This window comes from Aulonocara stuartgranti (assembly GCF_965226115.1).
Source record: "Aulonocara stuartgranti genome assembly, chromosome: 18".
Classification (NCBI taxonomy): Eukaryota; Metazoa; Chordata; class Actinopteri; order Cichliformes; family Cichlidae; genus Aulonocara; species Aulonocara stuartgranti.
This window is the reverse complement of record NC_138954.1, coordinates 25,389,873-25,518,895: the sequence shown is the minus strand read 5'-3', so window position 1 is coordinate 25,518,895 and position 129,023 is coordinate 25,389,873. Positions and strand designations below refer to the sequence as shown.

The 129,023-nt window shown below is 42.3% G+C and overlaps 13 protein-coding genes across 16 annotated transcripts in view; 7 read left to right on the top strand and 6 right to left on the bottom strand.

The window, feature by feature from the left end:
• Nucleotides 1-17,030, top strand: part of LOC309693878 (complement factor H-related protein 1-like) — a 27,763-nt gene extending 10,733 nt beyond the window's left edge. The window contains exon 10 of the mRNA XM_082513487.1: nt 16,853-17,030. Coding sequence (XP_082369613.1) covers nt 16,853-16,873 — 21 coding nt within the window. The 3' untranslated portion in view covers nt 16,874-17,030. The remainder of the gene's footprint in view (nt 1-16,852) is intronic.
• On the top strand, nt 5,531-14,767 carry LOC309694710 (complement factor H-related protein 1-like; the record flags this gene model as incomplete). The annotated part of the gene is made up of 8 exons (XM_082514920.1): nt 5,531-5,828; nt 9,462-9,607; nt 9,687-9,866; nt 10,224-10,400; nt 10,484-10,660; nt 14,156-14,197; nt 14,318-14,479; nt 14,568-14,767. Exons 2-8 carry the CDS (start codon nt 9,553-9,555, stop codon nt 14,765-14,767), a joined length of 993 nt encoding a protein of 330 aa, XP_082371046.1. The 5' UTR covers nt 5,531-5,828; nt 9,462-9,552.
• A 926-nt stretch (nt 17,031-17,956) lies between the features above and the next one.
• zbtb41 (zinc finger and BTB domain containing 41) lies at nt 17,957-27,663 on the bottom strand. Its single transcript, XM_082513478.1, has 11 exons — nt 27,330-27,663; nt 25,576-26,817; nt 24,447-24,654; nt 23,196-23,265; nt 21,476-21,623; nt 21,012-21,141; nt 20,784-20,879; nt 20,508-20,614; nt 20,267-20,372; nt 20,031-20,119; nt 17,957-19,409 (listed from the first exon to the last, which is right to left on the bottom strand). The coding sequence occupies exons 2-11, from the start codon at nt 26,783-26,785 to the stop codon at nt 18,778-18,780; spliced, it is 2,796 nt and encodes a 931-aa protein (XP_082369604.1). The 5' UTR covers nt 26,786-26,817; nt 27,330-27,663; the 3' UTR covers nt 17,957-18,777.
• Nucleotides 27,664-28,699: 1,036 nt separating this feature from the next.
• On the top strand, nt 28,700-36,468 carry LOC309693872 (protein crumbs homolog 1-like). Its single transcript, XM_082513477.1, has 8 exons — nt 28,700-28,890; nt 29,131-30,102; nt 31,271-31,821; nt 31,952-32,117; nt 33,790-34,699; nt 34,784-34,825; nt 34,936-35,058; nt 35,177-36,468. Exons 1-8 carry the CDS (start codon nt 28,842-28,844, stop codon nt 35,427-35,429), a joined length of 3,066 nt encoding a protein of 1,021 aa, XP_082369603.1. The 5' UTR covers nt 28,700-28,841; the 3' UTR covers nt 35,430-36,468.
• Nucleotides 36,469-36,573: 105 nt separating this feature from the next.
• Nucleotides 36,574-40,211, bottom strand: LOC309693875 (sentrin-specific protease 5-like; the record flags this gene model as incomplete). 2 transcript variants are annotated; one of them, XM_082513481.1, is made up of 10 exons in its annotated part: nt 36,574-37,227; nt 37,311-37,361; nt 37,449-37,532; nt 37,608-37,745; nt 37,934-38,011; nt 38,968-39,015; nt 39,128-39,275; nt 39,351-39,456; nt 39,530-39,742; nt 39,845-40,211. In XM_082513481.1, the coding sequence occupies 10 exons, from the start codon at nt 40,209-40,211 to the stop codon at nt 37,111-37,113; spliced, it is 1,350 nt and encodes a 449-aa protein (XP_082369607.1). In that variant the 3' UTR covers nt 36,574-37,110. The 2 variants fall into 2 exon arrangements, with proteins under 2 accessions (XP_082369607.1, XP_082369606.1); XM_082513480.1 differs by having other exon boundaries at nt 39,530-40,211.
• Nucleotides 40,212-42,793: 2,582 nt separating this feature from the next.
• Nucleotides 42,794-45,084, top strand: LOC309693340 (alpha-2-HS-glycoprotein-like). Its single transcript, XM_082512448.1, has 7 exons — nt 42,794-43,036; nt 43,388-43,495; nt 43,586-43,667; nt 43,784-43,938; nt 44,032-44,127; nt 44,259-44,330; nt 44,454-45,084. The coding sequence occupies exons 1-7, from the start codon at nt 42,839-42,841 to the stop codon at nt 44,868-44,870; spliced, it is 1,128 nt and encodes a 375-aa protein (XP_082368574.1). The 5' UTR covers nt 42,794-42,838; the 3' UTR covers nt 44,871-45,084.
• A 1,033-nt stretch (nt 45,085-46,117) lies between these two features.
• Nucleotides 46,118-48,514, top strand: LOC309694759 (alpha-2-HS-glycoprotein-like; the record flags this gene model as incomplete). The annotated part of the gene is made up of 7 exons (XM_082514967.1): nt 46,118-46,201; nt 47,083-47,190; nt 47,281-47,362; nt 47,479-47,633; nt 47,727-47,822; nt 47,954-48,025; nt 48,149-48,514. 7 exons carry the CDS (start codon nt 46,118-46,120, stop codon nt 48,512-48,514), a joined length of 963 nt encoding a protein of 320 aa, XP_082371093.1.
• A 369-nt stretch (nt 48,515-48,883) lies between these two features.
• Nucleotides 48,884-53,861, bottom strand: LOC309693249 (uncharacterized protein). The gene is made up of 6 exons (XM_082512310.1): nt 53,072-53,861; nt 52,741-52,908; nt 52,539-52,660; nt 52,297-52,462; nt 51,862-51,977; nt 48,884-51,790 (listed from the first exon to the last, which is right to left on the bottom strand). Exons 1-6 carry the CDS (start codon nt 53,343-53,345, stop codon nt 49,457-49,459), a joined length of 3,180 nt encoding a protein of 1,059 aa, XP_082368436.1. The 5' UTR covers nt 53,346-53,861; the 3' UTR covers nt 48,884-49,456.
• An 802-nt stretch (nt 53,862-54,663) lies between these two features.
• On the bottom strand, nt 54,664-60,600 carry LOC309693250 (profilin-2-like). Of its 2 annotated transcripts, none has more exons than XM_082512311.1 (3): nt 60,207-60,594; nt 58,785-58,977; nt 54,664-56,462 (listed from the first exon to the last, which is right to left on the bottom strand). In XM_082512311.1, the coding sequence occupies exons 1-3, from the start codon at nt 60,333-60,335 to the stop codon at nt 56,365-56,367; spliced, it is 420 nt and encodes a 139-aa protein (XP_082368437.1). In that variant the 5' UTR covers nt 60,336-60,594; the 3' UTR covers nt 54,664-56,364. The 2 variants fall into 2 exon arrangements, with proteins under 2 accessions (XP_082368437.1, XP_082368438.1); XM_082512312.1 differs by lacking the exon at nt 54,664-56,462 and adding an exon at nt 56,469-56,787 and having other exon boundaries at nt 60,207-60,600.
• A 3,127-nt stretch (nt 60,601-63,727) lies between these two features.
• LOC309693871 (TSC22 domain family protein 2-like) lies at nt 63,728-85,327 on the top strand. The gene is made up of 3 exons (XM_082513476.1): nt 63,728-66,310; nt 83,099-83,150; nt 83,304-85,327. The coding sequence occupies exons 1-3, from the start codon at nt 64,452-64,454 to the stop codon at nt 83,661-83,663; spliced, it is 2,271 nt and encodes a 756-aa protein (XP_082369602.1). The 5' UTR covers nt 63,728-64,451; the 3' UTR covers nt 83,664-85,327.
• Nucleotides 85,328-87,217: 1,890 nt separating this feature from the next.
• LOC309693809 (UAP56-interacting factor-like) lies at nt 87,218-92,320 on the bottom strand. The gene is made up of 9 exons (XM_082513371.1): nt 92,207-92,320; nt 91,903-92,040; nt 91,626-91,789; nt 89,190-89,338; nt 88,980-89,052; nt 88,810-88,865; nt 88,571-88,645; nt 87,882-88,008; nt 87,218-87,794 (listed from the first exon to the last, which is right to left on the bottom strand). The coding sequence occupies exons 1-9, from the start codon at nt 92,277-92,279 to the stop codon at nt 87,693-87,695; spliced, it is 957 nt and encodes a 318-aa protein (XP_082369497.1). The 5' UTR covers nt 92,280-92,320; the 3' UTR covers nt 87,218-87,692.
• cpdp (CPD photolyase) lies at nt 91,714-97,657 on the top strand. Of its 2 annotated transcripts, none has more exons than XM_082513370.1 (10): nt 91,714-91,792; nt 92,843-93,219; nt 93,333-93,481; nt 93,806-93,988; nt 94,223-94,381; nt 94,996-95,194; nt 96,340-96,492; nt 96,635-96,756; nt 96,841-97,000; nt 97,092-97,657. In XM_082513370.1, the coding sequence occupies exons 2-10, from the start codon at nt 92,958-92,960 to the stop codon at nt 97,238-97,240; spliced, it is 1,536 nt and encodes a 511-aa protein (XP_082369496.1). In that variant the 5' UTR covers nt 91,714-91,792; nt 92,843-92,957; the 3' UTR covers nt 97,241-97,657. The 2 variants fall into 2 exon arrangements, with proteins under 2 accessions (XP_082369496.1, XP_082369495.1); XM_082513369.1 differs by lacking the exon at nt 91,714-91,792 and adding an exon at nt 92,548-92,662.
• A 3,053-nt stretch (nt 97,658-100,710) lies between these two features.
• Nucleotides 100,711-107,086, bottom strand: LOC309694780 (neuromedin-U receptor 1-like). The gene is made up of 4 exons (XM_082514984.1): nt 106,734-107,086; nt 104,536-105,271; nt 102,218-102,451; nt 100,711-101,983 (listed from the first exon to the last, which is right to left on the bottom strand). The coding sequence occupies exons 2-4, from the start codon at nt 105,230-105,232 to the stop codon at nt 101,658-101,660; spliced, it is 1,257 nt and encodes a 418-aa protein (XP_082371110.1). The 5' UTR covers nt 105,233-105,271; nt 106,734-107,086; the 3' UTR covers nt 100,711-101,657.
• Between the last annotated feature and the right edge of the window lie 21,937 nt (nt 107,087-129,023).

Below are 129,023 nucleotides of genomic sequence, written 5' to 3'. Positions count from 1 at the left end.
TCACACGCTGCGTGCTACCATTGAGGTAGTCTGCACAGGCTGTGCATTGACTGGTGAACGTCGCCACGCTACGGTTGGATGCCCTTTATGATTGGACAAGGTATAGCTATAAGATGTTGGGGATTTCTGTGGATGTCATGTGGCCTGGGGAATATTTTATTTCAGAATATCTTCGGTATCCTCATTGGTCTTAGTTCCAGCCCGACACCATGACCCCAACAGTGCTTTTATTTTGCTTTTTGATGTATTCTGATTAATTAATCCCCTTTTTCTTATCACCAGTGTCATTATTTTTATTGGGTTTTACCCCTTTCTTGTGGGATTATTTTCCAACCGTGAGTGTTCAGAGCCGTACCGGCCTGTAAGTGGATGGGTGCCGACATGCATGCGGCAATAATGATGCTGAGTCAAGGGTCCTATTATACTTTGTTCTGTCTTTGCTGAGTTCATGTAAGAGTTTAAGCTAGTGTAAACGTGTTATATGCCTAGGAGAGAGAGGAGTGTTTTCAGGGCAGTCTCAGGTTTGTGGAAGACCAGCCCAGGGGTCCAGGATGGTGAGAGGTTTATCTATGTTTATCTGTTTGTTTTTGTTAGTTTTGCTTTGGGTTTATCTGTGGTTTATGTTGTGGCTCAAACAGGCACTGAAACACTGAGATATAACCAACGTGCAGGATCAGTCTATTATCGATTGTGGCACTATGACTCTGGATAATGTGAATAATCAACAGAAATCGGTCTCATTCATTAGCTGGAACGTCAAAGGGCTGAATAATTTGGTTAAAAGAAGCAAGGTATTTAGTCATTTGAAATCGCTCAAACCTGACGTGATGTTTCTACAGGAGACACACTTAAATACTAACTCCCAAAAAAGATTAGGTTGTAAGTGGATTGGACAAATATATCATTCACGTTTTAACTACAAAGCCAGGGGAACAGCAATCTTAATTAGGAAGGGGGTTCCATTTGAACACTCTGAAGTGATATCAGATCCTAATGGCAGATATGTTGTTGTAGTGGGCAAGCTGTTTAACACACCACTAATACTGGCTAATATTTATGGACCTAACTGGGACAACGCACAGTTCTTTCTTAATTTTTTTTCGACTCTCCCAGACCTTGTCTCCTATAAACTAATTCTAGGTGGAGACTTTAATTGTGTCCTTTCTCCCCAGCTGGACCGATCAAGCGTAAGGTCGAGCAACACCCTCTCGTCAGCAGCAGTGGCTATTAATTCCCTACTTCGTTCTTACGGCTTATCAGACCCTTGGCGTGCAACAAACCCATCTACGAAGCAATTTTCCTTTTTTTCCCCTGTACATCATAGTTACTCCAGGATTGATTACTTCATTGTCGATAACCAGCTACTTCCCTTAATTTCCAGCACCAAATACCACAGTATAGTGTTGTCAGATCATAGCCCTGTGCAGATGGGTCTGGTTTTTCCAGGTAATGTAGCGCCCCAACGAACGTGGCGGCTAGACCCCCTATTACTTTTATGTGAATGCTTTAAAACGTTTCTCAGCAATCAGATTGACTTCTTTCTAGAAATTAATGACACCCAGGATGTGTCGAGGGGAGTCTTGTGGGAGTCTATGAAAGCCTATATTAGGGGCCAAGTTATTTCTTATGTGGCACACAGAGACAAGGAGCGCTCTAAACAACTTAAAGAACTGGCTGACAAGATTGCGGATATGGATAGGCGTTACGCTCTTTTACCTACGCCAGATCTTTTTAAGGAGAAATTACTGTTGCAAACTGAATTTGACACGCTTATGACATGGAGAGCCGAAAGAAATATTTTTAAATCCAGGCAGGTATATTATGAGCATGGAGATAAAGCGGGGAGGCTCCTTGCACTTCAGCTCAAACAGCGGTCAGCTGAGCGCGTGATTTCGGGAATTGAAATAGGTGCTGATTCGATATCTCACGACCCCCGAGTCATTAATGACCAGTTCAAATATTTTTACTCTACCCTATATCAATCAGAGGTGGGCAGTAATTCATCCGAGATCTACTCGTTTCTTGACTCGCTGGATCTTCCCAAGCTCTCTCCGGACGCTCAGTCGCCTTTGGAACAGCCGTTGTCGATTGAAGAGATAACGAACGCTATTAAATTATCTCAGACTGGAAGGTCGCCAGGTCCGGACGGTTTCCCCATGGAGTTTTACAAGGAATTCTCTTCGAAGCTCACACCTATTTTAGAATCAGTTTATGCTGAATCTTTTGCTACTGGCAATCTGCCGCAGACGCTTACCCAGGCCACGATCTCAGTCTTACTAAAGAAAGATAAAGATCCTGTACAGTGTAGCTCATACAGGCCAATAAGTCTTTTGTGCTGTGACTATAAGATTTTAACCAAAACTCTTGCACTACGGTTGGACCCTATTATTTCCACCATTATTAATGAGGACCAAACGGGCTTCATTCCCGGACGGCAGTCATTTTTTAATGTGAGACGACTGTTTAATGTGGTATTCTCCCCCCATTCGACAATACAACCGGAAGTTATTCTGAGCCTTGACGCTGAAAAGGCGTTTGATAGAATCGAATGGTCCTACCTTTTCACAGTTCTGGAGAAATTCGGCATGGGACCTACTTTTTGTAGATGGATTAAAGTCCTATATTCAACGCCTATGGCTGCAGTCAGGACAAATGGTCTGATTTCGGAATATTTTTCGCTCTACAGGGGGACGAGGCAGGGCTGTTGCCTGTCACCCTTCCTGTTTGACATTGCGATCGAACCGCTGGCAATTGCTATCAGATCTGATGAGAGGATTAAAGGTATATCCAGGGGTGAGGTAACTCATAAAACTCTGCTTTATGCTGATGATCTCCTTTTGCAGATATCAGACCCAATTGGGAGTATGCCCCATCTTTTCCGCTGGCTGCGGGAGTTCAGCAACATATCGGGGTATAAGGTTAATTTATCAAAATCTTTACTGTTTCCATTGAACAATCTGGCAAAACAGACCACTTATGACGATTTGCCTTTTAAAATTGAAAATGACAAATTCACATATTTGGGACTGGAAATAGCTGGCTCGATTAAGACTATTTTCCAGTATAACTACAGGTCTATTCTGGACAGTACTAAATCTGATCTGGGTAGGTGGTCAAAACTTCCACTTTCGCTGGCAGGACGGATAAATGTGGTGAAGATGACTGTAATGCCCAGGTTTCTTTATCTATTCCAAATGATCCCCATCTTTCTCCCCAAATCCTATTTTGCCCAGCTGGATCGCTTTGTCTCTTTGTTCATATGGAACAAAAAACCTGCACGCATAAGGAGAGCAAGCCTGGAGAGAGCTAAAGCTGATGGTGGTTTGGGCTTACCTAATTTCTTATTCTATTATTGGGCTGCTAACATTGTCAAGCTGACATATTGGATAACCATGTTTGCGGATGGGGAGGGTCCAGTCTGGGCAGATATGGAACTGAGAGCTACACTCCCAATCTCTCCGATTTCGATCTTAACTGCCCCTCTCCCACTGAATGTCAAAGCATCTGGGCTGAACTCCAATTTGGTGGTTCAAAATTCAATTAAGATCTGGGGTCAATTCAGGAAACATTTTAACTTGACAAATACTTGTAGCTTTTCTCCGATAATGTTCAACCATCTTTTTACACCATCTCAAATAGATCATTCATTTGCAGTCTGGCACAGAAACGGTCTGGTTTTCTTTCAAGATCTCTTCACTGAGGATGGCTTTGTCTCATTTAAATATTTGTGTGAAGACCATAACTTACCAAAGTCTCACTACTTCAGATACCTTCAGGCTCGGAGTTCTGCCTCTAAATTTCTCCCAGGGTACCCGTCTCTGCCCTCTAAGGACCTACTGTATCTAGTTCTTAATGTGAGTCAGCCCACTAAAAGAGCAATATCGAAGATTTATGCATTGATTCTTGAAAGCTGCCCTCATACATGGGACAAACCTAAGGCGGCGTGGGAAGGGGAGGTTGGAGAACTCATGTCAGAAGACATCTGGAAGAAAGCCATACAGCGTATACATACGTCTTCTCTCTGTATTAGACATGGCCTGATTCAATTTAAGGTCGTCCACAGGCTCCACTATTCTAATGACAGACTGTCTAAACTGTACCCTGATGTTGCACCGAATTGTCCTAGATGTGATTACTCTCCTGTTTCTTTGGGGCACATGTTTTGGTCATGTCCCTCCCTGTATGGTTTCTGGACATCAATTTTTCAATCACTGTCAGCTATATCGGGTGAAACACTGCGGCCTGACTCTTTAATAGCTATCTTCGGTGTACCTCGGGAAGAGCTGAGACTCTCTCCCCTCCACAAAAACGCAATAGCCTTTGCCTCGTTGCATGCCCGCCGTCTGATACTGCTGAGCTGGAAGGCGTCGAACCCTCCTTCCTACGTCCATTGGATTAGAGAGGTGATGTTGGGATTAGCTCTGGAAAAAATTAGGTATACCGTGCGCGGCTTGGAGAGTAAATATGACAAAACCTGGTCACGGTTCATAACTCATGTCAAGAGTCTGTCTTTTGCCTGATTTATTGTTCTTTACTTGTTGGTAATTTATGCTCTTGCTCTCTTCTCGGACTGCTGTCCATAGTCTCCTCAATGCCCGTACTTTGACTGTTGGGATTTCTTTATTCCCTTTTTCTTCTTTGTTTCTTCTCTCATGTGCCGGGGTCCGGCTGTTGGTGCTATAATGACTGTCACAGATTGGTTTGAGTGTTTCTCCCCTTTTTTTTTTTTTTTTTTTTTTTGTGTTGTGTGTATTGTGCTTCCTGGTTGTGGGGATGCCACCTGGATGGGGGTGGGGGGTAGGGTTCGCAACTTTTGTAAGAAATTCTGGACTGTTTTGTTGGAAAACTATAAATAAAGTTGTAAAAAAAAAAAAAAAAAAAAAAAAAATGTTCTTACTATACACCTGGAAACATTTTTAGTTGCTAGGCAGCCACGCCAAACCTGTTGGGATGCTGTAAACTCAAGTAAAGGAGAATCTAACTGTGCTTTCTTATATTTTCCCTCATTTTCCCTGACATCTGTTTCTTAACAAAAACACAGAGCTTGTAGAGATCTAGCTGACAATCAGAGAATCTCTGATTTTAAATCAAACACACATTAACCAGAAAACCTGTGCTTCTACATGTTTGATGTTTCGTAATGGTGACCTCTGATTACAGCAATCCGGGAAGTCTCTTTGAAATCTGGGATCTGTAAACAACCTCATAGAATTTATCCAAAACATTTTCTGAGAAATTCAGGATCAAATGAATAAACATGGACTTTTTCTGCCATATAAAAGTGAAATACTGAAGTGTTTTCTTGACAATGACTGCGTCTCACGGTCAGAAGGACTAAATATTCACAGTAAATGAGACAACAGGAGTAAAAAAAATATGAGTCTTTGTGCATTCATTTGTCTTTATTTTAGTCCTGTCAAAATTAACGCATCTGGAGTGCAGAATGACTCAAAATTCCTGAAATGTTTCTGTCAACGCCTTTCGGGCAGTTTGTCCAAACAGAGTTACCTTCGCACATGCGCAAATGGGCAGTTGATCTGGTAGTGACGGGCAGCTGAACCAATCAGCTCAATATGGAAAATGATGAACACACATTGGCCCTCTCGATGGGAAATTTGAGTATTAAAAAAATAACAAGACGGAACAGTCGACCAACGTAAAGTATTATTATGCACATTGTGCAAGAAGGAATTTTCTTTTCACTAAAGCACCTCCAGCTTAAAATATCACATTGACGCAACGCATACGTTAGCCGGGGATGCTGCTAGGACTTTGGTTAACGCGTCACTCAGCTTGCTACAAACCACTCACGGAGCATCGGGGACTCAGTAAGTCTACCTCGGAAATATTGACTGACACAATTGCCAAGTGGATTGCAAGAAACTGCATGAATGATGCATTGAATGATATTTAATCGTGATTAATCAAAATGAATCCACAGTAACCCTGTGATGAATCTGATTAAACATTTGTTTGACAGCACTAATACATATTATATATTAGTGTAAACTAACCTATTAGTATATAGTTTTTTTGTTTTTGTTTTTAAAAGTTGTATTCCACAGGCGAGAACCTGTGCTACAGTTTTCTTTTATTGGTTTGGCGCAGTTTTCACAAGCAATTGGTACATTTTCAAAACTCTTAGTACTTATATCACAACAGATCATCAAAAGTGCACCTTTTTCAAACATTTCAGCATATTTTCAATTGTGTCAGTACAATACACATAATGACAAAATATCCTTTTCACTACACAAAATAAGTGTTTCATCTAAATAAATGTTTCGTTCACAGTTACTGCCTTTCAAAATGTTATCACTATAAAATTTTTGATTTGCATCTCTTATTATTCAGTTTAATACATTTGTCTGTCATTTAATTCAACTGATCTTAATGTTTAATCAATGAATCATTCATTATGTCCATGGATTTTCAACTTGACTGATTGTTGTCTGGTCATTTGTAAGTTACACATTGCTGCAAGAGCTTTCAATCTAGAAACACTATAATTGCTAATTGTTTCCCCTTGATGATCACAATTAGTTACCATATAAGTAGAACTGTGTTTGAGACTTTGCACTGTTCAAATATGGAGCAGGATAGACTCGTAGGGAGAGGAAACCTTCATCGAAGAGGTGGTGGTGCTCCTCGACAGAGAGGTGGTCTTCAGAGAAATGTAGGCAGAAGACAACGCACCATCATCTCTAATGAAGTCCGGGCCATCATTGTTGACCATGTGGTTAACAGAGGCTTTACCATGGCTGAGGCTGCCAGGTTGGTACAGCCTAATTTACAAAGGTCAACTGTCAGCTCTATCATCAGAACTTTTTGCCAAGAAAACCGGTATGTCTGCTATAGCAACTTCACTTCTAAAATATAGTACTCTATTGTATAGATGAACAACATGTAATTGTCAGTTTACAGTAATGTAATTTGTAATACTTCAATATTCACAGTATATGATTGTCCTCAGAATTAACAGGAGACAACCTGGTGGTGGTCGCCCACGTGTTTTGACTGACCAACAGGAGTTGGCTGTGGTGGAAATGGTCAGGGCAAGGAATGACATGCGGCTAAAAAAACTAACTAAATTATCATTTTAGTGGGTGATGGAGCTGGACGCTGCTGTGAATCATCACAAGTATATTTTTGTTGATGCGGCCGGTTTCAATCTGGCAAAAACTAGACGCAGAGGACGTAACCTTATTGGACAAAGGGCTACCATCCAAGTCCCTGGACAACGTGGGGGAAACATCTCTATGTGTGCAGCTATATCTGAAGATGGTGTGGTAGGCTGTAGACCAGTTCTAGGGTCATACAACACTGAACACCTGATAGTTGTTTTTTTTAAATGAACTGGAGCAGGCCTGTCAGGGAGAAGACATCGTCTATGTTGTTGTGTGGGGTGGGACAATGTCAGCTTCCACCATGCACAGCTGGTTCAGGAATGGTTTCAAACACATCCTCGCTTCATGACCCTCTATCTTCCACCATATTCCCCTTTCCTCAACCCAATTGAGGAATTCTTCTCTACATGGAGGTGGAAGGTGTATGATCGCCATCCCCATGAGCATGTCTCCCTTCTTCAAGCCATGTGTGAAGCTTGTGGTGATATAACTGCTGAGCAATGTCAAGCCTGGATTCGTCATGCCAGGAGATTTTTCCCACAGTGCCTGAACAACGAAGACATCCACTGTGATGTTGATGAAACTTTATGGCCCAATGTTAATGACCAGCTTGATTAATTGTGTAAAAGTGATTAAAAATAAATAAAAATATATTTTTCTTATGTAAATTACTTGGTTTTTTTCTCCCTTTTTCGTGTGTGTATAATTTTTTTTTTATGTCTGAACATAAGTGTAAAATTTTCTGTGTGAAGTTTTACAGTTCAGTTACACTCATTCATCACCAAGGACAATTTGAAACGCTTACCTTGTATTATTTGCTCCTGAATGAAATGATTGGTAAAAGTACTAAGTTGAAAAAAGATCTTACTGTTTTGTTTGGGTGATTAAAGCAAATGTTCTCAAAATATATCACAATGATCATATGTTCTGAAACAATGATTAAGTGGAATGAAAATATGTGCAAATACAATGAAATCATGACATCAGATTTGAAAGAATGACTAGTGGTGTTACAAATGTGATCAAATGTGAGTTTTGTACTGAGAGATTTGAAAATGCACACTTTAGTTATGAAAATAGTACCAACCAATTAAAAAAAACTGTAAAAGATTGAAGAAAACTATACAAATTCTCTTTGAATTTAAGCATACATTCTTTGTGTTTATTCTCCATTTACTTCATTAGTTCATGAATTTTAGTTACAAGTTTAAATATAAAGTTGAAGAAAATGTAATTGTGGCCAGGCTATTGATCAAGTAATTGCGATTAATTACAGAAAATTGTGGGATTAGTTTTTTTTAATTGGTTTTGTCTGTGAGAGCCAGAGATTTTCCTTGTTTGAGGTGACCAAATACTTATTTTCCACCCTAATTTACGAATAAATTCTTTACAAATCCTACCATGTGAATTCATGGATTTTTTTTTCACATTCTGTCTCTCACAGTTGAAGTGTACCTCTGGTGCAAATTACTGACCTCTGTCAACATTTTAAGTGGGGGAACTTGCACAATCGGTGGCTGACTAAATACTTTTTTGCCCCACTATATATATATATATATATATATGTTTATATATATATATATATATATATATATATATATATATATGTATGTATGTATATGTGTATGTATATATACACATATACACACACACACACACACGAAAAAGGGAGAAAAAAAACAAGTCATTTACATAAGCACAATATATTTATTTTATTTTTATCACTTTTATACAATTAATCAACCTGGTCATTAACATTGGGCCATAAGTTTTCATCAACATCCCAGTGGATGTCTTCATTGTTCAGGCACCGTGGGAAAAATCTCCTGGCAAGACGAATCCAGGCTTGACATTGCTCAGCAGTTATATCACCACAAGCTTCACACATGGCTTGAAGAAGGGAGACATGCTCATGGGGATGGCGATCATACACCTTCCACCTTAAACTGAATAATAAGAGATGCAAATCAAAAATTTTATAGTGATAACATTTTGAAAGGCAGTAACTGTGAACGAAACATTTATTTAGATGAAACACTTATTTTGTGTAGTGAAAAGGATATTTTGTCATTATGTGTATTGTACTAACACAATTGAAAATATGCTGAAATGTTTGAAAAAGGAGCACTTTTGATGATCTGTTGTGATATAAGTACTAAGAGTTTTGAAAATGTACCAATTGCTTGTGAAAACTGCGCCAAACCAATAAAAAAAACTCTAGTTACATTTTTTTAATCTATTCACAGCAATAGTTTATTTATACAACATGTCTGAGAAATATGGACCAGAGCCAGAGTTACTCAGCGCAATGTTTACTGTGTCCTGACTTCTTAGTTCTTTGGGGGAAATTCCCAACAATTATTAACTCGTCCAGCAGAACACGGCTCTTTACTCTGCCTTCACATCGTGCTTTCATTGCTGCAAAATGTGTCTCAGGACTCTTGGATTTGTCCTCGTTTTGTTTCCTGGATTACTTCAAGGTAAGAAGATTCAATTCTGTTATAGTTTGTAAATGTGAGACTTATGTGGGATTTTTAAAAACATTTTTTATTGTTTCAGCACAGGGTTGTGATTCTCCCAGACTGGTTCATGGTAACTTTCTCCCCAGACAAGAGACTTACTCTGACAGAACCACGATCACTTATTCCTGTGATAACGGATATAAACCTGTAGTGGAGGGTTGGTGGGCAACCAGTACCTGTGAACGTGGGAAATGGTCTCATGAACCACAATGTATAGGTAGGTCAGTCCTGGGAATGGTGAATGTGCTTTAAAGCTTCAATATAAATTCTGTTCTTAAAAAATGTAATTAGTTTAGATTTGCTAATAAATAGACTCATCTGAGAAAAAGAACAATGAAATCTGATTGTTTCAGTAAATAAATATAAAAAGCAATAAAATCCAATAGCAGGATGGTGAAGTTTAATTTAATGTTTTTGTGCCAAGTGCAAAAAAATTTATTTATAGTAGTTTTAAAGAATTACAAATCAGGAATTTCAGTCTCCCACAAGGAAAAATAAAAAAATATCTTACAGTAATTCCTTGAAATAACTATTCACAAAGTGTTGATGGTGACTCTGGTCTGTTTTTCCTCAGATGAAAGCAGCTGCCTTCCACCAACTATTCCCAATGGAAAGTACCGGCTGGTATACGGCTGGTATGAGGATGGAAGTACACTAATGATAACATGCGATGGAGGATTTGAGCACCAAAACCACTTCACCACCATTACCTGTGGAAATGGAAAATGGTCCTCTGCACCAGTCTGTGAGAGTAAGTCTGCCACATGTTTGACTCCAGTTAGCTGTTCAACACTTTTTTTTTCTGCTTCTATTCATGACTTTTTATTTTTACAGGAAGTATGAGTGCATGCAGTGCACCTCCTAAAATCCCCCATGCAGTCATCATTCATGGATACCAGGAAGTGTTTGCAGCAGGTTCAGAAGTGCAGTATGAGTGTGAAGACGGATACACTGCACACACCGAGAAATCTGTTTGTATACAGAGAAACTGGACACCAGTGCCAACATGCAGTAAGCTGACTGTTTAATGAGATCTGCATTTATGTATTTACTTTTTCTTATTTGGCAATAATCCACAGTAAGTTTAAAAACAACTAATCACATGACACTTGAAGGAATATAGAACATAATCCAGGAAGTAAATGCACCAGTGCATGAATATGATTGGTGGAAATCATCAAGTGTTCAGAAAAATAATAAACATTTGAACTCTGTAGTCTGCAGATGCAGAATGTGTCATGTTTACATCCTGTTCTGCTGCTAATAATCAAAGTTTTAAAAAGTAAATATATAAATATAAACCTAAAACATTAAAAAAACAATAATTTCATTGAAAATTATCATAATTTTTTGAAAGACTGAAAGAGAAAACGTTGACATATTCTGAGTTTTTTAAATTAATGAAAACTTCTCAAAGCTATGACCTGGTTAGGGGCTCTGGTGGCTCTTAGATGGTGTTTTCCTTGTGGCTGCGTACAGAGGAGATGGGGGATGGTCTGTGCTGGCGGACGTTGGTTACTGGCCTGGTAGCCTGGCTGCCCCTGGGTGGGTTCGGGACAGGCGTGGAGGCTTGGGGGTCTGGGTGTGCTCCACCCCCGGGACTGGGGCTCTAGCTGGGCCTTGGGGGCTCGGGTCCTGGTAGTTGTGTTGCTGGGGTTGTGGGTGGGTGGGTGCATGGGGGTTATGCCCCGGTGAGGGGTCTGGGATGCGGGGCCTCCCTGCTACTGCAGATAAGGAGGTGGTCTGCTTGCCTCCACCCCAGAGAGAAGGGTTACATCTCCTGGGTATGGTTTGCCCCTCTGGGGGCAGGGGTACCCGGACCTGGGATATATAGAGTATGTTTGGGGAGTGTGAATGTGTGTACAGTGTCTATTTGTGTCTGTCTCCACGTCGGGTGAGTGCCGAGTATTTGTTTGTGTATATGGGGGTGGGAATGCACGTTTGTGTCTGCGTGCGCCTGTTCATCTGTGTCTATATGTCAGCTTGGGTCTTAGACTCCACCTCTCTGGGAACATCTCAGGCTCTCCGAGGTATGGAGGCCTATCTCCCCTCACCACACTCCCTACCAGTGGCTGATGCCCTCAGACGTTGGTGTGTTGGTGGTTCTTGGTGTCTGGCGCTGGGAGCACATGTATGTACCAACTCACTCCTGGTGGCCGATTGGCGGGGCCTGGCACCTGTGACCCAGCTGGGCCTGAGGCTCGGTCCTCTCTGGCACAGCTGGCTGCCAGCAGAGCCCGCGTGCACATCACTGCAAGCCCCTCTGGCCTCTGCTCCGTGGCTGCTGGGTGACCTGTCGTTTGGGGCTCTCCTCAGCTCTTCCCAGGAGGGTGGCGCGGTTGCCCCCGTGGTGGTCCTCCTTGGGTCCTCGTACTCTGGGGCCTGGATCTCCTCCATACCTGCTTCATGCCCTGGGGGACGGGGCTGTGGCTCCCCACACTCTCTAGCAGATCATTACATGGAGAAACCTTTTGAATACAAATTCAAATTCAAATTTTATTTGTCACACACACACAACCATACACAGTATGACATGGGGGTGAAATGCTTGTAGCTGTACAATGCCCGACCATTAAATGACAGAAGAAAGTTTTACAATATTTACAATTTACAGTTTACTACAAAATTTACAAATTAACTTAGGAATTTACAGTAAAGAATGTGCAAATAGCAGAAGAGATTATAAAGATAAGGATTATAAATTATAGGAATTATAGGATTATAGGAAATGTGTGGTGGTGCGTGTGGTGACGTGTGTGAGAGTCCAGTCTTATAGTGACGTGTTTGGGAGAGTCCAGTCCTACACCTGGTTCAGGGCCCGAATAGCCTGGGGGAAGAAGCTCCTCCTCATTCTCTCTGTTTTGGCCTTAAGGGAGCGGAAGCGCTTCCCAGACCTCAACAGTGAGAAGAGTCCATTGTTGGGATGGGAGAGGTCCATCATAATCTTCCTAGCTTTGGACTTGCACCGCTTGGTGTAGATGGACAGCAGGTCAGGGAGCTCTGATTGAATGATGCGTTCTGCCGAGCGCACCACCCTTTGCAGATCTCGTCTGTCCTGCTTGGTGCTGTTCCCAAACCAGGTGCAGATGTTTGACGTCAGGACGCTCTCGATGGTGCAGGAGTAGAAGTTCTTGAGCACCTTCAGTGGCAGATGGAAGTCTCTAAGTCTTCTGAGGAAGAAGAGACGCTGACGGGCTTTCTTAACCAGGGTGTTGATGTGGCAGGACCATGACAGGTCCTGAGTGATGTGGACACCCAGGTATCGGAAACTGTCCACTCTCTCCACTGGCGTGCCACTGATGATGAGGGGTTTGTAATTCCTCGCCTGCTTTGTAGTGAAGTCCACGATCAGCTCCTAAGTCTTGCTGATGTTTAGGAGGAGGTTATTCTCCTGGCACCAGGTCTCCAGGTTCCTAATCTCCTCCAGGTAGGCCGTCTCGATGTTGTCGGAGACCAGGCCCACAACAGCAGTGTCGTCAGCAAACTTGACAATGGAGGTGGTGTCGGATGTGGCTACACAGTCATAAGTGTACAGTGAGTACAGCAGGGGGCTTAAAACACAGCCCTGAGGCACTCCAGTGCTGAGTGAGATGGAGGGGGAGACTTGTTTTCCCACCCTCACTGATTGGGGTCTGTCTGTGAGGAAGTTGAGGATCCACTGACACAGTGATGAGCTGAGTCCTAGATCCGTCAACTTGGTGAAAAGTTTAGAGGGAATTATTGTGTTGAATGCTGAACTGTAGTCCACGAACAGCATCCTAACATAATTCCCTCTGCCAGTGTCCAGGTGACTCAGGGATGTGTGGAGCAGGTGAGATATGGCATCGTCTGTGGAACGATTAGTCCGGTAAGCAAACTGAAGTGAGTCGATGGTGGCAGGAAGTGAAGAAGTGATGTGATCTCTCTACAAGCGTGCTGATCCACACAGGTGTGCACACAGGTGTACACACGGGTGTTCACAAACACAAACTACACCTTTCTTGGCTGCTACCTCAAAGCACATTGTGCACTGTCGATCTTGCGTACTGCACAATAACATGTAATATTTAGTATCTACTGTTAGCTAGTTTATTGTGATGGTGTTGTATTTATTATGTTGCTCTGTTTTGTTTGTTGTCTCTTCTGTTTTTTGTTTTTTATCTCCATACAGGTGATCCAGGTGTTTTGTTTGGTTTTTCTTTTTTTTTCTTCCCCCCTTTCTCACCATCTCTTCTCTCCTCTATTTTTCTTTCTCTCCCTCTCTTTCTTTCATTCTCTCTCCCTGTCCTATCCCCCAGTCATGTCTGTCCCGTCTGTAACAACCGAAAATCAAATCAAATAAATACATAATTATAATAAAGGTCAATCAAATGGACCAATATGGCAAGGCCACGATGATCCACTTGGTAAAGTAAATCCGCTTGGCATCTTTCTTGGCCTTCAGACAACAATTCTGATAGTTAATGATCCAAATGGGACAGGCAAAAAAAAAGAAAGAAAGCAAAATAACTGTTTTGTATCTTTCAGGATCTTCAAATGGGGGAGACACACGTCTTCGTTATACAACAAGTAAATAAGTACATTATTTTCTCCTTGAATTTATTGATGCTGACAAATCAGAATGTTAAGTGCATTACCTCAGCGACAGTTTGGTATGTTTTCAGAAATATTCCTGCGTTTTCATTTCAGTTCAAAGTTGCGGAAACGTCCCTGTTATTGAAAATGCTGTTGCTCAGCAAACTTCACAATACCATTTGACATACCGATGCCAACGTTTGTACAGATTAGTGGGTCCAGAAAGAGTGAAGTGTATCAGCAGTGGCATGTGGTCAGACTTACCTGAGTGCAGAGGTATAAACACATCAATGATAATCATTTTTAAGGATCTCTTAAAGCGTTGGGGAGAAATTTTAATTTAATGGTTGTTTCTTGTGTCCAGCTAACTTCTGTGCTGTCAACACCAATGACAATCCTGCATACAAATCTGTGGGAACTGTGCACATAGAAAATTGTAAGGAAGAGAGAGTGGAGTGTGTGAAACCACACAGCTGGTCGTTTGAACATTATTCTAAGGTTCGATGCATCAATGGAAGAGTGGAGGCAACTGAATGTAAGTATTACTGTAAACTCTATGTTTGAACGTGTCAGTCAGAAAAGTTTTCAGTGCTGTGTTGCCTACATGTTAACACGTTTTTATTACCTATAAGAAAGAAAACTTTTTAATAAATAAAACAACTGAACATGAATCGTTTTAATAACAACTACATTTTAAAAGATCTGAGCACTTAATGTCTCTGTGTGTCGTCATATCCAACCAAGCTTTTACAACTTTAAACTCCTTTAAACACAGAAAAAAACTGCAGCAACTCTGCTGATTCACTGATTCGTTGTTTCTACCTTAATTTGTTGTCACCAGAAGTACTGCACAGGCACCTGTCACACCTTGTAGTGTATGCTGCCGCCCTGACAGCTTCCCTTTCCCTGAACTAATGCCTGTGATGTGGAAATTATTAAAATGACTAACACATATTTTTTCCTATCTGCTTTTAAACCTGAAATTATCCCTGGCATTTCCACTTGGCAATTTCTAGTGGAATCACAATAGATCTTATAGACTCTATTAATATGTATCTCTTTAATCAGAATCAGAAATACTTTATTAATCCTGAAGGAAATTATGGGTTACAGCAGGCAGCGTGCTGGTTGGCATGCGCACTCACAAAGGAACCCTCCGACCAAACATACTTACACATCACATTGGGGAGATAGGTCAGAGCGGTAGGCTGATAAGAAAAATAACGAAAATACACAACATGAAGTAAGAGGAGGACATAAAAGCTCCACCCAGACTGAGCTCCTGAGGGGAGAACAGTTTGAGAACAGAAAAAAACACCTCAGCACAAAAGCACATGAATTGTAATACACCATAGAAGCACATGGCAAGCAACAGGGGTGGGTAAGGGGTGAGAGTAAGCCAGTGTAGACAGCGCATCAGGTCCTGCAGCATGCGCTGGGCCCAGACCCGCCGTCTGACCTCGGCCTTGGAGATAAGCATCCGAAGTCGTTTGGAATACAAGATGCGGGACACGGGATGGGGACGAAGAGTCTAAACAGAGTCTGTTATCAGAGAGAGTGTTTTTGATGTTCAGCTCCAGCTGTGAGGCCACAGCTGGCACCGATATGGTAGACGCATGAAATGATGGTGGTTTCCTTTAGTGCAAACAACTGCATGTTAATTTTACAGTCGATCTAAATGTCCGTCACTGGTCTCTCAATCTCCCGTTGGAGAGCCGTGAGCTTCTCAGAGATGTTATCAATTTTGCGCTCAAAGAGCATACTCTAAGTGCCCACAACAGCATCAAGCTTCTCTTGATCTTATCCATGCTGCGTTTGATGAGCACATTTTGAGAAGTCACAACTTGTGCCACGGTTTCAATCACAGCAGGCAGCCTTGTGGGGTTTTGATCAGCCATTTCCGCTTTCTTCAATTTCCGATAAGCTAGGGCCAAGCCAGCTCCGATCAGCAAGAATCCCGTTATCATGCTTCCGAAAAGGTAGATGTCTTCAATGTCCTCAATCGACAGTCCCGCCAGGCACACGACCCTCTAGTTCCTCCACCCATCCATCGTGTATCCGGCGGGGAACGTCCCTCCAGGACACTCGGGCTCACCCGAGCCCAGGCTTCTCATTGAAAGGAGAGTGTGAATTGCATTTAGGGACCAGTTGATCAAATCTATAATTCCTCTTTAAGGTTTTAACATATGCAGAAAGGCTTTAAACAGAGTTTACTGTGTGATCACCTTTAATGAGGCTGATAAATATGTTGTTTACTTTGTGCCTCGTGTAAACACAGGGGACTATTTAGTAAACAACCATATCCACTTCTATAGAAACTTCTGCCTCATGCAGTGATTTTAACAGTATCCCAGTAAAGTCGATTAAACAAAATATTAAACCTGATAAAAACTGTCAGCAGCTTGTAGACATGTAGAAAACTGAACACACCTCATCTGCAAATGTTAAGTAACTGAAGTGTTCACACTGAGCTTCTGCATCACTGTTTACAGGTTGTAACAGGGCACAGCATGCAGTGGTGAGTGTTCCTCTTTAAAAGAAATGCTGTTATTGCTCTGATCTGTCATTTAAAGATGCTTAAATGCAGAATCACAACTTGATTTTTTTACACTCGTAATTTATTCATAAAACATATTTTCTTCTAACCAGAGGTGCAAAGCACAGCTGTAGCTGAGGATTTCCTCACCACCCTGGAGCTTTTAGAGGAGACGCCTGACATATGATCACATCATCATTTTCATCTTTGAGAGTGTGAGAGAAAATGGTTTGTGTGCTCATATATGAAACAAAAACACAGCTGAACTGAATAAAGTCTCCTCCTCATAAAGACTCCTGCTGCTCTTTACTGTTCTTGTTTTTAGTGTTTATATCTGAAGAGCATCGATTTAAAATCAATCAGTTCTCGTTATAGGAAGTTATAGGAAACAGTAAAGAAATGAGAAGAAGTAATCCTTCTTCTTCTTTTCTTTACTGTTTAAAAACACAATTATTTCCCAAATATCAAAACAAGTGTATTATTAAGATTATTGCACATTTCATTACACTCATATGCAGTGAATCTTTTTCAACATTCACCTACGGTAATGTTATAAAAACCACGCTGTTGCCTTCCTGTTAACACACACCTGAATGCGCTAGACCTGCAAAAAGCCAAAACCTCTGCTTTGATAGATGTACTTCACAGAACCACATAGTGCTCTGAAGACTCTTTTTTTCACATGACTGTACAGCATTGAAAACACAAAAACATTGCATATGTACAGGTTTTAGTGCGGTTTATGCTCCCACCCAGAATAGGTCTTTTTCTGGGAAGGTAAATGGTAAATGGCCTGTATTTGTATAGCGCTTTTTAAATATGCAAGGAAGGCCTTGCATATTTCAACAGGACAACACTAAACTGCATCCTGCACCATCTTTACAGCATCACTTTGTAGTGCAGGAGTCTGGGTGCTGAATTTGCCTGCAGTTTAACTGAAGGGAAATATTTGAGACAAAACCAAAGACAAAGACGCAACACAGCTAGAATCTTATATCAGACAAATCTCCAAGAGGTTCCAGCTGCTGGTCTCCTCGGGTTCCCAGATGTTTACGGACATCCGAGGAACTGAAGGAGGTCAGGGGTATATTTGCACCAACCAGGTGATTTCCAAAGAGATATTAACTGAAAACTTATCTTTAAAAAGACTTGTCTGTTGGTGAGTCTTCATCTGTAAAAGAAATGCAGTGTATGCCTAATTATTGCCCTCAAATAAAGAGTCATTATATGTTATTCATTGTACACTTGTTTTACTTTATTTAACAAGCTTGAAATTTGTTCATGAAACATCTCAACTTAAAACCAGATGTGTAACTAAAGCTAAACAACAAAGGTTATTCACACCTACAGCTGTTCAAGCTCACAAGTGGCTGAAAGCTCTCCCTTTCACCTACATTACTCTAAATCATAAAACTACATCAAGTTTTTAAAAAGAAATCATTGTGCTTGTTTTTGACAAATTGCACACATGTATACTGCAGTCACAGTTTAGAATTCCTCTAACCACCAGCGATTATTATTTTTATTAGAAGTTTATTGTGTATTTGGTGAACCAGCATTAATTATTAGAAGTTAGAACCGGCAAACTGTTTGTACTAAAAATAATTACATGATTTGTCTATCAAAAATCTCATCATTCATTTTAAAATGAATCCGTTAAAAATGACAGTGACCGTGCTAACAAAAACTCTGATACGAAACGGTAAACACTTCAGTAACAGCAAAAAATCCTGCCTAGACTTGGATTTGCTAAAGTAATGTTTAAAAATGTTTCATTATTACCAGAATGTCTTTTTTTAAGTTTAAATTAAATTTACAGGTTTTTATCTTAAACATGTCACACAAATCCATCAAAATCTGGTTGGATTTATTTTTTTTGTCCTAAGTTTAGATGGCACGTGAGTCTGACTGCGAGTCACCGCCATGTTAAAATACAAACACACTGCAGAGGTGACTACGTCTTTGGTTCTCCCTACATGATTTCTGTGCCAAGTTTGTTGCGCTTTGCCTTTAAGCTCCAGTTTTTTGCCAAGGAGCGTCAGTGGGCATGATCAGAGGTGGCCAAGTTCTGCACAGAGGAAGATGAATCGAGTCCAAGCAGCGTTCCCAGGTAGGACTGCTCTCGGTGGTCCAGCATCTGATCCGCCCTCACGGGGTGGACGATGTTGCCCGGTTGAGGTGTGAGGGTGTACTTCTCTAAGAAGGCCATGTCCGTAGCCTGGTAGCCAGAGTTTTGCTGCTGTCCTTGAGTCTGCAAGCTAATGACTGTGTGAGTCTGTGAGGAGTGAGGTGGAGGCCTGTGAACGGTCAAGTCGCCCTGCGCTCCTCCAGCCATCTGGATGGGAACTAAAGTGACGGGAACGCACACGTTTGTAGGAGCGGGGCTGGTTTGGTGGCTTGACTTGGGCTCGGCATGGTACGTCTTTGAGCTTTCCTCAAAAGTAACCGACACTATTTTTTCTTCACCGATCGAGCTGAGGGGCTGCTCGGCAAAGCGCGTGCTGTGCACGTGGTCGACGTGGTACTTGAGCTTGTCTTTTCTTTTAAAAGTGGCGCTGCAGTGGGGACAGTTAAAGGGACGGACGTCTGAGTGAATCACCATGTGCTTCGTCAAAGTCTTCTTGATCCGAAATGTCTGATGGCACTCGGGACATCTGTGCGGTTTCTCACCTGTTATACATAACACAGAAAGACAGACATTCACGTCTACGGCGCCTTTAATTTAATAATAATCATCTTCTGTCCTGATGGACCCTGCATCAGAACACTGACTGTCAGGCTTTCAAGACCCCCCGACTGTTTGTAGAGGCGTCTTTTGTTATCACTTCTCCAAACCCAAAAAGTCTTTATTTCATGGTTCTTCTAAATGTTGTCTACTCGACACAGCTCATACAAATGAAACTGTTAAACAACAAATGCACAGCTGTCAGCAACAGTTAGTGGTCTTGTTATAGTTTCTGCATCCAGGAGTCTGCTCAGATCTGTTTGTGTCAAAGTGACTTAAGTTTTATCATGAGACGGTGAGCGCGGAGCTTACAGACACATCCACGGGGCTTAAAGTGAGATTCAAAGAACAAGAATGACTACTCATCCAGATATCTGTGTCTGCATCCAAAACAGAATATAATCTCCAGTTGAAGCTGCTCATGTTTAAAGGATTCAGTTTATAAAAAAAAAAAAGAATAAAACAAGCCTAAAAACACTCATTAAAGATCCACTTCTTTTCTGTTCTCATACAGGAAGTATTTTCATGCAAATGTAGACTTTCCACTAACTCATTTGCTTCCTTACCTGAGTGAGTCCTAAAGTGCATTTCTAGACTTGACTTTCCTTTAAATTCTTTCTTGCAGACCTCACACTGATGCACAGCAGTTTTATACCTGAGAGGAAAAAAAATCTGTCATTAACACACAAAGGGAACGTTTACCAAACCTCCAGGCTACTCTGTAAAGGAGATGCAGAGAGAAGCAAGTGACAACAACAACACAACTACACTAGAGAACCAGCCCGTGGTTTGTATAACATACTTCTGCCAGACTTTCTCTCCCAGATGAACACTTCTGTAGTGGACTGTCAGGTGATCATGGCGTCTGAAGCACTTGCCACATTCCTCACACTGGTGTGCTTTCTCACCTGTAATAGAAATGGGTACAGTTAAAATACTGTTTTAAGTGTTTTACGCTGTACCATGTGACTCTGTGCGGAGAAAAAGCCACAAAAGTAACAAGTAAAACTAGAGAATAGCACTGCCGTCCCTTCCATGCTCACCAGAGTGTATTTTCTGATGTTTGGTCAGGTGATCGTGGCGTATGAAGGTTTTCCCACAAACATCACACTCATATCGCTTGTCATCATGGTGGACTCTGAGATGAAGCCTGTCCAAGGAACAGTTTTCTCATTAAAGACAAGTCTACTATGAAGTTATGTTCATAAGGTCATAAGATACCTTTATTAGTCCCACAAGTGGGAAATTTCATAGTAGAAAGTTTGAAACTTTTGTGATCACCAACACCAAACGGCGTCTCCAAATCTCACAGGACCCACCTGTAGGAGCTGCCGTGACGGAAACTTTGGCCACAAATACTACAGAGGTGAGGTTTCTCTCCACTGTGGATCCTCAAATGCTCCTTTAGGGTTGTCCTGTGATGTGGAAACTCAAATATGATCATCTATGACTATTTTTTTAAATAAATAATCATTGCCGTATAACATAGTGCACTCCCACATAAAAACGGGCCATGTGGGAAATGTAACAGGCACAGACAGGTGTACCTTTCTCTTACTGATTTCCCACAAACCAAGCAGGTCCACTTTCTTTTGCCTCCATGTGTGCACTCGATGTGCCTCTTCCTGTTGCCGGTGTCATTAAACTGACGACCACAGATCTCACAGGGGAAAGGACCTGAAAATGAGGCAGGACGAAATCGAGTAGATCAATTGCTACTTCAATATGGGTTACAAAAGTACACCCTGGCACATTCAGATAACCATTCACTCTCACATGAACAAATACAGTCAATTTAGAATCACTAACTTAACCTAAACTAACCCGTCTGCATGTCTTTGGACTATGAGACGAAGTTGAAGCACCTGGAGAAAAACGTTAAAGGTTTGGATTTAATATAGTCTGAAAACATGAAAAACAAAAACTTTATCTCCTGAATATTCTCTATTTAAATACTTATCTGAGATTCAAAAATACGTTTAAATATATAAGTGAAACAAATAGTTCTCACCTAAGTGGAACTTCTCTTGGTGTTTCAGCCTGGCAAACCTGGATTTGAAGTATTCATCACAGAAGGAGCATTTAAAAGGCCGGTCTTGGCTGTGCAGGATCATGTGCTCCTCCAGATGAGGTTTGCGAGTGAAGGTCTTGAAACAGATCTGATACAGAGAGTTCAAAGGTTACAGGTAGGATTAATTCATCATTACAGCCCATATAAAAGTCATGGGTGTAAACACTGGTTATTTCACAGATATACTAATATAAAGAGTTTCTTTAAATATTGACACAGGAAAACATTGATCAATGAGCTTAATCCATTATTATAACTTTACCACAAGACCACAAACTATCCAGTTTAGCCTACAGCTGCCATCCCGTATAAACTCTGAGCAATAAATTATTATCATTTAGTCTCTTATAAAAGACATTTCACAATAAGTTGTGTAACATGTAAATTTCCATTTTAACAAATGTTACTTGCTGAACAGTCCTTGTCTTTGAAAATAATCTGTCACCTCCCTCTCCTCTCCTTCTTACATCTTTCTCCATTTCTCAGATTAAAACGATCACACACTAACTTTTTTCTCTTCAAACACAACAACTGTTGGAGCAAACAACAGAGACTGTGTGGCAAACGGCACAGACACTTTGTGTTTGGTGACACCTGTTGAGCTGTCTGAAAAGCTGCATTTGAAATGACATGCCACATAAAAAAAATGTATGAATTAAAAAACAAATCATCTTTGTTGATCCTCACTCCTCCTCCGTAGGCCTAGCAGAAGGCTTGAAAATAAGTACTGTAACTTTATTGACATTTGCATGCATGAATGCATGACAGAGACGAGAAAGGAAAACGTGTTCAAAGAGTTTGCAAGTGGGACCACAGTGGTTGTGCGTTCTGGTCTGATCAGTATCTTACCACATCAGCTGCAGACTGCAGAATGAAAAATTAACTCATTTGATAAAGGGAGGGAGAACCTTCAGTTTTCAGGCCCCTCTTCTGTGGAACCAGCTTCCAGTTTGGATTCGGGAGACAGACACGATCTCTACTTTTAAGATTAGGCTTAAAACTTTCCTTTCTGCTAAAGCATATAGTTAGGGCTGGACCAGGTGACCCTGAATCCTCCCTTAGTTATTCTGCAATAGGTGTAGGCTGCCGGGGATTCCCATGATGCAGCTGCTTCTTCAGCCACCTTTCTCACTTACTATGCGTTAACAGACCTCTCTCCACTGAATCATACTTGTTATTAACCTCTGTCTCTCTTCCACAGCATGTCTTTATCTTGTCTTCCTTCTCTCACCCCAACCAGTCACAGCAGATGGCCCCGCCCCTCTCTGAGCCTGGTTCTGCCGGAGGTTTCTTCCTGTTAAAAGGGAGTTTTTCCTTCCCGCTGTCGCCAAAGTGCTTGCTCATAGGGGGTCATATGATTGTTGGGTTTTTCTCTGTATGTATTATTGTAGGTTCTTGCACCTTGAGGCGACTGTTGTTGTGATTTGGTGCTGTATCAAATAAATTGAATTGAACTAATATTATTGTTGATTCCACAGACTATCAGTTAAAAAGATAAAGTTCTTAAAAAGTATTTAATTTGATAATAACTGATTGTTTGATTGACTGAGTCTTGGAAATATATTATAAAAAATGGATGTGGGCTCATCAGGAGAAATACATTTGCTAACATCACTGTCAATAACATAAATATTTCTTCAAAACTGAAACCAGTCCTCACAGCACATTTCCAGCTTTCACTCTTCCTCTTCCTTTTGGTAAGAAACTCTTGGATGTGGTCTGGATGAAACCTGACAGGAAAGAGAAGATACTTCATTACACAGCGCAACAGCACAGCAGCAGCTCAGCTGATGTTGGTGTTGTGTGATGTTTGTGCTGCACAAATGACTTAACTATAATATCCGACCTGCACTGGCTCCCTATTAAATTTCGTATTGATTTTAAAATCTTATTGCTCACTTTTAAAATCATAAGTAACACCGCGCCCAGCTATCTTACGGATCTCCTCAGCTTTTATATCCCTGGGAGAGCGCTTAGATCAGCAGGCCAAATGCTCCTGGTGCGACCTAGATCTCGGCTCAAGACCAGAGGTGACCGCGCATTCGCCACTGTCGCACTCTACCTCTGGAATAACCTCCCCCTAGCTATTCGGGCATCTGATTCAATTCAATCTTTTAAATCTCGATTAAAAACTTATTTGTTTAGTCTTGCTTTCCCCGCCTCCTAGAGCCCACATTTTTAGTGTACTGGAACTTATCTTTATCACTTTGTTAATGTTTATAATGTTTTAACCTTCAGCATTGTGTGCAGACTTCACTGGTGCCTACTATGCCTGGTGTATTATTGGTTAGTTATGTCACCCGCCTGTTAGTATATTTTATTTGTATTTTCATATTTGTATTTATTATTGCTCTTAACTCATTCTGTGAAGCACTTTGGCATACCTGTGGTTTTTTAAATGTGCTATATAAATCAAATTGTATTGTATTGTATAATATCTTAACTAGAATTTAAGTAGAGCCAGAGTTTTACAAATATGAGCGCTATAGTGCTGGTGACACTGCTTCAATCATTTTAATTGTATATTAAATCCAATAACACGGAAACTGAACATGTAAAATGATAGACTGCCAATCTCAGACTCTTCACCACGAGGCTGATCTTTCTGGATTTATTTTTAACTATTAGTGTATATGAATTATCATTCACTGCACTGCACACACCATATACACTGTATGTACATGGATGCAGTGTTATAGCTTCTCTTTTTTGTACAAAGCAAAGCCTAAATACCTCCCACACATGTATGCTGATATCTTGAGCTGGTGATGATTTGCAACCAGAGCGACAGGGAGTGGTCCAAACATACTATACTTGCACATTTACATCCATTTTCTTACCCTGGCATCAATCATCCCATGAACATTATGTGAATTTATTACAATACCAAAGTAAAATGGCCATCTCTCACCTCCTGACGTGCTTGGCCAGGGTTTTCTTGCTGGCATGAAGTTTGTTGCAGAAGGGACATTTGTGCTCCTTTTTCTGGAACGGGACGTCGCTGGCGTGCTTCTTCTTGTGTACAGTCAGGTTAGACTTGGTGGAGTAACGCTGCAGACAGATGTCACACTGGAAAGGTTTCTCGCCTGTGTGCACTCGAGTGTGGCTCTCATATTTCCCTGGAAATATGATTTATACTGTATTAGGAACACATCTGGGTCATAAGATAAACACACACTACAGACGTACCTCTACAAGAAAAAAAACCCTTTACACTTACAATACAAACACAGCAATGCCTTTTAGAGGCACTCTCTAAAGACACTTTAGAGGCCACAAAAAAATCTATTTATAAACAATGGCCATGTAAGTTTGGATTTTTTTTCCTTTAATAATAAGCACCTTCATTTAGAAACGCTTGTATTTACTTGTGTTATCTTTGTCTAATATTTACATTTGTTTAATGATCTGAAACATTTAAGTGTGACAAACATACCAAAAAACAGGAAATCAGTAAGGGGTTAAATCAGTTGAATAGTCTTCCACACTAGTTGTGTTATCACAAATCCTGCTTTCCTTGGTTAAACAGAATCTAATATTAAACACTTGCTGAACATTACAAACTTACTGTATTATAAATATTATGAAACAGAAGGAACCATGGCCAGGAGATGAGACTCGTATGAAAATGTAGACAAAAAAAAGAAGACCCTTCGTATGACATAACTTGTTTTACTGTCTAACAGGTTAACCGTGTTAATGGTGTATATATTTTTTTTTTACCCATGAAATTATGGGGGGTGAAATGCTGCAATAAAATTTAAAAAGTGCAAACTACAACTCAACTCTATTAACTTTTAGGGTTACAAAGCGCTGATAAATAAACAAAGTTTTACAAAATCAATTTTGACTGATCTTCTATGGAATGACCCTCAAATCTTAGGCTGTGGTAATTCATGATGAGCATTTATAGCTATTATATGTGTGTGCCGACCAAACACTGAATGACATTACAAAAAATAATTATCTCTGGTCTTATCTGTTAACCATGTAAGATAAGAATAACACTAATAATCTAGATCTTATTCCGTGGTTCCCACCTGCACGGTCAAACGTCTTGTCACATTTGGGGCACTTGAGGATCTTCTTGCTGGAGTTCTGTATGATGACTGGAGCCAGACCTTCAGGATACACTGGACTCTGGTTAGAGCTTCCTGCTGCTGCTCCAACATGCATCTCCACCCTGTCAGCAGCCTGCTGCTCTGTCCTCTGTAGATCTGAATTCTGCAGATCTGCACGGCTCTCTGCCTCATCAGCTGTCTCAGCAATAATAGCGGCATTTGCGTCTCCTCTCTCTTCCTCCTCCTCTTCCATATCCATTACATCGTCACCCTGAACTGGTTTAGATGCCTTATTCACATCCAGCTTGGCTGTCACATTCACTTCCCCTTTTCCTTCCAGTCTGTTTTTGTTGTGCTGCCTTGATGATGCAGTGCTTTGTTTTTCCTTGGGAGCACTGCTACTGTACTCACCATCATTTCTTTTATACTTAGTAGGTGTTCTCCTCCTACGAGCTGATCTCCGTGTGGTAGCACTTCCCTGACCTGTCGTCTTTTCTTCCTCATTTGAGGCCTCCTGATGTACATCAGTGTGTACACTCTCAGCCAATTGACCCTGATTGGAGTTATCATGACCGAACAGGTTTCCTTGAACATCAGCTGGACTGTTGATCTCTGTATCAGCTCCTGGCGAGTTGTTGGAGGTAGTTTCCACTTTATGAGAAGCTATTGTCTCAACCTGGGTTTGTATTACACTTACAGGTTGTACTTCACCGTCTTTACATAACAGCTTTAATATATCCATCATGTCCAGGAATCGGGCCGCTTCAGTTAGAGCTGGGAGTGCTGTCTCTGCAACAACACACTCAGCGGTGTACAAGAAGCTGAGCAGGTGCTGGAAAACAGAGTCCTCCACGTGCTCCAGAGTCACATGAGTTTTAGCAGAAGGATTCTTGGACAGCTCAGCATGGAAATAGCTGCTCCCATGGGCCAAAACCACCTTGTGAGCACTGTAGGTCTTCCCACCTACAGACACAAACACATCGCAGAACTTCTGCCGGCTCCGGTCCTCATTCAAGAAATTGAGGAGGTTGTTACTGTGCTGTGACATGATCAGATGTCTCATTTGTGGGGCTGACTCCTGTAATGTTTCAGAGTTTGTTGGGATGTTGGATGGAGGTACACCGTCACCACTGGCACTGGCCTGCCTGCCACGTCTGGGACGGAGCATAGTGCTAGGCTTTTTCGTCATTAATATGTCTGCAGGTCTACAAGGAATCCCTCCTGGAGAGAAGAGGAATGTCATCAGAGCTGGGACTGAACATGTATAGCTGCTGACTACTTGGTTTTTTATTCAGATTTCCCAGGAGCACGTTAGTCAAGAGGTTGCACAAATGGTTTGGTATGTAAGTGCAACACAGTGCAGCAAAGCTGACTGTAAAAGGAGACTGTAGTCATACATATGCATAACCACACATAAAAAGATGCTAAGAGATTTCTCGTGCTAATGCGAAACACAAAACTGCTATTCGTTATAAACAATGCATTCAACACAATAAAGGCCTCAGTGGCCTTAAATGTGAAATTAAGCTAACTTAACTCTGCTGCTAATCTAAATTGTTAACTGCCAGGACAGGGGCATTTACATATTCGCTCCCCACCTCAAGGACCCCTAACATTGTGTTATCGGAGTGACGGGCGGGCCCCCCTCCGAGGAGAGTGTTGACAAACGACCTCTGATGTTACCCTGCAAACTATCATTTCATACGCACTCGTATTTTAACCAAACGTCTTACCTAAGAGTTGCGGGACACGTTTACAAGGCACCGCGTACCCCCAGCTTGAATAAGAAATGTGAGAAATAAACGAAGGAATAATAATTTCCTGGATATTTGTAACGCCCCACCAGACACCGAAACAAGCCGTTTGCTCATTGGCTGCTTCAGCTTTTGTTCTCTAACGGTCCATTTTTATCCGCGTAAACACAAGCAGCAGAGAAATAAACCTCAACAATTACGACAGTTCATGCCCGTGTTACTTCATTTTCTATATAATACATGAAAAGTCAAAGACGAAATAAACAAAGGCTGGGGTGTTTTTTGTCGATTATCATCGTGAGCTCATAACACGACGGCATCATGGGTAATGTAGTCCAACAGCTAATGGCATATTGGCTTTCTTTTTTTTCTACTTTCCAACTACATTTATCTGACAGCTAACATTTAAGATTTTTTTAAACCGTTGACAACATATAAATGCAGTATTTTGTTTTTAAAAATGTAAAAATTCCCAGCCAATTGCAACAAAAATATAATATAAAGTAATATTGGAGGAATCGTGGTGAGATGGTCGGCACTGTTGACCCACAGCAAGAAGGCCCCTGGATGTGAATCCACGATTAGGCTGTGGCCCCTCCAGGTGGAAGAATTTACAGAGTCACCCACCTCCTGCAGGGCAATTTGGTTGTACTGTATATTTAAATTTGAAGTACATTGTTAGCACTGTACTTCTGAATTCACTAAAGTGAATGCATGGCAATACGGAGTATTTTGGTAATATTTTCAGTGAATGAGTTTAAGGGTTCAAAACCCTCATCATAGGGTGGAGTCCTAGGTTTATCAGCCTGAGCCAGACCAATGGTAAAATAAGCAACACAAACAGAGCATCAAGCCCATTAGTTGTACCAGAGACCAAAGTGAATGCTCTTAGAGTTAAATGAATTGTGGTTACGTCAGAGGCATTTAAATGACAAAGATGCTTCCCAGATTAGAAACACTGGCCTCAGTTTGCCTCATTCAAAGACTGGAGCCTTGATCCAACCCACTGCAGCCAAACTGCACTCAACCTGCAGTGCATATGTGTGTGCACGTGCACACATCCATTTGCGTTAGTGTCCATGTTTCAGGACATGTGCATAAAAGTGAATGGAAGGACTGCTTACCTCTACATAAACTTAATTCTCAAACTGAATTTCAGTTGTGCCCAAACTCTGGCACCTCTGGCATCGCCATCCCTTACATAAGAGGACATTAGAGTTCTGTCCAGGGAACATGCTTGAAGTTGTTCAGATTAGCCTCTTGGGTGCACCCCTCCCTTCCCCAACACGTTTAACGTGTAAGACATTGTAAGTGCATTAGCTTAATCCCTCCTATCTGGCGTGCAGCGATCCATGCATTTCAGTGAACGCACACAAACAGTGGTCCTCAGGCAGTGAAGATGGAGGTGTACATGCAAGTATTTTCACCTGTGTTTGATCCAAAATAACAAACCTGCCAAATATTGAACAGTTTGTAGGATTGTAAGGGACAATGTTGAGATTCAGCGTGTATTTGTGCATGCTGTGGTTGCTTTTTGCAGGTAAATATAACTTGTGTGTTGTTGTCACAGGTCAATATTAGAGTCATTAGTATGTTTTTCTGCTCTCGTTCTCACCTCGTCATTGGCACATTTGAAGTGAAGTGAAGTGTACTGAAGTTTGTACAGCTGATTTTTTTTGTATGTTTAAAATTAATTCATTTGTGTAGACGCCTTACGTGCCTCTCTGTTTACACAAATATATGTATAAAAAGTTATAATGAACTATAATCTGTTCTCTAGACACCGTCTCCAGCGAGGACATCAGTGGATGTGAACAGCAGCCATGCCAAAACGGTGGTGTATGTGAGAGCCACAATGGAGGATTCAGATGCCTTTGCGCCTCTCAGAGCCAAAACGGGCAGCTGTATGGTGGACAGAATTGCACAGTTGCACTTACAGGCTGTAATGAGAACCAGTGTGAGAATGGAGGAGTGTGTTCTCCCTTATTTGTGAACGATCACCACAGTTACACATGCATCTGCCCTGCTGGCTTCACGAGCCCTAAATGCCAGACTCCTACTGTTTTCTCATTTGAGTCCAGAGGCTATGTGTACATACAGACGCCGCTCCTAGACCAAGAAGCTCCTCTTAACGTCACCTTCAGCTTCAGGACGGAACAACTGGTTGGCACCCTCTTACAACGCAGGGTGGACGATCTGCTCTTCAGCATCGAGCTGATGCACGGGCATCTCTGCCTCCTCAGCCTGAGAGGCCAAGGCTCCAGCACATTGGTTCAAGAGCTTCCAGGATATTTGTCTGACAGCAAGTGGCACACAGTGGAAGCATCTCTGGGTGGCGTGATCAGTCTCATCAGGCTGCTATGCACTGAAGGAAGCTGCACCAGAGAGTCCAATGCTGAAGTCCAGCTGCTTGAACAGGCCTCCTCTCTCCCTGAGCCCGAAGCAGTTCGTCACAGCCTCTTCATTGGAGCAATCAGTGGGAACTGGACACTGGGCAGGGCAGTGGAGGAAGCAGACTACCCTCCTGCTTTTCTGGGCTGCTTCAGAGATGTGTTTGCAGACTCACGGCTGTTATTGCCGGTTATAGCGCCAGAAGGTTCACACATCCAGGCGAACATCACTGTGGGGTGCAGCGACAAAGACAAGTGTGACGACAGCCCGTGTCAGAACCGAGGCCGCTGTGTTAGCCAAGGCTGGAGGGGTTACCTTTGTGAGTGCCACAGGCCATATGAGGGAAACAACTGTGCAGAGGGTAAGACTTACATATACATTAACATCATTGCAAGCTGTGTAAATTTTTTAATTCGATTCTCAAATAAACTCAAATTGCTTGTTAGTTCCCAGTTTTTCTTCCTATTTGCTCCGCCATCCACAAAAACCTTGTCTGTCCCCGCCTACTGTTCAGGGCTTCTCCTGTGTTTGTTTCCTTACCTGCAACATCAAATACTGCATAAAGTCATGGCATTAAAAAGCTCTGCATCCAGTGTTTTGTTGACCTGTCTCTCCATCCCAGCCTCCTCCCTACATAGTCTTTTTATTTCTTTAGGTACAGAACCTCAAAAAACAAATTTTCTTTCCCACAATGAAACACAGCAATGGAGGTCCTCTTTAACAAATGGCTGTTTCAGTCTGAGGTTATAACTTTTAAAAAATATGTAGGTTTTGTGAGCAAAAGCCTTTTTTGGCCTTGTGCAACTTTTGGTTTAATAGATGTGGTGCGATTTCCATTGAACCACACCCATTAGCGCTAACCTGATCTCTGTTAGGTAACATTTCTGAATCCTGAATAACATTTAATTTAGCTGATGACAAATTATTGGAGATACCCTTTAAATATAGGTGCACTGGTTCAAGTTCAAGCTCAGCCTGAGTCATCTTGCTGCTCAAGTGTCAGTGGTGAGCTGTGAAGAGAAGCACCCTGCAGGATAAAATTAGTCGGCAGACGCTAAAGGAGCTTACGGAGCTGGTAGAAATAGCAGACTGTCAAGTCAAACAGCCATGCTTTTAGAACATACACCTGCATCGAGGATTAAAAAAACGTGGTGTTCAGTAATTGACCGGGAATGCCTTCAGTTTGCCAGATCAGGGAGTCTTATGGACTTGTGTCTTCTTTGGTTGCCAAACTGAGGAGCTCCTCCTTGTAATGACCTGCGAGCCTTCTTCATTGTAAAAACCTTTTACTGAAACAATAACTCGTTTAGTTCCCATAACACTGACGACTGTACAATAATCATGGTATTGTTTTGCTTAAAAATGAGATTAGAGACTATTTGGTGTTAGATAAGACGATACATCTTTTTATCACTTACATAAAGACTGGAGATGCTGCACATTTTTGACTTTACTGGGATTGTACATGTAAGACTTTACTGCTCCTGTTAAGTAAATTATGAATTTCTCTCTTTCTCGTGCTTATACAGAGTACATCACAGCCAGGTTTGGAAACAAAGACCTCGAGAGCTATGCTGTGTTCTCATTGGATGATGACCCAGGTGATACTGTGATCATATCCATGTTCATCCGCACCAGACAGTCCAGTGGTCTGCTCCTTATCATGACTAACACCACAAGCCAGTACCTCCGCCTGTGGTTGGAAGCGGGTATGATCAAAGTTCAGGTCAACAACTTTGAGACCCTGGTCGGTCGGGCTGTGATCAATGACGGCCATTTCCACCTGGTGACTCTGAAACTGGAAGGAGTGGTAGCCACCTTGTTCCAGTCAGCCCAAAGCCAGGGCTTTATACCCATCAGGCTCATCCAGGTCCATCCTGGGGATATGGTTTATGTCGGGGGGCTACCAGACTCAAGGGCATCGGCTTCTTTTGGCGGGTACTTCAAGGGATGCATCCAGGATCTGAGGATTAACAACAAAAGACTGCAGTTCTATCCAATATCAACTCCGGTAGAATCGTACAACCTGGAACAACTCATCAGCGTTGCAGAAGGATGCAGCAGCGACAACGCCTGTGCTGTGAGTTATGGCAGTGCTGCCATATCGATAACGCTGTTGTGCATGAGCTGCTACCCCTTGCGACCCTGGTGTCTGCACTAACACTGAAAGAGTGCTTTATAATTAATTGATACTGTCTTCTCTGCATTAGGTGAACCCCTGTCTTAACGGGGGAGTGTGTTACTCCATGTGGGATGATTTCATTTGCAACTGCCCCCCCAACACTGCAGGGCGGCGCTGTGAGGAGGTGAAATGGTGCGAGCTGTCTCCCTGCCCAGCTGCTGCAATGTGTCAGCCCCTCTCTCAGGGTTTTGAATGTAAGTAACCTGATAACAGGTTCCAGTCATGCATAATGCATGTCCTGAAAGTACATCATCAGGGAGGAATAAAGACTCTTTAAGAATTCATTTCCCATTCATGGCACATGCAAGCATTTGGAAGAATTTACAAGTAATGTGCAAGCGAACTGACATCCACTGAAGACATCATCAGCACTGCACGTCCCTTTAGGGGACTCAATGGTGCACACACAGTTTTAATTACAGCACTGTTGATTACAGCAGGGAACACAGTAGAGGCAGGGATCCTGCATGGGATTCCTCTAAGGCGTGGTAATCCCTGGTCAGATTAACTCTGCTGCCACATGGCTGTGGTAGTTTATGATGACATGTCTTCCTGGAGCAGTCACATGTTCACAGAGGGGAGGGGAAAAACAGTAGCTTTTTAAACAGTTTTTGAGCTAATTTGCTGTTTAAATAAAAACAAATGGTAAGGACAGTGGGGTTATTTCACACTGGATGTTTTTGGAATTATGTTTTCGTTGAAGTTATTAAGGCTCAGTCAGAATAAAGTGGAATCATCTCCTTCTGTACGCCAGTACAAATCAGTTTCCGCTGAGGCAGAGTTGGTATGTTTGTATTTGCTATGCTGCCAGGCTACTGTCAAGTGTGGTTGAACTTACAGAGTCCTGAAAAAAGACATTAGCTTAATTAAACTCTAACCTTGTGACTACACTAGGAACTTCCCGCTCACAGGGTGCGCTTTGTAAAAGCAGACCAGACTGTTTTTTTATTAAACATGAGCAGTATGCAGTTCTTAAAGAAACTGGTTTAACGCTTTATAATACAGCGTGCAACTCAGCATGTAATTCCCCTGTAATTTAATGGAATGTCAGTGGTTTTTTTATTTGATATTACAATGTAATTATAATAACCTACACATTCATAAAGATAGGAATACTAGAATAATGCTTTTAGAGGACGCAAATAAATAATTGTTGTAAATAAATTGAATAAGTCTGTAAGTAATTTTTAGTAATTAGTAAGTAACTTTACATAGTGCCACAATTCTGGGTATTTTACAGGAAAGGGGATAAGTCATACTCTAAGTAATTGCTGCTCTAAGTGCAGCATAATTTCTTGGTAATTTGACAGTAAAACCAATAACATGTCCCAATCTTACATTGTAAGTAGACTGTAGTTTTAAGGGTATTTTATGGAGTGGATTAGCCTTGACTAACCTCAAGGTACTTTACGGGGTTTGAGACACTCCTTTTGAGAGATGTGAACAGTGATTTTGAAAGAAAGAAAATTAAATTCACATAGGCCTGCAAATTTAGATGGCATTTATTTTTTGTTTTAGCATTTGTAAGGGAGAAAAGTTCTTCTCACATCTATATTGGATAACTGAAAAGGAAAAAGGACAATCGAGTAATACAAAATCTACTGTGTACATGTGTTAAAAATAAAGGAAATTGGGAAAAGATTAATTTGCTTTATAATATGGCCCACGCCCCAAAATGTAGAGCATATTTACAATGGGTTGTGTCAAACTTTCAGCCACAGGGAGGACTAAGAGCAATGTGGTATTAGGTTACTCTTCAAGACCTGAAAACATGAGTCTTTAATGTTCAGGGGGGACTGTAGTCTGTATGGGTGTGATGCTTTGAGACTGCAACAAGTAAGCTGCTCCTCCCTGTCTCTGCTACAGGCTTGTCTAATGTGACATTTCGGCTTGGAAGCAGCATTCCACAATACCGGAGCAATGGAAAGATTAAGCGCAGCCTGACCAGTGTCTCCCTCAGCTTCCGCTCAAGACGGCTTGCTGCCACATTACTGCATGCACACAAGGACTCAAACTACCTGACGGTCTCTCTCCTGAACTCTCATGTGGTCATGGATCTCCAGGTTGGGGGTGACAAGGACAACGTGTCTATTCAAAGCCAGACTCAGTTCAGTGATGGAAAGTGGCACACTGTGAAGCTCAGCTTGGAAACCCAGGCATCGACCTCCAGTTGGATCATGGTCGTGGATGGAGGAAAGGAGGCCATTAGCATGCCCAAAATAGCTGTGGGTGACCTGGAGTTTCTCAGCAAGGAAGCGGACATCTTCCTGGGTGGTCTAAGCCTGAATGCTGGAGTGGATCTGTCTGGCTGTCTGGGTCCTGTCGAGATTGGGGGGCTTCTTCTCCCTTTCCACCCCGATACAGAGCTGAACCTGCCCAGACCTCAGGAGGAGCAGTTTTTGAGGATAAACAGCAATGCTCCCCTGCTGTACGGCTGCTGGGGAGCCAGTGTTTGCACACCTAACCCTTGCAGGAACGAGGGTGTCTGCGAGGACCTGTTTGACCTGCATCAGTGCACGTGTTCCTCCGAGTGGACGGGCCACCTGTGTCAAGACTCGACAGACCCCTGCATCTCCGGGCCCTGTCTCTACGGCAACTGTGTCAGCCTACCTGGAGGGTATAAGTGTGCGTGTGAGCAGGGGTACAGCGGCGAGCAATGTGAGGTAGAAGTCGATATGTGTGAAAAAAGCAATTGCAGCCACGGCGCCACGTGCCTCAAAGGCTTCCAGACGTACTCCTGTCTATGCCCTCAAAATATGACCGGCCAGTACTGCGAGTGAGTTCCTCAAGAGTTGATTTCAATGTCACCAGAGATAGCAATGTCACCAGTTGTGCTGATTTGCAAACTTCTCTATTACAGCGAGAAACTCCCTGAAATCCCATGGTACATCGAGACCAATCCGTAAGTGCTTTTACATCAAATTCAACACACTTCACTTAACCAAGTAAACAACAAATCAACCATTTCTGAATTAAACAGTGTTGACTTTCTCTCTTCTGATGTTTGCCCAGACTTCCTCGGTTGCCCGTGTCTACATGCACGGGTACACGGTGGAACTACAGCTGCTTTAATGGAGGAAGCTGCTCCGAGGCTGATGATGCTTGTTACTGCCTGCCTGGCTTCGCGGGACAATGGTATGACATGCATAATGATAGTTAATTTGCACGCAACTTGTGATTTTAAAAGTCCATTTCAGTGCAGCTACTGCCCCCAGGTGGCCAAAAACAGAACTTTTTTAAATTTTCCTTTCAGGTGTGAGAAGGACGTGGATGAATGTGCCTCTGACCCCTGTATGAACGGAGGTTTCTGTGTCAACTATGTGAACAGTTTTGAGTGCGTGTGCGACATGAATTACTCGGGGATTCACTGCCAAATAGACGTCAGCGACTTCTACTTGTACCTCTTCCTGGGCCTGTGGCAGAACCTCTTCCAGCTCGTGTCCTACCTCGTGATTCGTCTCGACGACGAGCCAGAAATTGAGTGGGGGTTCCAGATCAACGATTAGACCCTCTTTATGATGAATAAAATCAGACCTAGCTCGATGTGAAGGGTTAATCAGTCACAACAGCACATCTACTGGAGGAGATCTGCAACATCTTTGGGCTGTATGAATCAGTTTTATCTCTTCCTGTGGGAACATACACGTCCACAGACATTGCGAGCAAATATATCTACCTACATAGTCTCCGTGGTAAGGGGAAACTGTTCTCCTTTGTGGCCTCTTGTGATTTAGGTTGATAAACCAGGTGTATCTGCATTAATCTACATAATACCTGCAGTATTTAAGTGGTCCGTGTTGCAGATACACAGCTCTTGGTTTCAGTGTGCACTCGTAAACATGAGACTTTTATGAATGTTTGAATTTTTTATGAAGACAAATTTTTTTAAATCTCAGCTTTACAACGAGCTGCTAACGAGGAACAGTGGCTGTTGATATACGTTATGTATTCGTGTAATGTATTGACAGGGTCAGCAATAGAGATGTGTCTGTTGTGAACAGGTTTATTTGGTTATGTTGAACAATACATACTCCATCGTGTTTTTGACAGTGTGTGAATCTGGTTCTAATACTGAAAACTACACTTTAGAGAGCTCTTTGTGTGCCTTAAATATCCACTTTTTGATCTGTGCGACAGCTTTTCTCTCACTGGGGTTTGTAACTGTTCCTCGCATAGTTATAATCAAGTGGATGAAACTGAAATTACAATATATGTATCTAAGACGTATTTACAAATATTTATGTAACGTAATATAAAATAAGTTGTCCTGCATACAGTATCTGATCTTGAAAGGGAACCCATTATGCTTTTCCTTCATTTCTCAAACATAGCATCTACAATTGTGGATGCTCATGTTAAACATGGATAGAGACTGAACTGGTGAGGTCAGCAAATGCAAACGTGAGTTAAACACTCACTTTTATGCATTTTTTTTTCTACTTTTGGCACTGTGTGATGTGATATGCCTAATATGACTATCAGGCACACCTGACGGGCTGCAAAAGGTCCAATATGTGATTTAAAAAAAAAGGATCATACTGAAATATGAATCATGCAAACCTACTCTGAGTCACAGGAAAAAAACATGTTGATGGAAATGAGCATTAAAGGTCTCTTTTAGGAGAAACAAATATAAATAAATGTGAAATGTTTGGAAAATGACAGTTTTTATTTAAATCCTTTGTATACATATTGCTCATCTGAAACAGGCACATTCAAGAAAACACTACTTCAATTCACTCATCTGGTGATAACAGGTCAAATCTGATGCTAACAATGGTGCCAATAAGATTCACAGAAACATAGTAGCTGCCAAACGGACACAGGACAGGACAGACTCCGTATGGCTCCAGGTAAGTCCACTCGTCTTCTCCTCTCAAAGACATGCTTGATTAAATACTGATCATATGCAGTAGTTACCAAAATGGATGAAAATGTGACCTGACGAGTGAATTATATTTCGCAGCAGGGATCGTATTTTCACATTATATACATAATGTAAGGCCGCTGTGGAGCTGCTACCACAATCACACCCTACACGATGTTGTCTGTGAAGGTTCTCAGTCATCCTTGGACCAGGTCATCGTAGTCCAAGGAGCTTGGAAAGAAAAGCATCTGGACTTCTTTAAGTTGCTTATTATGTTATTTTTATACCAAAACACATCCATCCAACAAGTTAATGACTCATCAGTCCTGTTCATGGAGCTTACAGTCGCAGAGCTCTTTGTAGATCCTCTTTCGTATCTTTGGTATGTCTTTTTGTGAGAAGTGGAGGGGTCTTGTCAGAGCAAGGCATCTAGAATACTGTAAAAGAGCAATATCATGTAGTGAGCAAGCAACAGAAACAAATCTGAAACGATCATGCACGCGAACAAAGTCGCACATACCTCCAGAACAAAAACTCCGCAGTCGTTCTCGTTGGTCTGCTGCGGGACTTTCTGCGAGGAGCAGCAGGGGGAGACAGCACATCGTGTCAGTGAGAGCGAGCGTTCAAACAGGTAACAGTTTAAACCAGGACGACGTACCTCATCGAACGCCACCGTCCAACCGCTTTCAAAAGCAGTTTGCTTCTTTTCTTTTGCTTCGGTCATCAAGTATTTCAGGATGTTCTGTTGAGAGGAAAACGTTTAGATAGAAAAAGTATTTTGTCAAAGTAACTGCGTGTACGTGAAGTGTGTAATTACCCTTCCAACTTTCTGGAGCCCGTTCCCTTGAGAGTCATAAAGGCAGATTTTCTTTTGGACGATGTCGGCAGTCACCAAACACCAGTGAACCTCCAGATGGATAGGCACCAAAAGAAGTCTCTTAGAAAACAAATCCACCTGGACGAGACACACGAGATCACAGCCACCCATCCCACCCACTCTTTAGTTCTTTAGAGACTTTTTTCATACTTTTCATTGCATAGAAATAAAAGTTATGTTAGTTCTTTTTGCTTCTGGGAGAAACATGGCAATAGAAAGCTGCATGACTAACAAGGGTATCACATCATTTCCATCTAAGAGCTCACCTGCTTCGTCCATCGCTTAACACCATCGTATCCTTTGGTCATCAGCTGCCGGTGGAAGAAACTGTTGAGAAAATGGACCTAAAAGCGAAGACAAACAGAAATCATCAGTTTATAACAATTAAAAATACGTAGATTTAAAAGTTCTAGGATCAAACATCGCTTTCAAGTAATAGGATAAATATTGGAACGATATCTACAGTATTGTCTCATATTGGGGTACCAGTACTCCTAGGGGTAGTCCACAGCACTACATGGGCTACTAGCAAGGAACCTGGGGCCTACTGCACCAGCATAAGGTCTAACTGTAGGTCTGTGGATTTCATCTCCATATCTAACAGCACTCAACGCAGCACTGGCTAACAAGCTGAGCCATGTTTGACGCTCAGAGGCTATTCGTCACCAGAGCATCACTGACCGACTGCCTAACCAATCATCCTGGCTGATGCTGCAGAGAGTATCACGTTTGGATGATATCTTCAGACTCAGGTCTGCTACACAAGTTCAGTGAATCTGCTCTCATGTGTGAAAAGCGACGGGTGCCAGTGGTCGACTTGCCCGTTCTGGTGATCTGTGGCACCGAAAGCCAGTCGAGCTGCACGAAGATCATCTGTGAGCTCCAACTAAAGGACATTAGGTTCTCATGTCCTTTAGCCCCACATTAGGTTCCAGCTGCTCTCCTCATAGAGAGCAGCTGGAAGTCATTTTGTGGGGCTCCTGCTCCTCCTTGTACAGAGGAGCAGAAACTGTTCCTGAAACTGGCTTGATTCCCTCTCCAGCTCTCCTCCTCCTCCATGCCTGCCTGCCCGGCAGGGTGACAGCAATACTCTGTCAGCCTTTTACAGCGGAGGGGTAAGAAGCATTTTAAACAGTCTGGAGTAAATAAACTGACCTCGTTAAATAATATAGAAATACATACAGCCTTATAGTCCCTTTATTGAAAAACTCAGGTAGGTGAAATCTTTCCTCGCTTAGCGTTCCGATGCAAGAAAAATTCCAGCATTTTTAGAGCTTCATTTAGAGCTTTGTTTAATTACCTTCTGATGGGATGAATCCATGATCAGTTCCCCGTACATGTTCATAACCTTCAACAGAAACAACAAATGCGTACACACACCCGTTACATTGATCTTAAACATTCACACTCCAGTGAATCCAGTAAAGCATGCCGTGTTTGGTGTTATAGATGATGCTAACCTGGTCGTTGAGCCAGTTCTGATCTGCCAGCGTCAACAAATCGTCCAGAGTCAACGTGTGTTTCTTGTAGACCACCTGAAAAGACGGGACGGGCTTCTGGAGGATCGCAGCTCGGTATCTGGTAACCTCAGAGAGGACTGTGTTTTTCCTGAACAGACACAAACAGGCAACGCTCAGAAAGCTCCCACTTACTCTTTACCACAACAACAGAATTCTGATTTACCTGTCACTTAAACCAGTGTAAAACTTCCCCTTGAGATGCCTCAAGACGTCGTTCTTACGTAATGGGATTAAGCTTCCATATTTCATGTAGAAGTCATCAAGAAACTCTGGAGAAACACAGAAACTCTTAACAAACGGCCCAGAGAAGAAAGTTGCACCAAATGTTAACGATGCACATACCGTGGATGTCCTTCGTCAGTGCGTTCAGGCTGACATCAGTGTGAGGGGATACTGTTTTTTTACTACTGATGGTCTCATCAGTATCTGTGACTGTACTCTGGTCCTGGCCTGGAGTACCAGCAGTCTGTGCTGATGGGCTGCCGACCTCGAGTCTTTGTGCAGGAGTTGTTCCTGGTACCCTGCTCTGTGTGACGTCTTCACATGTGTAACTGTCTGCATTTAATGAAGATTGGATACTATGACAGTGTCTTAAAGGCTCTCTAATTTCACCAATGTGTACCAAAGTTTCTCCTGTAATGGTTTCACCATCAGTACCTGCAGCAGCATCTGTGTTCACATCCTGGTTCTGTCTTTTAAGGGGATCCTCTGAACCTCCAGTATCACATCCAAGAGCTGACACAAGGACTGATGTTTTTGCTGCATTCAGCGCGTGGTACGCTTTCCTTTTATTTTTTTGTGTCTTTAAACTGAGGCCAGGGCCCGAGCCAAAGCGTTTTTTAACTCTAAATATCCCAAAGTGGCACTTCTCTCTCCACTTCCTCCACATCCAAAGCTGTAGTTTACAGTACAAGCGCCTCTTGGCTCGCCTGGACATGTGAGAGACCCCATTGATTAAAGAAATGGATCCCTTCCTCCTCTTCAAGTATTTCGCTTTGCTCCGCTGGCTCTGTGCTCGGTGCATTTGGCAGAGAGTGAAGAACGCTTTCCGGAGAGCCAAGTGTGAGCGAGGCGGCTCAAATGTAGTAGCATTTAGCAACAAACCAACACACGGAGCTACATGGTTTCCGGGCCATGATCCAGCCGCTGTTAGATGAGACAATTTCACCTTGAAGTGGAAAGGTGAAATAACATGAGGTCTGAAGAATTCACAATTTGACACGATCCTCACAGCTTACTTAGGGGTCCCTGTCCTGGCTTTGGTTTCACAGTCTGACCATCTGCTGCGACACAGAACAAAAGTTTGATTACACATGAGCCTCACTTTGATGAAAAAGGATTTCATAAATAGATCTGATCCTACGGTGAACCGATCAGTGGCTGAACGCTGGTAAATTCTTCTCAGGTAGAGAAGAATTTTAGTAGCAGGCTGCTACTAACAATGTGCATATGGACTAATTACTTACTGCTTCTTTTACCAAGGCAAATGATCTGAACAGGTCTTCCATCACAGTTGTTGCTTTTGCACTTGCATCAGCTCTTTATACTGAGAAGGAGGCCTTTTTCAGAAGTTGTCAGAGGTCTGAGAGTTACAGACCTGCCTGCAGGTGCGCGTGTGCAGCACATGTCCCCACATAGAAAGACACACATTTTTATTTTTACAAGCAATATTATTTTGTTACCTCCAGGCTGTCGGAGCGGGTACAGGTCGCTGTTTTGCCCGCCTTGAATTGCTTTCTTCCAGACACGTGTTTCCAATCACAGACCCTTGCTAAAAAAAAAAAAAAAAGCCGGCGATGTTTAAAGACACCCAACAATTGGCTGCAACAAACGAGGAGCTAGCCACACACTCACGTAGCCTCGCAGTTTCCCCCTCGTTTGGCTCAATGAAACCTCGAAGCGGAGAAAGCTCTTCGCGGACACGTCCTGTCTGTGTGTGCGTTCACATAAATCAGAGCGTTTCTTATTCAGAACACGGCGTTTGGAGCTAAAACTCTTTAGCTTACTTAGCATTCAGGTTAGCCGATGCAAGATTGGATCACGCAGACGGACGCAACGTGAGCGACGTCTTGCTGTGATTGGTTGTTAGACTTCGGCTTCATCCAATCCGTTGACCGTTAACAGTCACATGTAGTCACGTGCCCCTCTCATCCTGACCAATCAAAACACGATCTTCTTCTTTAGACGTCCGTTTAGTTACATTAAAGTGTGTCACTGCCCCCTGCAGGCCCTCTCTGTGCGTTCAGGGATTTTATTTTATAGAAATTTTATAGAAACAAGTGTTACAACAAATCTTGATAACCCGGGTAAATATACCGTATCTTCAACTTCAACTTATACATCCCTTTACTTTGCAAAATAAGACCACAATAAGTTCTTCTTTCTAGTTTCCATTACTCTCAACACTCTTACCCCTTATGCTTTTTCATCCATCATCCATTTCTGTTTTGTCTTTAAAGTTGATCTTGCAATATCATTAAAACACCAGTCAAAGAAATCATGTCTCATTAATAAATACAAAGCTACAGAAACATCAGAATAAAAAATGTCTTGTTTGCCTTCCAACCTTCTGCAGTCATTGACTATTAAACAATTCCAGAATCCACAAAACTAAACATGAAAATGATAAGCCAAACAAAAACATTATGGACTTCCCTGCAGTCTCTGCACGTAGCAGAGGCTGCAGGAAGTCTTTTAAAAATGAAGTCCCAGCCACAAGATTTCAATTTTAAAAGTAGTTGGGAAAAATCTAAACTATTTTCAGGAGAAGCCAAACAAACTTGGGAGGTTGTTCTTGTGGCAGGCTGCTACTAACAAAGTGCCTAAAGATACAGTTTAAAGGGCTCATTCAAAGCTAAATCTAAAGAAATGGCCGTGGCTCGAGACGTTTGCATGGTACTGTAACATATCTGTGATTTAATGCTGAATGGAAGTGACCGTGTGTTTTTACTAAAGTTATTAAACCTCTAAGCTTTGTGAAGTATTCTAGAGGGAATGGAAAGACTCTGCGGCGGTCCTCAGTCTGCACTTTATTGCTCATTTGAGAAAACATTTGAAATCTTCTCATCAGTATCTCTGTTTGCGGCCTGCTGCTGACCTTGAGTGACACTGGTGTAACAAGCAGATGGTCGCTGTCCCCCCAAAACCTGGCAAACATCCTGTTTTTTTCTTTTTTTTAGTATCATTGAGCAAGTCCGCAGATCCCTGCTGACAGTGGGGCCCAGCTCTGTAGATGACCAGCGTGACCTCTGTTGAGGGAGACAGCTGGTTACACAATACGAGTGAACCCAAAGATCTTCTCACATGTAATATTTGATATATATTCACGGCAGACATAGAGACAGATGTCAGAATATGTTGCAGGAGTGTGACACTAAAACTGATTTGAACTAAAGGCTGCTCGTCCCACGCTAGACTTTGTGAGTTTCCATTTTCTTTGGCAGTTATCCTTTAAAAAAAAAAAAAAAAAAAAAAAAGAGCAGCACCATGTGACGCAAGAGTCAGGAGGGATGAACATGGTGTTTAACTTGGCTCTGTTTTCATGTTTAAAGTACAGGATATATAAGCAGCGACCTGCACCAGCTCTGCCTCTCATCTTTACCAGCGTCTGCTCGTCTGTGATACCTTATTTTTGTTGCATTTCACACAGAAATGAATCTCCTGAGCTTCACTGTGGTGCTGGGACTGCTGGTGGGGACATGGGCTCAACCCATCGTGCGAAGGCCTCTGTGCGACTCCCCCGAGGCGGAGGAGGCTGCTCTGGTGGCGCAGGATTACCTCAACGCCCAGCACCATCATGGCTACAAGTATGTACTGAACCAGATCGACGACATCAAGGTCTACGCGAAGGTAAGTCAGCAGGTGGAGGTGCTGTTTAGTTACATACAGAAATGTGTGAACACAGTAGAAAAGAATAACGTTTACTGGGAAGAGAAGAAGGATAAACAATAAGTGTAGCAGTCCATACTGCATCATGTTATAGACTGTTTTGTTTATGGTGCCCCTCTCTTTCTAACTTTTTAGGATATTTTCAGACTAAATCAAAAGCAGCTATGTGCTCTATTTTTGCTAATAGGAGCTCTTATATGTTCACCTGCATCTGGAATAATATATACAGCAGAATTTAGTTAATTACCATCTCATTTTTAAAAAGTAATGTAACAATTGTGCATTGATTTGTATATATTTTTGCTTATTCAGCCAGACGGAGATGAATACGACATGGAAGTTGACCTGCTGGAGACAGACTGTCACGTGTTGGACCCGCTGCCTCTTGCCAACTGCACAGTCAGGCCCAAAGTACAGACGGTGAGACGCAGAAGCTCTCAGGCTTCGACTCCTGTAATTCAGTTGATATTAGTTCTGATCAACCTACTTTGATTCTTCGTTCTCTTCCAGGCGGTAGAAGGAGACTGTGATGTGGTGCTGAAGAAGGTTGGCGGTGTTCTGAAGGTCATTGCATTCAAGTGCAAATCAGAGGGTAAAGATCACAGATGCTGCTCTCATCCAAATGATTACAAAGAACAAACCACAGCAGTGTCCATACATACTGCATGTGTCAATAACCTGTATGTGACTTTCCTGCTCGACTTGTAGTATCCACAGAGGATTTGTGTTTGGGCTGTCCCAGCCTCCTTCCCCTCAATAACACCGATGCGCTGGACTTTGTTCATGCCTCTCTGACAACCTTCAACAACATGACTGTGAACACGACACACGTTCTTCTCGAGGTTGGAAGGTTGTCATCACAGGTCAGACAGTCAGGATACTTTTTACCAGATGTAACACAGCTGCATGCTTTAACCTGCAGCTGTCAGTTCATCAGTGCTGTTTAATACTCTCAGATTGTGTCTGGTGGGCCCATCTTCATAACAGAATATGTGGTTGTTGAGGGAAACTGCACCGAGGATCCCTGCGTGCCTCTCAACGATGCCATGGCTGTGAGTACACAGTAGTAAAAGCACTCAGTTTGTTTTCAGGCCTGTTGATCTGATCTGAGATGGAGAAATGTTCAATCAGGTCACCAGATGTTGAAAATGAACAAAACTGAGAGCTGTGCCTCTCTCTCCAGGCTCGTGGGATTTGTACAGCCAAAGGTACAATCGCCCAGCACAGTGTGGACTGCAAGATGTTCTCCACTCTGGTAAAATACTGCATCTGACTTCTAATATGTTCTGCTTCATGAAGACAAAACAACATTCACCATCTAACGTTCACACAGAAAACATTAAGAACTGTTTTTCTCTCACTGATGTCATTTTTTTAGATTCCCATTGTAGATGCCAACAGCACTGCAGCTGCAGACCCCGTCCTACCACCAGTGGTTCATGTGCACACACACGGCCTGTCACACAAGCACGGCCACAGCCACCACAAACTGACTGCTCTCCACAACCCCCATCAAAACGTCCTGTTATCTGCAGAGTCAGCAGAATCAGCTGAAGTTGTACCTGTCGTCCCTGCTGCTGCTGCTCCAGCTGCAGATCCAGCTCCAGCTGCAGACCCTGCCCTTGCTGCAGATTCTGACTCAGCTGGAGAATCTTTATGGAGTAAGGAACAACCTCCTCACTTCAGGAAGAGAGATGTATCTGCTGCAGCTGCTGCTGTGGTTGATGCTCCTGCTGTTCAAACAGGACCAGTTACTCTCGTGCCAGTCTGCCCAGGAAGAGTCAGATTCTTCTAAGTGTCCAAGTCTCACAGACTCTATACTTGCTTTCATTTGTAGCAGAGCACCTTTGATACATTAGCCATTTCCAGTAGATGTAACAAAACACCAACCAATGAGAAATAATTCATTGTTTTAAACTGTCAAATCAGACAAGCTTCTCTGTCAAATTGTCTGTAAAGATGTTGAATAAATCTCAAGTGAATTTACAGGGTTAATGAGGACACACTGATCATTTGTACTGTAGTTCTTGCCGTCATTCTGCAAAGTCCTCTAGAACGATTTCAAAAGTCCACAGTGCTGTTTGCCTGTTGTGTTGACTCATGCCAACGACCCTCCTGTGAACCGGCTGACATTTCTGATACAGCCATGAACAACAGCAGCTTTTCCTCTGCACATCCATGCTCAACACAACTCAACATTTCAGAAATGAATGAAAACACCAGGATACTCATACATCCAAGTATGAAAGAGTTCACACTTCATAATCATAAGAGGCTATTTAAAGATTTCAATGTGAAAATGTTGATAAGATATTTTATCCCATCGACCTGAGTTTCTCAGGTTACAGACAGACAAACATACAGGTCAATGCTGGTGAATATGGGCAAAGTCTATTAGTGAATTTACAAGAATGGATCAATATTCAGAAAGCTGCAGTTCATGGTAAAGGACAAATTAGGTAGACAGCCTCAAAAATGCTGTGAACCCTCTGAGTCTAAAAAGCGATATGATGCCCCCACGGGCTAAACTGATAAGAGAAGCAGCCAAATAAAGAAAAAGTTGTCCTTGGTTACCCACACACGAAGAGATAAGATGATTTTTATACCCAGCTGCTCTAACACCCACTTTCCAGCTGTTTTAGACAGTTGTTTTGAACCCATAAACATCAAATTCTCAGCTTAAAAAAAATTAAAGCACAATTTTGGTTACTGAGCCCGTAATGAGGCATTCACAAGAGTCCAAACAGTAAGGTTGTGATGTTGGTCAGTATCCTCCGGACCCTCATTTAGTTTCCTTTAATTTATATGGAAAACCTGGAAGTTGTGGGGCAGCCACCTTGAAAGGTTTGAAGCTTGATGAGGATCAAGTGAAATAGTGGGTTTATACTCACTTTTGCTCAGTGTTACTGTTTGCCCTCTATTTCCAGAGTGTACAACCCATCCTGAACAGAAATATACATGTTTTTTCCTCTTAAAGGCAGAGAATCAAACAGATATGCACACCGTATCGTTTCCTATAGACAGGTTGAATAATGAGCAGAGATGACCACACCTTCAGGATGTCCGACTGTGCTGAAAACACATCTGTTTGAGGCCAGAGTTCATGGCTCCCAGCTACCGCTCACTGTAAACTTCAACCTATTAAACAGTAACTTTCCACTTAATAGAATTTACTGGATTCTTAGAGTCACCCTTTTCCAAATCAAAAATCATTTAGATGCCAAAGGAAGCTTTCATACTGAAAACACATGCACTGCTCCTCAATTTCCACAGCTAATGATATAACAGCTCGTTAGACTGAATATATTCACTTTTCTTTATTGTTTATACTGAGCACTGCTGTTAACAGAGGACGACTCATTTTAATCACTGCAACATTTAAAGGTTTGTAACAAATTGTGGCTCAGGCCATTGTACAAGTCTACATGAATTAAATGAGTAAATTAATTAGCTTTAAATGATGAACTGGGACAGAGTACACAGACAAGTGACACAAAACTGAAACAAACGTGTCCGATCATGAGAAAAACTTCCCTCATGACTCCTGTAACAGAAAATGAACAGAAGGTTTTGCTTCTGTCCTGCAGATGTCTTCCTGCGACACCGCTGAGGCTGGCCTTAAGACTTTTATTGCACATGTTGTGACATAAAAAAAAGAGGGACACGAGTCCTTTAATGGGAGTAAGATGTAAGGTGACATGCACAGCATAAGAGCCTAACATAACTTAGTCTTTGTAAAAGTCATGCAGAGTTTGAAAAAGGAGTTGCAGCAGAATCCAGGTAATGTTTATGTACTTAGTGCTGGTCTTAAACATGAAACAGGACTTTTTTTTTTTAATGGGGAGACGAGGGAAATTAAATTTAGCTTTAATTTTGGAGACGGGAGGTCCACTTTGCTTTTATGAGTATATACAGCAGAATTTAGTCAATTACCATCTTATGCACTACATTTTTTAAAAGTAATGTAACAATTGTGCAGTGATTTGTATATATTTTTGCTTTTTTAGCCAGACGGAGATGAATACGACATGGAAGTTGACCTGCTGGAGACAGACTGTCACGTGTTGGACCCGCTGCCTCTTGCCAACTGCACAGTCAGGCCCAAAGTACAGACGGTGAGACGCAGAAGCTCTCAGGCTTCGACTCCTGTAATTCAGTCGATATTAGTTCTGATCAACCTACTTTGATTCTTCGTTCTCTTCCAGGCGGTAGAAGGAGACTGTGATGTGGTGCTGAAGAAGGTTGGCGGTGTTCTGAAGGTCATTGCATTCAAGTGCAAATCAGAGGGTAAAGATCACAGATGCTGCTCTCATCCAAATGATTACAAAGAACAAACCACAGCAGTGTCCATACATACTGCATGTGTCAATAACCTGTATGTGACTTTCCTGCTCGACTTGTAGTATCCACAGAGGATTTGTGTTTGGGCTGCCCCAGCCTCCTTCCCCTCAATAACACCGATGCGCTGGACTTTGTTCATGCCTCTCTGACAACCTTCAACAACATGACTGTGAACACGACACACGTTCTTCTCGAGGTTGGAAGGTTGTCATCACAGGTCAGACAGTCAGGATACTTTTTACCAGATGTAACACAGCTGCATGCTTTAACCTGCAGCTGTCAGTTCATCAGTGCTGTTTAATACTCTCAGGTTGTGTCTGGTGGGCCCATCTTCATAACAGAATATGTGGTTGTTGAGGGAAACTGCACCGAGGATCCCTGCGTGCCTCTCAACGATGCCATGGCTGTGAGTACACAGTAGTAAAAGCACTCAGTTTGTTTTCAGGCCTGTTGATCTGATCTGAGATGGAGAAATGTTCAATCAGGTCACCAGATGTTGAAAATGAACAAAACTGAGAGCTGTGCCTCTCTCTCCAGGCTCGTGGGATTTGTACAGCCAAAGGTACAATCGCCCAGCACAGTGTGGACTGCAAGATGTTCTCCACTCTGGTAAAATACTGCATCTGACTTCTAATATGTTCTGATTCATGAAGACAAAACAACATTCACCATCTAACGTTCACACAGAAAACATTAAGAACTGTTTTTCTCTCACTGATGTCATTTTTTTAGATTCCCATTGTAGATGCCAACAGCACTGCAGCTGCAGACCCCGTCCTACCACCAGTGGTTCATGTGCACACACACGGCCTGTCACACAAACACGGCCACAGCCACCACAAACTGACGGCTCTCCACAACCCCCATCAAAACGTCCTGTTATCTGCAGAGTCAGCTGAAGTTGTACCTGTCGTCCCTGCTGCTGCTGCTCCAGCTGCAGATTATGATTCAGCAGGAGAATCTTTGACGAGTAAGGAGCCTCCTCTTTTCTTCAGGAAGAGAGATGTATCTGCTGCCATCATGGTTGATGCTCCTGCTGTTCAAACAGGACCAGTTTCTCTCGTGCCAGTCTGCCCAGGAAGAGTCAGATTCTTCTAAGTGTTCAAGTCCCACAGACTCTATACTTGCTTTCATTTGTAGCAGAGCACCTTTGATATGTGAGCCATGTCCAGTAGTGGCAGTAGGAATAATTTGCTTTAAACTGTCAAATCAGACAATCATCTGTGTAAAACTGAATGTAATGCTGATCATTAAATCTTCAGTAAATGTGTTTATAAATCAAAACAATCGACTATGTCAGTACATTTACAGGCCTAGTGAGCACACTTATATGTACCATGATGCATTCAGTCATCCCTGCAAAGTCTTTCAGAACAAGTGCAGAAGTTTACAGTGCATTCAATCCTGCTGTGAACCCGCTGACACTTCTCATACAGTCATGGAAGAAGAACACACACACACACACGCTTTTTAAAGATTTCATTACACAGTATATTTTACTGACAAACATTGTGTGCTAAAACAAATGAGAGCAGTGCAACACTTGATTTTCAAGTTCACCACACAAGCACTCATCCACCCACCCCCAGGCACCTGTTTATGAATGGGCAAATTCCATTTATTGCATTTACAAGAACGGATCAATGCATATCATGCTAAAGCACAAACAAGCTGGACAAACAGGTTCAAAAAAGGCTGTGTACCTTCCAAGTGTAAGAAGCGGATATTATGGCCCCACTGGGTAAACTGATAGCAAAAGCAGCCAAACAGAGGTCGTCCGTCACGACCTACGTCACAGCAGATATGAATTCTATGCCCTTCTGCCCAACACACACTCCAGAAAAAAAAAAAGTTCAAAGCACACGTTTTGGGTAGTTGCACCATTTATTCACATTGCTAGAAATTGCTGCTTTCATGCTTCCAACTTCAATGCTTCTTCTGAAGGAGTTCAAGAGACATTCGTACGAGTCCAAACAACAAGGGTAAGGAGTTCAACACCTGCCTCAGCTACACACTACCACCAGCTTAGTGATCAGCTTCTCAGCCCCATCCTTGAAACATCTTTTGAGCATTATGGGGTGGAAACCTGTTGCTGGAGCCTAAAGGAGTCGAGAAGTCTTTAAAGGATTCGTGGAATTTTAGCTTTAACTGTGCTGCACCTAAAGGTGGCTTGTAGAGGGGAAATATAAGTGGAGGGCCATCCGTAGTAGGAGAAAGGAATGGCAGACCGGAATTGTTAATGTCATCATTATCCTCATTTTCATTATCATAATCATCACCATGGTTAGCATTACCAGGCGAGGGAGTGGGAATACCTTCCTCAAGCCACTTGGAGAGTTGTTCATTTCCCTGCAGGGGCTTAAAATTCAGTGGAGTCTTAAGTTTACCATTCTGCTTTTTTGCAAGATTTTGGGTCATAAAATTTAAATCAACAGTCGGATCTCTGTAAAGCTCAGAGGAATCCACGAAGCTGTTGGGCTCCCTGCCTGGTAGTTCACGCTGTAGCAGCACATAATTCCCAGAATAGAAATTTAGAGTCTGCTCATGTTTGGAGTTTGAGTCACTTATGAATGGTTTTAAATTGTTCGGGAACACAGAGTTGTTATAAGTGGATACAGGAGCGTGCTGAAGCCTATCGAAAGGAACCATAAAATTATCAAGTTCCTCTCCAGGTGATTTATTGTGTTGCTGCTGTGAATTTGGGTTGTTAGACATAAAATTAGGCCACGTTGGACGGTTCAAGTTCCCAGTCAATAGTTGACCGTTTACCTGCACTGGGGACTTAATGTTATTCAGCTGATATTGCCCTGCTGGGTCATAACCTGAAGGCAGAGGTTCTGAGGATTGGCTGTGTAGATACGGCCAGTGGGCATGCAGTGAATTAGGTGCGGGGTTCACGCGGTTCAGTGGTTCATGATTTGCAGTCCAACTTGGATCATTTCCTCGTGGTGTAGTAGGGTTGCCATCTGGTGGCTGTAAATATAATTGCTCCACATTTTGATCTGGAAAGGGGTGCAGTGAGAGGGGCACAGAGGTGTAAGATGAGGCAGATTGTGCTGCTTCAGTCGGCTGTTGAGGAAGTCTTGCAGAACCCACGCCAAACTCAAAATATGAAGCTGTAGGTGGAAATGAAAGATCTGGAAACAAGTGAGGCACATCTGCACAACTGCCAACTCTAGCTGGAGTAATATGGAGAAGCTGATAAAAAGTCATTTGTGTACAGCAGTTAGACAAGGAGCACACAGGTTGCATATATGCAGAGCTGAGCTGAGGATCTTGCGGGGCTGTATAACTATTGATAGTTAGTGGAATTGCAGATTCAGGATGTTTTTGGTCACTGGGTTTAGCAGCACCCTGTGGCTGCAAATAGGTAGCAGAGGGTAATGTCACAGGCTGTAGCAGCTGGAGCTGCTGTGGGTAATAGAGCTGGTTAAGTAGGTGATGCATCTGACCCTGTGGATATCTGAGAAGAGGTGGTGTGCTTTGGACTGGATTTTCCTCATTTGTTCCAGCTGGTGTCTCAGATATTTGACAAAGTTTGTACACTTGTCCCAAAAGACTTTCAGCTGCTGATGCCAAAGCAGCATTTGGATTTCTGGCAGGCTGATTTTCAGGGCACAAGTACATTTGCTGGTGTACCTGACGCTGAGGGGCTTCAGGCTGTGGTGGCTGAGGAACAGTGGACGGGTTTGTAGCAGGCTGTGCTTTGGGCTTTGGTTGGGGGTAGAAGTGATAGAGGTGGGAAAGTTGGTTCTGTGCTTTGGGTTCTGCTTCCTCTGGTTTTTCAGGTAATTTGTGATATGGTGGATGATCTTCAGATGCTGAAGGCTGTGAGTAAAAAGAAAATGAATATGGGGTTTTTTTGTCTCGACTCTCGGGTTGGCTTGCAGGAGGTTCCTGAAGGAGACTAGGCCGTGGGTTGATTGGGCTGGGAAGCAAATGTTCTTCAAACTGACCTGCTGGTGGTTTAGTTATTAGTGACAGTGTAGGGGCAGGTGGCTGAGAATAAAAAGGGGGGAAATGTTGCCATCTTTTCCCTTCATCAGTTTGGACAACTGGAGATGAAGCAGGTCTAGGATTCACTGCGGGTGCAGCAGGTGTATTGACCAGACTTGCAGAGTAAAAGAAAGTGGGGTGGAAAGGACGATCCGTATCTTCTGGCCACTGATTCAGCATATCTGAGTTCTGAGGAAGAACCGCTTGATGAGGATCATGAGGAAAAGTCGACGCATACACACCTTTGCTCGGCGTTTCATTTTGCCAATCGGGATCCTTTGCTGGGTTTTCTGTGAATTCAGGCTGAGCTGGTAATTGTGACGGACAGGAAATTGTTGTTTCTCCATCTCCAGCAACTTCCAGAGTATACAACCCATCCTGAACAGAAATACAAGTTATCTTTCTTCCTAAGAAAGGGAGAAAAATCAAAACAAACATGCACAACATACCTTTTTCTCTAGGCAGGGCGCATAATGAGCAGAGATGACCACACCTTCAGGATGTTCGACTGTGCTGAAGCCACATCTGTTTGAGGCCACGGTTAGTGGCTCCCATTTACCGTTCACTGCAAAATAAATGGCAGGCAGGAACTCACCTTAGGTTTCCTACTCCTAAAGTCATCTTTTGGCAAACTAAGCTATCATTTAGAAAATATAGAAAGCCACATAGAAAGCTAAAAAGTTTAGACAAAAAACAAAACACACACACTGGAGTTTGGACCATCAGTTAACCTTAAGAGAATCTAAAATACATGAAAATTAAGTGGTTGTCATAGTCACACAGGGTTTGGAAAAAGTATTTGTAGGCCAGTTTAGCCAACATGTCATGTCTTTAGTGCTGGTTTAAAAACAAAAACAGAGACATGATGAGGACCAAAAACTCACACTTAACTTTAATATTGGAGACGGGCAGGGTCCACTCCGTTTTTACGAGCATGTCCGCAGTATTGCAGGTGACCATCGGAGGATTCAGTGACAGCGAGCCCATGAAAGGGCACGACATCCTCACTGGTATGCCCCACCAAAGCAGTGGGAGAACATAAGTGTCCTCCTGAAAGCAGCAAGGAAGCTATTATACATAAGCACGTGGTTAAAATGTGCAGTGCCTTCAGATCACAGTGACCCACCTGGAGAGCGACGAAGCAACCATCATAGGGTGCGACTAGGACCAGATCTCGTCGTGTCGAGCTGATGGTGTAACCGCAGCTCGAAGGTAACTTGGACAGGGGCAAAGGAGACAAATGGCTTCCTGGGGGAGACGTTCAGCAGGAGGAGGGTGTAAAAATCATTACATGGAACTACTACGCAGACCTTAACATAACTACTTACCCCTGTCCACGAAAAGCAGAGATCCAGGGGTAGAAGCAGCATCATGAACCTGAAGCGTCATGGAGTCTAGCGTACATTCAACCTTTGGTTCCATCTTAAGGAGTCGTTCCATTGCCTCCAGGTCGAGACCACCATATTGTCCATCTGGTTGTTTAGCTTCCTCCCAGGCTTTCAAAAGTAGGGTTTGAAATTAGTTTTAGAAGGTATGCAGTCGTTTACTAGAGGCCCTAAAACACTATGAACACAAAATCCTTTACAAGCATAAGAGACCAAATGTTGGATTTATTACTTTTAAAAGCCATGGCTCACTTTCAATTTTAACTTTACGTACCCACGTCTGCCTGGTAATCTGTTTCAACATCCCTGGTGTTGTTTGTGGTCTTGTTTCTGTTGGGTTTAGGACTTCGCAGCAGCTTTTGCCCAATTGAAAGTTTTCCATGATGCTGATGACCTTTAGCTCCACTTTGACTAAGCGTTGAGTTTCCACCTAGTTCATCCAGGGCTTTAAGCCTCGTCAGTGTTGCGCATTGACAAAGTGAAGCAGAAAACAAAAAGAGCCCAAAATACAGTGAGCCATTAACACCCCTGCTCTCTCTACACGCCATTGGAACAGAGGAAAAAGCACTGCCCCAGGACTGTACCACAAAAACTGATCAGTCCTCTTAGCATGTAGTGCTAAACCTGGTCTTAATTTTGACTAATCAAACACCTAACCACAGCAGCTGGTGCCAATGGCGCAGTTAAGAGCAGGAGGTAGTCTGTGGCTCTGACAAGACAACAAGATTTACAACAAGTTACCCTGCTGCCATTTTTCTAACAGAACTTTTTTGCTGCTCAGTTTTCCTTCGGCTGAATGATGCTATACAGATTATATTTTATGGTAATATAATTCTTCTACAGCTTGTTTAGTGGCCAATTTTCAGACTTTTTGTTGCTTCATTTTGTGTGAAACATCTTTGAAACTTTTTTAAAAGAAAAATTGAATAAAATCTCAAATCAAAACTCCACTGCAATAATAAATCACATATGGATTGTGTTGCTGTCCGTGTCTCCTTTATTCTGGTCAAAGTGTGGGTAGTGTGGGTTTGGTGGGCAAGCAGCAGCTGTACTAAACTCAATACTAAGCAGTCAAACACTGTTTAGAACCACAAATTTTACTGAAATCTAGCGCTCGTCCCGAGTTTCCAAATTTGAGTCCCACTCTGAGGAAATGTGCCTGATATGGTGCATATCTAAAATCTAGTGTGTTTCTTTAGTGTAGCAAAAACACATGCAGCTAGTCTTTATACAAGACAATGATGTCGTGAGGCTTTTTTTTTTTGCCAGTGAGAAAATGAGTAAAGACATGACTGATTTTGTCTCAGAGATTTAGAGCTGTGTAGCCAGTTTATCCTTCCTGTCTAGCATGTTTTCTTTCCTTTGGTTTGATTAGGAACTGGTCTGAAAGTAAGACAGATTATCACCCAAATCCCATTTAGATCAACACTTTATTTTATTGTTTTAACCTTAAAAGTTTGTCCTTAGCTACTGAAAATACCAAAGCAGCCCGAGCAGATCAAAGCGATTTCCCTTTGATGGCAGCCTGCAATTTATTAAAACTCTGTAATTCCTACAGATTTTAGTCATTAAACACTTCAGCAAGTTTATTTCTGGGATTTGGCAAGACTCGAGTGCATTCTCCTATTAAAGAGTGGAATGTGATAATTCACACATTAAGTGTAGCAGTAGCGTTCTCCTGTTTGATCATAAGATCTAGGTCAGTGTTTTCCCAATCAGAGTATGTACTGTTGCTAATTCAGTGTATCATTAGCACAATAAATTCAAACTGCCCCAGTTACAGCTATAATCACTAAAACTCCTGATTTACTCCATTAAACAAAGATTGAAGTGATGAGGCAACAGACTGGACATACTGGCTTTCCCTCTGGTTGGAATAATGTTTATTTGATCTGTCTGTAAACAAGACGTCTCATCGATGCATGGCATTTGAAACAGCAGATTTTGTGGCAGAAGGAAACTTCCCACTCAAAGAAAAGTGGACAAAATATTCCAAACTTTTTTCCCCCCCCGTCGTTTAATTCTGTACATATTCCACAAAGTCTGGAGATTACTGATGCCAAAATATCCCTTAGGAAAAGTGCCATTAAAAGTTACTTCTTGCTGGGGCAGCAGTTTAAAAATCCAACTTGTGGTAGCAACAGATCATCAGATATTGATTTTTTTTTTTTTTTTTATGGCACAGAATACACAGTTATTCTCAGAAAAAAAAAAATTCACAAGACAACTTACAAATGTTCTTATTCCAACCAACACCATTTTCAATATGTTTAGTGTACACAGCATCTTTTTTTTTTCTTTTAAATATACTTCTACGTACCGTACTATAACAATTTGTGAATACACCTTTGATGACTAAAGCACAAGGCAAATAATCCCAAGGCGCTGGAGCCCAGCAGCCTCAGTTTACAGTCAAAATGCATTCATACTGTAGTACAATGACATTTCAGTTTCATCGGTTAATGAACAAGAAGTTAGCGACAAATCAATTAGTGATGAGAAGTTTAAGTAGTGTTGAAGTCTAAAGAAGCAGTTACATGTTTTACAGTCATCTCAAGTAGTCGTCTTAATGATTTACAGTCAACAGGTGATGCCAACAATCATCCATCAGAATAAGCTGAAGGAGCTCTGATAACCCTTTTATATTGACAATTGGTCCAAAGGGAGGGAGACTTGGGGGGGAGAGGGGTGTGTATGCATGTAGTGATTTTACAGCAAAATTTACAGATAGCAGGAGATGACAGACGTCTCGGGTGGCACAGAGGTGGAATGTCTGCAGAGACTCCCGAAATATAGTGAAGTGAGACGACGACCTCAGTAATGGGTGACCTTACACAACAGCCCAACACCACATCGTTAACTTTTAAGACCACATTCAGGTACAACAGCAAAGAAAAGCATGTGATGGAGGGTTGAAGAAGTTGTGCGGCGAGGGCGGCGAATCGGTACACACATACAGGACTTTAGAGGAAGTTTGTCATTTCTTTAATGGAAGCAGATGAGAAGATGGTTTTGGCTGGAATACGGCGCTAGGACAGAGGAGGGAGCCGGGCTGGGATCCAAGTGTTACAGAGAGTATGCATGCAACTTTTAAATGCCAACATGCTGATTTAAAAAAAAAACAAAAAAAAACAGCATCTTTTAGTAATGCTCAAAAGAAGGGGAAAGAAAATGCGTAATTATGCACCTTCACACGTGTACTTCCTGTTCAAATACTAGCCACTTGCTGCAGTGAATGTTATAGAAGGCGAGTCCAAATTTGTTGAACGCTTTTATTACACTTTGCGATCATATTTGATGCACACTTGTGGTTAACATTTCAATGAACATGCCATTACTGTAGTGTCAGAAACATCAGAAGTACAATGTTTAAGTGGGGAACATTAAAAAAAAAATAAAAATAAATAAAGAGGGTGGTGTTGGGAGGGTTAAGCAAACAAAAGGTTGTGTATAAAAGTAGACTGGATAGGAAGTAACACTGTATGCCACCTAATCCTGGAAGTAGTGTCAACACAATACGGTGAGTGGTAGTGAGCTGCTAAGGTGACGAACGGGTGGAGAGGTTGCTTAATATCCAGACTTCCTCAGGTACTCAGCCATTGCATGTGCTTTCTTGTTAAGATTTCCACCATGGACCGCCTCCTTTCCCATGACTATAACCAATACTGGAGCACACAAGGAAAAAAAGAGAAATGAACAGAATTGAAGAGTCTCCCTCCCCCTACAGGATGGATGGGGGAGGGGGGAACAAAGGTGACACAGCATCTTACCACTCTTCATTGCTATTAAAAGTTTCCAAGACATTTGACTGCTTTCAGGAGAAATCTTAACAGCAATATTTCTTTTCTCTTCTTTATGTCCCTCAAATTTTAGCTAAGTGAGCTTGAAATCATTAAAACCCTGAATCCCTCAAGTATTTTGCCATTGAGTAAGCCTTCTTATTCAATCCGCCTCCATGGACCCCTTCTTTGCCCATTACAAGAACCAAAACTGGAAAAGAGAAGAGATAGAAAAGAGACAGTTAAGAAAAAGAGGTAAGAGAAAAGCAGTAAGAGTGTTTTCCCACACACAGGTTCTACTTGGGCGGGCCGCTCAGGTATATTAACAGCTACCTAAATGTGCCTGATAAATGTTTTTGTTCAATTTTATTTTCCTCATTGAGTCCGACGTCATCTCTGATCAAGTTAACACTAGAAAAATTTCTGCACTCTTATTTTGAAAGGTCAGTTGCTGATAACCAGCAAGCACTGACCATTTCTCTTCGCACGTTTTCTCTGCTGCAGCTTTCACCTGCTGCTCAGTGGATGTGCTTTTGAAGATCCACTGTGAGCTGGAGGTTCACACCTGCCAGAACCTGCAGCAGGTGGAGAACTGGTTTATGTGGCGCTACACCGAGCTCACTGAGGCTGCAGGGAATAATAAGGGCTACCAGCTACAGTCTAAAAACTATGGAGTCATAGTTCAACTGCAGTATGAGACTCACTGAAGATACAGCTGATGACATTGCTTAAAAAAAAGCAAAAAAGCAAAAACCCTTGGGTCAAAGTGCAGACCCAAGTTGCATAGAAAATGCTTATAATTTATTATTTAAGACAGCTCCTCCCACTTTTACACACACACTTATCTCCCGCCACAAGTGGAGCACAAGTATGTGGGAAACACTATTAGAAATGTGACATCTAAGGATATTCAACTGAAGTGCAGTTTTATTATTAGCATTATTCATGTTGCTACTTGACACAATACAGCCTCTACACATGTCCTGTGTCACTGAACCATTGATTCAAATCTGCCAAATTCATTAACCATAATTTCTAGTTCTGTTAAAGACAAAACAGTTACGGATGAGTGAGCAGTTTCCTGCACAGCCCTCGTCTTCAGTGCACTTTTAAATATTGGTGTGTTTTGCACTGACAAACTGCAGGAAGACCAGTGCACTTGATTAGACCCATTTTCTCAGCTTCTGCTGACCTCTGCGTTTACCAACAAACCAGATGTGATTCGCCCAAGAGATTTAGGACAGAATCGCTCCTTTTTTGAGGGTCCTGGCTCTTTCTGCTAAAGAAAGATAATACCAAAAAAGAAAGACACTAATCAAGGTGCACTGTACCTTCCATACAGTTAAGACTGTAGCACCTCCATGCATGTGCTGTTGAATCAAATGTGTGCATTATTTCTTTGACTCTTCAAGTGAGGAACAACATGCAGAGAAGTAGAATAACAGGTGGAAATAGCTCGTGCTTAGGGAAAGAAGAAAAAAAACCCCAAAAAGAACAATACAACTTATAGCTGAGGACAAAACAGTAAATGAAAACAGAATCTGGTTTTCATTGCAACCAGTGTTTCTCACCTTAGCACCAGGTTACAGTCATTTTTAAACAAATCATTTTCAAGTGAGAACTGATTTAAAAGTATTTAAATGTTTTGGATGTGTGCAATTAGCGCGCATGCGCGCGCGCGCACGCGCACACACGCGCACACAGGCAAATTGAAAGAAGCGGGGATATCGTGGCTTATAAAGCTGTACTAATCTTGTAATAAATGCAAACACTAGAGTAACCGTAACTTGAGTCAAAGATACTAAAACCATGTGTTTGAGGCCTACAAAAGATTTAAATCATCAAAATAACACAATTTTCTGCCAACACAAAACTTGTTTCTTCACTAATGTTAAACTATTTCAGTAGTTTTGGCCATCCTGTATCATTTGACCTTTATAGAACAAATGACTAATTAAGAATATAAACTATTAATGAAATACTGGGAAAAATATAACTTTGTGCATCCTGTAGATCTTATTCTGGCTCAGGTGTGGATTACAACCATAGCAATGAGATAAGGAAGTGATGTCATGCTGCAAGAGAATGAGCCTGACAAATCTAATTTAAGACATTGCTCATACCCATGTGTTTATGGGAAACAGTAGTGTCTTAGCCTAAGTATGCATTCTGATAGCTGCAAAAAGCTAACCCATAATACGCCTTTACCTTTGCCGGCTCTTCCCACAGAGATATTGTATGTAGGTTCTCCTCCTTGGCTCTTTGTCCTGATGTCCATTGTCCAGTCGCCCTCATCCTGGAGGCTGTCTCTGAGGACTGAACACTTCTTTGAGCCCAGAGTGAGACCGCTGGTGTAAAAGGTCTCCCTGTCCTTACCGATAAGGACGTCTATTTCCTGAGACTGAGGAGAGAGAGAGGGGCAAACAAAAAAAGAGACACACAAAGCAACAGGATTGAGGCGATATTAGTCACATGCCCAAGAAGTAGATGTGGTTCCAGTGACATGGCAAGCATAATCCCATTTCAAATAACACAGTATTATTAGGTAGATCAACTTTAATGCATGACTTTTATGCACACATGAATTCCGCACAATAATAATTGAGGGCTATTTTAAAAGAATTGCACATGTCTTGACTTTTGGGGATTCATTTCCATCCTTGTAAACACTGTTTTATAATTCTTTTGTGAGAATTGGGTGATTTTTTTTGCAAAGACATATTCCAATTCTGTTCTGGGTGTCAGACAAAATGATAGAGGCCTCAATTATCTAATATTTTAGAAAGGCACAGAGAAAAACAAAAGGTATATTATTAATAGTAGCATTCTGGCACCGGTCACGTGTGACAAAACAGCGGCATTAGGAATTACAGACTAGCATCAAGGGAAAGGACCGCGTTGAAACCCATTCTCTGAATCCTAACACGCCCTGTCCCCAAACCAGGCGATAATATGATCGGGATCCTCTGCCTGCAGGGACTAGCGGAAGTAAAGCGGCGTCTATGCACCGGTCTACCGCTCAAGCAATCCCAATGAATGAACTGAAAACGCTCATTCCCTATTAAAAGACGAGCATTTATAATTGCACTCGTTTCTTGCTCGCACTGATAACACTGCGGATTTACCCCAGGCTGAACCAAACACCACACATTAGCTTTTAAAAGCACCCGGAGCCGGTAAAGCAGCAGCTTAAAGTTAGCTAATCAAAGCAAGCGTGCACACAAAAGCATGCACGCTCCCTTCAATCAGACACAGTCTACTCGCTGGTCTTAAATTAGCTAAGTGTTGTTTTACCCGGGTTCCCTCACCCCTTTATTTTGATTATTACAAGACAGCACGCCATAATCATCTATTTGTGTGTGAAAGCCATTATACGAGAAGCCTTCTCTGAACCACATGAGGTCTAATCCCAACGTTTCCTTAGCTAGAAAAAGCCGACACAGGCCACTGGTGAGCTAGCCAGCTAGCCCATAAGCTAGCTCGGCACCGTTAGCTCGTTAGTCGCTCAGATCCTGCGAGGTAACGGTTTCTGCGCTCCTCTGGCTGGTGAACGTCTGCGTGACAGATAACATTACTGCCAAACGAAACCACACTCTCACACCCCCAAACGAGCTCGTTTTGACTTCTTACCGTGATATTGTTGAATGTACCACCGGCATGTGCTGCCCAAACATATTTGGCGTCCATATAACCAACAATGGCGCTATCCTGACAGCTGCCATCGGCCATCAGGTTTTCCACGTAGCTTTGCCAAGACATTTTCAAGAAACTGATGATATAAATATATTTAATTTAAAAAACTACACCTATTTTTTAGTGTTGTCGCCAAATAAGAGGCAAGACAGAATGAAAGAAAGCCCGCAGACTAATTTAGAGTCTCCAATCTAACCCACACTTCGACGTTGAGCAACGCGAAGGCTGGGGCAGCAAAGAAAGCCAGGGCAGTGAGGCAGCGGCTGGGTGTAGTCCGTATCAGATCACTCCGCACAATGAGCTCCCTGGCGCTTTTATGGCAGCAGGCGGCGGAATAAAGAGGGACTTATCAGCTCAGCCAACAGTCAAGTCTGAGGGACTGCCGGGGTGGAGATTTACTGATTCTTCCATTAACTTCAAGTGTTTTCATGTTGTATGGATGACATGACAAAGAGCGTCAGACCAGACACCGTGTGGGCTTTTACCCGCAGTACACAAAAACAACACGCACTGAGATGCACGTGTCTGATGGATTTCGCGATTATTTTCTCACCTAACGATCCTTCATATTATTGCTACTTAAAATCTGCATTCACCGGCCACTTTGTTAGGTACACCTGTTCATCTGCAAGTAATTGCAAGTATCTTATCAGCCAATCACATAGCAGCAACTCAATGCATTGTAAATATGGTCGAGACGACATGCTGAAATTCAAACCGAGCATCAGAATGATGAAGAAAGGTGATTTAAGTGACTTTGAACGTGGCGTGGTTGTTTGTCTCTGTATTTCAGGAAAAAAATATCGGGGTTTGGGTTAGGGTGAAAATGCCTTGTTGATTTCAAAGGTCGGAGGATAATGGCTAGACTGCTTTGAGGTGATAGAAAGGGAATAATAACCCAAAAAGGCCATTCATTATGTTCATTATTCATAATTCATTATATTCTGAACACACAACACTTTGACCTTGAAGCAGATGGGCTACAGCAGCAGCCAAAGGGTGCCACTTCTGTCAGCTAAGAACAGGAAACTGAGGCTCCAGTCAACAAGATACTGGAAAATGTTTCCTGGTGAGTCTCAGTTTCTGCTCCAACATTCTGATGTAGGGTTAAAAAAAAAAAAAAAAACAAGAAAGCATGGCTCCATCCTGCATCATATCAATGGTTCAGACTAGTAGTGGTGGTGTAATGGTGAGGGGGATGTTTTCTAGGCACACTTTAGGTCCCTTAGTACCAACTGTGCATCGTTTAAACACCACAGCCTGCCTGTTGTTGAATGTGTCCATCCTTTTTTGACTACAGTGCATTCATCTTCTGGTTGCTTCCAAGAAAGATCATCTCAAATTGCTTACTTGAACATACTAAGTTCACTGTACTCAAATAATCCCCACATCACCAGATCTTAGTCAAATCAAGCACCTTTGGATGTGCTCATGAACGTGCAGCCAACAAATCTGCAGTAACTGTGTGATGTTGTCATGTCAATATGGGCCAAAATCTCTCAGGAATGTTTTAAACACCCTATTGAATCCAAGGGATGAAGAATTAAGGCAGATCGGAAGGCAAAAAGGAAGTCCAACCTGGTACTAGCAAGTGATGACTACTGAGAGATATAAACCAGTCTCCCCTAAGAAATCTGATTATCTGAGATAAGCAACCCGTATATTTATTATCTGTGTTCTGCTTGGGGTCCTGGAGACAAACTCAGAAGCCCAAGACTGCTTAACATTATCTTATCAGCTTGGAACTTTTCATGACATCATTTTAGATTCTTTTATGTGATTAATATAAAAAATGTGCTCAGACTCTAGCTAACACAAATATATGGAAAATTAGAATTATGTTTGGGAATTACAGTGGAACGCCTTTTGCTCATACTTATATACATTACCACATCTATTTGATCAAATATGCTGTCCCAGTTGGACAAATCATTGCACTCGCTTTAAAAAGGTTCAGGATTATGAGATTAGTACTGTTTTTACTTACACTATTTGAAGCATAGCTTTGTTTGTCTCAGACTAAAAAAAAGACAATTTCTGCATTTAAAATATGCTTTTTCTTTAAAAACAAAAGTCATCATTCTTGACTACTTAAACATTAGATGATGCTCATACTGCCTTTTTTGCCTTGTCATCCTAACAGCAGCATGAATGTCACATTAACAAGTATTTAACCTTACATCCTTTTCACTGCGTCTAAATGTTTTTAAACAAGATCAACAAAACAAATAAATGTGATTATTCTACAGTCCATTGTAAAAGTGATGACCAGTAGTTCACTATGTCCATTTCAGACACCCCATCCTCCCCCTTCTTATCAAAATCAGGCCCAGATCGTTCCACTTGGTATATAAGTCACTGTGTTGGAGACAGTGCAAGCTAAACCTAATTTTTTCTATTTTGGACCCAGTTAAACAGTTTTAATCACAGACATGTACACTGTTTGAAACTGCAGGGGTTTTTTTTATTTTTTATCACACCACTGTTATTATTATAGCGGACCTAAAACAACCATTACTTGATATAAGCTAAATGAAACGGTGAAGGGTTCAAGGTTCACCCAAAATCACCAAAAAAGGAAAGGGAAGGACCTCTTTGAATTCAAAACTCATTCTTGGCCACCGGGGGCAGTGTTCTCTATGATTTGGGAAGCCTCGTGGTCTGTGAGAAAAAACATGTTTCGCTGGTTTCAGAGCACGTCTTTTTCCTTTCGGTGCTTTTGAGAGATATCCTGTAAAGTTCCTGTAAAATTGAAACAGGAAGCATTCTGGTTAATTCTTAATTAGATAGTTTCTATTTTTTTTATTTGCTCATATATGTTACAAGTATGCATATTTTGTCGTATTGCTCCATAACACATTTAAACAGAATACTGGGTGGATTTAGTTTGTTATTGCAGCTGATCATCAAATAAGGCATTTTATACCTCATGCTACCTGATATAATAGCCCAGTAACAGCTAATTAAGGCAAGGTGTAACAAAAAAAAAAAAGAAAGAAATAAACTTTACAGCGATAAGAAAAGAGTATTTTGCTCTGAGGGGCAGGCGGTAGCAAACAAGCAAGAGTGTTTGGGAGTGTTTTATCAAGACATCTATCTATTGTGATTTATATAAATCTGACTAATCGCATAATCAGCTAGACTGATAATGAGGAAATTATGAGCTAATTACGTTTCACAGTTTTCCAAAGTCCAAAGTAATCGGTCAAATAGATCCGTTGTCTGAATAGTGACAAATAGAATATAAAAGGTTAAACAGTCATTAGAGTAGCACTACCCCGACAACAATTTCAGGGTAGTGCTACTCTAATGAGTAGTCTAAAAACAAATGTCTAAAACATTTCTTTTTACTCTTTCTGTGCGTGCAGTTGTGAACGTATTTGTTTTTGTTTTTTTCCGAAGGCCCGTGAAGGCATCATTAGGATGGATTCTCAAAAGCCTGGTACGTAAACGTCTTTTGCGCTCACTACCTACCCACGATGCAGCGCGGTCGCACACAACATAGCCATCTTGTCAGGAGTGACTGAGTGAGGGAGGCAACTGTAGACGCTGTTTAGAATATCATTTGGGGTTTTTTTTTATTAACGCGTCATATTTAAGAGCCCCTTTCTCCCTCAACCGTAGTCAGCGACGGAGTGAGTGTCGACAACGAATGACTTTGAGCTGGTGAAGCGAGAGGCTACGCAGCGCCGCTTTCAGAAGGATGTCTCACATACTTGTTCCGACGTAGGGGGAGTGTGCAGCAGCCAGTTGGCTTGAATTGTTAGCTAGCTCAGTGAGTGGAGGGCTACGGGCCCTCCTCAGCTTAAAGTAGCCCCTACAGCTGGGCAGCCCACTCTGCGACAACGGCCGCTCGACAACTGGACAACCGGGACATTAGCGGGCCGAAAGCCGCGGATCGGTCACCGCACGGGCTGTTGGTAATCGTGTCTGAAGCCCTGCTGCTGGACAAGACGACACGAAGTGTGGCATTGCGTTATGAGCTCTTGAAACGCAACAGGAGTCCGAGAGAGGAAGAGGATGGCGCAGATACATCTTGATTACAGTTAGGTAGGCTAAAAAGAAAACTAGCTCCAGGTCTGCTGCTTATTATGCTCTAAGCTTTTAAAAGCTGCAGCCAGCTCGCCCCTTTTTGACTGAGGATAAACATAGCCATACGGGACTTGGATTCAGGCTGTCAATATGTCGAAAATGCCGGCCAAGAAAAAGAGCTGCTTTCAGATCACAAGTGTGACTCAGGCCCAGGTGGCGGCTGTAGGTGCCGCCGACGACACGGAGAGTCTGGACGATCCAGACGAGTCACGGACTGAGGACGTGTCGTCGGAAATCTACGACATGCCACGGGCTGATTATGAGCCTGCGTGTGACATAAGTTCATCCGAAGAAGCTCTGAATAATGTTGTGGAGCCAGAGGCGGTCGGAGTGATGCCACCATCAAGCGTACCTCATGCCAGTCAGCTGTCAGCGCTGTCAAGCAACCCCTCTGGGGATTTCAGAAAAGTGGGAGTGTCTGGTTCGAGTCAAGGTGGTCAGCAAGCACCGGGGATTGGCGCTGGGGCTGGTTTACCCCTTATCACTCAGGCTGGGCCAGTGCAGCAGCAGCAGCCTGCTTCTGCAGCCATCGCTGGGCCAGCGAGTGCGTCAGTGAACACATCCCAACCTGCTGCAGTGCCCAGTTCAGCTCCACCTCCTGCCACCTCCACGGTGAGTTGCTCCTCGCGGTTCAGGGTCATTAAACTTGATCATGGTACTGGAGAACCGTTTCGGCGAGGCAGGTGGACATGCACGGAGTTTTATGAGAAGGACTCTGAGAGCTCTGTTGTTGGTCGGACTGTGGATAGCATGAGACATGCCAACACAGCACTGGACCCTGCTGCAGACAGAGACAGTGGGCTCGGGCTTACAGGAGGATCTGCCGCAACCTCAACAACGCCCTCGAGTCATGGCTTGGGCTCCATGGCGGACTCTTCTCTCTCTTCTAGTCGTGTGCACTCGGTGGAGGCGCAGCCACCGCAGCAGCAAATCCACCATCAAAACTACAGCGCCCGCCAACAAGGTGTGAGTGGGTCGGTCACGCACAGTTCTTTCTCCAGGCCTACGGCTGTTCCGGCTCAGCCAGCAGTGGCAGGTCTGCAGCCTCTTGTTCCACAGAACCTGCTGCCTGTCGAGCAAAACGGCCCACCTCAATCCGGTGTCCTCATACAGAAGTCTCCCATCATGCCTCTCTCTGTCCAACCAAGTCCTTACCCTCCTCAGCAGCAGCAGCAGCAGCAACAACAGCTTCCTGTGGGCCAGCACCTGGCCGGCCAATCACCTGGACTGATGCAGAACCAGGCAGAGTACTATCAGCAGCACCACTCTGCACCCCTGCCACCAGGGCTTGCCTCAGGCCAGCCCCACCCAGTGTCCAGCCAGGGACAAGGACCCACTTCGGTGATGCCTACAGCCTCTGGAGGGGCATCTGCGCCAAGTCAGGCTGTAGATGTTCTTGGAGCAGCAGTAGGAGGAGTACTTCTACCTGCTGGACAGCCAGCTCCAACTGTCTTGCAGCAGCAGACTGTAGGGATGGGAGCTGCTGGAGGCCCCGTATTGGTTGGTGGATCTGCTCTGAAGCAGCAGACTGTGAATCTTTATGCCACCGCTGGACAGCCTCAACCCCACGGCCACCCTCCATCCTCTGGTGTACAAAACGTGCCTGCCATTGCAGTGAGTTCCAGTGTGCCCCCCACTGTGCCCACTGTTGTGCCCATTGCCTCCAGTGCAGCAAAGCCAAATGTGACAACCCCGAGTTTGCCTCCAGGTCAGATAGCCCACAGCAACACTGCAGGGGCTTTGGGGCCACAGGGCCTCCCAGTGACTGCATTTGGTCAGGTGGAAGCTGGTGGTGGGAGGAAGTCAGATGGAATCATCAACATACAGTCTCCAGTTGTCTCTGTGAAGGAACCAGCTAAGCCCTTCATGCCTGAGAGCCTGCAGCTCACCACTCCGACTGTCAACAGCATATTTGCAATCCACATACCTGTCGACGGGGAGGAGGACAGGTAATATATTTCCAAGTCTTTATATTAATATCCCTATCCCTGTTAAGCTTCACATCATCACTGCTGATCCTCTCTAAAACTACCCGTAATGAACACCGCTCAAAAAATCACAATGACCATGCAAGGACTAAACATGCTTAATTTAGTCCACAGCAGGGGAGAAGTTTGTCACACATTTAGCCATTTGCAGAAAGATGAAAAGCCGTAACAAACAGCAGCACTGTGTGCTTGTTAATACGGACAGGGTTTTCCCCGTAGTTTCAGGGAGGTATTGAGGAAGGGGAGTATGACGAGGAAGAGAGTAGTGGCACACAGGAAGGAAATATGTTTGCTGTTTTAATATTGGGGCCTAAAGCAGTCAGTGGAGTGTAGCACACTTCCCCAGCACAAGAAACAACTTGTTAAATACACATGGCTCCTGTATCACAGTGACTCTGTGACTCCTTGTGTGTAAGGGTGTGTGTGTACGTGTGAGTCTCCAGCTTTTACTCCAGCTATCACCCTCTAGGACAGTGTGTGAGGTGATGGCCTTGGCTGCAAACCTCACAGATGTTTTGCTGGTTGCTACTATGTGTAAGGTTAGTTCAGTGTTCAGTTAGCCAGGCTAACTGAGGCTGCACTGCACATGTACAGCAGATTTTATTAAGTCAGGTCCTGTTTTAGAAAATCCGTTCTGATACAAACATAATGAAGAGTATTTTATTTTTTAAATGTATTTTGGGGGGGCATTGCTACAGTTAGCCCCACCAGGTACTGCTCACTAAAAATGTTTAGAGAAGTTTTGGGCATTTACATTGTTAAATTTGTGATGTGGTGTCACATAAGGAGTCTCTTTGTAAGCAAATGTCATCTACAAAAGATATCACAATTGCGCATGATTTGATTTGTGAACTAAAAAATAGGAGTATGTGAAGTTTGCATCTCTTCCAGAAATGATCTTTCTCTCAGTAGTAGATGGCACACATGAGCGGAAATGATTTAAAGCCTGAAATCTCTCAGTGGTTTCCATTTACAGTCTTAGAGATGTACCAGAATGTAGACCAGACAGGATACGCAGCCTGCAGAGCACTGGCACTACTTTCTTTCTTCCTCTCGAGCTGTATGTTGAAGTGTCAGTTTGTAATGTGCACTTCAAGGAAGTTTAAAGTGCTTCGATGACTTCTGTCATTTCTGTGACTGGCTTTTATTTTGTTTTATTTTTTAAAAATCCTTTATTTGTTTACATTTTGGCACTAATAAATCATTTTTGAATTATTTATGGATGTTATTTCTAAATGGACATCGGAGATTATCTTACTAGATACTGATGAGTCTGTGTCACACAATAACATAAATACATTTGCACAGATATCACTCATGACATCGAGAACAATTTATTTTCTTGATGCAAATGATTGCAATTGGACTCAAAAAGCCTTCCAAACACTTTAGCTGCCACTATGAGAAATACATGTCAGCTTTTGACTCATATAAGCATGTCCAACCAGCAAGCCAAATCATACAACTTAAGCTTTGTTTTATCAGTTTCACGCAGTATCTCTGCAGTATGTGTCCATCCTGAAAGTCTTTCGCACCATGAGAGGGAGATGAGCTTCGCAGGTTTATATTCAGCTCTTCACTTGATCTGTTTAAGTTGTAATGACCACAAGCCAGTTATTTTGAGTGCACTTTTTTAATATCAGGTGACATTTCAAAGGTTATTAATGTCTGTGATAATGTCACTCTCTTCGGGCGCTAGATTTTTGGAGCACCTATAGTTTGCTTGTGAGAAGACCGAGCTCCCGGGGTGATAAGAGCGGGGGTCTCTTACGACAGCCAAGCACTATCAGACACTGAGCAGTAGTTTTTCCACTGTGCCCCTGTTTTGCCGATAAGAGACCTCACAAAGGGGCGTGTCAACCAACTGTGCGTTGTCACGCAATGGCCCCTTTCTTTTGCAATGCAAGTTTAGGCTAAATTACCCTGTTCTGTTTAGAGCCTTTGGACAGGAGCAAACATACATGTTTCATAGTAAGGGTTCACACTCATCTGTAAGTCATTCAAAACACCGGCTAGCGTACTGCTCTCTGTTGGTGTGGTCAGCATGCTGTCTGCCCCTCTGACTGACAGAAGAGGCATCACAGTTGCTCACGTACAGATGAAGTGTTGAATGACATTCCTTTACTGCAGCAACTGAGTTAAGCACAGAAGAGGAGGAAGAAGTTGCGTACTGAAACCTGCTGTGCCTCTCTTTAGTAGGCATTTTAGCTATGCCTGGCACACCTCCCTCCCGTAGCTTTAAAAAAAAAAAACACAACATGTTTCCATTCTTAATTTCTACATTTCTACTGCACTGTTTGTTTCTCTCCATACTCATGTGTCAAACAACAAGAAAATTCATGCTCATTAAACTTTCTCTTTTTTTCTGTAGACACAAATTAGGCTTTTTATTGCCAAATAAACAGACTGTAGCATAAGTGTGAAAAAAGTGAGACCTTTCCCGACTCTCTTGGTTGACTCACCCCGTGGAGTGCCTGCTGTATGAGGTATTTTGGACAGATTTTTGCACAAAACTCACTCCCTAGTGCCTATCCTCAGTGCTTTCTCTTCCTCTCCCAGCAGTAACAGTGAGCAGCGCTAGCTAATGGTAGCTCAGAAATGATAAGGCCACTATGGAATAAGTCATTCATTTCAACAAAAGGCAGGGTGTAACTGTCCAGTTACAGTGCCAATTCACATCAATCGCTTCTGCAATGCACTTTATTTAGTAAGATCCTACAATATTACAAAAACCCAACAATCAGACGACCCCCTGTTAGCACTTGCCGAAAGTGGGAAGTAGGGCTGTGCGATATGAACAAAATCTCATATCCCGATATAAGAATTCTATCGTCCTGATAACGATATAAATCACTAAAATGTAACATTTTCTGTAAATTCTGTGAATCTTGGGCAGCTCGACTTGCGGGAAGTGTTTCCAGCTGCGCGTCATGTAGCTGGAGTCGAGTGTTTTAACCGATGCATGAAACTCGACATTTTTAGACATAAGTTGTAACGGCCGACGTTTTCTTTGTGAGTATTTATTACACGGCGTGCTGCGGGGAAAAGCCTGTTCTGACGTTTGAGTCTAAGGTTTGTTTTTTAGCACCTGACGGCTCTTTTTTTTTTTACTTCTCATCTGTAAATAATCTGCTCTTTCACGTGATTCAGTTTATTTTGAAAAGTCTCAACAGGATCTTGTGCTTTATTGTGAAAGGTTTATGTGGAACATAAACAAGCGGACACGCGATGGCGTTACCGTCGTTGTTGCTAACCACAACGCATAAAAACAGGCGCTTGTCCTTCAATAGTGTGGTTATATTAAATATAAGAGAAAGAAAGAACTTTAATAAATGAATATAGCCACTACAGTGACCATCAAAACGATGAAAAAATATTGCCGTAAACAGTTTATTTTGCGACACCACGAAACAAACGATAGTGTAAAATGAAACGATAGACGTTTTTATATCGCCATCCGATATATATCGTTATATCGAACAGCCCTAGTGGGAAGGAAAATTTCCCTTTGAAACAGGAAGAAATCTCTGGCGAAACCAGGCTCGAGCAGGGGAAGCCATCCAGCCCAACCAGTTGAGGGTTAGGGGAAAGAAGAGCAAAACAAGACTAAGACATTCACAAGGTGGTTTTCAGTATAGTAACGTATACTTCTTTGTGACTAATGTCACACTGGGGATTGACAGCAACTATTCACCAACTGGTCATGGAGTACACACGTTCGTTTAGGTACAGGTGGTTACCAGGGGGCACTGATTGACCTCTAGGTCAGCATGACTGGGGCTTAGCAGTCAGTTTCACTGTGACTATAATCGGGGACTACACGTCTTTCCTGACCTGTAGTTACCACTGATTGTTGATCGGTTTGATTGGGGCCTTAGCCATCTTAATATATCCATTTGTACTAGATATGTGTAACATGTATACAAAAGTTCAGGGTCTTTTGTATGTATGATTTTTATGCATGCAGTTCATTAAAGGTTTTATTAGTAATGGCAGCTTTCTTTCTTATGCTGAGTGTTAATATCAAGTGTCTTAATAACACCTCCCAATAAAACATGCATTACATAGTATTTATTGCATCTTTTAAAGGGTTATAGACTTCATAGTGCAGAAACTGGAAAGACTCTTACATTTGTCCATAGCTTCCTTCCCCCATTTAGTTTTGCTCACAAGTAATTAAAATAAAACAATGGCTATATATACTCGAGACTGAAGATGCTGTTCTCATTTTTAGAATATGGTTTTCTCAGCTTAATGTTTCCCAGATGGCTTCAACAACCGAAGGCATAAAACAACATTTCTGGATTGCCATAATGTCTTTGCCGTACTCACAGAGGGGGGGATGGCTGCTATTTTGCAAACTCATCATAAATGTATTGCAACTGAAGTCTGTATGTAATTGAGCCTCATGCTGGGGGGGCATGGTTTATTGTCCTCACATAACGGGAGCTTATGTAAGATCAGACTCCTTAGGAGGTAGGAGAGAGGAGGGGAGTCCAGGTTTGCGATATAGTTACTGCCACAGTGAATTGAGAGACTGTGCTCGTGTGGGTGGATAAGAGGTGTGTCTTTAAGGGGATGGCTGGACTCCATGAGCGCTTGCGTATGTGTGCACAAGTATCCATGCTGGGGGTGGACGTGGATAAGAACTGCTTATTCATTTTTAGTCATAGTGGAAGTGGTAGCTCTGTGTGTGAGAGCGAGTGTGACACAGAGACAGCATGTACCACAGGGTCTTTCCCTCCCATCGCTGACCTCTCCTCTAACTGCTGTATCCTGTTTTCAGTCACAGTCGCTCACACTGCTCTCCACCTTCTATTCATTTAATATTCCTTAGCTGACTCCCTGCTTCCTTGCTTCATATCATATGACATTTGGTGGGTACATTTTATCCACAGTGCTTCACTGAGGTACAAGTCAACACTTAAAAAAAAAAAAGTGGCTTTGATTGGAATGAAAGTTTTTAATCTGCCTTTCGGCTGTAATACCCTTTGAGCTGCACAGCAGCGAGCAGTAGATCTACAAGTATCTTTATTTGCATTTAACAGCAATGTAATACTCTCTTTTTCTGGCTGTAAATATTGAAATGGAGCCTCAACTTTAGGTGTGTGTTTCTGTGTGCACTAGTCAAGTTGTTCTTCCTCTATGACCCCAGCCTAATCTCAGCCTTTGAGTTATTTTTATAAAAGAAGGGTGTATTGTTCTAGTTTGACCGGCACTATTAGTCAGTATGTCTGTAGGCTTTGCTGCAGTCATCCACCCCTCCACCCCAGGTGTAGAGGCTCAGAATCCATGTTGACAGGTTGTGTTTTTGTTTCTTTTTTTCTTTGAGACCAGTGGGATTATCTGAAATAATGCAACGGTCTTCTTATGTCAGTCTCACCGGTGTAGAAAGAAGGCTAGCATGTGACTCGGGCGTGCAAAATGTCAGTTTTATGTGTGCAGCCATTAGAGAAGCAGGCATGTACGGATTAAAAAGAACTGATAAGATTGGAGGGGTTGTGTATTTTGGACTCAGTTTTTAATTTGCATCCCACCTGAAGCTCTTCATTTTTCTCACAAGCAGAACAGCTTCACCAAGTTGGTCCGGTGTTTAACTGGGGATGTGCTGTACTGTGTTATAGATAAGCTTAGCTCACAGTGTTCTTTTTATCTTGCTTGTGGAAAGCAAAACATTAACAAGTGACACAATAATTGAAAAAGTCTTTAAGCAGTTTTGTTCTTTGGTCAATTAAATACCAGCTTCTTTTAGCCCAAGTCTTTTAATCTACACATATATCTATTCACTGCTGCTGTCAGTTATTTTCCACTACATGCAATTTAGTTTTCATGTTTTCCTGTGCCTGCATGGGCTTCCTCTGGGTGCTCTGTCTCTCGGCTGTGGAAGGAAACCATACTTGTTGGGTTAATTGGTGATTCTAAAGTGTGTGTAAGCTTGTCTCTCTATGATTGGCAACCTGTCCAGGCTGTACCCCGCCTCTCAAACCCAAGCTGAATAAGTGGTTCAGAAACTGGATACATGAACTGTACAATCCACTTTAAGATCTACGCATGTGGGATATGTTTAGATACTCCTAAGGCTCCATCTAATACCAGGAACTAGACTCTGGAACTAAAAGTTGTTTTATTTTTTAATGTGCTATTTCCTCGCATCTCTAAAAGTAGCTTGATAAAAGCAGATTTAAAAGTGTTCGGTTACTCTTGGGGAGTGCCCTAAAAGGAGCAACAAGATCAAAAAAATGCAACTACCTAGTTTTGCTATGCTAAACATGAGGTTATAAATTAGTTTGAACGCTAAAATCCAGGTTTCCAGTCTCCTCTGGTAGCTCTGCTGTAATCGTGCAGTTGCTCTGGGTCCTTCTTGCTCTCCATCTCCCTTGACTACAACCTAAAACCTGCTGAAAGAAATCTCACGAGGCCACTGAAATCTAAATAGTTTTGACCTACTTGTGCTGTGTGGCAGATATATGGATTTTGCTGAAAACCTGATTCCTCATGTGCACCAACAATGAGAGCTTTCAACAGCCCCTTATAGCCTCTCCCTCTTCTTTGTGCATAACTTACCTCCAGATTACTCTACCTGTCCAGTTAGTACCAACACTACCAGTTTGTTAGTGATCCCTCAGCCCCCTTTTTATAAACTCAAACACTCTCTATCCATCCAATGGCCATGTTTTTGATGGAGGGTAGAAAGGGGATGATTTGCACTGCAAACAGAAGAGCAAACTTCCCCACCTTTGTAAAACTCTGTAGCTCATTTGGCCCCGGTTTGAAGTTTCGGTGCTTCTGCTGTGAGGGGGACCTTGAGTGAACCATGCCGCCTCTGCAACACCTTGACTGGAGAGGAAAATATCTAGGTTGACACCTTTTTGTAGTCTTCGTGTTTCCCTCTCACACTTTTGCTCTTTGATATTTTCTCCTCCTGCACTTCTGCATGCTCTCGCTCTCCAACTCAAGCTTCCTACCCCGCTCCCCCTTTGCTTCATCACTTAAGGCTGTTGTGGGTTTTTCACATGCTCAGCTACTTAGCAAGGTTATTAAGAGGTTCAACACCGTGACCTAAACCTGCAAACCACTGGTTTGCAGAAACAAGGGGGGGGGAGAGATAAAAATAAATAAATAAATAAAGAATGCACGTGTCATGCCCCAGCTTAATGTGTGACATCAACCAGCAAAAATGCATCCAGGAGTTATTTTCAGATTATTTTCTGCTGCCTGGTCATACATTAGCTTTAGGGTCGTCTCGAGCAAAGCCTGAGCATGTGCAACCTTCTTTTTTTCAATCAGGTAACCTTGTGGGATCTCAGAGAGTGGTTAAAAAAGAGGGGGGGTATTTTCATTGTGTGTGCACATCTGTTGGGTTATGTGTTCCCTCCTTTTGTATGACACACACATATACACACACACACACACTCTGGATTTTGGGGTTTATGGAGGAGGCCGCATGTTCTCAGCTGCTGAACACGGTGACTGTCTGGTTTACAAAGAGCAGCTTTCATAAAGGGATATTGACATGTTGCCTTTTAGACTGACAAAGACAGCCTTTGAGAGTCGAGAGTTTGCTACTTGAAGACAGAGAATGATGACTCTTCTGGTTCTTACCTCATTCATCAAGAGGCTACCCAACTCCAAGTCATCTGACCTTGTTGATTTCAGTCGATATAGGACTTGTGCAGAGCTTTAGCCTTGAAAAACTGAGGTTTTCCTGTGGAGGCGTGCCTGGCACACGTGTGTGGGTGTGTGTGTACAGAGATTTGCAGGCCACAAAGTAATATTAAGCAGAGCCAGAGCTAGTGAGAGTGTTAAGTCATGAGGTAATGTGACAAAGGCAGTTTGTGCCAGAAATTTCTAGGAAAAGAGCCTTGGCTGCTATAATATCCACACGCATGCTGTAAATCTACACTTTACTGTGCGTGTGTGTGCACGTGCAGTCAGTGCGCATTTGTGTTAGTGTGAATGTGAGAAAGAAGCAGTCTTAAAATGCACAGACTGAGAGTGAATGAAGTATATCTGTGTGTCTGTGTGTTTGGGGGGGGGGGGTACGGGACGGGGATTTCCTTTGCCTTCCCCTCATGCATGTGTTGTTAGAACACAGTGTACTTGTAGCTAGTTACCAGGAATATGGGGGGTAGAGTGAAATTGAGTAATGTGATTGTATTTGACTCAAATTAACCAGGAATTGATCAGGAAAAAGATCCAGCTTCATCCTCATCAATACCAATATTTGATCATGTAAAAAAAAAATCAATATTCTGTCATATCAGCCGATTATTTATTTATTCATTTATTTATTTATTTATTTATTTAAAGACACAAACTGTTAACAGGTTCTTCTAAAAATTGCCCACCTCTGCTCAGTTACGGTCGTTTTTGTGGCATTTCAAACACGTCTTGACATGAGGAAATTTGTAGAGTGCCCCCTGGTGGGCTGTCTGTGCAGTATCCATACACCTGGCATGATTGAAGGGTGTTTCTCGCATCTCTTTTTTTGCTTTTTAAATGTTCATTTATTGGCCATTGTAAATGCAGATACAGATAACATCAGCCCAGCAATAAAGCAGTTGTGCTCGTGTATTTGTGTGTCTATAAAATTTGTTGTTGTTTTTTTGTTTTTTTCTAAGGTTCTTAAAAACATTTTTTTTAAAGGTCTTCCCACCAGCAGAATTTGAAAACTGCTTTCTAGTGTCATTAGGCATAAATACCACTCTGTTCACTGGGAATCCCTGCCATTCTTGGAAGATGCTCACCATTCCCGTCACATCTACTCTCCTACGGCTGCATTGCTAAAGATAAATTGGCCAAACGTTTGGTGTCTGTCAATATCCTCCATTTGGAAAGATACTGGCCTGTTAGCAACTGCAAGGACATTTATCAGTGTCAGTTGCAGATTGTGTCACATTAATTTTACACTGGATATATGTTCAAAGATAATGTGAGAAGAAGCTAAGCAACTAACAGATATTTATTTAAATTAACATTTTAGCATTTTGCACTTCCCTTATTTCTGATCTGCAGCGTAGCAAGTAGTCATGTGTTTCTTCTGTTTTTGTTTGTCAGTGGTAGTTGGCAGAAAACATTTGAGTGCATTCTGGCAATAGAAACTGCATTGTCAGGTTTTTATTGGCTCAGAATCGTCTCCAGGAGATGATTATGTAAGCAAGGATAGTCTGCTTAATGTGGTCTGCTACCTTGTTACTCAAAAATCGGTTTTATTTAGTTATTTTAGGGTTTTTTGAGAAATACAGATGTCTGTTCTGCTTGCGTAAATGAAGCCCCGATTTAAAAAAGGCTATTTAAAAATGCTAATTTTCCTAATTATTCCAAAACCTTTGTTATATATCATCAAGGAAAAGCATATATATTTTTGAACTAGAAGTAGTTGCGCAAGTCATTTGAGTTTAAAATATATGAAATATTCTTACCATCCCTCGTCTGCACATGCACAATTCTGCAGTGACGTTCAAATATCCAAGACAAATGATATTTACTTGTGTGTGTGTGTGTGTGTGTGTGAGTACAAGTTGAGGGTGAAATCAGGGAGTACAACTGAGTGATCAGCATGTTGACGGTTAAAAGCTGGAGGGAGGTCCTTAATGTGTTTGAAGCTGTCCCCACCTTTGAACATAACTTCCTGTGTTTAATTGAAGACCTCAGACCTTTGCTTTACTCTCTTTGAATCTTCCCATTAAGACTAAGAGCCTTAACTCTAGTCATGTTTACTGCTAGAGAGTTTTGAAGATGTGTGAGAAAGCATTTGTAGGAGTCAAACTTGAGTCTGTTTTCACTGTCGCAGCTCTTCACTCTGTCTCTGTCTCTTCTCTCTTCCCTGAATGCGGTTGACACAGGAATCCCTCCAAGGCTTTCTACCAGGCCTTCCAGTCTGGCAGCAGATTAAGAGACTCAAAGGCGCACATTGATAGGTACAGTACTGGATTGGTCCGGGCAGGCCTGCAAGAGTGTAACATTGTGTGTGCAGTGTTCAGTAGCAGCGAGCTTTGCTTTTTCCACGTGCATGGATTGAGTTTGGAAACGAAGCCTGGCTGCAAGCGCAGGATTAGCCAGTAGATTTCTCAACCGGCATCTCTTTGCTCTGTTATTTATTTATTTTTCCCACTGCTTCTCACTAGCAAATTAACGCAGTCTCTTTTTAAGATGTCATATATTGTGTGTGTGTGTCACTTAAACGTTGAAATTTTTCAGTCGGCCACTATTAATCCAACAGCTGACTGTGTTTCGTAGTGCAAACTCTAGGATAGTCTGGTAGTGTACACAGTTGTTGATCACAGGAATGGAGATGTCCACACTGTAGCCTTCTTCTGTAATGCTAAAGAGCAATATTGTGCTCTCAAACATCAAATACATCTAACAGCGCTTGACACTTCTAAATGTCATTCTGGTTTAAGTATTGTGAAGTGACAACAAAGAACATGAAACAACTCGATCAGAGCAGTTCTGCAGACTGATAGGACTTTTAAGCTGATGTTCATGGTTTAAACATGCATACAGTATGAAAACAATCCAATGAAAATACTTTAAACTTGTTGTTTCAGCTTTAAAGTGGCTAAAAGAGGCGTGAAGAGTGTGTGCATGCTCTCTGCAACACTGGAGTTAAATATGAACCTGAGTAAAGCCAGGTTTCTAGTGCGCTCTTTCTGCACTCTTTCCTGCCAAATGGTTTTTATTCACGGTTACATTTTAAATTCATCATGAAATGATTCATTTCCTACATGACAGCAAGGTAAGTAGATGGCGTAGCGAGACAATCGGAGGGGCGAACATTTTTCTGATGCCATTTACAAAAATGAAAAGAGAAGCACATGAAACCATATCTCAGTGACAGGAAATGAAACTGTTTTAGAGAAATATACAGCTGACACACAACCAGCCGCTGAGGAACTACTCGCTCACACACATGTACGCACACACACACACTTTCATGCGCGTGCATATACAGTAATGTCAGCCCTTTTGGCGCCTTAGCTGCTTTGATTTAAATTTGAAAAGATAGATCAGCGTTGTGGTGGTGTTATCCAGAGTGTGATGCTGCGTGGCGTGCACGTGATTTCTACTCTTGGCTGAAGGCAGCAGCAGTGTAAGATGGCACAAATGTTTCGCCCCATGCATTCTTTTTTTTTTTTTTTTTTTTTTCTTTCTTCTTTTGGAGCGCCGTTGTTGTGGGTACATTGTCCCATCAAGGACTGCTTTTGTTTCCTTGGATGCAAAGATAACCAAAGTTTTGTTTGATAGATTTGGGCGATGGCCGTTTGACACGTGATCCGACTCTTTTATACGGTTGGTTTGGGATGATGTGTGAGGCGACCAGATGAAGGCGGAGAAAGTGAAAAATTAATATCCTGAAGGTCTTTTTTTTTTTTTTTTTCTCTTCACCCGTGTGTTGGAAATGATGTTCCAGATGACACCCATCCGCTGGAATAAGACCACATGGGCTGCTATATCATAGCATCATTCCTGCATTTCTTTTTGTATAGAAGTGAAACCATCCGTTTCATGTTTACAGAGAACTGTGCCTCATCTATACTTCCCTAACATATGCAACCCTACCATAACTCTGCTTTGTACTTTAAAGGGCCGTTTACATATGAAGCACTCAGGCCAAAGACAGTCAGCAACATAATTTAGGAGGGTTCAGAGTAAACTTCTTAACTTCTTGGCAAGTGATTGACGTGACTACCAATGACCGCGATTGACATATGAGGGGGTGGTAGAGGGTTACCCAGCCAACCAGAGCCTTTTGTCAGCTACTGACCAGTCGTAAGGGCGATGGTGGAAATGCTTCCTGTGTGGAGGCCTGTTTAACCTGAAAAACCTCCTCAAAGTAGATCTACATCAGTTGTATAGGAAATTCACCCATTTGATCATCTCCATGGGTCACATGTTCCCAACAGAAGAACGCATGTAGGGTCGCCTCTGTCTCCTGCCAGGTTTTTCATTTTGTTTACTTTTTTCTTTAATATATTTTTATATTTCCAGAAGAATCTGTTTTAGAAGAGCTTAAAGGCATGGCACCTATTGACCCCTGTCAGACCTGTGGGTGTATTATACAGATATTAGGGTAAACACACTGATACATTTGACAATATCAGCCTTGTTGAGTTATCAGCAAATAGAACGACATTTACAGATAAAGAGAGCAACAAAAACTTGATGTCTTAAAAAGGAAAACATCTCGTCAGCTGTCAATTTTTTTTTTTTTTTAAATATCAGACCTGGTTCAGAATATTTACAGTTCCTGGTATCATTATCCATTCATGACCCAATATGTGTTCATTTATTTTTGCATGCTGCCAAAATCGATCAACACATTTAAAAATGTCGTTAACCACCAAGTCAAATAAAGCCCGTCAGCTTTCTTGGGTAATAAATATATACTGCTGCTTCATAATTACACCAAAGCCACGCTCGAGTTTTGAGGCTTGCTGTTTGGTTATAATTATAGCACTTCCTCATTTTGTTCTCTGTGGCGGACTGCCTTCCTACAGACACAGCTGTCTAATGTAACTGTGGAAGTTCACAGGTCTGTGATAAAAATGAAAGTAAATATTTGTGTGGTTGCAGTACCAAGCTGCTTAGAAAGAGAACACAGATTTCCCCCTTTAAATTGGGGGCGTCTTGGGGGCATGACACGAGAATATTGTCCCGTGCACCTGTTGTCCTTGGGCACATGATCAGCCTCGCCTTCACCTCCCAAGCTCTAAACTTGTATCATCATGTCTCTTTTTTTTCTTTTTTTTTTTGCTAATGTTGCTGAAGGAAACTTAGTGGTCTTAAATATGGCAGCAGTTCTTTCAGGGAGAAGGAATGACAACTATTTGATGTGCAGATGACTTATGCATGCCCGCCGCTCCACTTGCCCTGGTACTAGTGTAAACCTCTCTAGCGCTAATGGACTTTTTATTGGCATTCCTGTTTTACAGCTAGCACTGTAAGGGAAGCTGCAAACTTCTGCCGGGAGCTTATAAACTTCAGTCCTGTTGGTGTAGAAGGTGAAGTTTATAGGAGCGATCGGTTGTATAATCAGCGGCAGAGTAAGTTCAGACCCTCATCTGAGCCCAGCCTTTAGGCCTCCGGGATTTGACCCCACATACATCAGCGGTCGTACAGTGCTCGCTTTGTAATGCTGTCAAAACGGAGGAGGCGGCTCCGCCGAGCATTTAACGTGATTTGGTTCAAAGTCAGGCGCTCAGACTAGTTCTTGGCTTTCACAGGAGCTCTAGAGACTTAAACAAGATCATGTGTATCAGCAGAGCTCGTACCAGTGCTCCAAAACACTACTGATGGTGCAGTTCCCAAAAACCAAAAATCCCCTCCCTCCCTCCCTCAGTGCCAGTTGTTCTTGGAAGTTTTACTTCGAATACCAGATGGTCTCCTAATATGGTTTTGACTTGTTGTGAGTGTTTTGTTTTTTTTTGTTTAGTTTTTATACATGCCTGCTTCAGTCTGTATGTCCAGTCATAGTCGAGAGGAGCTGCCCAAACCATCATGACTTAATAGAATCATATTTACCCACTTGTTCTGACAGACTCTTAATAAAGGTTGATTGTATTATTGTTTTCCAGTCTCCATAGTTACAGTTTGCTGGCTTGTCACATGTTTCCCCTGACAGTGCACATGGGGTTTTTTAGAGTTTTCCCGGCCGTTTTATTCTCTGATTTGATTACAATAGTCTCAACCCAGCTCTCTGAAACCAGCTGGAGGAAACCCCAGGAGAAAATGCTTCATACCCCCCTGCTTTAATTACAATGAGGTCATTTAAAGGCACTACAGAGGAGTATCACATTTAACCTTGGATGACAGTAGAGCTGAAACCAGGCTGGAAGTTAATCTGCAGCAGTTTTGATAGAATTTGCACAATATGGCTCCCTCCATTAACAATTGTTCTGCCATGTGAGTTGTCACATGAGGGTTGGACCCAGGTTTCCACCCTAACTGTAGATTTATCCAGAAAATATGGAAATTTACTGTATCCTGTATAATCCACAAAGCGTCTGGCCTTAGCTGTGAACATCTGTCATCGTTTTCCTGTCTCATCCCCGTCACATTTACAGTTTTTTCACATCAGTTTTATCAACTTGACTTGCTTTTCTTTTAAGAGATTATATCGGCTCTTCTTATTTTGTCTTTGGCTGGTCCAATTGAAATCCTGCCGTTCGTCTTTCTCAAAAGTAGAACTTCATGCGTGGGTATAAGCAAACTTTGGGCTCTAACAGATTCAAACAAGCCTGTATTTATACATGTGCAGCTGCAGAGTGTGATCCTGTTATTAGCAGAGCATGTTTTTGTTTGCTGTACTATCTGAAAACCACTGGTGAAGCAACAAGGGTGTAACCCAGCGAGTCCATTAAGGCTCAGTATTTTATAGACTGAGAGATTCCTCTAGGCACAGGCCTATTGAAAACTCCTGTTAGGGAGGAAAGCTATAGGAGGTCCTGAGTGCGGCACCACGTCTAAATTAAAGACACGTTTGGTACTGGGTGAAGCTGATGTTATTTTCCTTGTTTAAAGTGTTTTGCTTGTATAAGCACTCATGGTGGGGGTCACATAATGTCTGAGGGAACGACATAAAGAGACGTTAATGAGCGAGTGCTGAATTTTATTTCGTGAAGTGATGGGCGTGATCTGCGCCTCTAGCCATGATTGCACCATGTGCATCTTGTTCATAACATCTGCATTTTTTTATTTATTTTTTTCCCCCGTCATTGTGTGACATGCTGGCTTGGAAGTGGTGTTTGACATTATCATATCTGGCAGTGACCAGAGGTAGGAGTGGAGGACAGGGGTGTGAGTGACGGTGTTTCCCAGCAGCAGGAGTATGAGGAACATTCCTTCCACAGTACAGCCTGCTGATAAAGATCATCCGAGTCTTTCTGCCGGCCTCTCACACCCACACTAGTTACATGTAGAGGAACAGAACAACAGTAGGAGTCTACATGTATTTGAAGGCACCTTAGTACCGCGTGGTGGCAATGATTTTTTTCATAGCTTTTTGTTGCAGGTGTAAATCTGCATCTTATTACAGCTGAACTGATCCTTTTGTTTGTTTATGAGATCAGGAATCTTACTAAGACACTAAGTGATAATTAAAAATGAAAACACTGCTATAATAAGATTTTTCACCAAAGTACAGAGTTAGAAGATATGCAGCTGGACAGCTAAGCTCATCATGTCCCCCTGGTGGAGAAAGTATGTAATAACATCTTACTGATTTCTTAAAGTGCTAATTTCTACTTTCTGTATTTATATTGTTTGACTCAGCTAGAGCAGGTTTGCATGTTTTAGTTTCACCATTTTCAGCTCCTCTTAAGGATGAGGCCAACTTTGATTGGTTCCCTCCCACAAACAGCCAGACCTGTTTATGCCTCTGACATGGCACAAAGCTCACCTCATTATTAGAAACTTTAAACATCATTAACTGAATATATAAGAAATAGAAATAAATTCCTTATTTGGTTACTTATTCTTATCACTGATCACCGGGATAACTTCAGTGATAGTAATGTCTGTAAATCAATCCACAGTTAAATAATTCAGCGATATTTCGAATGTTCTCAATAAACCAGTATATATGTTTACTCCCATGAGCAAGATGGAAGATATTAAACAAAGTTAATGGAACAAATGTGGATGGGGGAGGTGAATCCCAGAGGAAAACTGGGTTATTGTGCAGCTGTTGCACATATTCTGCAGACACAGCATATGCCTGCTTATAGCTGCCTCTGTAACATTTGGATGTAACAGTGGGGGATAATTGGTTTGATCAGCAAGTATAGCTTGCAGTGGATCAAAATTATATTTTAAAGCACGTTCCACCTCGGCCATTTAACTTGCACTTGTAGCCCTGCCGAGCACAGTCGCTGCACTTATCAGTCACTATGAAGCCATCAGAGCCAGAAATAATTTCAGACATGTGTCCCCACCTCCTTCAGCTCCTCGCACTTCTCCTCCCATCGGCTCGTGTTTCATTATTCTAAATGCGGTCACAGTTGCCCAGCTAAACCGCCTCCGGTAGGCACCGATGACCTTCTGTGCGCTGCTACCGGTGGAGCTCCAGCAGCGCCATGCCGTGCACGTTTTCCTACAAACCACCGGGCTGCCCTGGGGACCCGACCCGGCTCGCGAGCTGCGATCCGCTGCCCTCCTACCGCACACGCCGCACGTAAGAGCGCCGCTCCTCCTCCCCGCGTGGTTGTAGCTGTGTCTTCACGTTGTAATGGATTTACAGGAGTCAGACCAAATAGCGCTTAATCATAGCTACACATTGATGTGAATCTGGGTGCATGAATATTTGTTTCCAGCGGTGGGGTTAGCTGGCAGCTGCCTTTGGAGATTTATCCGCACGGTCCAGTCATCATGGCTGTTAAACAAACGGATGCATCATTCAAACAAACTTGAGCCTGTTGCCGGGGCCCGGTCTCGTGTCATTTCTCCTGTAGGTGGCCAGGCGTAGATGTGAGAGTGGTGACTGGTGCTTTTGTGTGATCTGACCTAGATGCCTGAGGCGCCTTGTTTGACTGGTCGACCACCAATGTGTCATCTGGTTTCGCTTTTTATCTGGGGTTCTGCTTTATTTCAAGTTGGATTAGTATTTTTGTCCATTTCAATAGAAGTCAGTATTTTCCATGTTTCCGATGTGTTTGGGAACACAAAAGCAGGAAGAAGTCAAATATAGAAAGTAATCATGATGCGATTGTTTGTGTAACTGTACTTTATCTGTCTTTTCTTTTTTTGCAGTGCCTCTGGAACCAATGTTGTTGCCATTGATAATAAAATTGAACAGGCTATGGTGAGTATTCATTTTACCACTAATCATATATGCGTCTCTTTTAAATGAAAAGCTTAGGAATGAGTTCAATGTAGAGAGTGTATACATGTAATAAGACAATGGCTCCTACCACTGGTTAGTTCCCACTTCATGTTTCCCTCTGCTCTCCTTCAGGACCTGGTGAAAAGCCATCTGATGTATGCAGTGCGCGAAGAGGTGGAGGTCTTAAAGGAGCAGATCAAGGAGCTGTACGAGAGGAACTCTGTGTTGGAGAGGGAGAACGCCGTGCTGAAATCTCTGGCCAACAGCGAGCAGCTATCTCAGCTGTCCACCCAGTCGACCAGCAGCTCGGGCGCCGCGGCTTCCCAACCAGGACTCAGCCAGCCTCAGCAGCAAGCCCAGCCACCGCTTCAAGTTCAGCCTCCATCGCAGTCGCACCCCCAGCTTCAGCACCACCCCCAACCCCAGCAGCTCCAGACTCAGCCGCAGCTCGATCCCAGCCAACAACTGCAACCCAACGTCACCTCTGCTTGAAAGCGCATCAAAAACCAACAAAAGAAAAGCAGAACAGCATCTTCTCTACAACTTATTACAATTAGTGTATGTGAACTTCTTAGCCACCAGCTTGACCACAAAGAGTACAGTGCTTCTGTGCGAGTGTGAGTGTGTGTGTGTGTGTGTGTGTGTGTCCGAGTGAGGAAGCAAGACTGTGAATTGGTGTTAGAATGTGTGCGTGTATGCATCTGTACTGTGGGCCTTTCCAGTGTTAATGCAATCATCAAGAGTGCAACAGACGGACTGAGACAAAGTGTTCAGAGTAGAGTTGGGGAAGGTTGAGGGTTTTTTGTTTTGTCTTTTTGGTTCTTTTGTTTTTTCCATTTTGGCTGTATTCCCAGATTGGTTAACAGCTGGGCTTGTAGAGAGGATGTCTTTTCTTGGACCGGGCCCGAGCCAAACCAACCTGTGACCTGACCCGAAACCAGTAGTTGTTGTTGTGGAAAGCGAGGGGTTTGCCGGACAGACGGGGAGTGATTGTCAAAAAGAGAGCGATTATTTTTTTAAATGAGATAATTGAAGGGGAGGGGTATTTTTAGCCTTGCCGTTTCATGTTGTAAAGAAAAAACTGGGAGTGGTTTTTTTTTTGGGTTTTTTTTGTTTTTTGTTTTTGTTTGTTTTTTTTATTTGTTTTTTTTATTTGTCTCCTCCTCCTACTCCTTCTTCCTCGGAGCGCCACGCCGCTGCCGTTACTAAGTCCAACTCTTGCATCACTCTTTTGAGTTCTACTGTTAAGTGTTTTTATTTATTACAGGGCTGCTATTTTTCATAAATGAACAATTTAAACAACAAAACCTATTTAACAGGAGCCCAACGACTTGTTTCCTCTCTTGCTTTTTTTCCCCAGTGTTTGAACAGATTGGCCACACATCCCAGACAACAGCTTTATATATTTGTGAAATGCCGACAAACAGAGAAAAATTCTGACAAATGTTTAACACTAACCCAGATTTTTAAGGCTGCAACTGCCAGTTCGTAGCTCAGTCCAGATCCAGTTTGAGTGTATATTTTTGTATAGCATGATGGACTTTTACCCACCGATATCAAATCTTAAGGCCTCCGGTGAAAATTTGATAGGCAAAGGTGAATTAGTATTGCCACGTCCCCTCACTCACTCACATTTTAGTTCTCCATTGGTTTTCCTGAAACGGGGTAGGTGGGTGGGGGCACGGGCACGGTGGCAGTAGTGAAAACATGTACTTTGTAACCAAAGATCCAAAGCTGTGTAAATGTATTTTGAAATGCACACACACCTTTTTCTTTTCTTTTTTTTTTCCTTTTTTCCCTTGGTTCTCATTTGTTACTTCCTCCTTCACAGAATATTTTTGTTGCTGTTCAGCATGTTCTGCATGATCTGTAATCTTCAAACCACTTTCTTACCTCATTTTTATTCAGCACTCTTATTGTAAGATAGTCTGTGAACAGTGTAAATGGGGACGTGGGGGGGGGGGGGGGGGTGGGGGGGTAATGATGCGCAACAGCGAGCGGAGTAAAATAACCTAGTGTTACCAACACTAGTCACAGCAAAATGAAGTGAGCCATGTTTTGTTCGTTTAAATGGTGTTTGAATTTCATATGCCAATAGTTTTGTTACATTGCAAAATTTTAATGTATTTAAATAAAAGCAATATTCAGATTCCAAACGTGTCTCACCTTTTTGTTCAAAAGTTTAGTGTTTCTGTGTTTGTATGAATAAACAATCTTTTGAATGTGTCCCCAAGTGCAGTCACAAAAACCATCAAGCGCTACGATGAAACTGGCTCACACTAGGACCTACCAGGAGAGGAAGACCAAGAATCACCTCTGCTGCTGAGGATGCATTCATCTGGGTCACCAGCCTCACAAATCGCAAGTTAACAGCACAGATTAGAGCCCAGATAAATGCCACACAGAGTTCTAGTAGCAGACACATCTGTACAGCAGCTGTTCAGCAGAGACTGAGTGAATCAGGCCTTTATTCAATTCAATTTTATTTATATAGCACCAAATCACAACAGTTGCCTCAAGGCGCTTTCTATTTTACAGTAGATCGTACAATAATAGATTCAGAAAAAACCCAACAATCATATGACCCCCTATGAGAAAGCACTTTGGCGACAGTGGGAAGGAAAAACTCCCTTTTAACAGGAAGAAACCTCCGGCAGAACCAGGCTCAGGGAGGGGCGGGGCCATCTGCTGCGACCGGTTGGGATGAGAGAAGGAAGACAGGATAAAGACATGCTGTGGAAGAGAGACAGAGATTAATAACAGGTATGATTCAATGCAGAGAGGTCTGTTAACACATCATGAGTTATAAAGGTGACTGGAAAGGAAAAACTCAATGCATCATGGGAATCCCCCTGCAGCCTACGTCTATTGCAGCATAACTAAGGGAGGATTCAGGGTCACCTGAACTACTAAGGAAAAGGAACAAGCAGAAGAGATTTGTTTGGGCCGAGAAACACAAGGAATGGTCACTGGACCAGTGGAAATCTGTGCTTTGGAAATTATTTTTCCAAGAAGGAGAGTGACTGAGTGCTGCGCTGTATGGCCTGGCCTCCACAGTCACATGACCTAAACCTAATCAAGATGGTTTGGCATGAGCTGGACCGCAGAGTGAAGGCAAAAGAGCCAACAAGTGCTCAGCATCTCTGGGCACTCCAGTAAGACTGTTGGAAAACCATTTCAGGCAATGACCTCATGAAGCTCATCAAGAGAATGATGTTCTTTTTGGGGCTTTTAAAAAGATTTTGTAATGTGGTAAATGTTGCAAAAGTGTATTATCCCGGTTGGTTATAGTTTTTTCAAACCAAACTGCTAAAAAAAAAAATCCTTGAAAATTAACACAAATATTAAACTAGAATTATTATAGTAAAAAGTCCATTACCAATGTTTTTCAAGTCCTTTCAGTGGGCGTGCATGTTCACCAAAGAAATAAAAACAAAGCAAAAACCTGTCACATGCACAACTTGACAAAATACCTTAACCCAAAGTTAGAATGTGAGTGGTAAAGGTCTGAGGTGTTTTCTTCCCACTCATCCACCAACTGGACACGGCAGATGGCTGCAGCTTCACGAGCCTGGTTCTGCCGGAGGTTTCCTTTCTGGTAAAAGTGAATTCTTCCTTCCTTCCTGTCAACATGTACTTACTCACCTGGTTGTTAGGGTTTCTGCTGCTATTGTACCATCTTGAAGTATTTGCAGTATACAAATAAAATTGGGAACTGCACTGTAATAGTTCCCAAACCTGTCCAAATGTGAGCAGGTTCACTAATGACCTCCACCACCATCATGTTGGCGAAAGAGTTAAATAAATCAGGACTTTAACTCATATATGTCATATGATGGTCCAGTTCTCTGCTTTATGCTACCTCACCGACTTCCTTATGCATTTAAGCAACGGCTTCAACTTCACTGGTCAGTTGTAGATATGAGTTAGATATGAGTAGTTATGGCAACAACAGCTACAATTTCTGAAGCAAGAACACCAACACAATGATATCAGGGAGTCTTGTCGGGCATTAGTGTGCTACCCACCAATCAGAAGCTGTAACAGTCTTTAAAGAGAAACCCATTTATTTAAAGAAACATTACAAAACAACTCTCAAAAATGTCAAAAAAGGTGAAGAGAACATACGTGCCATTCTAGCAAATGCATAGAGGTCCATTCTGAAAAGAAATACTCTGAAGCCAACTTTGATTAGTGTCAAATGTCCCAAGACCAAATGGGGGGGGGGGGGGGGGGGCCTCAGTCATTTCCAGTACAGAACGTCCACAACACAAACAGCTGAGGACAATGATATGAACAATGATTGGGGGCTTCTTTTACAACAAACTCTTTCATACTCAAGTCCTCACAGTTGTGCACATCATCCTTGTTTGTCCTGTGGCTTTTTGCCTTCCCTCCAATTAGCAGAGCGAGGCATTGGGGTCTGCACTGTCCGCTCCATCAGAGAGGTGGGGTTCGCCGTGTGAGTCTGAGCAGGACAGAGGAGCGTTTGAGTATCATCTGTGTCTTCCTTCCGGTCAGCTAACCAACAGTGACGAATCTGCTGCCTTTACTGCTCTGAGCTGTGGCAGAGCGTCGGTCTTTTAGGATGCGGAATCGCTCGTTCAGAGTCATCGACGTTTGCTGTGGGGAGAAAGGTCCGAGGTTACAACACTGGAATGAAAACTGTCCTATATCTGTGGATTAGACGACACTCAAGCACACTCTCACCGGTTTTCCAACACTGTTGATGTCAAACTGCAGAGGCACTCCTTTTGGTATCTTCTTCTCCACAGTTTCCATCTTCACGGGGGCAACACTGGCAGCAGGGGGATGCAGGGTCCAAGCTGTTGGGGGCCTAAGTACAAGGCACAAAGACAGTCAGACAAAAGGAAGAACTACCTTCTGTCGACAGGAGGACATCCTTCAGCAAGGGGAAAGACACAAACAAATAGTGCAAACTAGATACTACAGGAGAGTGGGTGACATTTAATAATGGCATAGAGACATATAGGAAGAGAAAAGAGGTGGAGTTGAGGAGAAAAGCTCAGTGCATCATGGAAAGTCGCCCAGAGGCACCTGATCCAGCCCTATAGGCTTTACCAAAAAGGCAAGTTTAAACTTAAAGTACTGTCTGGCTCCTAAATCCAAACTGGGAGCTGGTTCCACAGCAGAGGTGATAGCTGAAGGCTCTGCCTCCTAATCTACTTTTGGAAACCATGAGCAAGCCTAAAGGGAAGGATTTGAAACTCAGTCATGGATTAAACCAGAGCCAATAGAGCGAAGCTATTCCCCATTAATACTCTTGCTGCAGCGTTTTGGATCGTCTGAAGTTCTTCCACAGCAAGCGAAAACCCTCATTTCATTCACAGCGAGGTCTAAAATCAGTGTGTACTGCAGAGATCCTGCTGAGTACTCACTCAGGCTGTGTCCTGGCTGTGGGGTTGTCTATTGAAACAGTCAGGATTCCACTGCTGGCTGTCGATGTGCGCCACCTGTTGGACAAATGGAAAAGGTGCCTCGTGTTACACAAACAGACACAGACCCCAAAAACGGACAACAACGGTGCCCTTTCCCTTCTAAATGATTCACATCCTCAGTGAGAGTTCCTCTTCCTCACATATGAACATACAACGCAGGTTGTCAGAAGTATACTCACTGCCGTGTTCTGACTGGAGGTGTGCGGGGAGTTGGCTTCTGCACTTGGGCTTGTACCTGTTAAAACACATGAAGCACAAGCAGAATGAGAAGAGTCCACATGGCCACGAAGACCAGCTTCACTGCTGGTTTGATTTAGACAACAAACACACTACGTAACCTCTCAGATACCTTGAGTCCCCTGCGAAAAAGAAACGTGGCCTGTCGTGCTTCCCTCTGAGTCTGCTGGACAGGCGGCAGCGGTCTGGCATTAACAGAGCACAAATAAAATAAAAAAATCTAGCTGTGTAAACTATGTAGGTGAATCAAAGCTGAATAACATCGGTCTCTCCTCCTCTAGAGCTGAAATCATAATGAGTGATAAAAAGCAAACATTCTCACCGTCGCCGCAGTTGAAAAGGCCTCCTGACTGACGGGGCGTTTGGGCCTCTCTGTTGATCTGGCTGCCTGTACAGCCGCCTCTGTACCTCTGGCTTCCTGTACTGGGTTTCAGTGCGCTGAAAGAAGGGCCTTGTTTTCTGTCTTGTTTTCTGAAAAAAGACGTGAACGGCATGAACTTTCAAGTACAGCAGACTTACTCAAAGGAGGAATTATTTACAGCGAGACACTAGTTGTTAGTAAGCGATTCTGTGTAACATCAGGTGGAAAAAGTTCGCTAAAATATGGGACTGCTTTTTCACTTCAGAAGATGATACTATCCTGAAAATAGTTTTTTATTAAGGGGAAAAGCTATCCAAACCTTCCTGCCCTTGTGTGAAAAAGTAATGGGCTTTCAGGGACCAAAATATCATGTGGAAGGTTTTAGTCTAAAAAACTAACACAGTATTTCATTAAGAACATCATACTAACAGTCAAACATGGCGGTGGTAGTGTGACCGTCTCGGACTGCTTTGCTACTTTAGTGCATGGATGACTTAATGCAACTGATGGAACCAGGAATTCTGCTTTCAATTAGGTCAGGGGTGGGCAACTCTAGGCCTCAAATGCCTGTATCCTGCAGGTTTTAGATATCACCCTGGGTCATCATACCCAAATCAAATGATTAGTTCATCACCAGGCCTCTGTAGAACTGCAAGACATGTTGAGGAGGTAATTTAGCCATTTAAATTAGCTGTGTTAAATCAAGGACACGTCTAAAACCTACAGGACACTGGTCCTCGAGGCCTGGAGCTGCCTACCCCTGACTTAGGTTCTGCAGCAGGACAGTGATCGGAAAGATACCAGAAAGTTCCACCTCTGAATGGCTCGAAAAATCATTCTCAGTGTACTGGCATCCTCAAATCTGGACTGAAATCAGACTGAGAAGCTCTGGCACGACCTTAAATGGGCTGTTCTGGCTCAAAGACCCTCCAATGTGGTTAAATATAAAAAAACGTAAAAACCTACAAAGAGCCACAGCGATGTGAAAGACTCATTACCAGTGATCACAAACATTTGATTGTAGATTTTGCTTCCAATGGTGGCACAACCAGTTATTAGGTTTAAGGGCCAATTACTTTTTCCACACACGAGCCAGTTAGTTTTTTTTCCCTTAACAAATAATCATCATTTTAAAGCTGCATTTTGTATTCACTCAGGTTATCTGTCTAATATTAAAATGTGTTTGATTATCTAATTTAAGTGTAACAAAAATGGGGAGGGGGGGGGAATCAGGAAGGGTGCCAATACTTTGTCTGTGCATGTCAAATGAGGTGTTTATTTGTTGAATTTCACTATGAAAGAGATCAGATTTGGATGTATTTTTTCACCAGGATTTTGGTAATTAATTGTGACTCAAAAAGAATATTTCTTTCTCCATTTGATCTTAATATACGTGCTCTGTTTGTAAACTTTCTGTTTGACAAAAGCATAGTATAAGAAAGATTGTTAACTTTAACCTTCCATATTTTCATTATCGGGAACCAAATTATATCCTTGATTCATGTCTGCACTCCCAGAGCTCCAACATAAAGTGTCTGGTCTCACACATGGGGACACTTTGTGAAAAGTAGGCAGTTTCCTTCACATTTAGGTTTTTGGCCCACACTGGGGACCACACAGCATCCTGATTTCATGGAGGTTGTGGTAGAAAGTAGTAGTACTTAGCAGAAATTTAATTTTGCATGTGTACATATTGTAAAGCGATGCTAACGCAGGAACTTCTCTGACTTTTGTATACCTTAAAACAGGCAAAATGATTTCTACCAATCGATGCAGCGATCATGTGAAATAACTAAAATGAACTAAAACATTTCTGAACTTTCAAAGTGTGCTACCTCCTGAGCACGATATCCCTCTTGAGAAACACTCTGGAACAGCATTTAAACAGGTCAAACAACCACAGGGGACACGGCTAACGAAGAAAGTTTGACGTTCCTGGACAACATGCAAGAGATGCTGATGTCTGTTGCCAGGCGACAAGATTGGGAAAAATAGCTACCTCTGGTTGTGATGAAAGTGGGCCTACTGGTACATTCAACAAGCTATACTGACTTTAGGAAAACATAATAAATGGAACCAAATTTTAAGAGATTTATATATTTTTGTCCACTTTAGAAGTACTTTGAATATGATTTACAACTAATACTAGCAGGACTTAAGTTGATGAATTATTCCAACATTGCTTTATGAAGGTGTAGCGTCATTTTCCAGCATGGCTCCATTAAAGCTGTATGTGTTCCAGGTCTGGTTTCTCAGTGTTTTGCCCCCTAATAAGGCCTCAAAAGCTGGAGTGATTCCCACGCTTTAATAAAACCACAATACGGTCTGCGCTTGCCAGTTAAGATGGCAGTATTATGGACTATAGCTCATGTCTCCTCCAGTGCAGTCCTCCAGTACCTGGTTGAATGCTGATCTGTTCAGTGTGCCGGCTCGCTTCAGCAGAGCCGCTGGTCTCCTGGCCGCCAGTCCCGTGATGACCCCCTGACCCCGTCTCCGAGCCGCTATTGGTGGGACCTTTCTGTTTCTCAATTTGGGACCTCCTCCTCGGGGAATGCCACCTCCTGGTAAGTATTGGAATAGCGACATTAGATAAACACACTTGTTTCAACTGGGGTGAAAAAGAGAAGCATACCTACGAAGCTAATAATAACTGAGAAAACGTAAGCGAACACACCTCTCTGGGCTGGTCCTGCAGTCCTCTGTGAAACTCCCTTTCCTTGGATTAAGCGGCCTTTCTTCTTCACTGGTCGGAGGTTCACATTGGCCTGTCTCCTTAACTGTTGCTCTTTTTTGTTCAGCCGAATAATGTCATCTGTTAAAATCATCACACGAGCAGTGATCAACATCTGCGAGCCCTCTGACAAGTGCTGCCTGTCTAGCCTAGCTAGCTACTGGCGACCTCCCAGTAGTTAGGTGCTAGTAATATTAGCTTGCAATCTATTTTAGTAACGTTGCTCATAGCTGTGTGAGGGCCTTACCCAAGGACATGTCGACTTTATCCGGTATAGGTGTCCTTTTCCCTCGGTCTGCTGTGAAATCCCCCATGCTCATACTTCAAACCACAGCGAACAACCCAAGTGGACACAGAAATGTAGTTAGCAGCCGTGCTAGCTATCCGCTCCTTTCCTGTATACGCTAGAACAGACACAAACCGCCTCTGCCGCGCATGCCCCGTGAAGACGTGACAGACATGCACTGTGGGAAGTGTATTTCAATTCAATGAAAACACAGCGTTACAAAACCCGGACCAGCGCGCTCATGTAAGTGGTTGTGTAAGAGAAAACGCCGCGGGTTTCAGACGCCTGGCTGCTGCTGTCACGACGGCTACTCAGTCTGTTGTTTATTCGTTTAATTTCACGTTTTGTTGTCCACTCGAGCGGAGCCTGCATCAGTTGAAGCTTCCCACCCTGTATGCTGCACTGTGTTTGGAGGAGGTATGTGTCCGTAGAAGGAATCACTATAAACACGTTTAATTGAGCTTCCCCGTTGACTCAGTTCTTGTAGTTTGCAGTGTCGCTTTGTTCATAGAAAGTTTTCCAGTCTGTAACTGTTTTGCTCACATCTGCAAAAACTCTGAATTTTGAGTTTCGCTGTTTCTATTCGATTTCCTGCAGCACATCACCTTTTTCTGCACCAGGGCGCTTCTTAAAGCTTCTTCCTCACCATCATCAGAGGCCCAGCAGCCCCGCACTCTTCTTCCTGACCAGTTTCTTCAGCTGCCAGCCCACCATGTCAGGCACGAAACGCAAGGCATCTTCTGCAACGGCTGGAAAGGATCACCGTGCCAAGCAGCAGAAGCTGGCTCCCGTCAAGCAGGAGAAGAAGGAGAAAGTTGGGGGCTGGCTGCAAAGTCTTGTGCAGCTGCAGAGATCAGAAAAGAAAGACGTGAAGTTCAACAAAAAGCGCCTGCGTTTTCTATCTGATACTGAAAAGATAAAGCAGGGCTCTGAGGGTGTCCTCTACTGGATGTTAAGAGATCAGAGAGTACAAGGTGACCCATCAAAGCAGAGCCAGCAGTGCAGCAATGGCGCAGCCTCTGTTTGGTTTGCATTTTCTCACTGTCTCTTCTCATGACGTATGTGCGCATTCCCTCTGTGTGTTTAGATAACTGGGCACTGATCCATGCCCAGCGGCTCGCTGTGAAGGAGAACCTCCCTCTGCATGTCTGTTTCTGTTTGGTAGTGCCCAAATCAGAGCTGTCTACTCTGAGACATTACAGCTTCATGCTGAAGGGGCTGGAAGAAGTTGCAAAGGTACAAACATCAAAATGAACATATAGTGAATATAATACTATTCTTTTAAAGTAAATACTGCACGGGGGGGGGGGGGGGTGGGAGCTCTCTGAGTGCTTCTTGTTTTACATGTGTAATTTAAAATGCATTGTTTTATAAACAGAGCTTAATAAAAGGATCTTTGTGATAGAAACTTGTATCTATTGTTATATGAGAAATATTTCGTATATTAGTTGTGCAGTACTACACCAGACCAGAGGAATCGCTCTTGTTTGAGTCTAGTTGTAGTTGCAGGTACATCATCAGTGAACCAGCCTCACTCTTGCTCTTCTGCCCATATAACAGGAATGTGAACAGTTAAACGTCCAGTTCCACTTGCTGCACGGCGCTCCGGAGAAAGTTCTCCCCGGCTTTGTGTCCGACCACAGCTTTGGGGCCGTGGTGACAGACTTCTCTCCTATCAGAGAGCCGCTGCAGTGGTTGGAGGACGTCAAAAAGAAACTTTCCAAAGACATTCCCTTCATACAGGTATGAAAAAAAACCCTCACTTTCTGAAATCCAATTTGCAGGAGGTGTGTGCTGATAGGATGCTCTGTATCCTGCTTATTGTCTGTCCCCAGGCTGTTTTCTCTCTTTATTTGTTCCCCTGATTCCAAAGTAATAGGTATGAAAACTGATGCAGCAGACCTCATTCTCATTTCATGCGTATTGACTTTGTTTTTCCTGTCATTATTTCTTGAACACTCTATTTTCCTTTTATAGGTTGATGCCCACAATATTGTTCCCTGCTGGGTAGCTTCACCTAAACAGGAGTACTCCGCTCGGACGATCAGAGGAAAAATTACCAATCTGTTACCAGAGTTCCTCACTGATTTTCCCCTGGTAGACGCACACCCACACACTGCTACGAGAACCGCCAAAGTAAGCGCTCGAGAAACAGTGAAGTGAATAAATGTTGAATGTACTGAGAATAAAAGCGGTGTATTTATAATTTATAGTGAGTTCAAAGACTTTTGGATCAGTTGGTAAACAATTACAATTTATCTTCTAGAGGTCATGAAATTATTCATTGCTTTGGGGTTGTTGTTCTAAAATCAATTGCAAGGCAAGTAAGCTGTCAGGGAGGCTCATCGACGGGGAGCCTGGAAGTCGAGCTGCTGCCAGAAAGCACACACTTTTACCCTTCAACTCTATCCTCACTTCCACACATTATTTATTGATGACTCGGTATAAACTGGAATTTTTTTTAACTGTCCAAAAGTTAAAGCTCTCTTTCCCCTTGTAGTAGTTATTAAAGCTGCAGGGGTATGTGCTTTTGCTCCAGGGTTGAGATTGATATGCTACACACAGTTTGACTCCCCCCCCCCCCCCCCCCCCCCCCCACTTGATATTTTTCTAGCTGGATAAAAAAAAAGAAGAATTTTCTCCTTTGCTTTTGAAGTTGTCAGATCTCTGTAGCACCACTGTATATGTTTAAACTCATCCCTCTCAGCTGCGACTGATCTTTTCTCCTTTCTCGCTTCTTTACCTCACAGGGAGTAGACTGGGACAAAACCCTAGCCTCCCTGGATGTTGACAGAAATGTAAAAGAGCCAGAATGGGCCAAGCCGGGCACCAAAGCAGGGATGGACATGCTGGAGTCCTTCATTGATGTACGACTTAAACTGTTTGGCAGCCAACGCAACGACCCAAACGCTCCCGCCCTGAGCCAGCTTTCCCCCTGGCTCCGCTTTGGTCAGTATTCTGTGTAAAACTCTGAATTTAAAAAAAGTTTTCTTAAGGACATGACTCTCTAATATTATTCATATGCTCTAGTTGATTAGTCCTGCCAATTCTGCTTTTGTCCTGCACTTGTCCAGTTTCTTCAAAATGTCTTAAGGACACACTGCACAAGATATGACTAGTTTGGAGCTAAAAGCTTTTTAGGAATCATGTTGCTGGTGCAAAAATACTATTTTTTTTTATGCCTGTCAAACAATGACAGAATTGGCATATTTTTTGTAGATTTAACAAAATAAATGGGAACAAATGTGTTTTCTGACAGGCTGCTAGTTGCAAAGTGCCTAAAGATACAATTTAAAGTTGGTTCCTTACTAAGTTGTCTGTTATGCGCAGACCAAACACTGGTTCATCCCTTGAGTTAGGAGGCTTTTTTATTCTTGAGTGAGTCACAGTCAGTGTTAAGTGGCTTAACAAAGCAGTCCTCAGGACTAAAAACGAGTAAGATAAAAAGAAAAGAGAAACTTTGAAAGAACTTCAGAAAACTTAGAGAACTTTTGCACAGGACCACTTTAAAAATAACAAGAAAGTCTGGCTACTTGGAAGCAAAATATGAATACATGACAGGTGGCTTAAGACTTTAGTGCAGTACATCTGGAGAAGAATCCTTAATAGCATCTTGGTGTTCTGTTCAGTCTGTTCATCGCGCAATAACTGCTGTAATCCTCTTCAAGAAAAACTTGACTGCCTTCTTTGTAGATCTCCTTGAGACTATTGATAATGTGGGTGAGTTCAGAGTGTTGCTTTTATAGATGGTTTAAAATTATGTCCCTAAATGATAAAAGTGTCCTACACACTTCCCATATGACCTCCCCCTTGAGTTCATTGCTTAAGACAGCAGTTATACTCACAACTTTTATTGGTCCGGTTATCTCGGACATCCAGAAGGCATCAGCACGCCTGTGTTTTGAATATTAATGCCTTTCCTTCACGGCTCCGCAGACACTGAACATCTTTACAAGTTCAAAGAGAGCAACCGTGGCACCACATCACAGAACAGTTTAGCTCTGAAAGATTGCCGCACGTTCTCTGAACCGGGAAAGACATTTTAATTGCTTCTCCTCTCCATATCTGCCTTTTTGTCTTCCTGGTCCTTTTAGGCCAGATTTCGGCCCAGCGTGTGGCTTGGCAGGTTCAGCGCAACAGGAAGAATGCAAGTCAGTCCGTACCGGCCTTCATCGAAGAGCTGGTGGTGCGTCGAGAGCTGACTGACAACTTCTGTTTCTACAACAAGAAATACGACAGCGTGGAGGGTCAGTGGAGACCTCATTAAAATTGCATCCTGTCGATTGCTGTGACGTCAGTCGGATGGATCGCAAGCATATTTCGTTGAATAGAAGTTATTCAGCTTCACAAGTGTTTTTGTTTAAATATATTTGTGTCTGCGTCTCATAGGTGCGTATGAGTGGGCTCAGAAGACCTTAAAAGACCATGCCAAAGACGAGAGGCCGTATCTCTACACGCGTGAGCAGCTGGAGAAAGCAAAGACTCATGACAAGCTGTGGAACGCAGCTCAGGTACAACGTTCAGTCTAAAATGAAATGTTTGAACACATTCGGTCCATGTTGTGCTTTTTCTAACTGCTGCATCACCACCATTAGTACCAGATGGTTACAGAGGGGAAGATGCATGGTTTCTTGAGGATGTACTGGGCCAAAAAGATCCTGGAGTGGACTTCTTCCCCAGAGGAGGCGCTCTCCATCGCTCTGTACCTAAACGATCGCTACGAGCTGGATGGTCAAGACCCTAACGGCTTTGTCGGTAAGAACGGATTTATTTTGACTTATTTGATCAAATATGCATTCGTTTTCTCCCACACTCTCACACACTCTGCTGCATTTTGGTCTCGTAGGTTGTATGTGGTCTATTTGCGGCATCCATGACCAGGGCTGGGCGGAGAGAGCCGTATTCGGGAAGATCCGCTACATGAACTACAAAGGCTGCCTTCGGAAGTTTAACGTGGCTCAGTTTGAGAGAAAGTACTGTCCTAAAAGTCTTTGAAGCACGATATGTTTGGAAGGATGCGTTAAAAGCGCTCGACAGCGTGGATCTCTTACACCTTGGCCTCAGGGACATTTTTTTTCTTGTTACAGCCTTTCTGGTTTTTTTGTTCTGTTCTTCACAGCTTGTTTTGTTCAAAACATTCGCTCTATTCTTGCTTGCGTCGACACTTTTACTAAATATTCAGACGTGTTCATGCATAATAAAACTGTAGGCTGTTTGTGGCATTTTAAAGTGAGCTTTAGAGAAAGCACTTTGGGCTTTGTTTTTATGGTGCTTTTATATTAACAATCACATTACTACCGTCGTTCGGTTTTTAATAAAAGTTTGAAGTCATTTTTTGTCCACTTGTATCATTTCCAACTCTCTCACTGTTATTTCTTTAAACTTGAAATAAAGCGTGTTTCTTTAACAGACTGAACTGCTCTTTACTCAAAAGCATACTCCCACCCACAGTGACTGAGACGTAATTTAATTTGAATCCAACTCTTTCACCATTTAGCCAAGGTTTTCAGTAATGCTGCCTACAGCTATGTTTGATGAGAGGCTTTCCCCATAATCTAATCAAACCGGTCAATATATGTTTTGTTTTTGGTTTTTTTTGTAAACACATCTAGCATAAACTGTCAGCAAACAGATGGAAAAATAATGCTCTAGACTAGAGAACCTCACATGATCCAAAGTGAATCTAAATGAAAAGTGTTAATATTCTCATGTTTGCAGCCACTGGGTTTCATCACAGCCCTAAATGTGCTTTTATTGAGCTCAGATGTAATTAAACAGAACCAAAACCCATTCTATCCAGCCTAATTAACTGCACTCCTCAGTAGTGGATAAAAACAGCCCACATAGGTAATGACGTGCTTAACACCAAGTCACAAATTGGCATATGAAAGCTCGTCCTTGCGATGGCCTCTTTTGTTGTGCTCAGTTCATTTCAGGGGAGAGAGATACTTCACCTGTTTTTCCTCATTTAATTAAAATGAGCTCAGAGAAGTAGACTTTTACAGGTTACAGTCATAAAGGATATACTCTCACTGCTAAACTTTATAAGGCATGCCTATTCTGCTGCTTGCTTGTAGTGCAAACATCCAATCAGCCAATCGCATGGCAGTAACTCAACACGTTTAAGTATGTAGACATGGTTAAGATGACCTGCTGAGCATCAGATTGGGAAAAAAATGGTGATTTAAAAGAGGCACAGTCGTTGACGTCAGCAGTTTTACTCGGGGATATGATGAAACAGGTTTCCATTATGGATACGCAGCTGACAAATCTGCAGCAAATGTGTGATGCTGTCATGTCGACATGAAGCAGAATCTCAGAGGAATGTTTCCCGTGTCTTGCTGAATCCATGGCGCAAACAATTATGGAAGTTCGGAAGGTAAAAGGGGGTCCAATCAGATACTAGCAAAGTGTACCTAATGAAGTGGCTAGTGATAGTGTGGTTATATGACAGCGAGTAGGGCTGTGAGTCACGTTAACAGCTGCAGAGATGGGAGTTATTTTCCTAGAGTAAATGGCTTGATTGATCTAAACAATTTCATTGGTATCTAATTATCTCCTGAATGACTGACCTTGTCTAAACTTCTGGCAGGATTATCACTGCTGATATTTGATATATAAATATGCTGCTGACTATCACAGAATTATAAGGAAACATTTTCAAAACATTTAACCACACACATTTTTTGTGCTAGTGCTGCTCTAGTGTTACAGCTGCTCTCAGCCTTAAAAAACTGCATTGCTATCCAAAGAGATCCTAGCATGATTACAAGTATTAATACACAGTGATGGGCGAATAGTGTTGGTCATTTGGACAGATGGAGTGTTTGCAAATGGCTCAGTCAGTCACGGTTGTTCGACTGATAGAAGCCTGCTGGAAAGTCTTTGCAACTGGATTAAGTACCTTAAACCTGACAGCTATCTTGCTTCATTCTACTGCTTAGTAAATGCAAATCCTCCTTGAGCTGACCCCGGCGCTGGCGTACTAAGGTGTCGCTTCATTGTGCTCTGGCCTCTCCTCAACACATCAGGTCAATGACACTTGGAGTAACGTTTTTCTCAACTGTTATTAATGTAAGAGAGACCTTTGAGTTTGAGACAGCCCATCTGTGTCAGTCCCCATTCTCACAATATACTTAACCTCATCTCATTATGAAGCACTTCACATCATCCTCTTGGCAGGAAATCATATCTCCACTTCCATATCCTTCTTGTCTCTGATACTGCTCTGCGCCTTGACATTATCTCCTGTCCTAGTACATTTCCAATTATCACTTTGCTATTAAAAGAGGACTGAGTGGCACTGTAGCCTTTAAGTTTCCATCTCTCCTCATCTTCTACTGTAATAGAAGTGGCCTTTAAGTTTACCGTTGTTGCAGAGCCAATTAGATTTCTAAGCTCAAACTCGTAAATCACTACCGTTTGTTATTTTGGGAGCTGTTGTCGTGTCAGGATGATGCATATAAATTACCTTTTCAAAGTTCCGTGTCTGTTGAGTTTGATCGGATGATTAGTGTCCCTCACCAGTCTTCCTTCCCAGAACTCCCACTGAGCATCGCATGAACTTTCTATTGTTTCCAATTCTTGGGCCTCGTGACTTTCATCGTGAGGATGATTCCATATTTCTGTGAGTGAAAATGAAACACATTGAATTTCTAATTTCTGTGATCTGTCCTTTAATGTCTTAATTTAAAAAAAATCTTTCAAAGGTAAATGATGTTGCCTGCCTCGAAGTGTCACATTAAAGTCCCACAGGAGTCAATCATTACCCCGGTCTTGAGTGTCTGTAATTATTTGGGCGACGCTGTGATGTACCCTTTTTTTAATGGGCCAATTTGCATAGCCAGTGCGTAAACGCTGCATTTTGTTATGTTGATGGAAGCTGTGGGTAGAGGGCCCTTCATCTGTGCTGGTGTGGCACACTGATAACGCTGTTTCATTCCAAAGCGATTTGTCAGTATTGAACAGATGGCTCATCTTTGTCTGCTTTCACATCCTGCTTCATCTAATCATTCATTAATTCTTTGTTCCATATTATTGACCCGGTGACATCATCTTTCCTCCTAGCTTCTACCCCTCATCATCATCTTCTCCATGTATACAAATGAGTTTTTTCCTCCGCGCTGTGCGTCACCTAAAGTTGAGATGAGACATCCTGTCGGAAGGTTCTCGTGGCTTTCGGCACGCCTCGTTATTGTTCACCCCGACACTTTTACTGCGATGTATACACAGAAGACCTTTGCCTCCCGGGGCCGGTTGCACTATAGGAATCCAAAGAAGACAAGACTCGGTGTGATCTTTTCTTTCTGAGTGGGCCTGCTGACACATCTTACAAGCAGCACTGATATTCAAAATCAGGTCTGTTTTAATGGTGCACACCATAAAAAGATATTGTAAACATGTCATATGTACACATTGTGCATCAAAAAGTAATTAAAGCAATAGGTAAACAATAGCACCGCTTACCAGCAAAGCAGAAAATGAATGGGACTGAGCAATAACCATATGTCAAATTATGCTGCAGTGAAAACTTAAGCAATATGTAGAGTTACTAGTCATGTACATTGTATACAAGTCCATAATATACGTATCAATATATGTGGAACCTCTGTGGCAACTGCTACATAATATCAATGATTCTTTAGTATTTTCAGAATATAATGTAAATACTTGTGTCATGATTAGCGTCCGTAGTGGTTATAAATATCAAACCGTTTCATGTACACTTCGTTGGCTTTCATTCACAGACAAATGTATTCAGTGTTACTGCTGCTAGGAGTGTGTTAATGGGCTGTAGAGCAGCATGTAGGCAAGCCTGGAAATATTATTCATTGCATTACACAGTATGTATGTAATAAATACATTCACATCCATTTCCAATAGAAAGCGTTTACTTTTGATGCATTTGATGGGATGCCAATGCATAAAAATGCTGCTGCATCATCTATGTGGCAGTGCAGTAACCTCAGTGTGCGGTCTTGTTGGTCTTCACTCTGAATGTAATTTCAGTCATTGTTCTTTTTACACTCTGGGACTTGTTGATAAAAATGATTATAGAGTAAAAGCATGCAGGAGGGAAATATGCTTGTTTTCTCTTAAGGTGAGGCGCCTCAGGAACCACCTTTTAGCTCATCCGGCTGAAGGACCGTCTATTTCTGTCCATCCACAGTTCACAAGACCTGCTGCTCCCCCTACAGTATTTGTCAGATTTTAGTGTAATATTTGTAGTTTTTTGGGCAATAGCCTGTGAATTGTGTTCATTGTGAGTCATATCAGCTGCTAAGACACAGATTCTGGTTGTGTTCGAGATCTATATGAATGCAGGAACATCGTTTTCCATAATGTTAGTGGTGCTTGGTGCAGAACTCTTGTTTATTCAGTTTTTCCTTTACTTCCTTTGTCTCCTAAAGGCTCAAAAGGCTCCAGAAGTCATTTTGTTACTTTGGGATGTTTTTTCACGCAGGGTGCTGCGTTGAGTCATCTGGAAGCTCCTCGAGTGTTCTCTCCAGCTGTTAGAGTAGCAGGTAATGTGGCTAAACATTTCTCTGAACCTGGTGGACATGAGGTTGTAGAGGATGGGGTTGACGGCGGAGCTCAGGTAGAAGAGAACTCCAGAGATGACGTGGACATGCTCGAAGATCCTGCGGTGCTGCTCGTATGATATGTTGATGTAGCTCCACATCAAGCGATCGATGTGGAAGGGAGCCCAACACAGGCCAAAGACAACCACCAGCACACCTAGAGCAGATGGAACAATGGATGTGATTCATGGGGCACATAAATTTTGTTTTGGGACACCAGTAAAGTCTTTAATGGCAGATGACTAGTTAAACAAAATATTGTAAATAATCTTAAAATAATGAATTTAAACACAAACATTTCAGAAATGTTGACTATGGGGTCTTGATTTTTGTAGGGTTAGGGTTGTTGCCAATTTAATTTAGAATAAAAATATAGTAAAATAACACCTACATAGCATTTTGGTTACTTGCACATTTCGTTTGCTCAGCCTCTGATTGTGGGAGCTGGAGATACTTTCAGAACCGAAGCCACAGTTAGTATCCACCGTGGTCAGCACCCTCTCCCTGCGCAGCCTCAAGCCAATGAGCAGGTAGAGAACGCTAATGATCAGCATGGGGAGCAGGAAGAAGACCAGCGTGGAGATCAGGATGATTAAGTTGTACATCCAGATGGGTTTGACCAGATCTGAGGATATATATAAGATAGGATAGCAAGAGAAACAGAATAAATCTGAGCAGTGCAAATAAAAATGTCTAACGCAGACTTTAACCTGGCAGCTGTCTTCAAGGTTTCTCATGTGACATCACGTACACAGTACTTGTTGCTAGAGAAAAATATTTGTTTCCCGACTAGTTGGAAGTGTTTCCTGGAGGTTGCTTGCTCTGGCTGGGTGAAATCCAGACAAAGACGGTGCTGCATCAAAGACCTCTGAGAGATTGCTTTGATTTCTAGCAGATTCTAACTGCTGCCTGTAGTTTTTCATGTTTCTTTGCAGACGCTTGTTAACCGCTACTCAAGCTGGAGTAAAACTTGAAAAACTGAGACACAAACATGAAAATGGAGTAGGTTCACCTTTAGATTAAAGGTTGAGCCTCAGCACTGCAGTCAACATGCTTCAAAATGCATCATTTTTACTTTGAAGGCAAATGGTCTTCATTTTCAGTTTGTGCCACCGTTTTTGCAGATTACCTACACCTCAGAGAGTAGCTGGCCAGTGCATCACTTCCATGCAAACTTTGGGTGATCACAGCAATAAGACAGCGACCGAAGCAATCGTGAGGAGGGTTTTGTGAACTGTTCGAAGAAGATGTATTTTCCCCTAGTGATGGAGACTGGGCTTTAGCAGGCATTTTCCTAGCAACCTCCAGCAACTAGTGGGGGAGTACTCAATTTTCTTTCACTACCGGTGGTTGGCACAGTCACAACCTGGTCTCTAAGCCCGTGTGACTGGGTCCTATATCATTTTCTCCATTGTCACTATGGCTATCACATCCAAAATGGCCAACAAGTTCATGTCATATGATTAGCAGTCTGTAAAATGCTATTAGCATAAAGTAATGGTTGCTCGTGGACATGTCTGAACCTGTCCTACCTTCGTTTTGCTCTAGGCCAAATTATTTCAAGTAGAAAGAAGACGTCTAAAGCAAATTCTCTTCTATCTGTCTGTTGTATATTCAAAACGGCAACTTCATACAATGCTTCAGCTTGATTCCCCGAATATTATCCAGAGCTCATGCTTGAAAATGATTATAGATCACAATTCCAGGTATACCATTACTTTTAACTGTTAATTTGCTAGCTGGGACCACATCCTCATTTAGGTTTGACAGTGTTTCTAGAAGATAATAGCAGATGGTCTGAGCATAAATTGAAGGTGCGGTTTGGGAAAGGCCTCAGAGGGGACTGACGGCGGCTCCTGGGTCAGGCAGATCCCCATGTTTTAATGAGAAATGAATTAATTGAAAAAGGGAGGGAGGATGGGACATGAAAACAAGAATGAATAGCTTGTAGTGCTCAGGAGGTCAGATGTATGGAGGTGTGGTCCTGCTCCTTAAATTCAGGTAAATTATTTCCAATACGCAGTCAGGTTTCTGGGTTTTGTTTTGTTTTTTTACCCAAACTATAACCATGAAAATGTCTGGTAACAGTCTGTTAGAAAAACCACTACTTTGTTCCAGACTGAAATATTGCAAGAGCTATAACGTAGATTGCCTCTTGCAATATTAAAGCTACTTTCAGCTGCTCTCTTAGTCATAAAGGGTCATAACAGCAGGTTGTTCTCCATATTTGATTTAGCAGTTATATGCCAGATACCCTTCCTGACACAACCCCCTAGGGATTTGTGGTCTCATAATCTGGCAAGCCAGGTTAATACTGCTGCTACCAAAGTGTAGTATCACGTACTGTATTCAGTGTACTGGGACGAACTTTACAGTAGTGATCCCAGACAAGATTTACTGATATTGCTCAGGACTTGAGTAAAGTGTTTCAACAGTGATTAAATGATTAATCACTGTTACAGATGGCATCCAGTTATCTATGTGCAGCTCAGGAAGGTTCGCTTTTTCTATCGAGCACCATCACCAAGCCCAACACTTTGGTTTATGAATGAAAACCATTGGTTTTTGACATCTTACTGTACTGAGTGGTAAAGAGTAACCCTTATACCTGCTTTAAATCAGCAGGTGAACACGCTTACATTACCAGAGAGCTTCTAGCATATCTGCAGACCGTATAAAGTAAAACTAAAATATAAATTCTGTACATACGGCAGATAGCAGATCGGGGAAACTGTCGACCAAACTGTGGCGGCAGCACTTCGATCCCATGCAGACTGGTGTTTGGCAAAGCGCACAGCATGGACAGCCCCCACAACATGAGGATGACCCTCTTAACGTGAGCACGTGTGGTCAAATGCTTGACTTTGAGGGGGTGCACCACCGCCACGTAGCGCTCCACGCTGAGTGCAGTGACATTGAGGATGGAAGCAAAGCAGACAGTTTCAAATAGGAAGGTTTTAAAATAGCATCCCCCTTCTCCGAGCAGGAAGGGGTAGTTCTGCCACATCTCGTAGATCTCTAACGGCATCCCCAGAAGCAGCACCAGCAGGTCGGACGCAGCCAGGCTCAGCAAGTAGTAATTGGTTGGCGTTTGCATCACCCTGTAGCGTAAAATGACCGCACAGGTCAGGGAATTGCCCAGGACACCCACGATGAAGATGGTGAGGTAAGTGACACAGACAGGGAGAAACATGGGGGATTTTGATTCCCCCAGATTTTTGGATAGGTACTTGTCCTCAGTCAAGCAAAGCTTTTCTTCCAGATCTTCTTGAGTGGCGTTCGTCAACACCCAGGAGATATTCATTCCACACACCACAGCAGAATCGGGGCATCCTAAGTCACTGAGTTCTCTGTCACCAGTTAAAATGGCTGCAAGAGAGTTGAAGGTGCAGTTAGGTATCGGCATCGTGGTGACTGGACAGCAGGTTCCTCAACTAATATAAACCTGATGGAAAAAGAAAAAGGAGACAGTGTGAATTTTAAAGGATTCCTTAAACACTCATGCGTCAGAAAAGGGTGAAGGCTCTTTAAGCTGCAGCCTTATTCACAACGTGGTTCGACAAAGCAGATGGATCTGCATATTTGATTTGACATATTGTTACACCAGATGCCCTTCCTGACACAACCCTCCCAGAGATTTGTAGCTCCTTCTGTTCTAAAAGGATCTTTTATATGTTAGGTGAGCGCAGTATCCGCTACACTATGGAGCCAGTCAGGAATCTGTAAAAGTAGAAAGTAGGAAGTTTGATATTTAACATCTGATGGGATCAACTAGTGTTGTGATTTTAAAAAAATCTGAATTAAAAATGCAAACAGTTCATAATTAACGGTTGTTGAAGTGAAATAATACATTCATCTATGAGGCAGGGAAATGATACTGAAGATGCTGCTCCTTTGTATCTTGAGAACTATAGGATCCTGCTGTTTGAAGCTTGGCAATTAGCTTTATATATAAGACGTAGCCCCCATGATATCATGTATCAGTCAGTGCGCTGCAGTTTTGGCCAAGAACTACATGTCATCAGCTAATATTAGCTGCGTTCATAGTGTGGCACATTAGTAACAGATGTAAATAGAATAATAGCAGAAATTCCCTCACTGAAGTTGGAGTGCAGACTTTCTTTAACTATCTCTTCGACAGCACAACTGCACTGTGAATCCTTTTATCTGTCAGCGACTTCAATTAACTGAGGTGACACCACGCAGACAGCTAGATGATAGCTGCCTGTCGCTCACTCACGCATAATCACATGTAATTTTAGACTTCAGTATAATTAAGACATCTAATTTAAAAACAATCCCCCCAAAGTAGTCTCATGGCATTACAGGTTGGCTTCAGCCCAGGCAGCTGTTGCTGGAGAATAAATGTAGGCATACCTTGTCCTTGGCTACTGTAATGTCCAACCTTGACATGATAAAATTTCAAGCCTCTGATTTAAAAAAGAAGAAGAAGCTTAGGTTCAAGTACAAAAGAAAGAAGTAAGCTCAGTGACTTTTTAATATTAATATAACTTTGATTGGATGTTTGCATCCTATGTGTTTTGTATCTCTACATAAAGAAAAGACAGTTGTTGGCTTTCATCTATAGCAACTAGCAGCAGCCCAATCAGTTCACTGAATCCCTGATATGATAAGAATGTTCAGCACATGCTTTCTAATTATCTTTAATATGTTTAATATCCTCTCTGGTCCTCTCGACAAAAATTGATTTTACGATTAACAGCACTGTCACAATATTGCCCTGTTAGAAATTTATGTTCAGCAGAATACAGACGCCAGGGAGGCTGTTTAGATGTGTTTAGGCTGTGTTTGGATTCCCCCACGGGGATTTCTATATCGTTGTAACAGGCAGCGGAGTTGTTAAGATAACTTCAAATGAGGTACAAACAAAAAGGACAAACACTCACCTGCAGTTTGTGGTCTTTATACTCTTCTTATCTACAGGATTCGCAAGAGCTGAAGAAATGAGGGAAGATGGGTGATTGTCATGTTTCTCTGCATCCTGGACTTTTTTCTGACACTTTATCTTGACCGCCTTGGTGCCTTAGTGCGTCACAACTGGCTCGGCTTCCCGTATTTGATGGCTGGTGTTCAGCCCGCCTCTCGCTCTCTCTCTCTCTGTCTCTCTCTCTCTCTCTCCATCTCTCTTTATCCCTGGAGTATCTTCTCGCGTCCATCCATCACTACATGCTTTATCTTTCTCCTCCAATTCAACTTGTTTTCATCTTTTCTTCTCATCTTACTCTCGACACCGTGATACACACTTTCATGAACCTAGCCTGCACAGACACTACCTGCCTTGTGATCCTGCATTATATTGCTTTCACAGATATTGCACCGGTGAGAAAATTAAAGGTGAGATTGCTTTGACCCTAAAGCCTGCGAGCTGAGTACAGGTATGTGTGGTGTATGTGTGTGTGTGGGTGTGCTCCCGTTTCCACTCATTTCAAATCAAAGATAAAACAAACACTCTTTTTCATTAGTAGAATCGGCAGCAACTGGCGAGGTGCACATCTGGAAACAAGAAAAAAAGGCTGTAAAAATATGAAATTTTGGGTTTTTCCATCAGAAAAGACGAAAAAGCTTTTGTTTTGATTTGTGCAACAGCTTTTTCTTAAATACTTTTTGCAATTTTGAAAAAAAAAAACCCCAAAAAATGTTAAAGAACCTACAGTCTGCAGAAGGCAAATGTGAATGTCTTGGATGTACCTCGGTGATCGATAATTGTGACGTGCGTGTTGGCATGACTGCTTTGCCGTTGATGTTCATGTCCCTCACACGATGAATCATAACTACTTTGCTAATCTCTAATCTTTTTTCCCATCAGTGTATTAAGATTTAAACTGATCCAGAATGTTGGTTTTTGCTATATTTTAGCTGTAAGATGTTCCCACAGTTGTGTCCATTTGCATAGTTATTTGTCTATGCAAATGTGTTCGTCCAAAAACCCACATAGTTTGACTGTGCATTGGTCAAATGATGATTGATTGATGAGTGGGCCGGAACAAGGAATGGAGCAACAGTGGAGTTCACCAGGAACACGAGAAACAGGGGCTGCACTGGACACGTTTTATTGTTTCAACTTTTTGTAGTTTATCATTTCACTCTGGGTGGTGGACCACCTAAAACACAAGCAAGAGTGGCCCACCTTCCAGTTGTACCTCATACCTTTGGCACTGCCTCCATCTGGCAACAGGCGCTCTCTGCAGGAAGATGAGCAGTCTGCAGCACCCCACGGTCTACCAACGCATTGCCAATGTTCAGCCCATTAGGACTCCGAAATGCTTCTGCTGTGCTTCTAAAACAGACACGTTGTAACTGTTTGCTGTCACCAGGGGTCAGTGTCACAAACAACCCATCTGTGGGTTACTCTTGTTTGTGGTGGTGTTGATCCAACATATTAACCACATGCCAGGGTGAATCAAAGACACACTTGCTTAATATTAGCACTTTAGCGCTATGCAGCTGTTAGCATTTAGCTTGAAATAACCTACTAGTGTCACTAACAATATTGGGTGTAACTATTTACCATGCAGTGACACACAAGGATTTTTATAGAAAGTGAAGAAGTCAACCTATCTCTTTAGAAAGACACGTAGGACCAGATTAAAACTTGCTACCCTCCAGTCAGTCTCCTGTCCAGTCCTGTGAAACATTACTGCTTTCAAATCACAGCTACTAATAAAAAAAAATGGCAACAGCTGACTGAAGAAATTTGCTTGAATAACAATCAGCCAAGTAAGCAGGAGATAGGAAAGAAATGACAGAAACGCCTACAACTACAACAACGTCTTGCTCTTTGCAAGCATCTGCACAGACAGCATGCTAATGCTAAGCAGGCAAAGAACCCAGAGTGATGATAAAGCTGATTGAATGCAGACCCCAACCAAACAGCCAGAACCTGAATTTCAACAGGTAACAAACGGATGAGCAGTCAGACTGCATCCTCTGTTTCTACCTGTTCATATTTCTAAAGTAGAATCACTGTGACAGCAACGTTATAGTCTCTTTGTGCTGGTTTTCATCTTTGCTTTGTGTTGTCGGCTTTGTGTTCATACCCAAATACTAAGACAAATATCATATGTGTCCTCATTAGGATAGCGATTTGTGTTGGACTGTAATACGAATCACGTTGTCTTGGTAATTATGAGACAATGTGTTTCAGGTAAGTTTACAGAGAAATGCAAAAGTAATGTAACGAGTAGTATAACACCTTACTTTCTCCTGGATTATTGTACAAAAAGGCAAGAATGCGATGGTAAAGTGCAAACTCTGTTCGACTTGACTATCACCATTTGTACCAATGCAGCTTTGAATGTTTCTAAGCAAAGGCAACATAACAGCCCAACCAAGAGTGATGCACGAGCAGAGTGCATGATGATCTTAACCAAGAAGTAAAAGCTTGATTGTCAGCAGGTAAGAAAATCATGGATGACAAGTGAGGTTTTACTGTTATGAGATTTTTCCTTGAAGTTCTCTTCTACTATCTCTGCTGTTAGCTTTGCCTTAAAATGTATATACAAAAACAAAGCTCTGATATATATGACCTCCTAATTAAGACTGAATGAAACCACAATGAGGAACTTTAAGCAAATTGCCAGTGAGACGTTTTCTCCTTAGGGATTCAGACAAAAACACTGTTGTTATATAGCAACACAGCGATCTTGTAAGCAACCAGTCACATAATCAATTACAGGAGAAAAACCTTTAAAGGCAAACCACTCCACTTCTTTCGTCAAGTACAGTTAATCGCAAGATAAACAGTAGTAGTACAAAGTACTTGTTGGATGATATTGCATTGTATTGCAGCAGCCTCAACCACCCACTTTTGTGGTACCCCCCCCCCCCCCCCTCACTGGCTCTGTTCCAGGAAATGAGAGCTGTGATTTTTTTCTTGCTGTGCCGCTTTCAGCGTGAACGTGTCCTCTCTGAACTGAGTAATTAGCGAGTCGTAACGAGGGATAAAATCAAAAACCCTGCATCTCTTTCTGCTAGACCAGTAATAAGTACAGTGGTCTGTAATGTACTATTAACATGTAGTACGGCATGTTTTTAACATCAGACCTCGAGCTTAATCCAAGCACTGCTTAATCAGCACAGTCTCGTTACACCTTATTTCATCACTCACTGCTATAGTATGAAAAACAGGGTTGATGTATTTTAACGTGGGTCCTTGATTTTAAGTGGCTTGTGGGGGTTTTTGTGTTTTGTCTTCCTGCATTAGGCTGAGGATATGTGAGTCATCAAGTGTGTTCTTGTGCTGTATCGGGAAGTGAAGTACTCCAGTTCTAAAGGCTGAGATGAGTGCTTTTATTACTGCAAACCAAAAGCCTCATTAGCCAGAAATCCAGGATTTAAGACTATTTTTGCATTTGTGCAGAGAAGAGAAACTATTCCGTACGTGAGGATTGTCTAGCTAATGCAGCAGCTCACTGAGAAACATCCTACACAATACATTTACAGACTAGCAAGGACGGAGACAGATAAATCATCAGCGATGCTTCTGTCAGAGAGCAGAAAATTTTGCCAGTTGAACACGATCGTATGACTGTGGCTTGCCCCCCTCCACTCCTCCTCGTAACCCTGCCTCCCTCTGCGATGGTGACTAATTCAATCATTGCTTTTAATCCTGATGCTGGAGTCCAACACTTTCACAGCAGGGAACCGATATGTCCCTGTTGGTGCCTCCTTTTAGCCAAGTGTTAATTTGGATTCTGTGACAGGGGGCCAGCAGCAAAATGTTTTAAATGAGAGTGGACTAAACTGTGACCACAAGAGTGAAAGTCATAATGAAAGCTGATGTGGTGAAGGATGGTTTCACAGACACTGAAAATCCCATTTTTCTGTTATATAGCCCCTGTCAGTGCATACAGATTTGGTCTTTCAGCTTGTCCCTGTTTTTCTTTGTTTTTGATATTCAAGGCTCAGTATTACTAGCCTCCATTGCTCAGTGAATAGCTAAATAGTGCTTTTATTTTGATCTACATGTGGGTACTTCCCTGTGGGGACTATAGACAGTTTAAAAGGCAGATGTAACTTTTGGGTCTGAAAAGTAAAGCTAAGAAGTGCCTTAAATTTACGTTTTTTTAAAGGCCCGGGGATGCAAACACTTTCATTCCAATAGGACTTACTTATGGGATGATGGCCTTCAGTCAACCCCTTTCTAATGAGTTTATTGCCTCAGACATCATTTATTCTATATGACTCCACTTTGTCCATTTTGAAAATGTTGGTCAGTCTAAGTGTCATTTTAGGGCAAGTAACCAGATTAAAAGTCAGACGGGACTAAAAATGCTTCATGTAAACATGCCAAACAGGACATTCGGACCCAATCACGCTCCTTTGGATCAAAAGTTCCTTCTGATAGGGACAAGTTGGTTATATCGATCGATAATCAGATTGGTTTGCATGGATACACTTCTGAAATGATCTCTACTGCACGTCTTTACGTTGACGTACTGTTTTTTGAAGCCATTTGAAAATGTATAACTGTAAGGTAACGTTTTCAGATATTTACATGGGCAAAAGTACAAAAGATACACTGAAAAAACATTAAAAATACATTAAAAGTCTGAATATAAAAATTAAAAGTACTCATATCATTTTTTAACTCACACTTTAAAATAAAACCAGCATTTTTTTTTTGTTACTGATGATAATAGAGCCCATCTGTTGCAGATCACGCTGCAGCTAATGATAATTTTCATTACAGTCTAATCTATTCTCAATTAACTGATTGCTTGGATTGTAAAACTTCAGAAAATGGTTTTAGATAACAAAGCGAGACCATTGCAGAGATACTTTGTCTAACAAGCAAGCCAAATCCCCAAATTGCACATCCAAAAAACTAAGGATAAAAGTCTTAAACACAAAAAAGAGAAAGAGATCATTTTGAATTCATGTGTAATCAATCAGTGAAGCACCTCAGCTTTAATTCTCTTTGACCTGCAATCTTAAGCTCTATAAACTCTGAATACATCTTGTGGACAAACTAGTACAGTCATATAAATAAAGGATTAAAAAGTTGCCAACAAGACTTCGCTTTGAAATGAAGTGGAGTAGAGGTGTAAACACAAAACGGTAAACACTCCAATCCTTTGCTAGGGTGCAGAAGTGAAACAGTTCGCTTACCTTTCATATCCTATATATGCATAAACAGAAACTTATTTATCCAAGCATTTTGTCAGGTACGAATGTTCAGAAGAACTCAAAATTAGACAGGGAGCAAGTCGAGTTCATATGTTTCAGCACTGAGAAAACCGTGCGGCTCAATTAGCTCGTGCTTCAGCACCACCGCCCACAGACAGCTGCAGTAAGGTGCAAAAGGTGAATTGTTGTCTTTCTTACAAGAGAAAAACACAAGCATAGAATAGACACAGAATTAAAACATTATAAGGACTATTTAGGCAGAGTGTAGGCAGTGACAGACGCAGCTATCAGTCTGAAGCAGAGTGCTAATGTAGCGTAGCTAAACAGCCCAACACTGTCTACTGAGAGTGGACCTCTTATGTTGCCAAGGTGCTGACGGTAAAAATACCCAGAGAAACTTTACAAGCTAATGGGTGCCATCATGGTGGCTACGTCATTGTTTAGACTGCCAAAGGTGAGAAGTTTGAAGATGGTTAAAAAAAACAACACAATGAAACAAATTGACCGTCTCGCTAACATCGCTAAGAGGCTTTGGGCGTTAGCTGTGTGCTCTTTAGTGTTAATGCTGAGCTACTTTTGACTGCTCCCTTATTTCCCAAGAGGTGGCCACAGCAGAGGGACCTGCATATTTGTTTTGTCACATGTTTTTACGCCACATGCCATTCCTAACACAACTCTTCCATTTATCCAGTCTTGGGACTAGCACGGAAGTACGTTAGCTTGTGACCCTGTCAGGCTAGGTTTTTGGACCTTTTGTGAATGTGCTAGCCGTATCATAGATGCATCTTATCATGGTCAATGTTAAATGCTCAGCAGGATATTTAAGGAATAATCTTTGGTATATCAGCTAAGATCAGATTGGCTAAGTTCAAATCAACTCAGCTTTGCTAATGAGTTGACTCCAGCGCTACAATATTTTCCAACAGGCTGGGGCCTCTGAAAAGTAAACGAATAAATAAATAATATTTAATTACACAGTTCCCAGAAAGTGACAGTTGTAGGAAAATGCTTGGAAAAATACATGTTTTTTGTATTTAAAGCTGTTATAATTCTATTGTTAGAGGATTTCCAATGTGCATGCAGACACAGGAAGGCACTGATGAGGCTGTTAACAGCATTAGCCATCTGAGTCTTAAGCTTGTGGAAGACACAAACTCTATATGAGCCTGCTTTCTGTTGATTTTGGTTCAACCTTACCTGCTGCTTTTGATTAAACACAATCATTTTCAGTCTTTTTTATTTTTAAACTTTACCTCTTCTAATAGCAGATCTTATATACACTGTCCCAGCGCATCACAGTTTCAGCTCTAGTGGTTTATAGAAATTAGCATGTGAACATACCTGAATAAATATTTTTAAATTCTCTGATGACACTACTATCCCTCATGTGATAGCACGGCCAGTTCTACATCCCCCTCCTGTTATAAACTGTTGTAACGATAACCACCTCATTGTGAATGTGAAAAAAAGCGCAGCAAGTGTCTTAGTGCCCATAGTGACGGCATGTTTGCCTTGGAAGCCCATGCCCATGCTGACAGTAAAGTAGAGGTCTAACTTTTCTTGAGAAGCCTCACAGTGTATAACACTGAACAGAAATGGTTGCGTGTGTTCTGTCGGTCAGAGTGGGAGAGCCTAATCAGGTATGTGAAACATGCCTGGTATCATAACCTCTCAGCGCAGTTAAAATCTAGTTTTGCCCATCTCGTCCAGACCACCGTCAAGGTCATAGAGAAGCCGGAATACCAATCCTTTAGATCTACATTATATACCAGCAGTCTGGGCTCAGGGGAGCAGAGAACATCCTGGCTGATCCATCCCATATTCCCTATTAAGAGTGTGAACTTTTACCCTCTGCAAGAAAATGTAGACTAAACTAAAATTGTGCTTCAGGGTTTTTAAAAATGTATTTGTACCTTCTTATATCAACTTGTTAAACATTATAACCCTGTTAAATGGATCGTGTATTAGTGCAGCTAAAAGTCTTTTTTGTTTTAATTTGGATGATTATAGCTCATTAAAATCAGGAATGCATTATAATGCATCATTAGAAGATTTAATTTTGAGTTTAAGTAAATTACAATTCAAGCGATACAAATCCATCTATCTCTTCGCCTAGTTCAGTACCTGCAACCACATTCATAAGACTGATGACTTGACAGTTTGTCCAGATGATTAATTATTATATATATAAACTCAAGGACAAGGATGGGAAGTGTCGAAGCATTAATGGAAATTTGACTGTAAGCGAAAAACAGTGTAGCAAAGGTGCACAAGCAACAGGGACAGCTGCAGTTTTAAGGAGACTGTCAACAGAAGTCGAAACAAGAACTCGGGAGAGCTTCACAAGGAGTGGACTGATGCTGGTGGCAAAAAAGTCCAGTCAACACTTCCACAGAGCAGATTTTAGAGCACTTGATGGTTCCATCTGCTCACAGGCTTCACGGAGATGCAGATTTCCTTTTCCAGCAGGACTTTAGAGGTCCCACAGTGCCAAGATGGCAACCATATGGTTTACTGACTGACGTATTACTGTGCTTAATTGGTCAGCCAACTCATCTGATGTGAGCTCCACGGAGAATCTATGGATCCATCCAAACCAAAAATACAGCCAAGCTGAAGGCTTCTGAATGCATGGATTACACTGGATCATGCTGCCTGATGTTGATTTAAGTTGCAATCTTCAACTTAATTTTTTAAAAATTTGATGTAGCTGAGTTTCTTCAGGGTTCAGGTTTTTTAGTCATCACATGCATATACAGGTATAACACACAGTGAAATGTAACAGTCATTGTAAAATGTAATATTGTATCACGAGGCATTGCCACAGCACCATCAGATCCCCTTGCATCGTATCACACCATCATTGTATGTAATAATATTGTAGCGTGTCCTTGTATCAGTCCCCACTGCTCACTGAACCTTTGTGCAGTAGGTGTGTGAAAGGATGGCCATGGCTCACGCCACGTTCTGATTTTAATGAAGCAGCCATATAAAATAAATCAATGTTTATACCTTAGCTGAACTCACAGAAGGCTGTATCTTCAGTCTCTCTGCATCCTTCTTGTATTTGGTAAAGCTGAGCAGAAGGGATTACCTCGTGGGGATTTATTCATGAGAGGCAGAGAACTGGATATATGACACTTTTTTCATTTTCTCTCTTTACCTTCTGCATCTCAGGTCCAGCCTTAGGTTCTAATCTGCATCACAGGCAGTGTTGCTTCAGAAAAACAAGAACAACAAAAAAACCCTCACAGCCTGTAGTAGGTTTTCCCGCTCACATTACATTCTGCCATGTAGTTTCCCCAGCTGTCACGCTGACAGGAACCTGCACCGTGTACCTGAAGAACAGCAAACATGCTGGAACAAACCCGATTTGTGATTCTGCCGCCGTTTGCATATCTCTGCTGTACAACGGCTGCGTGAAGTGTCGTACATAACGGTGTACACGGTGCAGTTGCTACTGCGAGGAACGTCAAGGCAAACCCTCGTGTGTGAGGCGACAGGGACGTGAAGGAGCCCGCGGTGGCTGATGGCAGCGCGCAGTGTGACATTTCCTCCGTGTCGCCGCGGTTTTGTTCGCAGCACCGAATTTAAATGGATATCAAGAGGATTTTTGTCAAGAGCATTTATTTCAACCTTAGGCAGCTTTTCCAAGGCTGTGCCAGTGGAGAGAGAAGAGAAAACAAAGTGAAGTAGTGTAGTGTCTCCAACTGACATGGTGGTTTAACCTGAATTTGAGTCATAACAACTGTGAACTCTGTACATAAAATAAACTGAGTGAGCTCTTCTTGTGCACGTTCATTTTAATGCAGTTATGACAGAGCTGCAGTTGCACTGAAATCGCTACCTTGGAAATCAAGTCAAAGGGTTCATTTTCTTGTTAAAAAATGTCCTTTTCCATATTTAGCTGTATAGCACAGTAAATGCAGCTCCTTTTAAACAAATGTGAAAGTTAAGAGCACTCTGGGTGTTCTCTAATTGCATCTTTGCCGTGCATCTGCAACTGTGTGCGAGTTTAAGTACGTGTGTGTGGACTGTTCAATGAGCCGATGCATTAAAGAAAACAGCGGCGATGCTCTCTGTCTCTTAAATCCCAGCTGCGAGTTTGCACAGTCCCAGCAGCACACCTTCATCGCAGCGTCCACTGATGGAGACACGGTTGGAGAGGCGGCTGGAGCGTGCCCTGTTTCACACAGAGAGAAGTGGCTCCTCAGAGGCGCAGCTGCTGAGCAGAGCACGGAGAATAATGTGCACACAAAAACAGGTTTGTGACTATTCTCAGGGCTTTGGGCTGTTTTGCACTGATTTAAATGGTTGTTCATATACAGCTGATTGTGAATGCCAGTGTACTGATAGCAAAGAGCTTAATCATGTCTTTTTTTTTCTTGTAAGACCCGATAGGACACACGGGGCTCTGGTTCCTACTTTTTAATTTTTTATGCTTTTCTTTGTTGCTTTGTTGCAATTCATTTAAACGTTGAAGGTAAAGATGAGAAGGAAGTTCAGAATTTTTGTCAACATTTTTGAAAAAGTTTTTTAACAACAGACGGGATTTTCAAAATTTCAAAATGACCAGGGTCAGTATTATTAGCCCCCTGAAAAACCATCTATTTTATTGAGCCATAGCACGAGCCACTGCTGTGCTTTTGCTTTGTAATGCTTGCAATTTCAAGTCAATTTCAAACTGTGGTTTATCTCCCAATTTACACACAGTATAAAACCTTTGGTGAGGATTTGAGCTTCACTTGAGAAAACATCACGACACATGCAAAAGACATCAATTTAAAGTTGAGAAAAAGAATTGTCGATGTTCACAAAGCAGGAAATGGATATTCAAAGTTATCACTGTGTTTCTAAGTGTCAAGAACTGGAGTGAGAAGTAGCATCGAGAAATTCAAAGAGCCAAACAGAACAGAACAAGCCCGGCAGAGGTAGGAAGTGAAAGATTTCAACGCCTCTGGAAAGAAAACTGGTGAGAGATGTGTCTGAAGACCCCAGAACAACTGCCAAGACACAAGTGCATGACTTAGCCAAGACAAACCAAGAGAAGACAATCACTGGGACCCACTTCTGGAGAAGAGGCAACTTCAAGCATCTTCATTTTGCACAACCTGGAGAATGAGTACACATACTCATGTGCTTTGAACAGATGAGATAAGACCGGAGCTTTTTGGCTGAAGAGATGCTGCTTATGTTTGAGTAAAGAACGGAGAGGCGTACAACCCGCAGGTGGAAGTTTTATGCTGTGGGGATTCTTCAGTGTGTCTGGATCTGGGATTTTCGTCAAAGTGGAGGGAATAAAGAAGAAGGGAAGATGTGTGGATACATTGAAAGAAAACCTCAAGCCATACTAAATGATGAACTTGGTCTGGGTCAACATCAGGAGGCCGAACAATTGTGTTCTCTTCTGTATTGTTGTGTTAAGCTAAAAAAAAAAAAAAAAAGCACATTAAGAGCAAGTTAATATCCGAGAGCTGAGGGACGCATAAAGGTTTGTAAATGCATCATCAGAAGAAGCTGAAAAATGGTTTACTGGTTTGAGTAATTATGATGTGCAGCAGTTTATGATTTCAGAGATCACTAAAGTCCCTGTTGGACGTACAGTGCGTGGGGGGCTCAGGGCAGCGGTAGAGGATTTTTCTAACCAATAACAACAACGTGCAACAGAGTCATAAGCAACAACCACAATTCATTGCGCCTCACCTACAGTCAGTTATTACAGCTGATTCAATAAAGCTGGAGGATTCACGAGAGAGAGAATTAGTCAGAATTAGTGTGGTGTAACATCATACATTTCCCCCTAATGCACGTTGATAGCATCTTTAATTAAAGTCCCTTGCCTCCTGAACTTGTTTCAAACGCATCCAGTATTAAATGCAGGCTTTCTATTAAAATGTAGAACGCTCGAGTGAAACGGCACCACGAGCGCATTGTTATGGCTCTATTTTTCAAACTTTGGAAAGCTTCTCCAGAGCTACAGAAGATATCTGTTTTTAACAGGCCAACACTCCCTGCGAGGGGTAAATTGAACATCTTTCATGAACTCAGATTGGGAATTCTGCACAATCACTCAACGCTACCGGTTTCATAGCAAACATTACCATGTTGACCCAAAAGTATTATTTATAGACTGGTAGCTACATAAGACTAGGAGGGAAGTTCCAGGGAAGTGACGAAAGCTTTCCTCTTCGTGAGATTCTCCGGGTACTGGTTTTACTGGTTTCCCTTTTCACTTCTCTCAAAGCACAGCTCACATCTGCTTACATGACGAGAAGCACTTTGTAGTGTGTAAATGTTTCATAAAGAAGGCCGCCCGGCGATCGTGAGGCTCGCTGAAAAACAGCAACAACGCGAATGCTGCACGTCAGCCCAACAACAACAATAACAGGCATATTATAAATAATGCGTCCGCTTTCAAGCTGATGGGGCTGCTCGTCTGACAGTTAAATAAATTCGCTGCTGGCTCATTAAGCTGAGAGAAACCAGCGAAGAACGCGTCGGAGGAAGAACACTGCGTGACAGTGAACAGGCCGATTCCAGGCTGACCTCACGTAACCCCGGCATCGCTCAGGATAAATGCTGGAGATAAATGACTCGGTGGGGCGAGACTGGTGGTGCGGTTCAGATATCTGTCTGCGTCAACAGCTCAGAACGGTGTAATCCATAATTATGTTTATCCCCTCTTCTGCAGAGGTTGTTAGACTTTATGTCATCGCTGCTGACTTAATGGAAAGGACAGCTGCAGCACTGCCTCCCCAAACTTGGGTGTAGGCTTTTTTTTAGGCTCAGCTGCAGTTTATATACAGTTTATAGTACATAGCAATGGTGCCAGCGATATCACTGCATTGTCAAACACTCTAAGGACTGTAAAGGAATTCTTCAAAGGTCTGTCCAGGATCACTTATAAGAGAGAGACGACCGGGCCGTTTGTGCTAGAGCGGCATCGTAAAAGCTCGGGATAAACAACAGCATGATAAACTATGTGCTGACATCATTACAAATAATCACAGTGTGGGGAACAGCCAAACACATTTCCCGTTGCCAACAGGAGAAAATTGGATAAGACAGAACTCTGGTTAATATGGTAAAATGCTACGGCTCGGGTAACTACAGGGTTAATCTACACTTTGCTCCATCATATTGCAAAAATCTTCTTTTTAGAAAAAGCTCGGCATTCTTCTGCAAACTTCTCGGATCAGGGTTCAGCAGTCTTCAAATCCAGCCATCATATAACATTACGGCTTGTTTTTGAAGCTTTATTTATTAAAGTAAAGTGAAACTCTTGAGATTAATATGTTTGCAAGAGTGTCACCACAGGTGGGAGACGATCCTTGCAAGCAGGAGGAGAACATGCAGATTCCATTTAGGACTTCTTATAAATATGGCTGCGCTTCCAGTTTCTATGGAGGAACTTTACTGACCAGACAGAGAGAAACAAACAGCAATGAAAAACAGTCAAACGAATTCAAATGCATGGGAGTGGGGTGAGGGGCTTTCACGGTGAAGTGAAGGTTTCTAAAGCTTCATTTAACATGGAGCTTTTTGAGTATGTATCAGAACCACTGAAATGTGGCTCCTGGGGTGGGGTTTGCTACTCCATCTTTCAGAGACAGCCTCCACCCTCTGGTTTGAGTCTTTATAGAGAGATTAATACTGGAGCAGGATAATGAGTAAAGTAAATATTTCCATGAACTACTCGAGGACCAAAGAGGACCCAGGAGTGGAGACAGCCTGAGATTTTCCTCCAGAGTCTCGCGACCTCAGCGTGACTGAACATTTCTGGGGGCACTTTAAGGAAGAGGAAGACGAGCAGACTCTTTGAAACATTGTCCAATGAGATAATGTGGGTAATGAGGGTTGAATAAACTTGCAGAGTCCCTGCAGCTCGAGTGGAGCTGCCATTAAAGCAAATAAGGAGGCAAACACATACTAATATCTCCATAAATTCATGCACATTTTCCAGACACTCAAATTAAGCTGATATTTAGTGTTTGATTTGTGTCATTTTTAGGGATAATTGCATTAGTCTAAGTGTGCCAGATTTAGCCAAATGGATAATTTTCAACTGGTGTCACCTGGTCTGGTGTTTAATTAGATCTTAAAACATCAGAAAGAAAGAAAAGCAGGGGAAAGGCAAGCATATAGCCACTGGATAATAAAGTTTTGTGACTACATGCAAAGGAATGGTGAGAGTCACTGAATCTGTATATCTTTACTGAAGTATGTTCCAAAAGTGGCACGCTTTTATTGTGAAAGATCTTGAACCAAAGGATGCTTTCTTCCTCATTAAACAAATACAAGCGTCGCCTCTTTTTCTGCATGTTGATCTATCGCCAACATTTCTCTGAAACTCATTCTTTGCAATTAAAAGATTTTGCAGTAAAGGGGAAACAATCCAAAATCGAAGCATCTGCACAGGTGGCCTCCAGTTCCATTATTCCATTGTATAAATCATTTTGTGAAGACGTTTAGAAAAAATGCTGTTAGTCAGTAAGTACTCTGGCAGCACTGCTTTCTTAGCTGGACAGCAGAAATGTGGAGAGAGGACGGGAAACATGGTGAAGAGTGACATCTATAATCCCCGGCCAAGACATAATACAACAATCCTGCAGTTCCCGGTCAGCACCTCGACCCCACTGCACTCAGCTTCCCCTGAGGTTAAGTTCAACTTTTATTTTTTTTTTATCGTGACTCTATACATCTTCTGCTTTCACGTCATTCTAGTGGAAAATTCTGCTTATTTTATGCGATTCGTATCTTCGTCCTGTAAAATGCCAGCCCAGTGCCGTGTTTGTGCACTTGTAGAAAGCTCACGCCTCTTTCTGTCTGTATAAATGTCTCCATTTCCAAAACTGAAACAGAAAACCCAATAAATTCAGCATCCTTCATATTAGCTGCAGGCCTGTGCTGCTGATCGTTTATGCAGCGTTGCATGCGTAAAATCATATCTCTGTGACTGTTGATGAAAAAACAAACTAAACTGGAACCTTGGAAAGTCACAGTGTGACAATACTCAAAAAAATCAAGTGGGGCTTAGTATCCAAAGTTGTTATTTCATGGCAATTTTTCGACTGTGAAAAGGCTTAGCTCTGAAAGACCTGCTCAGAATAAACAGGGGTTTCTTTTTCAGTAATTGCACTTCAACTTTCGGGCACTAGGAGGCACTCACGTTCTGTGTGAATGGTCCCACCCTGAAGGCATAAGGCAGATACCTACTGGAGCATACAGCAGGTTGCATCATGATGTAATATTTTTCATGTATTCTCATGCCACATGGAATTACTGAGTCCCCAACCCAAACCTCAGTCTGTGTAGCAATGAGGTTTTCCTCCCTGCCTCTTGCTCCGTGACACCACCAGGCACGGGTGAGAAGGAGTGGAGGGGGTTGAAGGGAGGAGACGGTCACAAGTGCTCATCGTCATCACCACTACCTTTAAGTAAGACTGTTTTTTTGTGGGGGGGGGGGGGGGGGGGGGGTTTCACTGTTACTGCCCGACAGTTGGAGCAGCATGCAGCCCCCCGAGGGTCTCAGCTATATGGCTCAAGCACGAGCTAAATTTGACTCCGGGCGCTCGGTTTGACTCACACACTCACAGGGCACGCAGCATCACCCTGACCTCATTATGAAAAGGTTTCTCAGAGCCTTCGACCCAAAATTGACTTTTCTGCTTTTTTTTGCTTTTTTTTGCTCCGAGCCGAGGCTCATGAGGTCATGCTATGTGGGTCTTCAGGGGATAGGAGTGTCTGATGGACAGCTTCAACCGTTAGAAGAGGAAGTTGGAGTATTATGTGGGAACAAACTATGTCGAAGTTTGAGAGAAAATGCAGAAAAAGACTCTTCAGTCAACAAAAAGTTTAGTTTTACAGTTTGAAATGATGAACGACATGAACAACATCTGGTATTAGATCAGGAAATGAATAAAAACAGTGCTGTAAAGACGTATCCTCTACAATTTAATGCTACTTGAGCATCAATTATAGTCTTCTATGCTTCCTTTTCAGTCAATCTCAGAGGGAGATGTTTCAATTTAATTTTCAAAAACAGGAAAAAATTGATTTCTTTTAAGTAGTAGGCTTTCAGCAGCAACGTGTTAGCAAACAGCTGCGTTTCACACTCCTGCAGTTACAGTACATCCCTGCAGTCATCCCTGCAATGTAAAACCATATTCAGTCACCTTTTGTCTCTGTTTTGGCCCTGCAACCGACTCCTGATGTCAACGGGCTTTTTCCTGAGCTAGTTGCCAACTGTGTCTGTCTTGGAGCTGGGAAGTCATCATGCAGTAGTTTGCAGTAGGAGGCTGAAACATGCAGGAAAGCATGCCAGAAAACCAAAACCAGTCACTAAAAGAACCTAAAATGCTCAGTTAGCTGCAGATTCTGTGAGACGTCTCCATGTTCTATATATATATGAAATATTCTGCACTTCAGTGTGTGTGTGCATCTAAATGCTTGTTAAGTCACTTTCGGTTGCTGTTCATTCAGGTAACGCGGAGGCGACTGAGCTGACTGCCCTGTGATTAAAATACTGAGCACAGTCCTGGAAAAAGTCTCAAGTAAACAAAACACATCCTGCTGTTGAAAGGTTCTCACTGTGTTACTGTGAGATCGTTCATCAGGAGACGGTTTTCAGCGTGAGTTTACACACAGTCACAGAAGATGAGGAAGCAGTTACACTTTCAGGTCCACTGCTCCCTGCTGTTTGTAGACCTGTGCCGATAATAAAAGTGTACAGGTGCTTAGGTAAGATCAAAGTGAAGGTCAGGTTGGAGGATGGGAATGGCTTGATCCGTTAGTACTGAGTAAGGGTGCCAGGAAAAACCAAGCTAAGGAGGCTATTTACTTCTTATTAAGAGCTTTTTAGCCTTTATTGAGGCAGAACAAGAGGAAAACACAGTAAATGGGCTTGGGTGCCCATTGGGTGCTGGGTTTAGTTACTCACTCAACCCAGCTCCCCATTAAGGGGCCCACTGCTGCATTCTTTTTAATTTGGATAGTCTCCTTTTTAACTTCCAATATGAGGTATCATTTATCTTTTACTATGTGGCCCACAATCACATAACACGGGAGACTGAGAAATCTCCAGCACTGCAGGTGCTGTGGTCCCATCACAAGATGCTTCTCCACTTCATTTGAAATCTTGTTTGTGTGCAATATTTAGCTTTCTGCTGTGTTCTTGATCTCGCCCAAACTCCCAAGGGAAATATCAGACTCATTACCTGCTAAATACTCCGCAGTTCACCAGCTAGTATCTATGTCTGGATGTGCGGCCAGCAGGTAATGAGCAGCTTCCCTAAATACAGCTAAACGGTGCAGTAAAAATGGATGATTTAGAAACGCACAGTAATAATGATTGAGTTGAGCCTTCTCCGTACGTTAACTGGTATGAGCAACACCTTTCATATTGTCTGTCAAGGATTTTGATTATCAGTCGTTGTGATATTTTATTAATTTTACCGGAAATATTCATCAGTGCTCTCACAGTGACCAAAACAAACCCATGGGACTGATGATACTGGAAGTTTCTGGAGCATTTTGGGAGTCGACCTGTTCATCAGGTGTCCAGGATTTAGAGTAAGTAGTAGAGTTTTGCACTGGTTTCCTGCAGCAGTAAGCTGCTCAGCTCGTAGGTGATTTTCATGCTTGAGCAGAACCTGAAGAGTGGAGGATGCTGCCGCCTGACTGAAATCAGTTTGCAGTCCACGACGGGTGATGAAATGCTGTTAAAGTGTGGCCCTTTAGCTGGAATGACTGCCAAGCCAGGCAGGTTTTCTTTTTTTCCCCCCTCCAAATGAGAAGTGTAAGAAGCAAAACTGTCTGACACCAATTACTCCACATATGGGGGCGGAGGAGCTTGCAAGAGAGTGTGGCAGACAGCGCTTACCTGGACACTTGTCAGGGAAAATCATATATGACAAAGAGGCCAAACGCCCCGAGGTTTCCTAGATCCAGAACACTGGTGTTAATAATAGATGTAGAAAAAGCCTCCGAATGTCACATTTCTTAACTTCTGTCAACTCAGGGTTGTAGTATGACCGGAAAGTAAATTTTGCGATGAAAGGGCTCTCCTTAAGGCATTTGCATTTAGTGAGTAAACACAAAAATGGAGATTTAAAGGCCGCGAACTCACGCGGGGAACCGCCACTCTGAACAGATATCGCTGCAAATAGTGAAACCTGTTTCTCCAGCTGAAGCTATGGGGAGGGAAGAGGGGGCACAACAAAAAAAAACACCATTAAGAGCCAGCTCATGGTTAAAACTACAAATACGTTTACAAGACAGAGCAGTGATGAGAACAGCAGGCACGGCTGTCTTTCAGTCTCCTTCCTCTGTTATCTAATTTGTCTCAGTCCCGTTTGATCGTGTCCCTGCTCCATCTCAGCTGATGAAAAACAATTGTCTGTATTCATTTTCTGCCTCCGCTATTCCCCCCGTCCTCTCCTCTGCCTTCCTGTGGGAGCCCGGTTGGCTGCGCTCTAGGCTGCTGAGGGATGTGAACACAGAAAATTAGTAAGCACGCCAAAGCCAGTAATTGTTAAATTGCAGCAAATGGACCCCATGTGGACCAGACGAATAAACTCAGAAATCAACATAGCCTACCAGGACCCAGTTTATCTAAATTCCAATAGTATGCTCAGTAATGGAAAAACACTGTGGAAATGCCATTTCAAATAGACCCCAATGTAATCCCCCAGCCCACTGGGGTCCATTTAATCAATGCTACAGACATGAGCATAGAGGAGGAACAGTCTGCAAATGGAAGTGGAGTTCTGAGTCAGCTCACAGGAGATTAAAAAGTAGAGGTGGATGAATAATGGAGGAGGAGAATGGTGGGAAAATTGCCGAATGTGGCGAATCATCAATAACGCCTCCTGTGAATAATTTTGAAGGAAAAAGACTTCTGCTGAAAAACTGTCTGTACCCACTAAAATGAAATTGTTCTTAATTAGTTTTTGCTGTGTATTGCCTCACTCTCCGCGTGAGCACTCATTATTTCACAATTTCGGCGGCTTAGATTACCTGCGATCCTGAAATCTCCCACTGAAGTTGTAGTCATTTTGAACATCCTATAAAATAACTGACAGATTTCCACTCATTATCTCGGGAAGTTCGGGAGACGGAGGGAGTGCGGCGGACGTTTGGCAGAGCCCCGTGCCCTAACCCGGAGCAGTGACAGCTCCGAGAGTTGATTCAGGAGCTGTTTTTGTGAGACAAACACGCCAAGCGCCCCAAACAGAACACCGATTCATAATCAATCAGTGGTGCACACAACCACACGCTGACAGCAGTTTGTGAAAAGCCCAGCAGTGCTCGTGCCCTTAAGCGCCAGCTAACAGCCAGATCCCTGTCTGAACATAATCATGTATCATTACTTCTCCAATCAATGAAGCAAAATGCCCCTCCTGCTCTGTTTCATGTCTTGTTTCAGCGGTGCTCTTGAGGCCTCTGAGCTCTTTATTTTGGTCTTGTTAGCAAACAAGCTCAGACAGACAATGACAGATATTCAAATATATGCAGAATTATGTGCGATCTCTTCGGGCGACGTCTTTTCCTGATTGTTTTCCCCCTCATTATCTGTCAGTGTCGTCTCCCAACATTTGTTGACAGATTATTTTCTGTTTTTTTCTCACATCAGCAGCCTTAAAGAAAATAGATTATCTACAGGTTTTTCGGTCCTGGGGAGAAAAAAAGTGACATTTGTGTGTTTACTCAGCGCCTTTGCAACAGTTCTGCTAATGTTTCCGCTGGGACCCGCAGACCCCAGTTGAGAAATGAAATAGAAATTGTATTTAGAGACATACTCTCTTGCCAAGAATGGGATGAGGAAAAATGGCGACCACAGCTGCCATAGCTACAGCTCTGTTAGCCTGTTAGCTTAGCTAAGTTTGAAAAAAACAAAACTAACAAAAAACAAGTTCTAGTATTACTTACCACGCAAAGCTACAACCTTTAGCTATTTAAGGACAAATGCTAAAAAAATATATGTTTTTATTGTTATATTTAGTCTATTTATTGCTGGGTACTGTGACTTTCTGTTAAGCTAAGATTAAGCTAATGCTAACAGCTCTAAAACTATGCTCGTCCTTTAGGTTTTACTTTCAGAAAGCTACAGTTATATACAGTTACAGTATGTAACAGTCTTGAGCTACCGAGCTTTTCTTTATATATAGTGGCCACACTTTCTTGTAAATGTGAAGTCTTGTCCTTTTACTTGTACCTTATTTGGTAAGCCACTTAAAACTGACCTATGAATCATTCAAGCATAAAAAGGCATCTACCTCAAGGGATGGATCAGTGTTTTGCCTACACATAATAGCAAACTGCAAAAAATGCCAAAGATAACACAGTTTGACAGGAATAAAACATTTATTTTTAAACCAACAGGGTGATTCCCAGGCAGGTATTAGTCTAAAACTTGGAATATCTCAGCATGATGTGCAGTGTTCTTAAAATTTTGAGGAAACAGTACAGGCCAAAGACAAAAGATGTGTAAGCCCTACAAAAGTATCTATGGTGAACGGTATCTGAAAGTCCTTAACCCTTGGAGGGTCCTTAAAAAATACAGAAAATTCCAGCAAAGATGTGATACAGAACCTGAGAGATGGATCTGCTCCTTCACTTGATCCATCTACTGTTTGGAAATTGTCTCGGTGGAAAGGTGGCTGCCAACAAGCCATTCTTAAGGAAGGGAAGCAGAGGGGAAAGGTTGATGTATGCCAAATTACACAAGAACAGGAGTGAAAATCAGTGGAAACAGGTTTGATGGAGTAATTAATCCAAATTTAAAATGTATGGTTCAATTCATTTTCAGTATGTACGGAGGAAGTCAGAAGAGAGGTACAACAGTGAGTGTCTATAGCACGGTGGAACCGCAGTCATGGTTGGCGCTCCATTTCAGCCAGTGGTGTTGGAGATCTTGTCAAAATTGTTGAAATTATAAACACAGAAAAGTCAGATTTCGTTCCACCATACAATAACATCTGGAAAGAATCTAATTGACAAAGGCTAATCCCAAACACACTGCCCATGCAGTGCGAGCATATTATTGGTAGCTATATTTATATGACAGTATTAGCACAACAGGGGCAAACTGGCTAAAAAGTCCACTCGTGACAACTATGCCCGCTCTTATGACACCGTTTAAGATGAAGGCCAGATTTAATGATTTGCTACAAGCTTAACTACACTTTAATGCTCAGCTGAGGTTTATTCTTTCCTAGTTGTAAAACAGTCTAAGCACATGGTCACTTTACTGGGCCTTCTGAAGATTACACACAATCTTCATCATTAGTTTCCATCAAGTGATTAAAAAAAAAGCATCTAGAGGGAAAAAATTATGTTTGATGACAGTTCTTTACATCTCTACAAACTCTTCAGATCAAGAGTATGAGACTAGATTAAAGCGTCCTTCAGCTACAGCCTAATGATGGCGATACCGTGGGCGTGGGTTGAGCATTTGGATCCAGGGGGCAGATTTAAGCACCGGACACATCATTTCCTGCATTTTGGTGATTTTTTTTAAATGCACCAGCTAACATCTTCATTTATTTAAATCTGACTGGCAAGAAGAAGGATAGGCAGCATTATCTGAAGATTCATTAGCATGCTGGCATCAAAAACTTACACATAACTCTGCTTTCAGAGCTCCTTCTTTTTTCCTGACTGATAACACAACACTCTGCCTGTGTGTGTGTGTGTGTGTGTGTGTGTGTGTGTGTGTGTGTGTGTGTGTGTGTGTGTGTGTGTGTGTGTGTGTGTGTGTGTCACCAGTGAAGTTCCAGTAGTTGTCTTGAAGTCAGACTTTAAATTCAGATTCCTTTTGGGATCAAAAAGAAGCCCTCCCTGCAGAAGCAGAAGAAGAAGAAGAAAAAGAAGAAGAAGATGAAGAAAACAATTGCTCCTTGCTGGGTAATGTTCTTCTTCTCCCTCGTATTTGCCGCGTGTCTGCATTCCTTGAGCATCTGTTCTGTTATGGATCGAAAAGAATGTATTGGAAGGATCCCCAAGGTTAACTTACATAAACCATTTGCTCCCCACTGTTTGATGCTATTAATTATGCATCGTAAGTATGAATATAAATCTGAGTCGTTTTTATCATTTGCATTTTTTTATTCTCATGATAGAAGAAAAAAACACACAAAAAAGCTGGAAGATAAGCGTGCAAGACATCTCAAGAATTTGCCGCATTCATGTAAATTGTATTTGGAAGCCAAAGTAAAAAAAACAAACATCTACATGTGTCTGACATAAATCCCTGAGTGCACACGAAGCTCTGTGTGCACATGCCTGTTTTGTTACACACACACACACAGAGTGAGCCGAGCTGGACAGACTCCATAATTCACGAGTAGTTCACAGGAGACAGTCTGGCTTTGTGGAGATGTTCTGTCATCCCTTCTTGTCAACTTAACACTGCTGTCCCACAGAGCTCGTTTCCATCCCCTCCTCCTCCTCCTCCATCCTCGGCTCTTCATGTCTTCACTCCATGCTCTGTAAAATATATATTTTCTCCCCTGAGTCTGAGAGCTGATTTCTCATCTGCGAGGGGATAGGAATCCTCTCCAGAGCGGCAATTCTTTACTCCACCTGCAACAAGTGAAGCACGCACAATCCAAATCCAGCCAGCGACTCTAAAGACTTTGCCTGCCAGTTCATCATGTCAGAGTGGGGAGGGAGGGCGAGAGGTTGCTCTGAAACAACACCTGAAGGTATCACGCGGATGAACTTGGCACGACTCCACGAGCCTTTTTTTGCAAGTCAAAGACATACAACTAGAACCGCTGCAGATTAAAAGCAAAATGGGTTTGGCACACTCTGCAATCGCCATCAGTCTTATGCGGGCTTGTCAGGATATTTCAAAATAAGAGGAAGAATGAGCACCGCGATTATATTGGATTTTTCCTGCCCGTTAATGGGTTGAAATTCCTCCCCGCACTGTGTACTTTAAGATACCGTGGAGAATTCAAGGACTGTAGCAAAGCTGAATTCAAAAGCAGATTTGTAAATTTTCGTCCAAAACTCTCTCAGTCTCTTGGGAGCCTCTTAGAAAA

What these genes read in the sequence shown, in the direction of transcription:
- zbtb41 (XM_082513478.1), bottom strand. Translation starts at nt 26,785, where the DNA reads ATGACGAAAAAGCCTAGCACTATGCTCCGTCCCAGACGTGGCAGGCAG. An exon ending in GTGAAAGCTGGAAATGTGCT is followed by an intron (nt 21,624 to 23,195) that starts GTGAGGACTGGT and finishes TCTCTGTATCAG; the next exon opens with ATCTGTTTCAAGACCTTCAC. An exon ending in ACATCAGAAAATACACTCTG is followed by an intron (nt 20,373 to 20,507) that starts GTGAGCATGGAA and finishes TTTCTATTACAG; the next exon opens with GTGAGAAAGCACACCAGTGT.
- LOC309693249 (XM_082512310.1), bottom strand. Translation starts at nt 53,345, where the DNA reads ATGGCGTGTAGAGAGAGCAGGGGTGTTAATGGCTCACTGTATTTTGGG. An exon ending in AGATTACCAGGCAGACGTGG is followed by an intron (nt 52,909 to 53,071) that starts GTACGTAAAGTT and finishes TACTTTTGAAAG; the next exon opens with CCTGGGAGGAAGCTAAACAA. An exon ending in TCTGCTTTTCGTGGACAGGG is followed by an intron (nt 52,661 to 52,740) that starts GTAAGTAGTTAT and finishes CGTCTCCCCCAG; the next exon opens with GAAGCCATTTGTCTCCTTTG.
- cpdp (XM_082513369.1), top strand. Translation starts at nt 92,640, where the DNA reads ATGCTGCACTGTGTTTGGAGGAG. An exon ending in GGCTGGAAGAAGTTGCAAAG is followed by an intron (nt 93,482 to 93,805) that starts GTACAAACATCA and finishes CCCATATAACAG; the next exon opens with GAATGTGAACAGTTAAACGT. An exon ending in AGACCCTAACGGCTTTGTCG is followed by an intron (nt 97,001 to 97,091) that starts GTAAGAACGGAT and finishes TTGGTCTCGTAG; the next exon opens with GTTGTATGTGGTCTATTTGC.
- LOC309693250 (XM_082512312.1), bottom strand. Translation starts at nt 60,335, where the DNA reads ATGTCTTGGCAAAGCTACGTGGAAAACCTGATGGCCGATGGCAGCTGT. An exon ending in GTACATTCAACAATATCACG is followed by an intron (nt 58,978 to 60,206) that starts GTAAGAAGTCAA and finishes CTCTCTCCTCAG; the next exon opens with TCTCAGGAAATAGACGTCCT. An exon ending in TGTGGGAAGAGCCGGCAAAG is followed by an intron (nt 56,788 to 58,784) that starts GTAAAGGCGTAT and finishes TCTCTTTTCCAG; the next exon opens with TTTTGGTTCTTGTAATGGGC.
- LOC309694780 (XM_082514984.1), bottom strand. Translation starts at nt 105,232, where the DNA reads ATGCCGATACCTAACTGCACCTTCAACTCTCTTGCAGCCATTTTAACT. An exon ending in TCCCCGATCTGCTATCTGCC is followed by an intron (nt 102,452 to 104,535) that starts GTATGTACAGAA and finishes ATATATCCTCAG; the next exon opens with ATCTGGTCAAACCCATCTGG. An exon ending in GCAAGTAACCAAAATGCTAT is followed by an intron (nt 101,984 to 102,217) that starts GTAGGTGTTATT and finishes CATCTGCTCTAG; the next exon opens with GTGTGCTGGTGGTTGTCTTT.
- LOC309693809 (XM_082513371.1), bottom strand. Translation starts at nt 92,279, where the DNA reads ATGAGCATGGGGGATTTCACAGCAGACCGAGGGAAAAGGACACCTATA. An exon ending in CCTTTTCAACTGCGGCGACG is followed by an intron (nt 89,053 to 89,189) that starts GTGAGAATGTTT and finishes TGTTAATGCCAG; the next exon opens with ACCGCTGCCGCCTGTCCAGC. An exon ending in TTTTTCGCAGGGGACTCAAG is followed by an intron (nt 88,866 to 88,979) that starts GTATCTGAGAGG and finishes GTGTTTTAACAG; the next exon opens with GTACAAGCCCAAGTGCAGAA.
- LOC309693340 (XM_082512448.1), top strand. Translation starts at nt 42,839, where the DNA reads ATGAATCTCCTGAGCTTCACTGTGGTGCTGGGACTGCTGGTGGGGACA. An exon ending in ATTCAAGTGCAAATCAGAGG is followed by an intron (nt 43,668 to 43,783) that starts GTAAAGATCACA and finishes CTCGACTTGTAG; the next exon opens with TATCCACAGAGGATTTGTGT. An exon ending in CTCTCAACGATGCCATGGCT is followed by an intron (nt 44,128 to 44,258) that starts GTGAGTACACAG and finishes CTCTCTCTCCAG; the next exon opens with GCTCGTGGGATTTGTACAGC.
- LOC309693872 (XM_082513477.1), top strand. Translation starts at nt 28,842, where the DNA reads ATGTTGAGATTCAGCGTGTATTTGTGCATGCTGTGGTTGCTTTTTGCA. An exon ending in CCTCTCTCAGGGTTTTGAAT is followed by an intron (nt 32,118 to 33,789) that starts GTAAGTAACCTG and finishes TCTCTGCTACAG; the next exon opens with GCTTGTCTAATGTGACATTT. An exon ending in TGGTACATCGAGACCAATCC is followed by an intron (nt 34,826 to 34,935) that starts GTAAGTGCTTTT and finishes ATGTTTGCCCAG; the next exon opens with ACTTCCTCGGTTGCCCGTGT.
- LOC309693871 (XM_082513476.1), top strand. Translation starts at nt 64,452, where the DNA reads ATGTCGAAAATGCCGGCCAAGAAAAAGAGCTGCTTTCAGATCACAAGT. An exon ending in GTCGACGGGGAGGAGGACAG is followed by an intron (nt 66,311 to 83,098) that starts GTAATATATTTC and finishes CTTTTTTTGCAG; the next exon opens with TGCCTCTGGAACCAATGTTG. An exon ending in ATAAAATTGAACAGGCTATG is followed by an intron (nt 83,151 to 83,303) that starts GTGAGTATTCAT and finishes GCTCTCCTTCAG; the next exon opens with GACCTGGTGAAAAGCCATCT.